At 51.0% G+C, this 144,179-nt stretch overlaps 9 protein-coding genes across 9 annotated transcripts; all 9 read right to left on the bottom strand.

Annotated features, from left to right (window-relative positions):
- Positions 1-26,564: 26,564 nt before the first annotated feature.
- LOC142929396 (histone H2B type 3-B-like) lies at positions 26,565-27,049 on the bottom strand. Its single transcript, XM_076070815.1, has one exon. The coding sequence runs from the start codon at positions 26,991-26,993 to the stop codon at positions 26,592-26,594; it is 402 nt and encodes a 133-aa protein (XP_075926930.1). The 5' UTR covers positions 26,994-27,049; the 3' UTR covers positions 26,565-26,591.
- Positions 27,050-28,664: 1,615 nt separating this feature from the next.
- LOC142929592 (histone H3-like) lies at positions 28,665-37,214 on the bottom strand. Its single transcript, XM_076071176.1, has 2 exons — positions 36,795-37,214; positions 28,665-28,757 (listed from the first exon to the last, which is right to left on the bottom strand). The coding sequence occupies exons 1-2, from the start codon at positions 37,212-37,214 to the stop codon at positions 28,665-28,667; spliced, it is 513 nt and encodes a 170-aa protein (XP_075927291.1).
- Positions 37,215-38,001: 787 nt separating this feature from the next.
- LOC142929591 (histone H2B type 3-B-like) lies at positions 38,002-38,698 on the bottom strand. Its single transcript, XM_076071175.1, has 2 exons — positions 38,283-38,698; positions 38,002-38,120 (listed from the first exon to the last, which is right to left on the bottom strand). The coding sequence occupies exons 1-2, from the start codon at positions 38,677-38,679 to the stop codon at positions 38,002-38,004; spliced, it is 516 nt and encodes a 171-aa protein (XP_075927290.1). The 5' UTR covers positions 38,680-38,698.
- Positions 38,699-43,188: 4,490 nt separating this feature from the next.
- On the bottom strand, positions 43,189-43,616 carry LOC142929395 (histone H4). The gene has a single exon (XM_076070814.1). The coding sequence runs from the start codon at positions 43,591-43,593 to the stop codon at positions 43,282-43,284; it is 312 nt and encodes a 103-aa protein (XP_075926929.1). The 5' UTR covers positions 43,594-43,616; the 3' UTR covers positions 43,189-43,281.
- A 28,497-nt stretch (positions 43,617-72,113) lies between these two features.
- Positions 72,114-72,661, bottom strand: LOC142929394 (histone H3-like). The gene has a single exon (XM_076070813.1). The coding sequence runs from the start codon at positions 72,564-72,566 to the stop codon at positions 72,156-72,158; it is 411 nt and encodes a 136-aa protein (XP_075926928.1). The 5' UTR covers positions 72,567-72,661; the 3' UTR covers positions 72,114-72,155.
- A 916-nt stretch (positions 72,662-73,577) lies between these two features.
- On the bottom strand, positions 73,578-74,404 carry LOC142929437 (histone H2B type 3-B-like). The gene has a single exon (XM_076070857.1). It carries the CDS (start codon positions 74,022-74,024, stop codon positions 73,623-73,625), a length of 402 nt encoding a protein of 133 aa, XP_075926972.1. The 5' UTR covers positions 74,025-74,404; the 3' UTR covers positions 73,578-73,622.
- Positions 74,405-74,545: 141 nt separating this feature from the next.
- LOC142929438 (histone H4) lies at positions 74,546-75,440 on the bottom strand. The gene has a single exon (XM_076070858.1). It carries the CDS (start codon positions 75,389-75,391, stop codon positions 75,080-75,082), a length of 312 nt encoding a protein of 103 aa, XP_075926973.1. The 5' UTR covers positions 75,392-75,440; the 3' UTR covers positions 74,546-75,079.
- Positions 75,441-76,654: 1,214 nt separating this feature from the next.
- On the bottom strand, positions 76,655-77,485 carry LOC142929436 (histone H1.11L-like). Its single transcript, XM_076070856.1, has one exon. It carries the CDS (start codon positions 77,364-77,366, stop codon positions 76,710-76,712), a length of 657 nt encoding a protein of 218 aa, XP_075926971.1. The 5' UTR covers positions 77,367-77,485; the 3' UTR covers positions 76,655-76,709.
- Positions 77,486-79,503: 2,018 nt separating this feature from the next.
- LOC142929435 (histone H1.11L-like) lies at positions 79,504-82,015 on the bottom strand. The gene is given in 2 exon segments (XM_076070855.1): positions 79,504-81,660; positions 81,662-82,015. Coding segments are annotated over 2 exon segments (675 nt in total). The 5' UTR covers positions 81,923-82,015; the 3' UTR covers positions 79,504-81,246.
- Positions 82,016-144,179: the final 62,164 nt, after the last annotated feature.

The following is a 144,179-nucleotide window of genomic DNA, read 5'->3' as shown; positions in this document are numbered from 1 at the left end:
TAGTGCGCGAGGCCCCCGAGCACGGGTGGCGCAGGGGCACCGGGATTTCGCGGTACTCGGGCGGCGAGGTTCTCCACCGCCGGGGCTGCCCTCGATGGTTTTAAGCGGCGGACGTTAACCACCGTTTCTCGGCCCCTCTCTCCACCCTGGATTAATACCGTCCAGGGAGAGATCTGCCGTACCACGGTCCAGGGTCCCCGCCAGTAGGTGGTCAGCTTCCCCACCTGTCCGGCCCCGACGCGAGGGGTGTGTAGCCACACCTTGGTGCCTGTCAAGAAAAGGGGGGGCTCCACGCGGGGTCGGGTGCTCTGCTCCTGTCGCCGATGCGCGGCCTCCCCTTGCGGGTAGGCCCGGTCCCGGACCCCTCATAGGGTCTCCATCAGATGCTCCACGGGGCGACTCCCTTCCTCCGTTTGGGGTGGTGGAATGCTGAACAGCAAGTCTGTGGGTAGACGAGACTCACGACCAAACATCATTAGGAACGGGGTTTGTCCCGTCGATGTGTGCACCGTGGTGGCGTAGGCGAACAGGGCGTAGGGGAGGTGTTCGTCCCAATCCCGTTGGTTTGCGGCCGCCATACGCTTGAGCTTTCCGGCCAGAGTCTGATTCATATGCTCAACCATACCGTTCGCCTGGGGGTGGTACGCCGTGGTTTGGTCTTTCTGGATTCCGAACTCCCGGCACAGCGCCTGAAACAACTCGGCCTCAAACTCGCTACCCTAGTCGGTAAGGACTCGCTCCGGGATCCCGTGCTTAAGTACATATTGCTCCACGAACGCCCGGGCCACTACCAGGGCCGTTTTATCGGGGATGGCCACCGCCACGGGGTAGCGGGTGAAGTATTCCACCGCTACGAGGATATAGCGGTTGCCCCGGTGGGATCGTGGGAACGGCCCCTGGAGATCGATGCCAACCAGCTGGTTCGTCCGACTGACGCAGAACGGCCTTAGGGGTACCTGGTATCGTGCCGGTTTAAGTCCGGACTGCTGACAAGCGCGGCAGCCCTGTACCCAGGCGGCCACATCTTGCGTCAATTTGGGCCAGAGATACTGGCGACGCAGAGTCTCCCGAGTGCGCCGTTCCCCGTCATGGCCCCCGAGCGGGTGGTCGTGTACCAGCCGTAGCAGCTGGGGTCGCAACTGGGCGGGAACACAGATGCACACCGGCTGGCCGGCCACGGTTAACTCCCGTACCACCCCGTTCCGCACACACAACCGGGCATACAAACCGCTCCAGGGCCCTGGTAGGGTGCTTTTCCCCTCCCGCAGGGCCGCTTCCACCGCCGCCAGCTCCGGATCCCGCTGCTGGGTCTGCCTCAGCTGCTCGTCGTTCAGGCCCGGGAAGGCGCAGCCGACGTCCTCCTGGATCCGTCTGATCTGGGCGGGGTGGTCCGCTGGGTCCCGAGTCGTGGGCCCTGCGCTTGCCGGGCGATCGACTGGGTCCTCGCCTCCACCTGTGGGGGTCTCTGTGGCGCATACCGCACTCTCTCTCGCTTGGGGGGGGGTTAAGGTTCAGCGGGTTCCCGGGGGTCCGTTGCCTGTCAGCAGCGTCCCCCCGTGAAGCACGGGCAGGCCTCCTCTGCCCTCGTCTCGGCACACACCGCGGGTCGCCGTGATAAGGCGTCCACGTTTGCATGCTTCCGTCCCGCCCGGTACTCGATTTGCAGGTTGTACTCCTGCAGCTGCACCAGCCATCGGGCCATCTGCCCCCGCGGTTCCTTGAAGGTGAGGAGGAACTGCAGAGCATAATGGTCCGTGCGCACCCGACATTTCCTGCCGTACAAATACGGCCGAAACTGTTTACACGCGAAGATCACAGCGTACAATTCCTGATGGGTCACACAGTAGTTCAGCTCGGCCCCGCTCAGGGTCCGGCTGGCGTACGCAATAACCCGTTCCATCCCTTCCTGCACCTGCGCCAACACCGCACCCAGCCCGCTGCTGCAGGCGTCGGTGTCCAAAATAAAGTCGGTGGTAAAATCGGGGAAAGCCAGGGTGGGGGTGTGGGTGAGGTGGTCTTTGAGGGTGGTGAAGGCCGTCTGGCAGGCCTCCGTCCACTGATAGGGGTTCTTGGGGGAAGTGAGTTGGGTGAGGGGGCGTGCAATCTCGCTGAATCCCTTTACAAATCGACGATAATAGGTGGCGAGCCCCAAAAATGATCTTATCTCCGTCAGGTTTCTTGGCTGTGGCCAATCCACTATGGCGCGTACCTTCTCCGGATCGGTGCGCACCTCCGCCTCGCTGACGCGATGTCCGAGGTACCCCACCTCGCGCTGTGCGATGTAACACTTACGCGGCTTGAGCTTGAGATGAGCCGCTCGCAGTCGCTGGAACACCTCCCGTAACCTGGACCAGTGCTCAGACAGAGATCTACTGAACACTATCACATCATCCAGGTAAATCAGGCATTGCTCCAACTGCAAGCCCCGCATCACCAACTCCATCAGCCGCTGGAACGTCGCGGGCGCGTTGGTGTGCCCGAACGGGAGTACTCGAAACTCGAATAGTCGCATCGGGGTAGTGAATGCGGTTTTTGGCCGATCCTCCTCCGTCATCTCCACCTGCCAGTACCCGGACGCGAGATCGAGGGTGGAAAAATACCACGCTCCGGCGAGGCTGTCAAAGGTGTCGTCGATGCGCGGTATGGGAAAGGCGTCGCTGCGGGTGACTGCGTTTAGTTTGCGGTAATCGACGCAAAACCGCGTTGACCCGTCCTTTTTCGTTACTAGTACCACCGGGGCAGACCAGGGGCTAGCCGAGGGCTGAATTATGTTATCGCGGAGCATGTCCCTGACCGCCTCTTTGATCTGGGCGTGTTCGGGTGCGTCCACGCGGTACGCGGGGAGTTTTATGGGTCGGGCGGCCCCGGTGTCGATTTGGTGCTTAACGAGATCTGTGCGACCCACGTCCGAATCGTGTTCGCTGAACACGTCGGCGTACTCACGCAGTAACCCGCGTAGCTGATCGGCCTCTCCCTTGGGTAAATCTGCCCAGGGTAGGTGTACCGCGTGAAAAACGGGGACGACCTCGGCGTGGGGAGTCGGGCCGACTCGCCAGGCCAGGTTCTGGTGGTCCTCGGGGCGACCGGGGTCCTCCGCCCAGAGTGCGAATACCGAGTCGCTGGAGTGGCGCGTATGTAGGGGGTGCACGGTGGCTACTGTGGTACGCCGTCGTAGTATTGCTGGGGTGCCGTGGGGGTTAATCACACGCATAAACAATCGGTCCCCATCGGCGTTTACCAACGTGGCTGACCCCACAACCCCATATCGTTTTGCCAACTCCGGGTGAGGAGTTAGCATTACTTCCCCCGATGGTTGGTGCGTGGGGTCAGTGGAGGGTGTCGCCACAGGCACCAGCATCTCGGCGAGCGCCCCGATGGTGACGGCCGTCGTCAGGGTAGCGGCCATGGGTGTGAAGCGGGGGCGATTCGGCTCCCGTCCCAGGAATGGAATCCGTTCCCCGCTGCATTCCACGGTGGCGCACCGCTGTCGGGGCTGCACGTTGAGCCCCAGCTTTTCCAGGAGGTTGGTACCTGCGATACACTCGTGGCACAGCACACTCGAGACGTAGAACTCCTGGGTGCACACCTGGTGGCCTATGCGGATCTCCAGGGTGGCCCTCCCCAGGAGCCCCATTTTGGCTCCGCTCGCCGTGTGCAGTGCGCGGTCTGGGGCCTGCAGGTGGCTCATGTCGACCCCGATCGCGCTGCAGTGCGAGGCCACCGCCCCCGTATCCAGCAGGATCCGGGTACGCATTCCGTTAACCTGCCCTTCTACCAGCGACGTGGCCCCCGTGATTCCTGCCACCAGCTCCCGTAGCCAGTCGCCAGGAGTCACCGCGTCCATGGGCGTTGTCGCTGGAACCTAGAGAATGGACCACCCCTAGGTGGTCCATTCTCTAGGGGGCGTTGGCGTTTAACCCTTCGGTATATCTCGCGCGGGCGATCTGTGGGCAATCTCTCACGAGATGCCCCTGACGGCCGCACATATAACACGCCCGGGGGGGTGTGGCGACTCCGTAGTGGGCACCCTGCCCGCTCCCTCTCCCCCCAGTGCGCCGCTGCCCAGACTCTGCTTCTAGTCTGGCTACCCTCCCAGCTAGCCCCCCCACCGTGGAGCGCAGCTCCCCCATCTCGGACTGGATGGTCCCGACGGAGGACTGCAGCTTGGTCATACTTCGGTCCATTTTGTCCTGCATCCCCCCCGATGCTGGTCTGTATCCTGGCTACCCATCCGGGTACTGTCTCCCGGGGTCTCGGGGGCTCCCTTGCCTGTCCCCTTGTCGCGATGGCGAGCTCCTCTTCCTCCTCGCCGGAGATTAAGCTTGCCACGGCGCACTCCCGTCCCCGCCCTCGGGGCTGCATGCGCTCACCGGAGAGCTTCTCACATTTACGCGCGCGCTCGACAAGGGTGTCGAAGGGGAGGCGCGCCCCGTCTACATTTGGTTGCCACCATGGAGTACGCATCAAATATCGCTGTACCTTCCCGGCGGCAAGGTCATCAATTATTTTCGCCTCATACTCCGGGTGCACGATCCCGGTTAGTGCGTGCACGTCCTCGGCATAATCTCGCAAATCCTTACCAGGTTGCCGGCGGCGCGCCTCTAAGGCCGCCTGCGCCTCCTCCTCATCATGCGTGCCAAAGCGTAGTTCAAGCCGGCGCATTAATTCCCCCCACTGGGTTTGTGCGCTTGCGGGCAAAGCCTCTACAATGTCCGCTGCCCGCCCATCCAAGTGCATCTCCAGCTGCTGCAACGCCTCCGCGTCCGTCCATGACGGAATCCCCTTGCACGTGAACGTGCATTTTATCTTAGCCTGGGGTGGGGCGCCTCTCTCCCTTGGGGGTGAAGGCGATCGTACCACCTCTGACACCATTATGTTGGGGTCGTCGGCCCCCGGGATCTCTCCTGCCTGCGACCCTGTCCGCGAAGTATTGACGCCCCCAGACTCTCCACTAGTATGGGAGCTGCCGCCACTGCACTCCTCACCGGGCGGGGAAAGGTCGCCGCTCTCCTGTTCCCCCCCCTGGGCTGTCCCCCCCCGAGTCCGGGTTTCCTGCCGGTGAGGCATCACCCTCGACCGCCCTGGGACCCGCTAGCGCTTCGCCGGCACCTGAACCCGACGCTCCCCGCCCGCGCAGTCCCACGCACCAATCACACGCGGGTAGCAGGGGGTTAGAGGTCGGAGGGTAAGCGACGTCACTCGTACCCACTCCGGCGATTGGGGGGATTGGATGAAATGGGTTTAAGGGGCAATGCGATGGGCATGCGTGCGAGATGGGTATCCGCTCGCAACGTGGGAGTCCGCAGCCGAGGGTTTGTAGCGCACACACCTCACGCGGCGTTGCTCCACACTCGCGGCGACCACCGCGAACAGCAAGCGCACCCACGCTTCCACTCTCTTTCCACACCCTCGCAAAAACCACACCAGTCCGTTATTTAATCGTCGACGATTTATTCCACCGGGTCGGCGAGCCCTTATTTAACCGAGTCAGTCGGGATCAGCGGGGCAGGGCCAATCTATCTCTTGATAGTCGGCACTATACTCTACCTGTCCTTCTGCCCTTAACCCTCTCAGGTTTTCTTTTTAAGCTAAGTCCCAACTCCCTCTTTCTCTCCCACTCTAACTCACGGTTCGTCGTTTGTGTCGGCTGGTCCTCGCGGCGCGTCGATTCGTCCCACGGACGTTCGCGCGGCTGGACTCGGGAGTTGACGGGCCTGCGGTTGACTCGAGTAGCCAGAGCACTTTTTCCCTTCGCCCTGACCCGCTGTATTCTTTCTACATCAAAGGGGCTACCTGGTGCCGACTTGCGGGCCAATCAGCTCGCTCGGATCACTCGCCAATCGGTAGGCCCATCTGTATCCCAGCATCCCCCGGGCCATTGCTTTCAGCGACGTCCGCATCTACATTTACCTGCTCAGCGGCCATCCAACCAGAGGGCGACCCTGCATTCCCGCCGCTCGTGGCTCCACCCTCCCCCCTACCTGCCCTGCCGACCCGTTTGCGTGAGGTGCGTACTAGCCGCGGTGGCGGGGCAGCCCCACCGTGAACATGTTACTTCTACTCAAGTCACGGCGCCACGGTGTGTGTTAGCGTCGGAGGAGACCGTCCAATTCCCTGGCAGCAGGAAACCGTGAAGATTATCCCTTTACGAGGGCTTCTGGGTGAAAACCTGTCGGCCAGGGTGTCTCCCCACGCGCTCTAATGGTGGAGTGAGTGCGTGCGTGTGTGTTTCGGTGAGGGGGGGTGTGGGGGGGGTGGTGAGGTGGAGCAATGTCGGCCTCGCCGCTCGGGGGCGGCGAGATCGCAGGTGGGCCACCCGCCGATCGGCTCCGTGGCGGCGGCATCACAGTTGAAGAATGTTTAAAGCACTTATTTATTGCACCAACGCACAGCAACACACGTCCCAGTCCCTTTTTAAGCCATCCATCGCTCATTTCCGGAAAAAAAAAACTTCAGTCAATTCGTGCGTGTGTACTGTAAGGTGATGGCATCAAATAGCCTATGCAATCTGACCGCTCAAAAAGAACGGGTTTTTTTCTGAAAAAGACAATACCTTCTTAAAATACTAACGCCCTCAATTTATTCTAAACCATGTTTCATGATTGATGCAATGTTGGAATGCTGCTCAAACACCGTTCCTAAATTAGAGAAAAGGGGTATCTATAATGCGCAGAGCATTCGTTTAATTGCGAGTAATTTGGGACGAGGGATCGAGACGACGGTGTCCTTACTAATAACACAACCCCTGTGTACGACTGTCCGAGCTCTTTGCAAGCAAGTGGGTGGCTCGGAAAAGAGCCGTTGTTGTGGTGGTAGAGGCGGCGGCGCGTTCACTTCTTTGCCTGAGAGGTCTTTTTGGGCAGCAGCACGGCCTGGATGTTTGGCAACACACCGCCCTGGGCGATGGTCACGCCGCACATGAGCTTGTTCAGCTGCTCGTCGTTGCGCACGGCGAGCTGCAGGTGTCGGGGGATGATCCTCGTCTTCTTGTTGTCGCGGGCGGCATTGCCAGCCAACTCGAGGATCTCGGCAGAGGGGTACTCGAGCACGGCTGCCAGGTTAGACGGGTGCTCCAGCGCCGACCCGCTGGGCGTAATTGCCCTTGCGGAGCAACCTGTGAACGCGGCCCACGGGGAACTGCAGGCCGGCGCGGGATGAGCGGGACTTTGCCTTTGCGCGAGATTTGTCACCGGTCTTGCCGCGTCCTGACATGGTGAGGGGACCGAGACTACTAAAAGCACTGGAGACAAAGCAAGCACGAGTTGTGATGATCATCTGTCTTGAGCGACTTTTATAGCTATGAACAGGATCGTAGAGCGCGTCGCTGCTGAATGGCTCCTCTCGTTCGGTCCCACCCTCTCCTGAGAGACCAATGAAAAGCCGGGACGCGAGGATTCGATGATGACTTTAATTATATATATCCATATTTTTTTTTACGCGGACACATCTTATGAATGAAACAATGCGATACAGGTACTTAATATGTTCAAATTTTAAGCATGATAGTGTTAACCGTAAACAAATTCAGCGGCAAGCTGATTCCGCCACTATCAATGTATTATTTATTATAATCATCATTTGAGGGACCTCATTGGTTATAAGATATCATTGTGATAGCCTTGAGCTCATGATTGATATCCCACGCGCCTATACGTTGTATATATTAATTTAACCGCCTCTTCGGAAAATGCCTAGAAATATATGTGCGTGAATAACTCAGACTCTTAGTTTGCAAAATGCGAACGTATTTTCAGCTTGAGCTTTAAAGAGCGTTTAAAAGTTCATGTATTTCACCGAAATCAGCCGTTTACTGTACATTATGTAGACATGGTTTCACAACGCTTAAATACAACACGGACTTGTGATATTGCAAAATATGAGCAGAGGGGTATAGAAAATGAACTTGGTAGCTAAAGCCTTGCGACTAGTGATAGCCGTTCCTGGCAAACGGTCGCCGTAAAAGGCATGCGGACTTTAGAGGACACACAAGTAAGCTTTTTCATGCGAAAGTGGGGGCTCTGAAAAGAGCCTTTGTGTTGTGCTTTGAGGGACGAGCTGGGCGATCAAGCGTGCTCGCCACGAATGTGGCGGGCGAGCTGAATGTCCTTGGGCATGATGGTGACGCGCTTGGCGTGTATGGCGCACAGGTTGGTGTCCTCGAAGAGCGCAACAAGGTACGCTTCGCTGGCCTCCTGCAGAGTCATGACAGCGGAGCTCTGGAAGCGCAGGTCGGTCTTGAAGTCCTGCGCGATCTCCCTGACGAGGCGCTGGAAGGGCAGTTTGCGGATGAGCAACTCGGTGGACTTCTGGTAGCGGCGGATCTCGCGCAGAGCGACGGTGCCGGGCCTGTAGCTGTGAGGCTTCTTGACGCCGCCCGTGGCCGGAGCGCTCTTTCGGGCTGCCTTTGTGGCGAGCTGCTTGCGTGGAGCCTTGCCCTCCGTGGACTTACGAGCCGTCTGCTTGGTGCGAGCCATGGCTTAGTGAGAGCAAAGATATTCTCACAGGCGGGGAGAAGGCGGCTTATGTAGCGCAGAGTGCGCGCTCACTGGTCAGCGGAGTCGTGACGTGCGAAGGGGCGCATGCTGGTTGGTTGGCAGCGTGCACTGATCTCGAGTCGTGAACTCCTCTTCTTAATCAACAAAATGTTTCTGAAAACAACTTTACAGTGCTCTACATCAATCTAAATAAAGTGAAGAAACTGCACTTTATTGGAAACAATAATACACAAAAATGCCGGAAAGAGATGATCACAAGGATATATATCTATTCTCTCGGCATTGAAATGATCATCAGTTATACTTCACGAGTCATCCATGCTAGGCGATCACTTTTATATATACGTGCAAAATGTTAGTTCGTGCCCGAAAATACATTTAAACTAGGTTGGATTTCCCTTCTTGTAAAAATTAAAAATCACGATCACTAAAGTATAAATTCGCCTCATGAGAAATTGTCGCCTATTCCGATATCGTGTTCACACTATGCTTTGCCGTGACAACCAGGAATTAAATATATTGCAGTGCAAGGTTATGGCGCCACATATCCAATGTTATATCTGGATCGGCTGCAGATGACATCAATGGTGAATATGATGTGGCATATATATTGTTATTGCTTTTTTTCACGTGAGTACAGGTAAAAATGCGCTGGATCTCTCCATTTCACTCAATGAACGATGTCCGCGTGAACCGAGAGGGGGGCTGTGGGGGCTACCGTCCCCCGCCATCACTGAATTGTCGGGACCGCTGCCCACCGACTCCCCCGTTCCACTCACACCGCTACCCCCCGGCTGCTCCATCAGGTCCAGGCTAACGACCCCTAACGTCTCGCCCCCCTGTACCTCTGCCTGGGATGTAGACCGCGTTTGCATAGTTTAATTAGCGGCTCGTACGCTCCGCGCTTGCGATGCGTTACACTGTGCAAAGGCGGGGTGGGGCTGTAAGCGCGCTCGCCAGTAAATCTCCGTCCCGCCCGTAAACAAACAGGCGCGGCGCGTGTTTCCCTCCCACCCGCGGTCCACGTGTGCCGACAATAACAAACACGCCCCTACCCTCTGCCCGTAAATAGACCAATCGCACACGAAGGGGTTGGAGCCGGGGGACGGGCGGGCGGGGTTTCTGCCATGCGCACGCCACTGATTGGGGACGCTCGTTTGGCTCTGAGTTAAAGGTCCCGCTCAAACAGTCGCGCGAATACGCGCACGCTAGGCGCTCTAACTCGCTATCTCGCGACCAGACCCGTGTGCGGGTGCGTGACCGCGGCACCGCCACCCAGGTACGCGATCGCTAAGCACTATGGTGGGCAATCGTGCGGGCACGTAAACACCCCACGCTTCGTCTCGAGGTGCACAGCCGCGCATACACGTAGACACCCAGCGCACACTGCCCTCCACTTCACACTCCCCAAAAGACCACGCAACACAGTTGTTTTTTTCCTCCCACTAGCGAATTTGATTTACCTGTGATGGTATGGTCAGTGGACGCTAACTTATCACTCGGAGGTCTACGAGTCGATTTCCCCTACCGCTCGCCCGGCACTCTATCCTGGATGTAAAACGGCTGAACCTACGCCTCTCTCACTCGTACTTACTTCTCCCCGATGTACTGACCGCTGTGAGGGAATGAGGCGACGAGCCTGCCGATGCTGGAGTACGTCTCACGGACATCTCGGATGGCTGACTCTCCTGCTCCCGGGACCGCGATGATCTTGAACCAGAAGAACCCCCTTGCTACCCCGATCCTCCTCCTTTTTATCCTACCTACAACAAAGGAATTTTTGCTCTTTCCGACCCTTGGCCTCCTGTCCAATCAGGGGCTCGGATTCTCCCGCCCTTTCGATGTCCGGATCCCAGCTCAGATGACGTCGCCGCAGTGATCTCACCGACGTCCGCTTTCTGTTCTCCCGCTACCAGTCCACTGACCCGTGCATATGTGAGACTCCACTCGCGGTGGTTCGATGGCCCTTGCCGCGACCATGCAAATTTAATATCAGGTCGCGGCGCTGCAGTGCATGTCAGCTACAAGGGGGAAGATCGCCCAATTTCCCGGCCGCAAGAAACCATGAAGTTCGATCCCACTAGGGACATTTGGACAAAAACCTATCAGCCGGGTGACCTCCCCTCCTGGTTCTACGTGGGGCGTGTGTACGTTCGTGTGTGGGGGGGGTGGGGGGGTGGTGAGGGTGCGCAGCGTCGGCGTCGACATTCCCCGGTGGCGGCTTTGCAGCGGTGGGCACGACCTCGGCAGAGTGGCCCTGCTGCAGCGGCCTCACGACTGTGCAGGGGCCAAAACGCGGACGTCTGAGAAGGCACCAGCCCCGGGAGAGTGGCGGGAAATCCGCGGCATAGGTGATGGTGCCGCGGTATTGGGCGCGGTTCCGCTGGAGCGGCTCCACTGCGGAGGCACCACACAGCCCCCCGAGGTGCAAGTCCCCGTCCCGGGTTGACTGGAGCACCTTGCCTGGGTTGCCCCTACAAGGCAGCGCCGCGGGGTCCGTGGGACTCGCCCGGCTCTCGTGGCTGGTCTCGACGGTGGTGGCTCCGTCTCTTGGGGTTCCGGCGGCGGTCTCCTTCTCCACTCCAATGGTTCCCTCCGGCCCTGGGTACCTGCAGGCTTGGAGACAAACTCGGGGCGGTAGGGTTCAGGGGGCGCCGTCCTCGTCCCTCGTGACTTGGGCCGGGACCCCCTGGGGCCCGGGACCCGTGGGGCCCATATACTCTGCGAGGCCCCCGGGTATCGGGGGTGTGGGGACCCCGGAATTTTGGGGTCTTTGAAAGGCGGGGTTCTCCCTCGCTGGGGCCGCCCTCCACGGTTTTAGTCGCCGAACATTAACCACCATCTCCCGGCCCCTCTCCCCCCCCTGAATCAGTACCGTCCAGGGGGAGATCTGTCGCCCCACCGTCCAGGGCCCCCGCCAGTATGTGGTTAGCTTCCCCACCTGCCCGGCCCCGACGCGAGGGGTGTGCAGCCATACCTCAGAGCGCGCCGAGTAGAAGGGGGGCTCCATCCAGGGTTGGGCGCCCCGCTCCTGCCGCCGGTGTGCAGTCTCGCCTTGCAAGTAGGCACGGACCCTTCTTGCAGGGTCCCCATCAGGTGCTCCACGGGGCGGCTTCCTTCCTCCCGTTGTGGCGGAGGGACACCGAACAGCAGATCTGTAGGCAGGCGAGACTCGCGACCAAACATCATTAGGAACGGGGTCTGTCCCGTGGAGGTGTGTACTGTGGTGGCGTAGGCGAACAGCGCATAGGGGATGTGTTCGTCCCAGTCCCGTTGATTCGCGGCCGCCATGCGTTTAAGCTTCCCCGCTAGGGTCTGGTTCATTCTCTCTACCATCCCATTTGCCTGGGGGTGATACGCCGTAGTTCGGTCCTTCTGGATCCCGAACTCCCGGCTAAGTGCCTGGAATAGTTCTGCCTCGAACTCACTACCCTGGTCAGTAATGACTCGTTCGGGGATCCCGTGCTTCAGTACGTAGTGTTCCACGAACGCTCGGGCCACTACGAGGGCTGTCTTATCAGGGATGGCTACCGCTACGGGAGAGCGTGTGAAGTATTCCACCGCTACAAGAATATATCGGTTGCCCCGGTGGGATCGCGGGAATGGCCCCTGCAGGTCGATCCGGACCAACTGGTTCGTCCGGCTGACGCGGAACGGCCTCAGGGGTACCTGGTATCGCGCCGGTTTCGGCCCACATTGCTGACACGCGCAGCAGCCCTGCACCCAGGCGGCCACGTCTTGTGCCAACTTGGGCCAGAGATACTGGCGGCGCAGGGTTTCACGAGTGCGCCGTTCTCCGTCATGGCTCCCGAGCGGGTGGTCGTGCACTAATCTCAGCAGCTGTGGTCGCATCTGGGCGGGGACGCAGATGCACCCTGGCTGGCCGGCTTCGGTTAGCTCCCGTACCACCCCGTTCTGCACGCACAATCAGGCATACAAACCACTCCAGGGCCCTGGCAGGGTGTCCTCTTTCTCCCGTAGGGCCGCCTCTACCGCCGCTAGATCTGGATCCCGCAGCTTGATCCGCCTCAGCTGCTCGTCGTCCAGGCTCGGGAAGGCACAGCCGACGTCCTCCTGGATCCGATTGGGTGGGGTTGAGCGACCCGTCGGGCCCCCTGGTGAGGGCTCCGTGTCCGCCGAGTGGTCCTCCGGGCCCCTGGTTCTTCCTACCGGGGTCTCTGTGGCACATACCGCACTGTTTCTCACCGGGGGAGGGTTAGTCTCGGTGCGTCCCTGGGGGTCCACCACCTGCCGGCAACGGCCCCCCGTGAAGCACGGGCAAGCCTCCTCCGCCCCCGTCTCGGGGCCCACCGCGGGCCGCCTCGACAGGGCGTCCGCATTTGCGTGCGTGTGCCCAGCTCGGTACTCTATTTGCAGGTTGTACTCCTGCAGCTGCGCCAACCACCGTCCATCTGCCGCCGCGGTTCCTTGAATGTAAGGAGAAACTGCAGGGCATAATGGTCAGTGCGTACCCGACATTTCCTGCCGTACAAATACGGTCGGAACTGTCTACACGCGAAGACCACGGCATACAGTTCTTGACGGGTCACGCAATAATTCAGCTCAGCCCCACTCAGGGTTCGACTGGCATATGCGATGACCCGCTCCGTCCCCCCCTGCACCTGTGACAGCACCGCGCCCAGCCCGCTGCTGCAGGCATCGGTGTCTAAGATAAAATCCATGGTGAAATCGGGGAAGGCGAGGGTAGGGGTGTGGGTGAGGTGGTCTTTGAGGGTGGTGAAGGCCGTTTGGCAGGCCTCCGTCCATCGATAGGGGTTCTTAGGGGAGGTGAGTTGGGTGAGGGGGCGTGCAATCTCGCTGAATCCCTTAACAAATCGACGATAATAGGTGGCGAGTCCCAAGAATGACCTGATCTCCGTTAGATTCCTGGGCCGTGGCCATTCCACTACGGTGCGCACCTTTTCCGGATCGGTGCGCACCCCCGCCTCGCTGACTCGGTGTCCGAGGTACCCTACCTCTCGCTGCGCAATGTAGCACTTACGCGGCTTGATCTTGAGATGGGCGGCTCGTAGTCGCTGGAACACCTCTCGCAACCTGGACCAGTGCTCGGACAGAGATCTGCTGAACACTATCACGTCATCCAGGTAAATCAGGCACTGTTCCCACTGTAAGCCCCGCATTACCAACTCCATCAACCGCTGGAACGTCGCGGGCGCGTTAGTGAGTCCGAACGGCAGCACTCGAAACTCGAACAGCCCCATCGGGGTGGTGAACGCGGTTTTCGGCCGATCCTCCTCCGCCATCTCCACCTGCCAGTACCCGGACGCCAGATCGAGGGTGGAAAAGGACCGTGCTCCTGCGAGGCTGTCAAAGGTGTCGTCGATGCGCGGTATGGGGACGGCGTCGCCGAGGGTGACGGCGTTCAATTTTCGGTAATCAACGCAGAATCGGGTCGACCCGTCTTTTTTCGTCACTAGTACCACTGGGGCAGACCAGGGGCTCGTCGAGGGCTGAATTATGTTATCGCGTAGCATGTCTGCGACTGCCTCCTTTATCTAGGCCCGTTCGGGCGCGCCCACCCGGTATGCGGGGAGTTTGATCGGTCGGGCTGCACCTGTGTAAATTTGGTGCTTAACAAGGTCTGTTCGGCCTACATCTGAATCGTGCTCACTGAACACGTCGGCGTATGTGATGCCGCCGCCACGGAGCCGATCGGCGGGTGGCCCACCTGCGATCTCGCCGCTCCGAGCGGCGAGGCCCACATTGCTCCACCCCACCACCTCCCCACCCCCCCCCCCACCGGAACACACACGCACGCACTCCCCCCCACCATTAGAGCGCGTGGGGAGACACCCTGGCCGACAGGTTTTCACCCAGAAGCCCTCGTAAAGGGATAATCTTCACGGTTTCCTGCAGCCAGGGAATTGGACGGTCTCCCCCGACGCTAACACCCACCGCGGCGCCGTGACTTTGGTTGTAATTACATGGTCACGACGGGGCTGCCGAGCCACCGCGGGTAGACAGCACACACAACACACACGGGTCAGCAGGCAGGTAGGAGGGCAGAGCCACGAGCGGCGGGAAAGCAGGGTCGCCCTCTGGCTGGAGGGTCGCTGAGCAGGTAAAGTTAGATGCGGACGTCGCTGAAAGCAACGGCCCGGGGGATGCTGGGATACAGATGGGCCTACCGATTGGCGGGTGATCCCAGCGAGCCGATTGGCCCGCGAGTCGGCACCAGGTAGCCCCTTTGATGTAGAAAGAATAAAGCGGGTCAGGGCGAAGGAAAAAGGTTCTCTGGCTACTCGAGTCAACCCCAGGCCCGTCAACTCCCGAGTCCAGCCGCGCGAACGTCCGTGGGACGTATCGACGCGCCGCGAGGACCAGACGGCAGTGACGACGAACCGTGAGTAAGAGAGAGAGAGAGGGAGTTGGGACTTAGCTTAAGAGCAAAACCGGAGAGGGTAAAGGGGAGAAGGACAGGTAGAGTGTAGTGCCGACTATCGAGAGATAGATCGGTCCTGCCCCGCTGATCCCGACTGACTCGGTTAAATAAGGGCTCGCCGACGCGGTGGAATAAATCGTCGGCGGTTACATAACGGACTGGTGTGGTTTTTGCGGAAGCGTGGGTGCGCTTGCTGTCGCGGTGGTCGTTACATAACAGACTGGTGTGGTTATTGCGGAAGCGTGGGTGCGCTTGCTGTCGCGGTGGTCGTTACATAACAGACTGGTGTGGTGGTTTTTGCGAGGGTGTGGACAGAGAGTGGAAGCGTGGGTTCGCTTGCTGTGCTCGGTGGTCGCCGCGTGTGTGGAGCGGCGCCGCGTGGATTGTGTGCGCTACGAACCGTCGGCTGCAGACCCCTGCGTTGCGAGCGGATACCCGTCTCGCATGCATGCCCATCGCATAGCCCTTTAAACCCGTTTAAACCAATCCCCCCAAGCGTCGGAGTGAGCACGAACGACGTCGCTTACCCTCCGACCTTTGACCCCCTGTTGCCCGCGTGTGATTGGTGCGTGGGACTGCGCGGGCGGGGAGCGTCGCGTTTGGGTGCCGGCGAAGCGCTAGCGGGTCCCAGGGGGGTCGAGTGGGATGCCCCACCGGCAGGAGACCCGGACTCGGGGGGGGACGGCACAGGGGGGGGAACAGGAGCGCGACGACCTTTCCCCGCCAGGGGAGGAGTGCGGCGGCGGCAGCTCCCACACTAGTGGAGAGTCTGGGAGCGTCGGTACTTCGCGGACAGGGTCGCAGGCAGGGGAGATCCCGGGGGCCGGCGACCCTAACAATATGGTGTCAGAAGCGGTACGAACCCCCGCGTTACCCCACGCGAAAATAAGGCATATATTCACTGGCCGGGGTACACCTTCGTGGAGAGCATTTGCCCGCAACGTCCTAGGGGCTAAGGAAATTAATGGGTGGACGGACGCGCAGACGCTACGTCAACTTAATATGAATCTGGATGGGCGGGCAGCCGATTTTGTGGAAGCCCTACCCGCAAGCGTGCAGACACAGCTAGAGGAGCTGATGCGCCGACTTGATCTGCGCTTCGGTACGCGCGATGAGGAGGAGGCAAAAGCGGCCTTAGAGGCACGCCGTCGCCAACCCGGCGAGGACCTGCGCGATTATGCCGAGGATGTGCGTGAGCTAACAAAGATCGCACGCCCGAGGCACACCACGGAAGCGATTGAGGAGCTGGCCACAGAGAAAATCCAGCGATACTTAATGCGCACGGCGTGGTGGCAGCCAGACGTGAACTGTACGCGCCTCTCCTTTGATGCCCTTGTCGAGCGCGCGCGCAAATGTGAAAGAATTTCTAGCGAACGCGCACAGCTCTGAGGACTGGGACGGGAGCGCACCATCGCAAGTCTGTCCACCGAGGAGGAAGAGGAGGAACAGGAGCTCACCAGGATGGTAGGGGGTCGGGAAAGGGGGCCTCCGGTATCCCGCGAGACCACCCCGGGATGGGTAGCGGGGATACAGGCGGGCATCGGGGGGATCGACAACAACGTAACCCAAGTACGGGCACATATGACTACGCTGCAGACTACGGTAGAGACGATTCAGACCGAGTTGGGAGGGCTAGCTGGGAGCGTAGCCCGACTAGAAGCAGAGTCTGGGCAGCGGCGCACGGGGGGGAGAGGGAGCGGGCAGGGTGCCCACTATGGAGCCGCCACCCCCCCCCCGGGCGTGTTATATGTGCGGCCGTCAGGGGCATCTCATGAGAGACTGCCCACAGATCGCCCGCGCTAGATATACCGAAGGGTTAAACGCCAACGCCCCCTAGAGAGTGGACCACCTAGGGGTGCAATCACCGAGGTCCCGAAACAAAACGACGATAATAATAATGGTAAGCAAGTGACACCCACACAGGTCACGGCCACAACACCCAAGGACGCGGTGAGGACGGGCGACTGGCTACGGGAGCTGGTGGCAGGAATCACGGGGGCCACGTCACTGGTGGAAGGACAGGTGAACGGGCAGCGCACCCGGATCCTACTGGACACGGGGGCCGTGGCCTCACTCGTGAGCGCCGCGCACTGCAGCGTGCTCGGGGTTGACGTGAGCCGCCTGCCGGCCCCGGATTGCGCGCTGCACACAGCGAGCGGAGCCGGGATGGGGTTGCTGGGAAGGATCTCCCTCGAGGTCCGTCTCGGAAACCAGGTGTGCACTCAGGAGTTCTACGTCTCGAGTGTGCTGTGCCACGAGTGTATCGCAGGTACCGACCTCCTGGAAAAGCTGGGGCTCAACGTGCAGCCCCGACAGCGGTGCGCCACCGTGGAAGGCAGCGGGGAACGGATTCCATTCCTGGGACGGGAGCCGAATCGCCCCCGCTTCACACCTGTGGCCGCTACCCTGACGACGGCCGTCACTATCGGGCCGCTCGCCGAGATGCTGGTACCTGTGGCGACACCCTCCACCGACCCCGCGCACCGACCATCGGGGGAGGTAATGCTAACTCCTCACCCGGAGTTGGCAAAACGATACGGGGTTGTGGGGTCAGCCACGTTGGTAAACGCCGATGGGGGCCGATTGTTCATGCGTGTGTTTAACCCCCACGGCACCCCAGCAATACTACGACGGCGCACCACAGTAGCCACCGTGCACCCCCTACACGCGCGCCACTCCAGCGACTCGGTATTCGCACTCTGGGCGGAGGACCCCGGTCGCCCCGAGGACCAACAAGACCTGGCCTGGCGAGTCGGCCCGACTCACCACGCCGAGGTCGTCCCCCTTCTTGACGCGGTACACGTACCTTGGGCAGAGTTACCCAAGGGGGAGGCCGATCAGCTACGCGGGTTACTGCGGGAGTACGCCGACGTGTTCAGCGAACACGATTCAGACGTGGGTCGCACAGATCTCGTTAAGCACCAAATCGACACCGGGGCCGCCCGACCCATAAAACTCCCCGCGTACCGCGTGGGCGCACCCGAACGCGCTCAGATCAAAGAGGCGGTCAGGGACATGCTCCGCGATAACATAATTCAGCCCTCGGCGAGCCCCTGGTCTGCCCCGGTGGTGCTAGTAACAAAAAAGGACGGGTCAACCCGGTTTTGCGTCGATTACCGCAAACTAAACGCAGTCACCCTCGGCGACGCCTTCCCCATACCGCGCATCGACGACACCTTTGACAGCCTCGCCGGAGCGCGGTATTTTTCCACCCTCGATCTCGCGTCCGGGTACTGGCAGGTGGAGATGACGGAGGAGGATCGGCCAAAAACCGCATTCACCACCCCGATGGGGTTATTCGAGTTTCGAGTACTCCCGTTCGGGCTCACCAACGCGCCCGCGACGTTCCAGCGGCTGATGGAGTTGGTGATGCGGGGCTTGCAGTGGGAGCAATGCCTGATTTACCTGGATGATGTGATCGTGTTCAGTAGATCTCTGTCTGAGCACTGGTCCAGATTACGGGAGGTGTTCCAGCGACTGCGAGCGGCTCATCTCAAGCTCAAGCCGCGTAAGTGTTACATCGCACAGCGCGAGGTGGGGTACCTCGGACATCGCGTCAGCGAGGCGGGGGTGCGCACCGATCCGGACAAGGTACGCGCCGTAGTGGATTGGCCACAGCCAAGAAACCTGTCGGAGATAAGGTCATTCTTGGGGCTCGCCACCTATTACCGTCGATTTGTAAAGGGATTCAGCGAGATTGCACGCCCCCTCACCCAACTCACTTCCCCCAAGAACCCCTATCAGTGGACGGAGGCCTGCCAGACGGCCTTCACCACCCTCAAAGACCACCTCACACACACCCCCACACTGGCTTTCCCCGATTTTACCACCGACTTTATTTTGGACACCGACGCCTGCAGCAGCAGGCTGGGTGCGGTGTTGTCGCAGGTGCAGGAAGGGGTGGAACGGGTGATTGCGTACGCCAGCCGGACCCTGAGCGGGGCCGAGCTGAACTACTGTGTGACCCGTCAGGAATTGTACGCTGTGATCTTCGCGTGTAAACAGTTTCGGCCGTATTTATACGGCAGGAAATGTCGAGTGCGCACGGACCATTATGCTCTGCAGTTCCTCCTCACCTTCAAGGAACCGCGGGGGCAGATGGCCCGATGGCTGGCGCAACTGCAGGAGTACAACCTGCAGATCGAATACCGGGCGGGGCGGACACATGCAAACGCGGACGCATTATCACGGCGACCCGCGGTGTGTGCCGAGACGAGGGCGGAGGAGGCCTGCCCGTGCTTCACGGGGGGACGTTGCCGACAGGCAACGGACCCCCGGGAACCCGCTGAACCTAACCCCCCCCCGGCGAGAGAGAGTGCAGTATGCGCCACAGAGACCCCCACAGGTGGAGGCGCGGACCCAGTCGGCCGCCCGGCGAGCGCAGGGCCCACGACTCGGGACCCCGTGGACCACCCCGCCCCGATCGGACGGATCCAGGAGGACGTCGGCTGCGCCTTCCCGGGCCTGAGCGACGAGCAGCTGAGGCAGACCCAGCAGCGGGATCCGGATCTGGCGGCGGTGGAAGCGGCCCTGCGGGAGGGGAAAAGCACCCTACCAGGGCCCTGGAGCGGTTTGTATGCCCGGTTGTGTGTGCAGAACGGGGTGGTACGGGAGTTAACCGAGGCCGGCCAGCCGGGGTGCATCTGTGTTCCCGCCCAGGTGCGACCCCAGCTGCTACGGCTGGTACACGACCACCCGCTCGGGGGCCATGACGGGGAACGTCGCACTCGGGAGACTCTGCGTCGCCAGTATCTCTGGCCCAAATTGACGCAAGATGTGGCCGCCTGGGTACAGGGCTGCCGCGCTTGTCAGCAGTGCGGGCCGAAACCGGCACGATACCAAGTACCCCTAAGGCCGTTCCGCGTCAGTCGGACTAACCAGCTGGTCGGCATCGATCTCCAGGGGCCATTCCCACGATCCCACCGGGGCAACCGCTATATCCTCGTAGCGGTGGAATACTTCACCCGCTACCCCGTGGCGGTGGCCATCCCCGATAAAACGGCCCTGGTAGTAGCCCGGGCGTTCGTGGAGCACTATGTACTTAAGCACGGGATCCCGGAGCGAGTCCTTACCGACCAGGGTAGCGAGTTCGAGGCCGAGTTGTTTCAGGCGCTGTGCCGGGAGTTCGGGATCCAGAAAGACCGAACCACGGCGTACCACCCCCAGGCGAACGGTATGGTTGAACGTATGAATCAGACTCTGGCCGGAAAGCTCAAGCATATGGCGGCCGCAAACCAACGGGATTGGGACGAACACCTCCCCTACGCCCTGTTCGCCTACGCCACCACGGTGCACACATCGACGGGCCAAACCCCGTTCCTAATGATGTTTGGTCGTGAGTCTCGTCTACCCGCAGACTTGCTGTTCGGCATTCCTCCACCCCAAACGGAGGAAGGGAGTCGCCCCGTGGAACATCTGATGGAGACCCTACGAGGGGTCCGGGACCGGGCCTACCCGCAAGGGGAGGCCGCGCATCGGCGACAGGAACAGAGCACCCGACCCCGCGTGGAGCCCCCCCTTTTCTTGACAGGTACCAAGGTGTGGCTACAAACCCCTCGCGTCGGGGCCGGACAGGTGGGGAAGCTGACCACCTACTGGCGGGGCCCCTGGACCGTGGTACGGCAGATCTCTCCCTGGACGGTACTAATCCAGGGTGGAGAGAGGGGCCGAGAAACGGTGGTTAACGTCCGCCGCTTAAAACCATGGAGGGCAGCCCCGGCGGGGGAGAACCTCGCTGCCCGAGTACCGCGAAATCCCGGTGCCCCTGCGCCACCCGTGCTCGGGGGCCTCGCGCACTACATGGGCCCCGCCGTGCCCCCAGCCCCGAGGCGTCCCGGCCCCGCCAGAGGACGGCGGGGACGCCGCCCCTTAAACCCCGCTGCCGCGGAGTTTGTCCCCCAGCCCCCAGGTGCCGAGGGATCGGAGGAGCCACTGGAGTGGAGAAGGAGACCGCTGCAGGAAACCCCGAGGACGGAGCCACCTCCCCCGAGGCCAGCCACGAGATCCGGGCGGATCCCCCGGACCCCGCAGCGCTACCTCGTGGGCGCGGCCCAGGCGAGGTGCTCCAGTCAACCCGGGACGGGGACTGGCACCTCGGGGGGCTATGTGATGCCGCCGCCACGGAGCCGATCGGCGGGTGGCCCACCTGCGATCTCGCCGCTCCGAGCGGCGAGGCCCACATTGCTCCACCCCACCACCTCCCCACCCCCCCCCCACCGGAACACACACGCACGCACTCCCCCCCACCATTAGAGCGCGTGGGGAGACACCCTGGCCGACAGGTTTTCACCCAGAAGCCCTCGTAAAGGGATAATCTTCACGGTTTCCTGCAGCCAGGGAATTGGACGGTCTCCCCCGACGCTAACACCCACCGCGGCGCCGTGACTTTGGTTGTAATTACATGGTCACGACGGGGCTGCCGAGCCACCGCGGGTAGACAGCACACACAACACACACGGGTCAGCAGGCAGGTAGGAGGGCAGAGCCACGAGCGGCGGGAAAGCAGGGTCGCCCTCTGGCTGGAGGGTCGCTGAGCAGGTAAAGTTAGATGCGGACATCGCTGAAAGCAACGGCCCGGGGGATGCTGGGATACAGATGGGCCTACCGATTGGCGGGTGATCCCAGCGAGCCGATTGGCCCGCGAGTCGGCACCAGGTAGCCCCTTTGATGTAGAAAGAATAAAGCGGGTCAGGGCGAAGGAAAAAGGTTCTCTGGCTACTCGAGTCAACCCCAGGCCCGTCAACTCCCGAGTCCAGCCGCGCGAACGTCCGTGGGACGTATCGACGCGCCGCGAGGACCAGACGGCAGTGACGACGAACCGTGAGTAAGAGAGAGAGAGAGGGAGTTGGGACTTAGCTTAAGAGCAAAACCGGAGAGGGTAAAGGGGAGAAGGACAGGTAGAGTGTAGTGCCGACTATCGAGAGATAGATCGGTCCTGCCCCGCTGATCCCGACTGACTCGGTTAAATAAGGGCTCGCCGACGCGGTGGAATAAATCGTCGGCGGTTACATAACGGACTGGTGTGGTTTTTGCGGAAGCGTGGGTGCGCTTGCTGTCGCGGTGGTCGTTACATAACAGACTGGTGTGGTTATTGCGGAAGCGTGGGTGCGCTTGCTGTCGCGGTGGTCGTTACATAACAGACTGGTGTGGTGGTTTTTGCGAGGGTGTGGACAGAGAGTGGAAGCGTGGGTTCGCTTGCTGTGCTCGGTGGTCGCCGCGTGTGTGGAGCGGCGCCGCGTGGATTGTGTGCGCTACGAACCGTCGGCTGCGGACCCCTGCGTTGCGAGCGGATACCCGTCTCGCACGCATGCCCATCGCATAGCCCTTTAAACCCGTTTAAACCAATCCCCCCAAGCGTCGGAGTGAGCACGAACGACGTCGCTTACCCTCCGACCTTTGACCCCCTGTTACCCGCGTGTGATTGGTGCGTGGGACTGCGCGGGCGGGGAGCGTCGCGTTTGGGTGCCGGCGAAGCGCTAGCGGGTCCCAGGGGGGTCGAGTGGGATGCCCCACCGGCAGGAGACCCGGACTCGGGGGGGGACGGCACAGGGGGGGGAACAGGAGCGCGACGACCTTTCCCCGCCAGGGGAGGAGTGCGGCGGCGGCAGCTCCCACACTAGTGGAGAGTCTGGGAGCGTCGGTACTTCGCGGACAGGGTCGCAGGCAGGGGAGATCCCGGGGGCCGGCGACCCTAACACGTACTCCCGTAACAACCCGCGCAGCTGATCGGCCTCCCCTCTAGGTAAATCTGCCCAAGGCACATGTAACGCATCATGTAGGGGAGCGATCTCGGCCCAGGGGGTTGGGCCGACCCGCCAGGCCAGATCCTGGTTGTCCCCGGAGTGGCCAGGTTCTTCTGCCCAGAGTGCAAACACCGAGTCGTTAGAGTGGTGCGCATGCAGGGGGTGTATGGTGGCTACTGCGGTGCGTCGTCGTAGCATCGCCGGGGTACTGTGTGGGTTAAACACCCACATGAACAGTCGGCCCCCATCTACGTTTACCAGCCTGGCTGACCCTATTTCTCCGTACCGCGCTGCCAACTCTGGGTGAGGAGTTAGCATTACCTCGCCCAATGGTCGGTGTGCGGGTCGGCGGAGGGGGTTGCCACTGGCACCAGCATCTCGGCGAGTGGCCCGATGGTGACGGCTGATACCAGCGTAGCGGCCATGGGTGCGAAGCGAGGGCAATTCGGCTCGGGTCCCAGGAACGGGATCCGCTCCCTGCTGCCCTCCACGGTGGCGCATCGCTGGCGGGGCTGCACGTTGAGCCCCAGCTTTTCCAGGAGGTCCGTACCTGCGATACACTCGTGGCACAACACACTCGAGACGTATAATTCCTGGGTGCACACCTGGTTTCCGAGACGGACCTCGAGGGGGATTCTTCCCAGCAACCCCATCCCGACTCCGCTCGCTGTGTGCAGGGCGCAATCCGGGGCCTGCAGGCGGCTCACGTCAACCCCGAGCACGCTGCAGTGCGCGGCGCTCACGAGTGAGGCTACGGCCCCCGTGTCCAGTAGGATCCGGGTGCGCTGCCCGTTCACCTGTCCTTCCACCAGTGACGTGGCCCCCGTGATTCCTGCCACCAGCTCCCGTAGCCAGTCGCCCGTCCTCACCGCGTCCTTGGGTGTTGTGGCCGGGACCTGTGTGGGTGTCACTTGCTTACCATTATTATTATCGCGTTTTGTTTCGGGACCTTGTTGATTGCACCCCTAGGTTTTCCACTCTCTAGGGGGCGTTGGCGTTTAACCCTGGCGCCTTTCTAGCGCGGGCGATCTGGGGACAGTCCCTCACCAGGTGCCCTCGCTGGTCGCACAGGTAGCATGCTCGGGGAAGGGCGGCGGCCCCGTAGGAGCCTCCCCGCCTGCTCCCTCTTTCCCCTCACGTACGCCGCTGCCCAGAATCCGCCTCTAGTCGGGCTACCCTCCCAGCCAGCCCTCCCAACTCGGTCTGAACCGTCTCTACCGTAGTCTGCAGCGTAGTCATATGTTCCCGTACTTGGGTTACCTTGTTGTCCACGTGGGTTACTCTCTCACCCACTTGGGTTACTCTCTCACCCACTTGGGTTACCTTGTTGTCGATCCCCCCGATGCCCGCCTGTATCCCCGCTACCAATCCCGGGGTGGTCTCGCGGGATACTGGAGGCTCCCTTTCCCGACCCCTTACCGTCCTGGCGAGCTCCTGTTCCTCCTCTTCCTCCTCGGTGGACAGACTTGCGATGGTGCGCTCCAGTCCCAGTCCTCGGAGCTGTGCGCGTTCGCTAGAAATTCTTTCACATTTGCGCGCGCGCTCGACAAGGGCGTTAAAGGGGAGGCGCGTACAGTTGACGTCTGGCTGCCACCACGCCGTGCGCGTTAAGTATCGCTGGATTTTCTCTGCGGCCAGCTCCTCAATCGCTTCCGTTGTGTACCCCGGGCGTGCGATCCTTGTTAGCTCACGCACATCCTCAGCATAATCGCGCATGTCCTCGCCGGGTTGGCAACGGCGTGCCTCTAAGGCCGCTTTTGCCTCCTCCTCATCGCGCGTACCGAAACGCAGATCAAGTCGGCGCATCAGCTCCTCTAGCTGTGTCTGCGCGCTTGCGGGTAGGGCTTCCACAAAATCGGCTGCCCGCCCATCCAGATTCATATTAAGTTGACGTAGCGTCTGCGCGTCCGTCCACCCATTAATTTCCTTAGCCCCTAGGACGTTGCGGGGAAATGCTTTCCACGAAGGTGTACCCCGGCCAGTGAATATATGCCTTATTTTCGAGTGGGGTAACGCGGGGGTTCGTACAGCTTCTGACGCCAATCTGGGGGGCTACCGTCCCCCGCCATCACTGAATTGTCGGGGCCGCTGCCCACCGACTCCCCCGTTCCACTCACACCGCTACCCCCCGGCTGCTCCGTCAGGTCCAGGCTAACGACCCCGCGTTTGCATAGTTTAATTAGCGGCTCGTACGCTCCGCGCTTGCGATGCGTTACACTGTGCAAAGGCGGGGTGGGGCTGTAAGCGCGCTCGCCAATAAATCTCCGTCCCGCCCTTAAACAAACAGGCGCAGCGCGTGTTTCCCTCCCACCCGCGCTCCACGTGTGCCGACAATAACAAACACGCCCCTACCCTCTGCCCGTAAAGAGACCAATCGCACATGAAGGGGTTGGAGCCGGGGGACGGGCGGGCGGGGTTTCTACCGTGCGCGCGCCGCTGATTGGGGACGCTCGTTTGGCTCTGAGTTAAAGGTCCCGCTCAAACAGTCGCACGAATACACGCACGCTCGGCGCTCTAACTCGCTATCTCGCGACCAGACCCGTGTGCGGGTGCGTGACCGTGGCACCGCCACCCAGGTACGCGATCGCTAAGCACTATGGTGGGCAATCGTGCGGGCACGTAAACACCCCACGCTTCGTCTCGAGGTGCACAGCCGCGCATACACGTAGACACCCAGCGCACACTGCCCTCCACTTCACACTCCCAAAAGACCACGCAACACAGTTGTTTTTTTCCCCCACTAGCGAATTTCATTTACCTGTGATGGTATGGTCAGTGGACGCTAACCTATCCCTCAGAGGTCTTCGAGTCGATTTCCCCTACCGCTCGCCCCGCTCTCTATCCTGGATGTAAAACGGCTGAACTTACACCTCTCTCACTCGTACTTACTTCTCCCCGATGTACTGACTGCTGTGAGGGAATGAGGCGACGAGCCTGCCGATGCTGGAGTACGTCTCACGGACGTCTCGGATGGCTGACTCTCCTGCTCCCGGGACCGCGATGATCTTGAACCAGAAGAACTCCCTTGCTACCCCGATCCCCCTCATTTTTATCCTACCTACAACAAAGGAATTTTTGCTCTTTCCGACCCTTGGCCTCCCGTCCAATCAGGGGCTCGGATTCTCCCGCCCTTTCGATGTCCGGATCACAGCTCAGATGACGTCGCCGCAGTGATCTCACCGACGTCCGCTCTCTGTTCTCCCGCTACCAGTCCATGACCCGTGCATGTCTGAGGCTCCACTCGCGGTGGTTCGATGGCCCTTGCCGCGACCATGCAACTTTAATATCAGGTCGCGGCGCCGCAGTGCATGTCAGCTACAGGGGGGAAGATCGCCCAATTTCCCTGCCGCAGGAAACCATGAAGTCCGATCCCACTAGGGACTTCTGGACAAAAAACCTATCAGCCGGGTGACCTCCCCTCCTGGCTCTACGTGGGGCGTGTGTACGTTCGTGTGTGGGGGGGGGGGGGGGGGGTGGTGAGGGTGCGCCGCGTCGGTTTCGACATCCCCCAGTGGCGGCTTTGCAGCGGTGGGCACGACCTCGGCAGAGTGGCCCTGCTGCAGCGGCCTCACGACTGTGCAGGGGTCAAAACGCGGACGTCTGAGAAGGCACCGGCCCCGGGAGAGTGGCGGGAAATCCGCGGCATAGGTGATGGCGCCGCGGTATTGGGCGCGGTTCCGCTGGAGCGGCTCTGCTGCGGCGGCACCACAGGGCCGCTTCTGCATTCGGCATCAGCAGACGGCGCCTCGCGTCACCGCGAGTCCCGAGCGCCCGGCTGCGACTCCAGCCCGGTCTACGCTGACGAGAAATCGGCGCTCAACGTCAAAACCTTGGACAAGTGCTCTATATTTGAAGTTTCGTTTTGCGCTCCTGCTAACACTGGCACAAGCAGGTTCGGAGATGTGGGTGGCTCTGAAAAGAGCCTTTGTAATTAATGGTTGAGTCGAGGCTTCACTTGGAGCTCGTGTACTTGGTGACGGCCTTGGTGCCCTCCGACACGGCGTGCTTGGCCAGCTCGCCGGGGAGCAGCAGTTGCACTGCGGTCTGGATCTCCCGAGAGGTGATGGTGGAGCGCTTGTTGTAGTGCGCCAAGCGGGACGCCTCCGAAGTGATGCGCTCGAAGATGTCGTTGACGAACGAGTTCATGATGTTCATGGCCATGGACGAGATGCCGGTATCGGGGTGCACCTGCTTCATCACCTTGTAGATGTAAATTGCATAGCTCTCCTTCCTGCGGTGGCGTCGCTTCTTGCCATCCTTGCGCGTAGCCTTGGTCACGGCTTTTTTGGAGCCCTTCTTGGGGGCAGGAACCTTTGCCGGCCCAGCGCTCTTTGATGCGGGAGGATCAGGCATGTCGACGCGTACAGCTGCGGCACGTCAGAAAGGACGAGAACGAGTGTACCTGTTGTACGCGCGTTGATCTCCATTTATCGGATGCGAGATGCAAATCAGAGGATCGTAGTGCGCGGCGCTGCGGAGTGGCTTTTTTAGTACCATCCCGCTCCATCAGCCTCCAATGAGAAACGCGGACGCGATGTTCACTTTAATATCGTTATTTTTTTAGTGCAAAAAAGACCTGTGAATAACACAATGTAATGTACAAACATGTATATTATAGCATCATGATATATAACGACTTATTGTTGGTAGCCTAGCTGATTCGAGAATATAGAGTTTATTGATAACATTGAGGTAATTTATATTTTAGTTTTTGATTGGTTCACTATATAGTACTGTGAATAGATCAGATGTTTAGGCCTTGACTTCAACATAGCCATTTCTGTGACCAGTCACTAGCTAATCACTCAGTTATTTCAATGCTAAATTCGCCTAGTTATTTCAATGCTAAATTCTCCTGTTTGATTTGTACTAAGTGCCTCGGTGAATGTGTATGCTCTGACTTTAACATAGCTATTTCGGTGACCAGTTACAAGCAAATCACTCAGCTATTTCAATGCTAAATTCTATGCTAATTCCTTTGTCAAGGAGTGCCTCTGCGGATGTGTATGCTTTAACTTAGCTATTTCAATGCTAAATTCTATGCAAATTCCTTTGTCAAGGGGTGCCTCTGCGGATGTGTATGCTTTAACTTTTAACATAGCCATTTCTGTGACCAGTCACAAGCCAATCACTCAGCCATTTCAATGCTAAATTATATGCTAATTCCTTTGTCAAGGCGCTTTGTTTCCTCTCACACAGCTTAAAGGTCTTGATATGAACGTGGCTTTTTCACTCCAGCGCTGTCCTACCAGACAGTCTCGTCCCTTCACCTGATGAAGGCCGCTTGTGTTGTGGCCGAAACGTCGTGAGAATATTATTGTGTTATTTTATTTTATCAATTTATTATTTTATTCTCATTCTACGTGACTTTACCGAAAGAACCAAAGAAGATGGACACATCCTATGAATGAAACAATGCGATACACGTACTTAATAGGTTCAAGTTTTAAGCATGATAGAGTTAACCGTAAACAAATTCAGCGGCAAGCTGATTCCGCCACTATCAATGTATTATTTATTATAATCATCATTTGAGGGACCCTCATTGGTTATAAGAAATCATTGTGATAGCCTTGAGCTCATGATTGATATCCCACGCGCCTATACGGTGTATATATATATTCATTTAACCGCCTCTTCGGGCAATGCCTAGAAATATAAGTGTGTGAATAACTCAGTCTATTAGTTTGCAAAATGCGAACGTATTTTCAGCTTGAGCTTTAAATAGCGTTTAATAGTTCATGTATTTCACCGAAATCAGCCGTTTACTGTACATTATGTAGACATGGTTCCACAACGCTTAAATACAACACGGACTTGTGATATTGCAAAATATGAGCAGAGGGGTATAGAAAATGAACTTGGTCGCTTAAGCCTTGCGACTCGTGATAGCCGTGACTGGCAAACGAAGGTCGCCGTAACAGGCATGCGGACTTTAAAGGACACACAAGTTAGCATTTTCATGCGAAAGTGGTGGCTCTGAAAAGAGCCTTTGTGTTGTGCTTTGAGGGCCGAGCTGGGCGATCAAGCACACTCGCCACGAATGCGGCGGGCGAGCTGAATGTTCTTGGGCATGATGGTGACGCGCTTGGCTTGGATGGCGCACAGGTTGGTGTCCTCGAAGAGCGCAACAAGGTATGTGGTGCCGCCGCAGCGGAGCCGCTCCAGCGGAACCGCGCCCACTACCGCGGCGCCATCACCTATGCCGCGGATTTCCCGCCACTCTCCCGGGGCCGGTGCCTTCTCAGACGTCCGCGTTTTGGCCCCTGCACAGTCGTGAGGCCGCTGCAGCAGGGCCACTCTGCCGAGGTCGTGCCCACCGCTGCAAAGCCGCCACCGGGGAATGTCGACGCCGACGCTGCGTACCCTCACCCCCACCCTCCCCCCCCACACACGAACGTACACACGCCCCACGTAGAGCCAGGAGGTAGGATAAAAAGGAGGGGGATCGGGGTAGCAAGGGGGTTCTACTGGTTCAAGATGATCGCGGTCCTGGGAGCAGGAGAGTCAGCCATCCGAGACGACCGTGAGACATACTCCAGCATCGGCAGGCTCGTCGCCTCAATCCCTCACAGCGGTCAGTACATCGGGGAGAAGCAAGTACGAGTGAGAGAGGCGTAAGTTCAGCCGTTTTACATCCAGGATAGAGAGCGGGGCGAGCGGTAGGGGAAATCGACTCGTAGACCTTCGAGGGATAGGTTAGCGTCCACTGACCATACCATCACAGGTAAATAAAATTCGCTAGTGGGGGGAAAAAACAACTGTGTTGCGTGGTCTTTTGGGAGTGTGAAGTGGAGGGCAGTGTGCGCTGGGTGTCTACGTGTATGCGCGGCTGTGCACCTCGAGACGAAGCGTAGGGTGTTTACGTGCCCGCACGATTGGCCACCACAGTGCTTAGCGATCGCGTACCTGGGTGGCGGTGCCGCGGTCACGCACGCCCACACGGGTCTGGTCGCGAGATAGCGAGTTAGAGCGCCGAGCGTTCGCGTATTCGCGCGACTGTTTGAGCGGGACCTTTAACTCAGAGCCAAGCGAGCGTCCCCAATCAGCGGCGCGCGCACGGCAGAAACCCCGCCCGCCCGTCCCCCGGCTCCAACCCCTTCGTGTGCGATTGGTCTAGTTACGGACAGAGGGTAGGGGCGTGTTTGTTATTGTCGGCACACGTGGAGCGCGGGTGGGAGGGAAACACGCGCCGCGCCTGTTTGTTTACGGGCGGGACGGAGATTTATTGGCGAGCGCGCTTACAGCCCCACCCCGCCTTTGCACAGTGTAACGCATCGCAAGCGCGGAGCGTACGAGCCGCTAATTAAACTATGCAAACGCGGTCTACATCCCAGGCAGAGGTACAGGGGGGCGAGACGTTAGGGGTCGTTAGTCTGGACCTGACGGAGCAGCCGGGGGGTAGCGGTGTGAGTGGAACGGGGGAGTCGGTGGGCAGCGACCCCGACAATTCAGTGATGGCGGGGGACGGGAGCCCCCACAGAGTGGCGTCAGAAGCGGTACGAACCCCCGCGTTACCCCACGCGAAAATAAAGCATGGATGGGCGGGCAGCCGATTTTGTGGAAGCCCTACCCGCAAGTGTGCAGACACAGCTAGAGGAGCTGATTCGCCGACTTGTTCTGCGTTTCGGTACGCGCGATGAGGAGGAGGCAAAAGCGGCCTTAGAGGCACGCCGTCGCCAACCCGGCGAGGACCTACGCGATTATGCCAAGGATGTGCGTGAGCTAACAAGGATCGCACGCCCGGGGAACACAACGGAAGCGATTGAGGAGCTGGCCGCAGAGAAAATCCAGCAATACTTAACGCGCACGGCGTGGTGGCAGCCAGACGTGAACTGTACGCGCCTCCCCTTTAACGCCCTTGTCGAGCGCGCGCGCAAATGTGAAAGAATTTCTAGCGAACGCGCACAGCTCCGAGGACTGGGACGGGAGCGCACCATCGCAAGTCTGTCCACCGAGGAGGAAGAGGAGGAACAGGAGCTCGCCAGGACGGTAAGGGGTCGGGAAAGGGAGCCTCCGGTATCCCGCGAGACCACCCCGGGATGGGTAGCGGGGATACAGGCGGGCATCGGGGGGATCGACAACAAGGTAACCCAAGTGGGTGAGAGAGTAACCCAAGTGGGTGAGAGAGTAACCCACGTGGACAACAAGGTAACCCAAGTACGGGAACATATGACTACGCTGCAGACTACGGTAGAGACGGTTCAGACCGAGTTGGGAGGGCTGGCCGGGAGGGTAGCCCGTCTAGAGGCGGAGTCTGGGCAGCGGCGTACGTGAGGGGAAAGAGGGAGCAGGCGGGGAGGCTCCTACGGGGCCGCCGCCCTTCCCCGAGCATGCTACCTGTGCGACCAGCGAGGGCACCTGGTGAGGGACTGTCCCCAGATAGCCCGCGCTAGAAAGGCGCCAGGGTTAAACGCCAACGCCCCCTAGAGAGTGGACCACCTAGGGGTGTAATCAACAAGGTCCCGAAACAAAACGCGATAATAATAATGGTAAGCAAGTGACACCCACACAGGTCCCGGCCACAACACCCAAGGACGCGGTGAGGACGGGCGACTGGCTACGGGAGCTGGTGGCAGGAATCACGGGGGCCACGTCACTGGTGGAAGGACAGGTGAATGGGCAGCGCACCCGGATCCTACTGGACACGGGGGCCGTAGCCTCACTCGTGAGCGCCGCGCACAGCAGCGTGCTCGGGGTTGACGTGAGCCGCCTGCAGGCCCCGGATTGCGCGCTGCACACAGCGAGCGGAGTCGGGATGGGGTTGCTGGGAAGAATCTCCCTCGAGGTCCGTCTCGGAAACCAGGTGTGCACCCAGGAATTCTACGTCTCGAGTGTGTTGTGCCACGAGTGTATCGCAGGTACGGACCTCCTGGAAAAGCTGGGGCTCAACGTGCAGCCCCGCCAGCGATGCGCCACCGTGGAGGGCAGCAGGGAGCGGATCCCGTTCCTGGGACCCGAGCCGAATCGCCCTCGCTTCGCACCCATGGCCGCTACGCTGGTATCAGCCGTCACCATCGGGCCACTCGCCGAGATGCTGGTGCCAGTGGCAACCCCCTCCGCCGACCCGCACACCGACCATCGGGCGAGGTAATGCTAACTCCTCACCCAGAGTTGGCAGCGCGGTACGGAGAAATAGGGTCAGCCACGCTGGTAAACGCAGATGGGGGCCGACTGTTCATGCGGGTGTTTAACCCACACAGTACCCCGGCGATGCTACGACGACGCAACGCAGTAGCCACCATACACCCCCTGCATGCGCACCACTCTAACGACTCGGTGTTTGCACTCTGGGCAGAAGACCCTGGCCACTCCGGGGACAACCAGCATCTGGCCTGGCGGGTCGGCCCAACCCCCCGGGCCGAGATCGCTCCCCTACATGATGCGTTACATGTGCCTTGGGCAGATTTACCTAGGGGGGAGGCCGATCAGCTGTGCGGGTTGTTACGGGAGTACGCCGACGTGTTCAGTGAGCACGATTCAGATGTAGGCCGAACAGACCTTGTTTAGCACCAAATTGACACAGGTGCAGCCCGACCGATCAAACTCCCCGCATACCGGGTGGGCGCGCCCGAACGGGCCCAGATCAAGGAGGCAGTCGCAGACATGCTACGCGATAACATAATTCAGCCCTCGCCGAGCCCTAGTCTGCCCCAGTGGTACTAGTGATGAAAAAAGACGGGTCGACCCGATTCTGCGTTGATTACCGAAAATTGAACGCCGTCACCCTCGGCGACGCCTTCCCCATACCGCGCATCGACGACACCTTTGACAGCCTCGCACTAGCACGGTACTTTTCCACCCTCGATCTGGCGTCCAGGTACTGGCAGGTGGAGATGGCGGAGGAGGATCGGCCGAAAACCGCGTTCACCACCCCGATGGGGCTGTTCGAGTTTCGAGTGCTGCCGTTCGGACTCACTAATGCGCCCGCGACGTTCCAGCGGTTGATGGAGTTGGTAATGCGGGGCTTACAGTGGGAACAGTGCCTGATTTACCTGGACGACGTGATAGTGTTCAGCAGATCTCTGTCCGAGCACTGGTCCAGGTTGCGAGAGGTGTTCCAGCGCCTACGAGCCGCCCATCTCAAGCTCAAGCCGCGTAAGTGCTACATTGCGCAGCGAGAGGTAGGGTACCTCGGGCACCGAGTCAGCGAGGCGGGGGTGCGCACCGATCCGGAAAAGGTGCGCACCGTAGTGGAATGGCCACGGCCCAGGAATCTAACGGAGATCAGGTCATTCTTGGGACTCGCCACCTATTATCGTCGATTTGTTAAGGGATTCAGCGAGATTGCACGCCCCCTCACCCAACTCACCTCCCCTAAGAACCCCTATCGATGGACGGAGGCCTGCCAAACGGCCTTCACCACCCTCAAAGACCACCTCACCCACACCCCTACCCTCGCCTTCCCCGATTTCACCATGGATTTTATCTTAGACACCGATGCCTGCAGCAGCGGGCTGGGCGCAGTGCTGTCACAGGTGCAGGGGGGGACGGAGCGGGTCATCGCATATGCCAGTCGAACCCTGAGTGGGGCTGAGCTGAATTATTGCGTGACCCGTCAAGAACTGTATGCCGTGGTCTTCGCGTGTAGACAGTTCCGACCGTATTTGTATGGCAGGAAATGTCGGGTACGCACTGACCATTATGCCCTGCAGTTTCTCCTTACATTCAAGGAACCGCGGCGGCAGATGGACGGTGGTTGGCGCAGCTGCAGGAGTACAACCTGCAAATAGAGTACCGAGCTGGGCACACGCACGCAAACGCGGACGCCCTGTCGAGGCGGCCCGCGGTGGGCACCGAGACGGGGGCGGAGGAGGCTTGCCCGTGCTTCACGGGGGGCCGTTGCCGGCAGGTGGTGGACCCCCAGGGACGCACCGAGACTAACCCTCCCCCGGTGAGAGACAGTGCGGTATGTGCCACAGAGACCCCGGTAGGAAGAACCAGGGGCCCGGAGGACCACTCGGCGGACACGGAGCCCTCACCAGGGGGCCCGACGGGTCGCTCAACCCCACCCAATCGGATCCAGGAGGACGTCGGCTGTGCCTTCCCGAGCCTGGACGACGAGCAGCTGAGGCGGATCAAGCTGCGGGATCCAGATCTAGCGGCGGTAGAGGCGGCCCTACGGGAGAAAGAGGACACCCTGCCAGGGCCCTGGAGTGGTTTGTATGCCTGATTGTGCGTGCAGAACGGGGTGGTACGGGAGCTAACCGAAGCCGGCCAGCCAGGGTGCATCTGCGTCCCCGCCCAGATGCGACCACAGCTGCTGAGATTAGTGCACGACCACCCGCTCGGGGGCCATGACGGAGAACGGCGCACTCGTGAAACCCTGCGCCGCCAGTATCTCTGGCCCAAGTTGGCACAAGACGTGGCCGCCTGGGTGCAGGGCTGCTGCGCGTGTCAGCAATGTGGGCCAAAACCGGCGCGATACCAGGTACCCCTGAGGCCGTTCCGCGTCAGCCGGACGAACCAGTTGGTCCGGATCGACCTGCAGGGGCCATTCCCGCGATCCCACCGGGGCAACCGATATATTCTTGTAGCGGTGGAATACTTCACACGCTATCCCGTAGCGGTAGCCATCCCTGATAAGACAGCCCTCGTAGTGGCCCGAGCGTTCGTGGAACACTACGTACTGAAGCACGGGATCCCCAAACGAGTCATTACTGACCAGGGTAGTGAGTTCGAGGCAGAACTATTCCAGGCACTTAGCCGGGAGTTCGGGATCCAGAAGGACCGAACTACGGCGTATCACCCCCAGGCAAATGGGATGGTAGAGAGAATGAACCAGACCCTAGCGGGGAAGCTTAAACGCATGGCGGCCGCGAATCAACGGGACTGGGACGAACACCTCCCCTATGCGCTGTTCGCCTACGCCACCACAGTACACACCTCCACGGGACAGACCCCGTTCCTAATGATGTTTGGTCGCGAGTCTCGCCTGCCTACAGATCTGCTGTTCGGTGTCCCTCCGCCGCAACGGGAGGAAGGGAGCCGCCCCGTGGAGCACCTGATGGGGACCCTGCAAGAAGCTAGGGTCCGTGCCTACTTGCAAGGCGAGACAGCACACCGGCGGCAGGAGCGGGGCGCCCAACCCTGGATGGAGCCCCCCTTCTACTCGGCGCGCTCTGAGGTATGGCTGCACACCCCTCGCGTCGGGGCTGGGCAGGTGGGGAAGCTAACCACATACTGGCGGGGGCCCTGGACGGTGGGGCGACAGATCTCCCCCTGGACGGTACTGATTCAGGGGGGGGAGAGGGGCCGGGAGATGGTGGTTAATGTTCGGCGACTAAAACCGTGGAGGGCGGCCCCAGCGAGGGAGAACCCCGCCTTTCAAAGAGCCCAAAATTCCGGGGTCCCCACACCCCCGATACCCGGGGGCCTCGCAGAGTATATGGGCCCCACGGGGTCCCGGGCCCCAGGGGGTCCCGGCCCAAGCCAGGAGGGACGAGGACGGCGCCCCCTGAACCCTACCGCCCCCGAGTTTGTCTCCAAGCCTGCAGGTACCCAGGGCCGGAGGGAACCATTGGAGTGGAGAAGGAGACCGCCGCCGGAACCCCAAGAGACGGAGCCACCACCGTCGAGACCAGCCACGAGAGCCGGGCGAGTCCCGCGGACCCCGCGGCGCTACCTTGTAGGGGCAACCCAGGCGAGGTGCTCCAGTCAACCCGGGACGGGGACTGGCACCTCGGGGGGCTGTGTGGTGCCTCCGCAGCGGAGCCGCTCCAGCGGAACCGCGCCCACTACCGCGGCGCCATCACCTATGCCGCGGATTTCCCGCCACTCTCCCGGGGCCGGTGCCTTCTCACCACCCCCCCCCCCCCCACACACGAACGTACACACGCCCCACGTAGAACCAGGAGGGGAGGTCACCCGGCTGATAGGTTTTTGTCCAAATGTCCCTAGTGGGATCGAACTTCATGGTTTCTTGCGGCCGGGAAATTGGGCGATCTTCCCCCCTGTAGCTGACATGCACTGCGGCGCCGCGACCTGATATTAAAGTTGCATGGTCGCGGCAAGGGCCATCGAACCACCGCGAGTGGAGTCTCACATATGCACGGGTCAGTGGACTGGTAGCGGGAGAACAGAAAGCGGATGTCGGTGAGATCACTGCGGCGACGTCATCTGAGCTGGGATCCGGACATCGAAAGGGCGGGAGAATCCGAGCCCCTGATTGGACGGGAGGCCAAGGGTCGGAAAGAGCAAAAATTCCTTTGTTGTAGGTAGGATAAAAAGGAGGGCGATCGGGGTAGCAAGGGGGTTCTTCTGGTTCAAGATCATCGCGGTCCCGGGAGCAGGAGAGTCAGCCATCCGAGACGTCCGTGAGACGTACTCCAGCATCGGCAGGCTCGTCGCCTCTATCCATCACAGCGGTCAGTACATCGGGGAGAAGTAAGTACGAGTGAGAGAGGCGTAAGTTCAGCCGTTTTACATCCAGGATAGAGAGCGGGGCGAGCGGTAGGGGAAATCGACTCGTAGACCTCCGAGGGATAGGTTAGCGTCCACTGACCATACCATCACAGGTAAATAAAATTCGCTAGTGGGGGGAAAAAAACAACTGTGTTGCATGGTCTTTTGGGAGTGTGAAGTGGAGGGCAGTGTGCGCTGGGTGTCTACGTGTATGCGCGACTGTGCACCTCGAGACGAAGCGTGGGGTGTTTACGTGCCCGCACGATTGGCCAACATAGTGCTTAGCGATCGCGTACCTGGGTGGCGGTGCCGCGGTCACGCACCAGTACACGGGTCTGGTCGCGAGATAGCGAGTTAGAGCGCCGAGCGTGCGCGTATTCGCGCGACTGTTTGAGCGGGACCTTTAACTCAGAGCCAAGCGAGCGTCCCCAATCAGCGGCGCGTGCACGGCAGAAACCCCGCCCGCCCGTCCCCCGGCTCCAACCCCTTCGTGTGCGATTGGTCTGGTTACGGACAGAGGATAGGGGCGTGTTTGTTATTGTCGGCACACGTGGATCGCGGGTGGGAGGGAAACACGCGCCGCGCCTGTTTGTTTACGGGCGGGACGGAGATTTACTGGCGAGCGCGCTTACAGCCCCACCCCGCCTTTGCACAGTGTAACGCATCGCAAGCGCGGAGCGTACGAGCCGCTAATTAAACTATGCAAACGCGGTCTACATCCCAGGCAGAAGTACATGGGGGCGAGACGTTAGGGGTCGTTAGTCTGGACCTGACGGAGCAGCCGGGGGGTAGCGGTGTGAGTGGAACGGAGGAGTCGGTGGGCAGCGGCCCCGACAATTCAGTGATGGCGGGGGACGGTAGCCCCCACAGGTACGCTTCGCTGGCCTCCTGCAGAGCCATGACAGCGGAGCTCTGGAAGCGCAGGTCGGTCTTGAAGTCCTGCGCGATCTCCCTGACGAGGCGCTGGAAGGGCAGTTTGCGGATGAGCAACTCAGTGGACTTTTGGTAACGGCGGATCTCGCGCAAAGCGACGGTGCCGGGCCTGTAGCGGTGAGGCTTCTTGACGCCGCCCGTGGCCGGAGCGCTCTTTCGGGCTGCCTTTGTGGCGAGCTGCTTGCGTGGAGCCTTGCCCTCCGTGGACTTACGAGCCGTCTGCTTGGTGCGAGCCATGGCTTAGTGAGAGCAAAGATATTCTCACAGGCGGGGAGAAGGCGGCTTATGTAGCGCAGAGTGCGCGCTCACTGGTCAGCGGAGTCGTGACGTGCGAAGGGGCGCGTGCTGGTTGGTTGGCAGCGTGCACTGATCTCGAGTCGTGAACTCCTCTTCTTAATCAACAAAATGTGCATAGTTTGTATCATTTCAGAATGCCGCATCACAATACAGTAGTACCTTTGAAAGCCGTTGAGGTCTTTAACGAATTTTCTTTTCTCAAGCAAAAACCTTTCTGAAAACAACTTTACAGTGCTCTACATCAATCTAAATGAAGTGAAGAAACTGCACTTTATTGGAAACAATAATACACAAAAATGCCGGAAAGAGGTGATCACAAGGATATATATCTATTCTCTCGGCATTGAAATGATCATCAGTTATACTTCACGAGTCATCCATGCTAGGCGATCACTTTTATATATACGTGCAAAATGTTAGTTCGTGCCCGAAAATACATTTAAACTAGGTTGGATTTCCCTTCTTGTAAAAATTAAAAATCACGATCACTAAAGTATAAATTCGCCTCATGAGAAATTGTCGCCTATTCCGATATCGCGTTCACACTATGCTTTGCCGTGACAACCAGGAATTAAATATATTGCAGTGCAAGGTTATGGCGCCACATATCCAATGTTATATCTGGATCGGCTGCAGATGACATCAATGGTGAATATGATGTGGCATATATATTGTTATTGCTTTTTTTCACGTGGGTACAGGTAAAAATGCGCTAGATCTCTCCATTTCACTCAATGAACGATGTCCGCGTGAACCGAGAGGAGGGCCGCTGCTGCATTCGGCAGCAGCAGACGGCGCCTCGCGTCACCGCGAGTCCCGAGCGCCCGGCTGCGACTCCAGCCCGGTCTACGCTGACGAGAAATCGGCGCTCAACGTCAAAACCCTGGACAAGTGCTCTATGTTTGAAGTTTCGTTTTGCGCTCCTGCTAACACTGGCACAAGCAGGTTCGGAGATGTGGGTGGCTCTGAAAAGAGCCTTTGTAATTAATGGTTGAGTCGAGGCTTCACTCGAGCTCGTGTACTTGGTGACGGCCTTGGTGCCCTCCGACACGGCGTGCTTGGCCAGCTCGCCAGGGAGCAGCAGTCGCACTGCGGTCTGGATCTCCCGAGAGGTGATGGTGGAGCGCTTGATGTAGTGCGCCAAGCGGGACGCCTCCGAAGCGATGCGCTCGAAGATGTCGTTGACGAACAAGTTCATGATGCTCATGGCCTTGGACGAGAGGCCGGTATCGGGGTGCACCTGCTTCATCACCTTGTAGATGTAAATTGCGTAGCTCTCCTTCCTGCGGTGGCGTCGTTTCTTGCCATCCTTGCGCGTAGCCTTGGTCACGGCCTTTTTGGAGCCCTTCTTGGGGGCAGGAACCTTTGCCGGCCCAGCGCTCTTTGATGCGGGAGGATCGGGCATGTCGACGCGTACCGCTGCGGCACGTCAGAAAGGACGAGAACGAGTGTACCTGTTGTACGCGCGTTGATCTCCATTTATCGGAGGCGAGATGCAAATCAGAGGATCGTAGTGCGCGGTGGTGCGGATTGGCTCTTTTAGTACCATCCCTCTCCATCAGCCTCCAATGAGAAACGCGGACGCGATGTTCACTCTAATATCGGTTTTTTTTAGTGCAAAAAAGACTTGTGAATAACCCAATGTAATGTACAAACATGTATATTATAGCATTGTGATATATAACGACTTATTGTTGGTAGCCTAGCTGATTGGAGAATATAGAGTTTATTGATAACATTAAGGTAATTTATATTTTAGTTTTTGATTGGTTCACAATATAATACTGTGAATAGATCAGATGTGTAGGCCTTGACTTCAACATAGCCATTTCTGTGACCAGTCACTAGCTAATCACTCAGTTATTTCAATGCTAAATTCGCCTAGTTATTTCAATGCTAAATTCTCCTGTTTGATTTGTACTAAGTGCCTCGGTGAATGTGTTTGCTCTGACTTTAACATAGCTATTTCTGTGACCAGTTACAAGCAAATCACTCAGCTATTTCAAAGCCAAATTCTATGCTAATTCCTTTGTCAAGGAGTGCCTCTGCGGATGTGTATGCTTTAACTTAGCTATTTCAATGCTAAATTCTATGCTAATTCCTTTGTCAAGGGGTGCCTCTGCGGATGTGTATGCTTTAACTTTTAACATAGCCATTTCTGTGACCAGTCCCAAGCTAATCACTCAGCCATTTCAATGCTAAATTATATGCTAATTCCTTTGTCAAAGCGCTTTGTTTCCTCTCACACAGCTTAAAGGTCGTGATCTGAACGTGGCTTTTTCACTCCAGCGCTGTCCTACCAGACAGTCTCGTCCCTTCACCTGATGAAGGCCGCTTGTGTTGTGGCCGAAACGTCGTGAGAATATTATTGTGTTATTTTATTTTATCAATTTATTATTTTATTCTCATTCTACGTGACTTTACCGAAAGAACCAAAGAAGACGGACACATCTTATGAATGAAACAATGCGATACACGTACTTAATAGGTTCAAGTTTTAAGCATGATAGAGTTAACCGTAAACAAATTCAGCGGCAAGCTGATTCCGCCACTATCAATGTATTATTTATTATAATCATCATTTGAGGGACACTCATTGGTTATAAGAAATCATTGTGATAGCCTTGAGCTCATGATTGATATCCCACGCGCCTATACGGTGTATATATATATTCATTTAACCGCCTCTTCGGGCAATGCCTAGAAATATATGTGCGTGAATAACTCAGTCTCTTAGTTTGCAAAATGCGAATGTATTTCAGCTTGAGCTTTAAACAGCGTTTAATAGTTCATGTATTTCACCGAAATCAGCCGTTTACTGTACATTATGTAGACATGGTTCCACAACGCTTAAATACAACACGGACTTGTGATATTGCAAAATATGAGCAGAGGGGTATAGAAAATGAACTTGGTCGCTTAAGCCTTGCGACTCGTGATAGCCGTGACTGGCAAACGAAGGTCGCCGTAACAGGCATGCGGACTTTAAAGGACACACAAGTTAGCTTTTCATGCGAAAGTGGTGGCTCTGAAAAGAGCCTTTGTGTTGTGCTCTGAGGGCCGAGCTGGGCGATCAAGCGCGCTCGCCACGAATGCGGCGGGCGAGCTGAATGTCCTTGGGCATGATGGTGACGCGCTTGGCGTGGATGGCGCACAGGTTGATGTCCTCGAAGAGCGCAACAAGGTAGGTTTCGCTGGCCTCCTGCAGAGCCATGACAGCGGAGCTCTGGAAGCGCAGGTCGGTCTTGAAGTCCTGCGCGATCTCCCTGACGAGGCGCTGGAAGGGCAGTTTGCGGATGAGCAACTCAGTGGACTTCTGGTAACGGCGGATCTCGCGCAAAGCGACGGTGCCGGGCCTGTAGCGGTGAGGCTTCTTGACGCCGCCCGTAGCCGGAGCGCTTTTTCGGGCTGCCTTTGTGGCGAGCTGCTTGCGTGGAGCCTTGCCCCCCGTGGACTTACGAGCCGTCTGCTTGGTGCGAGCCATGGCTTAGTGAGAGCAAAGATATTCTCACAGGCGGGGAGAAGGCGGCTTATGTAGCGCAGAGCGCGCGCTCACTGGTCAGCGGAGTCGTGACGTGCGAAGGGGCGCGTGCTGGTTGGTTGGCAGCGTGCCCTGATCTCGAGTCGTGAACTCCTCTTCTTAATCAACAAAATGTGCATAGTTTGTATCATTTCAGAATGCCGCATCACAATACAGTAGTACCTTTGAGCGCCGTTGATGTCTTTAACGGATTTTCTTTTCTCAAGCAAAAACCTTTCCGAAAACAACTTTACAGTACTCTACATCAATCTAAATAAAGTGAAGAAACTGCACTTTATTGGAAACAATAATACACAAAAATGCCGGAAAGAGGTGACCACAAGGATATATATTTATTCTCTCGGCATTGAGATGATCATCAGTTATACTTCACGAGTCATCCATGCTAGGCAATCACTTTTATAGATACGTGCAAAATGTTAGTTCGTGCCCGAAAATACATTTAAACTAGGTTGTATTTCACTTCTTGTAAAAATAAAAAATCACGATCACTAAAGTATAAATTCGCCCCATGAGAAATTGTCGCCTATTCCGATATCGCGTTCACACTATGCTTTGCCGTGACAACCAGGAATTAAATATATTGCAGTGCAAGGTTATGGCGCCACATATCCAATGTTATATCTGGATCGGCTGCAGATGACATCAATGGTGAATATGATGTGGCATATATATTGTTATTGCTTTTTTTCACGTGAGTACAGGTAAAAATGCGCTGGATCTCTCCATATCACTCAATGAACGATGTCCGCGTGAACCGAGAGGGGGGCCGCTGCTGCATTCGGCAGCAGCAGACGGCGCCTCGCGTCACCACGAGTCCCGAGCGCCCGGCTGCGACTCCAGCCCGGTCTACGCTGACGAGAAATCGGCGCTCAACGTCAAAACCCTGGACAAGTGCTCTATGTTTGAAGTTTCGTTTTGCGCTCCTGCTAACACTGGCACAAGCAGGTTCGGAGATGTGGGTGGCTCTGAAAAGAGCCTTTGTAATTAATGGTTGAGTCGAGGCTTCACTCGAGCTCGTGTACTTGGTGACGGCCTTGGTGCCCTCCGACACGGCGTGCTTGGCCAGCTCGCCGGGGAGCAGCAGTCGCACTGCGGTCTGGATCTCCCCAGAGGTGATGGTGGAGCGCTTGTTGTAGTGCGCCAAGCGGGACGCCTCCGAAGCGATGCGCTCGAAGATGTCGTTGACGAACGAGTTCATGATGCTCATGGCCTTGGACGAGATGCCGGTATCGGGGTGTACCTGCTTCATCACCTTGTAGATGTAAATTGCGTAGCTCTCCTTCCTGCGGTGGCGTCGCTTCTTGCCATCCTTGCGCGTAGCCTTGGTCACGGCCTTTTTGGAGCCCTTCTTGGGGGCAGGAACCTTTGCCGGCCCAGCGCTCTTTGATGCGGGAGGATCGGGCATGTAGACGATTACAGCTGCGGCACGTCAGAAAGGACGAGAACGAGTGTGCCTGTTGTACGCGCGTTGATCTTCATTTATAGGAGGCGAGATGCAAATCAGAGGATCGTAGTGCGCGGCGCTGCGGAGTGGCTCTTTTAGTACCATCCCTCTCCATCAGCCTCCAATGAGAAACGCGGACGCGATGTTCACTTTAATATCGTTAATTTGTTTACTGCAAAAAAGACTTGTGAATATAACACAATGTAATGTCCAAACATGTATATTAGTGAATTGCAGCCATGGCATTGCTTTTGTTTTAAAAAGGATGACAAGAAATCCCAATGCAGTATAGTGTTTTTTTGTTTTTTAGCGTGGCTTTTTTTGCTTCTTTTTTTGTTTCACAACTCGTCTAATACAGCACGGGCGTTTTATGAACGCAATTTGGAAAAATACATGCGCTCGGTGTGGAAAAATAACTTCGCTGTTGTCCTGTATTTTACGGGTGGAGATTAGCATCCTGGCGCGCTACGTCAATTAGGACGAGTGTGCTGGAAGATTGTGGCGCCAAATGCTCTACGTAATATCGGAATCGGCTGCAGCTGAAAATAATTCACGCAAAAATACCAGAAATGTGTACTGTATTAACGCGTTCAAGAATTGCGCCTTGTTAAATGTGACGTATCTTGAAAAGTGATTTATTTCATTGATTTGGAAGCAGATGAATATTCGCTAACTCAACAAGCAAACGATTTCTGCGTGAACCTCAGTTCTCAGTTTCATTTATTTGGTAAAGCCCTGTGAGCCATTCGGCTCTTGAATCGGGTGCAACCGCAACACGCAAAAAACATGAACAAGAAAACATCGTAACCGAGCAGAGCGGCAGCAGACGGCACCTCGAGCCACCGCACGTCCACGAGAAAAGCCCGGTTCACGCTCACGAGGAATTGGCGAGCAACAACCCATTAATAAAGGGTTTCTTTCGTGAACGGTTTGGTAACACTGGCGCGCAAGCAGTTTAGAAGAGGTGGGTGGCTCTGAAAAGAGCCTTTGGGTTGGTTTAGTGCGCGAGAGATAGGCACTCAGCCTCCGAAGCCGTAGAGAGTGCGGCCCTGGCGCTTGAGGGCGTAGACCACGTCCATGGCGGTGACGGTCTTGCGCTTGGCGTGCTCCGTGTAGGTGACGGCGTCGCGGATGACGTTCTCAAGGAAGACCTTCAGGACGCCGCGGGTCTCTTCGTAGATGAGGCCCGAGATGCGCTTCACACCGCCGCGGCGAGCGAGGCGGCGGATGGCGGGCTTGGTGATTCCCTGGATGTTGTCGCGCAGCACCTTACGATGGCGTTTTGCGCCTCCCTTACCGAGCCCCTTACCGCCTTTCCCGCGTCCAGACATGGCGACTAACTCTGCTACTACTGACAAAGTTCGCGAGATATGGCGCGCCCAGCCTGCAGCAGCCGCCTTTATAACCGGAGCTGGGTGACGTCACCGACCACCTCTGCCCTCCGCAATGGCTCCGCATTAAACCTCTGACCTTAAACTCTGTGACGAAGAAACCCTCCACCGTCGTCAATAACACTTCCTTGAAATGTATGAGACGTTTCGGGCAATGACCCTTCTTCGAAGCACTGTAATGATTTCGGCACACACGCAGCGAACGCGAGAGGGACGCGATCTGTTGCAAGATTGCACGTGGAGTGAATAATCGATCTAAGGTCTTGTTTTCAAGTAGAACAAGATGTGCAGCTAATCGGCTTCCAACACAATAGTTGAGTGAACGTCACCAAGTAGTCCCAAAGTAAGAAAGGCATTTAATGATAGGGTTTTTTCCCCTTTTTTCTTGCAACAAAACTGAAACCCTATTACAAGGATTCATGTATGCATTAACCACAATACCTGCAGTCAAAATGCAAACAAAAAACATACTATGATAATATATATAAAAACATTTTGGTACTGGCAAAGGAGGTCTAATGATGAAGATAAGAAAGACATTGAAAAAACAATGGGATAATTACGAATGGAAATTATTTTTAATTGAGAAGTTTAGATGGTACACCGCAATTTTTACAAAACAAAAATAGTGAAAAGGTGGAACGAGCGAAAGGAGGCAAATTGAGTAAAGCTGTCTGGAATCAATACATTTTTAGACTAAATACCATATTTGGCACCAGTAACATGTTGACGGAATGAAGAGGTGCAACACATAATCAAAATTGGAGGTTCGTCAAGAATGCATCGATTTTGAATCTGGATTTAGATTAGAATCGGTAGTGAGAATGCAGACGTCGCTGAGATTACTCTGCACTCAGTTCGAGTGAGGGAGCTGCCACCTGCCTCGCCTGTTTATGATCCCTATGTGATGCCGCCGCCACGGAGCCGATCGGCGGGTGGCCCACCTGCGATCTCGCCGCCCCGAGCGGCGAGGCCGACATTGCTCCACCCCACCACCTCCCCACCCCCCCCACCGGAACACACGCGCACGCACTCCCCCCACCATTAGAGCGCGTGGGGAGACACCCTGGCCGACAGGTTTTCACCCAGAAGCCCTCGTAAAGGGATAATCTTCACAGTTTCCTGCGGCCAGGGAATTGGACGGTCTCCTCCGACGCTAACACCCACCGCGGTGCCGTGACTTTGGTTGTAATTACATGGTCACGACGGGGCTGCTGAGCCACCGCGGTTAGTACGCACCTCACGCACACGGGTCGGCAGGGCAGGTAGGGAGGAGGGCAGAGCCACGAGCGGCGGGAAAGTAGGGTCGCCCTCTGGCTGGATGGCCGCTGAGCAGGTAAATTTAGATGCGGACGTCGCTTAAAGCAACGGCCCGGGGGATGCTGGGATACAGATGGGCTACCGATTGGCGGGTGATCCCAGCGAGCTGATTGGCCCGCGAGTCGGCACCAGGTAGCCCTTTTGATGTAGAAAGAATAAAGCGAGTCAGGGCGAAGGAAAAAGGGTTCTCTGGCTACTCGAGTCAACCCCAGGCCCGTCAACTCCCGAGTCCAGCCGCGCGAACGTCCGTGGGACGTATCGACGCGCCGCGAGGACCAGCCGGCAGTGACGACGAACCGTGAGTAAGAGTGAGAGAGAAAGAGGGAGTTGGGTCTTAGCTTAAAACACCTGAGAGGGTTAAGTGGAGAAGGATAGGTAGAGTATAGTGCCGACTATCGAGAGATAGATTGGTCCTGCCCTGCTGATCCCGACTGACTCGGTTAAATAAGGGCTCGCCGACCCGGTGGAATAAATCGTCGGCGATTACATAACGGACTGGTGTGGTTTTTGCAAGGGTGTGGAAAGAGAGTGGAAGTGTGGGTGCGCTTGCTGTCGCGGTGGTCGCCGTGTGTGTGGAGTGGCGCCGCGTGGAGTGTGTGCGCTACAAACCGTCGGCTGCGGACTCCCACGTTGCGAGCGGATACCCATCGCGCACGCGTGCCCACCGCGTTGCCCCTTTAAATCCATTTAATCCAATCCCCCCAATTGGCGGCGTGGGTACGAGTGACGTTGCTTGCCCTCCGACCTCTAACCCCCTGTTAGCCGCATGTGATTGGTGCGTGGGACTGCGCGGGTGGGGAGCGTCGCGTTCGAGTGCCGGCGAAGCGCTTGCGGGTCTCAGGGCGGTCGAGAGTGATGCCTGACCGGCAGGAAACCCGGACTCGGGGGGGGGGACAGCCCAGTAAGGGGAACAGGAGCGCGGCTACCCTTCCCCGCCCTGTGAGGAGCGCAGCGGCGGCAGCTCCCACACTAGCGGAGAGTCTGGGGGCGTCGGTACTTCGCGGGCAGGGTCGCAGGCAGGGGAGATCCCGTGGGTCGACGACCCCCACATAATGGTGTCAGAGGTGGTACGATCCCCCGCACCTCCATGCGAGAGAGGCGCCACACCCCAGGCTAAGACAAAATGCACGTTCACGGGAAAGGGGATTCCGTCATGGAAATCGTTTGCCCGCAGCATCAGAGGTGCAAAGAATTTTAATGGTTGGACGGACGCGGAGGCGTTGCAGCAGCTGGAGATGCACTTGGATGGGCGGGCAGCCGACTTTGTAGAGGCTTTGCCCGCAAGCGCACAAACCCAGTGGGGGGAATTAATGCGCCGGCTTGAACTACGCTTCGGCACGTATGATGAGGAGGAGGCGCAGGCGGCCTTAGAGGCGCGCCGCCGCCAACCCGGTGAGGATTTGCGAGATTATGCCGAGGACGTGCGCGCGCTAACCCAGATCGCGCACCCGGAGTATGAGGCGAAAATAATTGATGACCTCGCCGCCGAGAAGGTACAGCGATATTTGATGCGTACCCCGTGGTGGCAACCAAATGTAGACGGGGCGCGCCTCCCCTTCGACACCATTGTCGAGCGCGCGCGTAAATGTGAGAAGCTCTCCGGTGGGAGCACGCAGCCCCGAGGGCGGGGACGGGAGTGCGCCGAGGCGAGCTTACTCTCCGACGAGGAGGAGGAGGAGCTCGCCATCGCGAAAAGGGGACGGGCAAGGGAGCTCCCGAGACCCCGGGAGACAGTACCCGGATGGGTAGCCGGGATACAGGCCAGCATCGGGAGGATGGAGGACAAAATTTGCCGAGCTATGACCAAGCTGCAGGCCTCCGTCGACACCATCCAGTCCGAGATGGGGGAGCTGCGCTCCACGGTGGGGGGGCTAGCTGGGAGGGTAGCCCAACTAGAACCAGAGTCTGGGCAGCGGCGCACTGGGGGGAGAGGGAGCGGGAAGGGTGCCCACTACGGAGCCGCCACACCCCCCGGGCGTGTTATATGTGCGGCCGTCAGGGGCATCTCGTGAGAGACTGCCCTCAGATCGCCCGCGCTAGATATGCCGAAGGGTTTAACGCCAACGCCCCCTAGAGAATGGACCACCTAGGGGTGCAATCGACGCGGTCCCAACACATATCTACGACAATGGGAATAATGGCGAGCAAGTGATCTTCATACAGGTTCCAGTGACGACGCCCGTGGACACAATGACTCCTGGCGACTGGCTACGGGAGCTGGTGGCAGGAATCACGGGGGCCACGTCGCTGGTGGAAGGGCAGGTCAACGGAATGCGTACCCGGATCCTGCTGGACACGGGGGCGGTAGCCTCGCTTGTGAGCGCGGCGCACTGCAGCGCGATCGGGGTCGACGTGAGCCACCTGCAGGCCCCGGACCGCGCACTGCACACGGCGAGCGGAGCCGGAATAGGGCTCCTTGGGAGGGCCACCCTGGAGGTCCGCATAGGCCACCAGGTGTGCACCCAGGAGTTCTACGTCTCGAGTGTGCTGTGCCACGAGTGTATCGCAGGTACCGACCTCCTGGAAAAGCTGGGGCTCAACGTGCAGCCCCGACAGCGGTGCGCCACCGTGGAAGGCAGCGGGGAACGGATTCCATTCCTGGGACGGGAGCCGAATCGCCCCCGCTTCACACCCGTGGCCGCTACCCTGACGACGGCCGTCACCATCGGGCCGCTCGCCGAGATGCTGGTGCCTGTGGCGACACTGTGATGCCGCCGCCACGGAGCCGATCGGCGGGTGGCCCACCTGCGATCTCGCCGCCCCGAGCGACGAGGCCGACATTGCTCCACCCCACCACCTCCCCACCCCCCCCCACCGGAACACACACGCACGCACTCTCCCCACCATTAGAGCGCGTGGGGAGACACCCTGGCCGACAGGTTTTCACCCAGAAGCCCTCGTAAAGGGATAAACTTCACGGTTTCCTGCGGCCAGGGAATTGGACGGTCTCCTCCGACGCTAACACACACCGTGGCGCCGTGACTTGAGTAGAAATGACATGTTCACGGCGGGGCTGCCCCGCCACCGCGGTTAGTACGCACCTCACGCACACGGGTAGGCAGGGCAGGTAGGGAGGAGGGCAGAGCCACGAGCGGCGGGAAAGCAGGGTCGCCCTATGGCTGGATGGCCGCTGAGCAGGTAAATTTAGATGCGGACGTCGCTGAAAGCAACGGCCCGGGGGATGCTGGGATACAGATGAGCCTACCGATTGGTGGGTGATCCCAGCGAGCTGATTGGCCCGCGAGTCGGCACCAGGTAGCCCTTTTGATGTAGAAAGAATAAAGCGAGTCAGGGCGAAGGAAAAAGGGTTCTCTGGCTACTCGAGTCAACCCCAGGCCCGTCAACTCCCGAGTCCAGCCGCGCGAACGTCCGTGGGACGTATCGACGCGCCGCGAGGAGCAGCCGGCAGTGACGACGAACCGTGAGTAAGGGTGAGAGAGAAAGAGGGAGTTGGGTCTTAGCTTAAAACACCTGAGATGGTTAAGTGGAGAAGGATAGGTAGAGTATAGTGCCGACTATCGAGAGATAGATTGGTCCTGCCCCGCTGATCCCGACTGACTCGGTTAAATAAGGGCTCGCCGACCCAGTGGAATAAATCTTCGGCGATTACATAACGGACTGGTGTGGTTATTGCGAGGGTGTGGAAAGAGAGTGGAAGCGTGGGTGCGCTTGCTGTCGCGGTGGTCGCCGCGTGTGTGGAGCGGCGCCGCGTGGAGTGTGTGCGCTACAAACCGTCGGCTGCGGACTCCCACGCTGCGAGCGGATACCCATCGCGCATTCGTGCCCAACGCGTTGCCCCTTTAAATCCATTTAATCCAATCCCCCCAATTGGCGGCGTGGGTACGAGTGACGTCGCTTGCCCTCCGAACTCTAACCCCCTGTTAACCGAGTGTGATTGGTGCGTGGGACTGCGCGGGTGGGGAGCGTCGCGTTCGAGTGCCGGCGAAACGCTAGTGGGTCTCAGGGGGGTCGAGAGTGATGCCTTACCGGCAGGAAACCCGGACTCGGGGGGGGACAGCCCAGGGAGGGGAACAGGAGCGCGGCGACCCTTCCCCGCCTTGTGAGGAGCGCAGCGGCGGCAGCTCCCACACTAGCGGAGAGTCTGGGGGCGTCGGTACTTCGCGGGCAGGGTCGCAGGCAGGGGAGATCCCGTGGGTCGACGACCCCCACATAATGGTGTCAGAGGTGGTACGATCCCCCGCACCTCCATGGGAGAGAGGCGCCACACCCCAGGCTAAGACAAAATGCACGTTCACGGGAAAGTGGATTCCGTCATGGAAATCGTTTGCCCGCAGCATCAGAGGTGCAAAGAATTTTAATGGTTGGACGGACGCGGAGGCGTTGCAGCAGCTGGAGATGCACTTGGATGGGCGGGCAGCCGACTTTGTAGAGGCTTTGCCCGCAAGCGCACAAACCCAGTGGGGGGATTTAATGCGCCGGCTTGAACTACGTTTCGGCACGTATGATGAGGAGGAGGCGCAGGCGGCCTTAGAGGTGCGCCGCCGCCAACCCGGTGAGGATTTGCGAGATTATGCCGAGGACGTGCGCGCGCTAACCCAGATCGCGCACCCGGAGTATGAGGCGAAAATAATTGATGACCTCGCCGCCGAGAAGGTACAGCGATATTTGATGCATACCCCGTGGTGGCAACCAAATGTAGACGGGGCGCGCCTCCCCTTCGACACCATTGTCGAGCGCGCGCGTAAATGTGAGAAGCTCTCCGGTGAGAGCACGCAGCCCCGAGGGCGGGGACGGGAGTGCGCCGAGGCGAGCTTACTCTCCGACGAGGAGGAGGAGGAGCTCGCCATCGCGACAAGGGGACGGGCAAGGGAGCCCCCGAGACCCCGGGAGACAGTACCCGGATGGGTAGGCGGGATACAGGCCAGCATCGGGAGGATGGAGGACAACATTTGCCGAGCTATGACCAAGCTGCAGGCCTCCGTCGAGACCATCCAGTCCGAGATGGGGGAGCTGCGCTCCACGGTGGGGAGGCTAGCTGGGAGGGTAGCCCGACTAGAAGCAGAGTCTGGGCAGCGGCGCACTGGGGGGAGAGGGAGCGGGCAGGGTGCCCACTACGGAGCCGCCATACCCCCCCGGGCGTGTTATATGTGCGGCCGTCTGGGGCATCTCGTGAGAGACTGCCCTCAGATCGCCCGCGCTAGATATGCCGAAGGGTTAAACGCCAACGCCCCCTAGAGAATGGACCACCTAGGGGTGCAATCGACGCGGTCCCGACACATATCTACGACAATGGGAATAATGGCGGGCGAGTGATCTTCATACAGGTTCCAGCGACGATGCCCGAGGACACGGTGACTCCTGGCAACTGGCTACGGGAGCTGGTGGCAGGAATCACGGGGGCCACGTCGCTGGTGGAAGGGCAGGTCAACGGAATGCGTACCCGGATCCTGCTGGACACGGGGGCGGTAGCCTCACTTGTGAGCGCGGCGCACTGCAGCGCGATCGGGGTCGACGTGAGCCACCTGCAGGCCCCGGACCGCTCACTGCACACGGCGAGCGGAGCCGGAATAGGGCTCCTGGGGAGGGCCACCCTGGAGGTCCGCATAGGCAACCAGGTGTGCACCCAGGAGTTCTACGTCTCGAGTGTGCTGTGCCACGAGTGTATCGCAGGTACCGACCTCCTGGAAAAGCTGGGGCTCAACGTGCAGCCCCGACAGCGGTGCGTCACCGTGGCAGGCAGCGGGGAACGGATTCCATTCCTGGGACGGGAGCCGAATCGCCCCCGCTTCACACCCGTGGCCGCTACCCTGACGACGGCCGTCACCATCGGGCCGCTCGCCGAGATGCTGGTGCCTGTGGCGAAACTGTGATGCCGCCGCCACGGAGCCGATCGGCGGGTGGCCCACCTGCGATCTCGCCGCCCCGAGCGACGAGGCCGACATTGCTCCACCCCACCACCTCCCCACCCCCCCCACCGGAACACACATGCACGCACTCCCCCCACCATTAGAGCGCGTGGGGAGACACCCTGGCCGACAGGTTTTCACCCAGAAGCCCTCGTAAAGGGATAATCTTCACGGTTTCCTGCGGCCAGGTAATTGGACGGTCTCCTCCGACGCTAACACACACCGTGGCGCCGTGACTTGAGTAGAAATGACATGTTCATGGCGGGGCTGCCCCGCCACCGCGGTTAGTACGCACCTCACGCACACGGGTCGGCAGGGCAGGTAGGGAGGAGGGCAGAGCCACGAGCGGCGGGAAAGCAGGGTCGCCCTCTGGCTGGATGGCCGCTGAGCAGGTAAATTTAGATGCGGACGTCGCTGAAAGCAACGGCCTGGGGGATGCTGGGATACAGATGGGCCTACCGATTGGCGGGTGATCCCAGCGAGCTGATTGGCCCGCGAGTCGGCACCAGGTAGCCCTTTTGATGTAGAAAGAATAAAGCGAGTCAGGGCGAAGGAAAAAGGGTTCTCTGGCTACTCGAGTCAACCCCAGGCCCGTCAACTCCCGAGTCCAGCCGCGCGAACGTCCGTGGGACGTATCGACGCGCCGCGAGGAGCAGCCGGCAGTGACGACGAACCGTGAGTAAGAGTGAGAGAGAAAGAGGGAGTTGGGTCTTAGCTTAAAACACCTGAGATGGTTAAGTGGAGAAGGATAGGTAGAGTATAGTGCCGACTATCGAGAGATAGATTGGTCCTGCCCCGCTGATCCCGACTGACTCGGTTAAATAAGGGCTCTCCGACCCGGTGGAATAAATCGTCGGCGATTACATAACGGACTGGTGTGGTTATTGCGAGGGTGTGGAAAGAGAGTGGACGCGTGGGTGCGCTTGCTGTCGCGGTGGTCGCCGCGTGTGTGGAGCGGCGCCGCGTGGAGTGTGTGCGCTACAAACCGTCGGCTGCGGACTCCCACGCTGTGAGCGGATACCCATCGCGCATTCGTGCCCAACACATTGCCCCTTTAAATCCATTTTATCCAATCCCCCCAATTGGCGGCGTGGGTACGAGTGACGTCGCTTGCCCTCCGAACTCTAACCCCCTGTTAACCGCGTGTGATTGGTGCGTGGGACTGCGCGGGTGGGGTGCGTCGCGTTTTGAGTGCCGGCGAAGCGCTAGCGGGTCTCAGGGCAGTAGAGAGTGATGCCTTACCGGCAGGAAACCCGGACTCGGGGGGGGGACAGCCCAGGGAGGGGAACCGGAGCGCGGCGACCCTTCCACGCCCTGTGAGGAGCGCAGCGGCGGCAGCTCCCACACTAGTGGAGAGTCTGGGGGCGTCGGTACTTCGCGGGCAGGGTCGCAGGCAGGGGAGATCCCGTGGGTCGACGACCCCCACATAATGGTGTCAGAGGTGGTACGATCCCCCGCACCTCCATGGGAGAGAGGCGCTACACCCCAGGCTAAGACAAAATGCACGTTCACGGGAAAGGGGATTCCGTCATGGAAATCGTTTGCCCGCAGCATCAGAGGTGCAAAGAATTTTAATGGTTGGACGGACGCGGAGGCGTTGCAACAGCTGGAGATGTACTTGGATGGGCGGGCAGCCGACTTTGTAGAGGCTTTGCCCGCAAGCGCACAAACCCAGTGGGGGGAATTAATGCGCCGGCTTGAACTACGTTTCGGCATGTATGATGAGGAGGAGGCGCAGGCGGCCTTAGAGGTGCGCCGCCGCCAACCCGGTGAGGATTTGCGAGATTATGCCGAGGACGTGCGCGCGCTAACCCAGATCGCGCACCCGGAGTATGAGGCGAAAATAATTGATGACCTCGCCGCCGAGAAGGTACAGCGATATTTGATGCGTACCCCGTGGTGGCAACCAAATGTAGACGGGGCGCGCCTCCCCTTCGACACCATTGTCGAGCGCGCGCGTAAATGTGAGAAGCTCTCCGGTGAGAGCACGCAGCCCCGAGGGCGGGGACGGGAGTGCGCCGAGGCGAGGTTACTCTCCGACGAGGAGGAGGAGGAGCTCGCCATCGCGACAAGGGGACGGGCAAGGGAGCCCCCGAGACCCCGGGAGACAGTACCCGGATGGGTAGCCGGGATACAGGCCAGCATCGGGAGGATGGAGGACAAAATTTTGCCGAGCTATGACCAAGCTGCAGGCCTCCGTCGAGACCATCCAGTCCGAGATGGGGGAGCTGCGCTCCACGGTGGGGAGGCTAGCTGGGAGGGTAGCCCGACTAGAAGCAGAGTCTGGGCAGCGGCGCACTGGGGGGAGAGGGAGCGGGCAGGGTGCCCACTACGGAGCCGCCATACCCCCCTGGGCGTGTTATATGTGCGGCCGTCTGGGGCATCTCGTGAGAGACTGCCCTCAGATCGCCCGCGCTAGATATGCCGAAGGGTTAAACGCCAACGCCCCCTAGAGAATGGACCACCTAGGGGTGCAATCGACGCGGTCCCGACACATATCTACGACAATGGGAATAATGGCGGGCGAGTGATCTTCATACAGGTTCCAGCGACGATGCCCGAGGACACGGTGACTCCTGGCAACTGGCTACGGGAGCTGGTGGCAGGAATCACGGGGGCCACGTCGCTGGTGGAAGGGCAGGTCAACGGAATGCGTACCCGGATCCTGCTGGACACGGGGGCGGTAGCCTCGCTTGTGAGCGCGGCGCACTGCAGCGCGATCGGGGTCGACGTGAGCCACCTGCAGGCCCCGGACCGCTCACTGCACACGGCGAGCGGAGCCGGAATAGGGCTCCTGGGGAGGGCCACCCTGGAGGTCCGCATAGGCCACCAGGTGTGCACCCAGGAGTTCTACGTCTCGAGTGTGCTGTGCCACGAGTGTATCGCAGGTACCGACCTCCTGGAAAAGCTGGGGCTCAACGTGCAGCCCCGACAGCGGTGCGTCACCGTGGCAGGCAGCGGGGAACGGATTCCATTCCTGGGACGGGAGCCGAATCGCCCCCGCTTCACACCCGTGGCCGCTACCCTGACGACGGCCGTCACCATCGGGCCGCTCGCCGAGATGCTGGTGCCTGTGGCGACACTGTGATGCCGCCGCCACGGAGCCGATCGGCGGGTGGCCCACCTGCGATCTCGCCGCCCCGAGCGACGAGGCCGACATTGCTCCACCCCACCACCTCCCCACCCCCCCCACCGGAACACACACGCACGCACTTCCCCCACCATTAGAGCGCGTGGGGAGACACCCTGGCCGACAGGTTTTCACCCAGAAGCCCTCGTAAAGGGATAATCTTCACGGTTTCCTGCGGCCAGGTAATTGGACGGTCTCCTCCGACGCTAACACACACCGTGGCGCCGTGACTTGAGTAGAAATGACATGTTCACGGCGGGGCTGCCCCGCCACCGCGGTTAGTACGCACCTCACGCACACGGGTCGGCAGGGCAGGTAGGGAGGAGGGCAGAGCCACGAGCGGCGGGAAAGCAGGGTCGCCCTCTGGCTGGATGGCCGCTGAGCAGGTAAATTTAGATGCGGACGTCGCTGAAAGCAACGGCCTGGGGGATGCTGGGATACAGATGGGCCTACCGATTGGCGGGTGATCCCAGCGAGCTGATTGGCCCGCGAGTCGGCACCAGGTAGCCCTTTTGATGTAGAAAGAATAAAGCGAGTCAGGGCGAAGGAAAAAGGGTTCTCTGGCTACTCGAGTCAACCCCAGGCCCGTCAACTCCCGAGTGTAGCCGCGCGAACGTCCGTGGGACGTATCGACGCGCCGCGAGGAGCAGCCGGCAGTGACGACGAACCGTGAGTAAGAGTGAGAGAGAAAGAGGGAGTTGGGTCTTAGCTTAAAACACCTGAGATGGTTAAGTGGAGAAGGATAGGTAGAGTATAGTGCCGACTATCGAGAGATAGATTGGTCCTGCCCCGCTGATCCCGACTGACTCGGTTAAATAAGGGCTCTCCGACCCGGTGGAATAAATCGTCGGCGATTACATAACGGACTGGTGTTTTTATTGCGAGGGTGTGGAAAGAGAGTGGAAGCGTGGGTGCGCTTGCTGTCGCGGTGGTCGCCGCGTGTGTGGAGCGGCGCCGCGTGGAGTGTGTGCGCTACAAACCGTCGGCTGCGGACTTCCACGCTGCGAGCGGATACCCATCGCGCATTCGTGCCCAACGCGTTGCCCCTTTAAATCCATTTAATCCAATCCCCCCAATTGGCGGCGTGGGTACGAGTGACGTCGCTTGCCCTCCGAACTCTAACCCCCTGTTAACCACGTGTGATTGGTGCGTGGGACTGCGCGGGTGGGGTGCGTCGCGTTTTGAGTGCCGGCGAAGCGCTAGTGGGTCTCAGGGCGGTAGAGAGTGATGCCTTACCGGCAGGAAACCCGGACTCGGGGGGGGGGACAGCCCAGGGAGGGGAACCGGAGCGCGGCGACCCTTCCCCGCCCTGTGAGGAGCGCAGCGGCGGCAGCTCCCACACTAGTGGAGAGTCTGGGGGCGTCGGTACTTCGCGGGCAGGGTCGCAGGCAGGGGAGATCCCGTGGGTCGACGACCCCCACATAATGGTGTCAGAGGTGGTACGATCCCCCGCACCTCCATGGGAGGGAGGCGCTACACCCCAGGCTAAGACAAAATGCACGTTCACGGGAAAGGGGATTCCGTCATGGAAATCGTTTGCCCGCAGCATCAGAGGTGCAAAGAATTTTAATGGTTGGACGGACGCGGAGACGTTGCAGCAGCTGGAGATGCACTTGGATGGGCGGGCAGCCGACTTTGTAGAGGCTTTGCCCGCAAGCGCACAAACCCAGTGGGGGGAATTAATGCGCCGGCTTGAACTACGTTTCGGCACGTATGATGAGGAGGAGGCGCAGGCGGCCTTAGAGGTGCGCCGCCGCCAACCCGGTGAGGATTTGCGAGATTATGCCGAGGACGTGCGCGCGCTTACCCAGATCGCACACCCGGAGTATGAGGCGAAAATAATTGATGACCTCGCCGCCGAGAAGGTACAGCGATATTTGATGCGTACCCCGTGGTGGCAACCAAAAGTAGACGGGGCGCGCCTCCCCTTCGACACCATTGTCTGGCGCGCGCGTAAATGTGAGAAGCTCTCCGGTGAGAGCACGCAGCCCCGAGGGCGGGGACGGGAGTGCGCCGAGGCGAGCTTACTCTCCGACGAGGAGGAGGAGGAGGAGCTCGCCATTGCGACAAGGGGACGGGCAAGGGAGCCCCCGAGACCCCGGGAGACAGTACCCGGATGGGTAGCCGGGATACAGGCCAGCATCGGGAGGATGGAGGACAAAATTTGCCGAGCTATGACCAAGCTGCAGGCCTCCGTCGAGACCATCCAGTCCGAGATGGGGGAGCTGCGCTCCACGGTGGGGAGGCTAGCTGGGAGGGTAGCCCGACTAGAAGCAGAGTCTGGGCAGCGGCGCACTGGGGGGAGAGGGAGCGGGCAGGGTGCCCACTACGGAGCCGCCATACCCCCCCGGGCGTGTTATATGTGCGGCCGTCTGGGGCATCTCGTGAGAGACTGCCCTCAGATCGCCCGCGCTAGATATGCCGAAGGGTTAAACGCCAACGCCCCCTAGAGAATGGACCACCTAGGGGTGCAATCGACGCGGTCCCGACACATATCTACGACAATGGGAATAATGGCGGGCGAGTGATCTTCATACAGGTTCCAGCGACGATGCCCGAGGACACGGTGACTCCTGGCAACTGGCTACGGGAGCTGGTGGCAGGAATCACGGGGGCCACGTCGCTGGTGGAAGGGCAGGTCAACGGAATGCGTACCCGGATCCTGCTGGACACGGGGGCGGTAGCCTCGCTTGTGAGCGCGGCGCACTGCAGCGCGATCGGGGTCGACGTGAGCCACCTGCAGGCCCCGGATCGCTCACTGCACACGGCGAGCGGAGCCGGAATAGGGCTCCTGGGGAGGGCCACCCTGGAGGTCCGCATAGGCCACCAGGTGTGCACCCAGGAGTTCTACGTCTCGAGTGTGCTGTGCCATGAGTGTATCGCAGGTACCGACCTCCTGGAAAAGCTGGGGCTCAACGTGCAGCCCCGACAGCGGTGCGTCACCGTGGTAGGCAGCGGGGAACGGATTCCATTCCTGGGACGGGAGCCGAATCGCCCCCGCTTCACACCCGTGGCCGCTACCCTGACGACGGCCGTCACCATCGGGCCGCTCGCCGAGATGCTGGTGCCTGTGGCGACACTGTGATGCCGTTGCCACGGAGCCGATCGGCGGGTGGCCCACCTGCGATCTCGCCGCCCCGAGCGACGAGGCCGACATTGCTCCACCCCACCACCTCCCCACCCCCCCCACCGGAACACACACGCACGCACTCCCCCCACCATTAGAGCGCGTGGGGAGACACCCTGGCCGACAGGTTTTCACCCAGAAGCCCTCGTAAAGGGATAATCTTCACGGTTTCCTGCGGCCAGGTAATTGGACGGTCTCCTCCGACGCTAACACACACCGTGGCGCCGTGACTTGAGTAGAAATGACATGTTCACGGCGGGGCTGCCCCGCCACCGCGGTTAGTACGCACCTCACGCACACGGGTCGGCAGGGCAGGTAGGGAGGAGGGCAGAGCCACGAGCGGCGGGAAAGCAGGGTCGCCCTCTGGCTGGATGGCCGCTGAGCAGGTAAATTTAGATGCGGACGTCGCTGAAAGCAACGGCATGGGGGATGCTGGGATACAGATGGGCCTACCGATTGGCGGGTGATCCCAGCGAGCTGATTGGCCCGCGAGTCGGCACCAGGTAGCCCTTTTGATGTAGAAATAATAAAGCGAGTCAGGGCGAAGGAAAAAGGGTTCTCTGGCTACTCGAGTCAACCCCAGGCCCGTCAACTCCCGAGTCCAGCCGCGCGAACGTCCGTGGGACGTATCGACGCGCCGCGAGGAGCAGCCGGCAGTGACGATGAACCGTGAGTAAGAGTGAGAGAGAAAGAGGGAGTTGGGTCTTAGCTTAAAACACCTGAGATTGTTAAGTGGAGAAGGATAGGTAGAGTATAGTGCCGACTATCGAGAGATAGATTGGTCCTGCCCCGCTGATCCCGACTGACTCGGTTAAATAAGGGCTCTCCGACCCGGTGGAATAAATCGTCGGCGATTACATAACGGACTGGTGTGGTTATTGCGAGGGTGTGGAAAGAGAGTGGAAGCGTGGGTGCGCTTGCTGTCGCGGTGGTCGCCGCGTGTGTGGAGCGGCGCCGGTGGAGTGTGTGCGCTACAAACCGTCGGCTGCGGACTCCCACGCTGCGAGCGGATACCCATCGCGCATTCGTGCCCAATGCGTTGCCCCTTTAAATCCATTTAATCCAATCCCCCCAATTGGCGGCGTGGGTACGAGTGACGTCGCTTGCCCCTGAACTCTAACCCCCTGTTAACCGCTTGTGATTGGTGCGTGGGACTGCGCGGGTGGGGTGCGTCGCGTTTTGAGTGCCGGCGAAGCGCTAGTGGGTCTCAGGGCGGTAGAGAGTGATGCCTTACCGGCAGGAAACCCGGACTCGGGGGGGGGGACAGCCCAGGGAGGGGAACCGGAGCGCGGCGACCCTTCCCCGCCCTGTGAGGAGCGCAGCGGCGGCAGCTCCCACACTAGTGGAGAGTCTGGGGGCGTCGGTACTTCGCGGGCAGGGTCGCAGGCAGGGGAGATCCCGTGGGTCGACGACCCCCACATAATGGTGTCAGAGGTGGTACGATCCCCCGCACCTCCATGGGAGGGAGGCGCTACACCCCAGGCTAAGACAAAATGCACGTTCACGGGAAAGGGGATTCCGTCATGGAAATCGTTTGCCCGCAGCATCAGAGGTGCAAAGAATTTTAATGGTTGGACGGACGCGGAGACGTTGCAGCAGCTGGAGATGCACTTGGATGGGCGGGCAGCCGACTTTGTAGAGGCTTTGCCCGCAAGCGCACAAACCCAGTGGGGGGAATTAATGCGCCGGCTTGAACTACGTTTCGGCACGTATGATGAGGAGGAGGCGCAGGCGGCCTTAGAGGTGCGCCGCCGCCAACCCGGTGAGGATTTGCGAGATTATGCCGAGGACGTGCGCGCGCTTACCCAGATCGCGCACCCGGAGTATGAGGCGAAAATAATTGATGACCTCGCCGCCGAGAAGGTACAGCGATATTTGATGCGTACCCCGTGGTGGCAACCAAAAGTAGACGGGGCGCGCCTCCCCTTCGACACCATTGTCTGGCGCGCGCGTAAATGTGAGAAGCTCTCCGGTGAGAGCACGCAGCCCCGAGGGCGGGGACGGGAGTGCGCCGAGGCGAGCTTACTCTCCGACGAGGAGGAGGAGGAGGAGCTCGCCATTGCGACAAGGGGACGGGCAAGGGAGCCCCCGAGACCCCGGGAGACAGTACCCGGATGGGTAGCCGGGATACAGGCCAGCATCGGGAGGATGGAGGACAAAATTTGCCGAGCTATGACCAAGCTGCAGGCCTCCGTCGAGACCATCCAGTCCGAGATGGGGGAGCTGCGCTCCACGGTGGGGAGGCTAGCTGGGAGGGTAGCCCGACTAGAAGCAGAGTCTGGGCAGCGGCGCACTGGGGGGAGAGGGAGCGGGCAGGGTGCCCACTACGGAGCCGCCATACCCCCCCGGGCGTGTTATATGTGCGGCCGTCTGGGGCATCTCGTGAGAGACTGCCCTCAGATCGCCCGCGCTAGATATGCCGAAGGGTTAAACGCCAACGCCCCCTAGAGAATGGACCACCTAGGGGTGCAATCGACGCGGTCCCGACACATATCTACGACAATGGGAATAATGGCGGGCGAGTGATCTTCATACAGGTTCCAGCGACGATGCCCGAGGACACGGTGACTCCTGGCAACTGGCTACGGGAGCTGGTGGCAGGAATCACGGGGGCCACGTCGCTGGTGGAAGGGCAGGTCAACGGAATGCGTACCCGGATCCTGCTGGACACGGGGGCGGTAGCCTCGCTTGTGAGCGCGGCGCACTGCAGCGCGATCGGGGTCGACGTGAGCCACCTGCAGGCCCCGGATCGCTCACTGCACACGGCGAGCGGAGCCGGAATAGGGCTCCTGGGGAGGGCCACCCTGGAGGTCCGCATAGGCCACCAGGTGTGCACCCAGGAGTTCTACGTCTCGAGTGTGCTGTGCCATGAGTGTATCGCAGGTACCGACCTCCTGGAAAAGCTGGGGCTCAACGTGCAGCCCCGACAGCGGTGCGTCACCGTGGTAGGCAGCGGGGAACGGATTCCATTCCTGGGACGGGAGCCGAATCGCCCCCGCTTCACACCCGTGGCCGCTACCCTGACGACGGCCGTCACCATCGGGCCGCTCGCCGAGATGCTGGTGCCTGTGGCGACACTGTGATGCCGTTGCCACGGAGCCGATCGGCGGGTGGCCCACCTGCGATCTCGCCGCCCCGAGCGACGAGGCCGACATTGCTCCACCCCACCACCTCCCCACCCCCCCCACCGGAACACACACGCACGCACTCCCCCCACCATTAGAGCGCGTGGGGAGACACCCTGGCCGACAGGTTTTCACCCAGAAGCCCTCGTAAAGGGATAATCTTCACGGTTTCCTGCGGCCAGGTAATTGGACGGTCTCCTCCGACGCTAACACACACCGTGGCGCCGTGACTTGAGTAGAAATGACATGTTCACGGCGGGGCTGCCCCGCCACCGCGGTTAGTACGCACCTCACGCACACGGGTCGGCAGGGCAGGTAGGGAGGAGGGCAGAGCCACGAGCGGCGGGAAAGCAGGGTCGCCCTCTGGCTGGATGGCCGCTGAGCAGGTAAATTTAGATGCGGACGTCGCTGAAAGCAACGGCATGGGGGATGCTGGGATACAGATGGGCCTACCGATTGGCGGGTGATCCCAGCGAGCTGATTGGCCCGCGAGTCGGCACCAGGTAGCCCTTTTGATGTAGAAATAATAAAGCGAGTCAGGGCGAAGGAAAAAGGGTTCTCTGGCTACTCGAGTCAACCCCAGGCCCGTCAACTCCCGAGTCCAGCCGCGCGAACGTCCGTGGGACGTATCGACGCGCCGCGAGGAGCAGCCGGCAGTGACGATGAACCGTGAGTAAGAGTGAGAGAGAAAGAGGGAGTTGGGTCTTAGCTTAAAACACCTGAGATTGTTAAGGGGAGAAGGATAGGTAGAGTATAATGCCGACTATCGAGAGATAGATTGGTCCTGCCCCGCTGATCCCGACTGACTCGGTTAAATAAGGGCTCTCCGACCCGGTGGAATAAATCGTCGGCGATTACATAACGGACTGGTGTGGTTATTGCGAGGGTGTGGAAAGAGAGTGGAAGCGTGGGTGCGCTTGCTGTCGCGGTGGTCGCCGCGTGTGTGGAGCGGCGCCGGTGGAGTGTGTGCGCTACAAACCGTCGGCTGCGGACTCCCACGCTGCGAGCGGATACCCATCGCGCATTCGTGCCCAATGCGTTGCCCCTTTAAATCCATTTAATCCAATCCCCCCAATTGGCGGCGTGGGTACGAGTGACGTCGCTTGCCCCTGAACTCTAACCCCCTGTTAACCGCTTGTGATTGGTGCGTGGGACTGCGCGGGTGGGGTGCGTCGCGTTTTGAGTGCCGGCGAAGCGCTAGCGGGTCTCAGGGCGGTAGAGAGTGATGCCTTACCGGCAGGAAACCCGGACTCGGGGGGGGGACAGCCCAGGGAGGGGAACCAGAGCGCGGGGACCCTTCCCCGCCCTGTGAGGAGCGCAGCGGCGGCAGCTCCCACACTAGTGGAGAGTCTGGGGGCGTCGGTACTTCGCGGGCAGGGTCGCAGGCAGGGGAAATCCCGTGGGTCGACGACCCCCACATAATGGTGTCAGAGGTGGTACGATCCCCCGCACCTCCATGGGAGAGAGGCGCTACACCCCCGGCTAAGACAAAATGCACGTTCACGGGAAAGGGGATTCCGTCATGGAAATCGTTTGCCCGCAGCATCAGAGGTGCAAAGAATTTTAATGGTTGGACGGACGCGGAGGCGTTGCAGCAGCTGGAGATGCACTTGGATGGGCGGGCAGCCGACTTTGTAGAGGCTTTGCCCGCAAGCGCACAAACCCAGTGGGGGGAATTAATGCGCCGGCTTGAACTACGTTTCGGCACGTATGATGAGGAGGAGGCGCAGGCGGCCTTAGAGGTGCGCCGCCGCCAACCCGGTGAGGATTTGCGAGATTATGCCGAGGACGTGCGCGCGCTAACCCAGATCGGGCACCCGGAGTATGAGGCGAAAATAATTGATGACCTCGCCGCCGAGAAGGTACAGCGATATTTGATGCGTACCCCGTGGTGCCAACCAAATGTAGACGGGGCACGCATCCCCTTCGACACCATTGTCGAGCGCGCGCGTAAATGTGAGAAGCTCTCCGGTGAGAGCACGCAGCCCCGAGGGCGGGGACGGGAGTGCGCCGAGGCGAGCTTACTCTCCGACGAGGAGGAGGAGGAGCTCGCCATCGCGACAAGGGGACGGGCAAGGGAGCCCCCGAGACCCCGGGAGACAGTACCCGGATGGGTAGCCGGGATACAGGCCAGCATCGGGAGGATGGAGGACAAAATTTGCCGAGCTATGACCAAGCTGCAGGCCTCCGTCGAGACCATCCAGTCCGAGATGGGGGAGTTGCGCTGCACGGTGGGGAGGCTAGCTGGGAGGGTAGCCCGACTAGAAGCAGAGTCTGGGCAGCGGCGCACTGGGGGGAGAGGGAGCGGGCAGGGTGCCCACTACGGAGCCGCCATACCCCCCCGGGCGTGTTATATGTGCGGCCGTCTGGGGCATCTCGTGAGAGACTGCCCTCAGATCGCCCGCGCTAGATATGCCGAAGGGTTAAACGCCAACGCCCCCTAGAGAATGGACCACCTAGGGGTGCAATCGACGCGGTCCCGACACATATCTACGACAATGGGAATAATGGCGGGCGAGTGATCTTCATACAGGTTCCAGCGACGATGCCCGAGGACACGGTGACTCCTGGCAACTGGCTACGGGAGCTGGTGGCAGGAATCACGGGGGCAACGTCGCTGGTGGAAGGGCAGGTCAACGGAATGCGTACCCGGATCCTGCTGGACACGGGGCGGTAGCCTCGCTTGTGAGCGCGGCGCACTGCAGCGCGATCGGGGTCGACGTGAGCCACCTGCAGGCCCCGGACCGCTCACTGCACACGGCGAGCGGAGCCGGAATAGGGCTCCTGGAGAGGGCCACTCTGGAGGTCCGCATAGGCCACCAGGTGTGCACCCAGGAGTTCTACGTCTCGAGTGTGCTGTGCCACGAGTGTATCGCAGGTACCGACCTCCTGGAAAAGCTGGGGCTCAACGTGCAGCCCCGACAGCGGTGCGTCACCGTGGCAGGCAGCGGGGAACGGATTCCATTCCTGGGACGGGAGCCGAATCGCCCCCGCTTCACACCCGTGGCCGCTACCCTGACGACGGCCGTCACCATCGGGCCGCTCGCCGAGATGCTGGTGCCAGTGGCGACACTGTGATGCCGCCGCCACGGAGCCGATCGGCGGGTGGCCCACCTGCGATCTCGCCGCCCCGAGCGACGAGGCCGACATTGCTCCACCCCACCACCTCCCCACCCCCCCCACCGGAACACACACGCACGCACTCCCCCCACCATTAGAGCGCGTGGGGAGACACCCTGGCCGACAGGTTTTCACCCAGAAGCCCTCGTAAAGGGATAATCTTCACGGTTTCCTGCGGCCAGGTAATTGGACGGTCTCCTCCGACGCTAACACACACCGTGGCGCCGTGACTTGAGTAGAATTGACATGTTCATGGCGGGGCTGCCCCGCCACCGCGGTTAGTACGCACCTCACGCACACGGGTCGGCAGGGCAGGTAGGGAGGAGGGCAGAGCCACGAGCGGCGGGAAAGCAGGGTCGCCCTCTGGCTGGATGGCCGCTGAGCAGGTAAATTTAGATGCGGACGTCGCTGAAAGCAACGGCCTGGGGGATGCTGGGATACAGATGGGCCTACCGATTGGCGGGTGATCCCAGCGAGCTGATTGGCCCGCGAGTCGGCACCAGGTAGCCCTTTTGATGTAGAAAGAATAAAGCGAGTCATGGCGAAGGAAAAAGGGTTCTCTGGCTACTCGAGTCAACCCCAGGCCCGTCAACTCCCGAGTCCAGCCGCGCGAACGTCCGTGGGACGTATCGACGCGCCGCGAGGAGCAGCCGGCAGTGACGACGAACCGTGAGTAAGAGTGAGAGAGAAAGAGGGAGTTGGGTCTTAGCTTAAAACACCTGAGATGGTTAAGTGGAGAAGGATAGGTAGAGTATAGTGCCGACTATCGAGAGATAGATTGGTCCTGCCCCGCTGATCCCGACTGACTCGGTTAAATAAGGGCTCTCCGACCCGGTGGAATAAATCGTCGGCGATTACATAACGGACTGGTGTGGTTATTGCGAGGGTGTGGAAAGAGAGTGGAAGCGTGGGTGCGCTTGCTGTCGCGGTGGTCGCCGCGTGTGTGGAGCGGCGCCGCGTGGAGTGTGTGCGCTACAAACCGTCGGCTGCGGACTCCCACGCTGCGAGCGGATACCCATCGCGCATTCGTGCCCAATGCGTTGCCCCTTTAAATCCATTTAATCCAATCCCACCAATTGGCGGCGTGGGTACGAGTGACGTCGCTTGCCCTCCGAACTCTAACCCCCTGTTAACCGCGTGTGATTGGTGCGTGGGACTGCGCGGGTGGGGAGCGTCGCGTTCGAGTGCCGGCGAAGCGCTAGCGGGTCTCAGGGCGGTCGAGAGTGATGCCTTACCGGCAGGAAACCCGGACTCGGGGGGACAGCCCAGGGAGGGGAACAGGAGCGCGGCGACCCTTCCCCGCCTTGTGAGGAGCGCAGCGGCGGCAGCTCCCACACTAGCGGAGAGTCTGGGGGCGTCGGTACTTCGCGGGCAGGGTCGCAGGCAGGGGAGATCCCGTGGGTTGACGACCCCCACATAATGGTGTCAGAGGTGGTACGATCCCCCGCACCTCCATGGGAGAGAGGCGCCACACCCCAGGCTAAGACAAAATGCACTTTCACGGGAAAGTGGATTCCGTCATGGAAATCTTTTGCCCGCAGCATCAGAGGTGCAAAGAATTTTAATGGTTGGACGGACGCGGAGGCGTTGCAGCAGCTGGAGATGCACTTGGATGGGCGGGCAGCCGACTTTGTAGAGGCTTTGCCCGCAAGCGCACAAACCCAGTGGGGGGATTTAATGCGCCGGCTTGAACTACGTTTCGGCACGTATGATGAGGAGGAGGCGCAGGCGGCCTTAGAGGTGCGCCGCCGCCAACCCGGTGAGGATTTGCGAGATTATGCCGAGGACGTGCGCGCGCTAACCCAGATTGCGCACCCGGAGTATGAGGCGAAAATAATTGATGACCTCGCCGCCGAGAAGGTACAGCGATATTTGATGCGTACCCCGTGGTGGCAACCAAATGTAGACGAGGCGCGCCTCCCCTTCGACACCATTGTCGAGCGCGCGCGTAAATGTGAGAAGCTCTCCGGTGAGAGCACGCAGCCCCGAGGGCGGGGACGGGAGTGCGCCGAGGCGAGCTTACTCTCAGACGAGGAGGAGGAGGAGCTCGCCATCGCGACAAGGGGACGGGCAAGGGAGCCCCCGAGACCCCGGGAGACAGTACCCGGATGGGTAGCCGGGATACAGGCCAGCATCGGGAGGATGGAGGACAAAATTTGCCGAGCTATGACCAAGCTGCAGGCCTCCGTCGAGACCATCCAGTCCGAGATGGGGGAGCTGCGCTCCACGGTGGGGAGGCTAGCTGGGAGGGTAGCCCGACTAGAAGCAGAGTCTGGGCAGCGGCGCACTGGGGGGAGAGGGAGCGGGCAGGGTGCCCACTACGGAGCCGCCATACCCCCCCGGGCGTGTTATATGTGCGGCCGTCTGGGGCATCTCGTGAGAGACTGCCCTCAGATCGCCCGCGCTAGATATGCCGAAGGGTTAAACGCCAACGCCCCCTAGAGAATGGACCACCTAGGGGTGCAATCGACGCGGTCCCGACACATATCTACGACAATGGGAATAATGGCGGGCGAGTGATCTTCATACAGGTTCCAGCGACGACGCCCGAGGACACGGTGACTCCTGGCAACTGGCTACGGGAGCTGGTGGCAGGAATCACGGGGGCCACGTCGCTGGTGGAAGGGCAGGTCAACGGAATGCGTACCCGGATCCTGCTGGACACGGGGGCGGTAGCCTCGCTTGTGAGCGCGGCGCACTGCAGCGCGATCGGGGTCGACGTGAGCCACCTGCAGGCCCCGGACCGCTCACTGCACACGGCGAGCGGAGCCGGAATAGGGCTCCTGGGGAGGGCCACCCTGGAGGTCCGCATAGGCCACCAGGTGTGCACCCAGGAGTTCTACGTCTCGAGTGTGCTGTGCCACGAGTGTATCGCAGGTACCGACCTCCTGGAAAAGCTGGGGCTCAACGTGCAGCCCCGACAGCGGTGCGTCACCGTGGAAGGCAGCGGGGAACGGATTCCATTCCTGGGACGGGAGCCGAATCGCCCCCGCTTCACACCCGTGGCCGCTACCCTGACGACGGCCGTCACCATCGGGCCGCTCGCCGAGATGCTGGTGCCTGTGGCGACACTGTGATGCCGCCGCCACGGAGCCGATCGGCGGGTGGCCCACCTGCGATCTCGCCGCCCCGAGCGACGAGGCCGACATTGCTCCACCCCACCACCTCCCCACCCCCCCCACCGGAACACACACGCACGCACTCCCCCCACCATTAGAGCGCGTGGGGAGACACCCTGGCGGACAGGTTTTCACCCAGAAGCCCTCGTAAAGGGATAATCTTCACGGTTTCCTGCGGCCAGGTAATTGGACGGTCTCCTCCGACGCTAACACACACCGTGGCGCCGTGACTTGAGTAGAAATGACATGTTCACGGCGGGGCTGCCCCGCCACCGCGGTTAGTACGCACCTCACGCACACGGGTCGGCAGGGCAGGTAGGGAGGAGGGCAGAGCCACGAGCGGCGGGAAAGCAGGGTCGCCCTCTGGCTGGATGGCCGCTGAGCAGGTAATTTTAGATGCGGACGTCGCTGAAAGCAACGGCCTGGGGGATGCTGGGATACAGATGGGCCTACCGATTGGCAGGTGATCCCAGCGAGCTGATTGGCCCGCGAGTCGGCACCAGGTAGCCCTTTTGATGTAGAAAGAATAAAGCGAGTCAGGGCGAAGGAAAAAGGGTTCTCTGGCTACTCGAGTCAACCCCAGGCCCGTCAACTCCCGAGTCCAGCCGCGCGAACGTCCGTGGGACGTATCGACGCGCCGCGAGGACCAGCCGGCAGTGACGACGAACCGTGAGTAAGAGAGGGAGAGAAAGAGGGAGTTGGGACTTAGCTTAAGAGGAAAACCGGAGAGGGTAAAGGGGAGGACAGGTAGAGTGTAGTGCCGACTATCGAGAGATAGATTGGTCCTGCCCCGCTGATCCCGACTGACTCGGTTAAATAAGGGCTCACCGACCCGGTGGAATAAATCGTCGGCGATTACATAACGGACTGGTGTGGTTTTTGCGAGGGTGTGGAAAGAGAGTGGAAGCGTGGGTGCGCTTGCTGTCGCGGTGGTCGCCGCGTGTGTGGAGCGGCGCCGCGTGGAGTGTGTGCGCTACAAACCGTCGGCTGCGGACTCCCACGTTGCGAGCGGATACCCATCGCGCACGCATGCCCAACGCGTTGCCCCTTTAAATCCATTTAATCCAATCCCCCCAATTGGCGGCGTGGGTACGAGTGACGTCGCTTGCCCTCCGACCTCTAACCCCCTGTTAGCCGCGTGTGATTGGTGCGTGGGACTGCGCGGGTGGGGTGCGTCGCGTTTTGAGTGCCGGCGAGGCGCTAGCGGGTCTCAGGGCGGTAGAGAGTGATGCCTTACCGGCAGGAAACCCGGACTCGGGGGGGGGACAGCCCAGGGAGGGGAACCGGAGCGCGGCGACCCTTCCCCGCCCTGTGAGGAGCGCAGCGGCGGCAGCTCCCACACAAGTGGAGAGTCTGGGGGCGTCGGTACTTCGTGGGCAGGGTCGCAGGCAGGGGAGATCCCGTGGGTCGACGACCCCCACATAATGGTGTCAGAGGTGGTACGATCCCCCGCACCTCCATGGGAGAGAGGCGCTACACCCCAGGCTAAGACAAAATGCATGTTCACGGGAAAGGGGATTCCGTCATGGAAATCGTTTGCCCGCAGCATCAGAGGTGCAAAGAATTTTAATGGTTGGACGGACGCGGAGGCGTTGCAGCAGCTGGAGATGCACTTGGATGGGCGGGCAGCCGACTTTGTAGAGGCTTTGCCCGCAAGCGCACAAACCCAGTCGGGGGAATTAATGCGCCGGCTTGAACTACGCTTCGGCACGTATGATGAGGAGGAGGCGCAGGCGGCCTTAGAGGCGCGCCGCCGCAAACCCGGTGAGGATTTGCGAGATTATGCCGAGGACGTGCGCGCGCTAACCCAGATCCTTCACCCGGAATATGAGGCGAAAATAATTGATGACCTCGCCGCCGAGAAGGTACAGCGATATTTGATGCGTACCCCGTGGTGGCAACCAAATGTAGACGGGGCGCGCCTCCCCTTCGACACCATTGTCGAGCGTGCGCGTAAATGTGAGAAGCTCTCCGGTGAGAGCACGCAGCCCCGAGGGCGGGGACGGGAGTGCGCCGAGGCGAGCTTACTCTCCGACGAGGAGGAGGAGGAGCTCGCCATCGCGACAAGGGGACGGGCAAGGGAGCCCCCGAGACCCCGGGAGACAGTACCCGGATGGGTAGCCGGGATACAGGCCAGCATCGGGAGGATGGAGGACAAAATTTGCCGAGCTATGACCAAGCTGCAGGCCTCCGTCGAGACCATCCAGTCCGAGATGAAGGAGCTGCACTCCACGGTGGGGGGGCTAGCTGGGAGGGTAGCCCGTCTAGAAGCAGAGTCTGGGCAGCGGCGCACTGGGGGAAGAGGGAGCGGGCAGGGTGCCCACTACGGAGCCGCCACACCCCCCCGGGCGTGTTATATGTGCGGCCGTCAGGGGCATCTCGTGAGAGACTGCCCTCAGATCGCCCGCGCTAGATATGCCGAAGGGTTAAACGCCAACGCCCCCTAGAGAATGGACCACCTAGGGGTGCAATCGACGTGGTCCCGACACATATCTACGACAATGGGAATAATGGCGAGCGATTGATCTTCATACAGGTTCCAGCGACGACGCCCGTGGACACGGTGACTCCTGGCAACTGGCTACGGGAGCTGGTGGCAGGAATCACGGGGGCCACGTCGCTGGTGGAAGGGCAGGTCAACGGAATGCGTACCCGGATCCTGCTGGACACGGGGGCGGTAGCCTCGCTTGTGAGCGCGGCGCACTGCAGCGCGATCGGGGTCGACGTGAGCCAACTGCAGGCCCCGGACCGCTCACTGCACACGGCGAGCGGAGCCGGAATAGGGCTCCTGGGGAGGGCCACCCTGGAGGTCCGCATAGGCCACCAGGTGTGCACCCAGGAGTTCTACGTCTCGAGTGTGCTGTGCCACAAGTGTATCGCAGGTACCGACCTCCTGGAAAAGCTGGGGCTCAACGTGCAGCCCCGACAGCGGTGCGCCACCGTGGAAGGCAGCGGGGAACGGATTACATTCAAGGGACGGGAGCCGAATCGCCCCCGCTTCACACCCGTGGCCGCTACCCTGACGACGTCCGTCACCATTGGGCCGCTCGCCGAGATGCTGGTGCCTGTGGCGACACTGTGATGCCGCCGCCACGGAGCCGATCGGCGGGTGGCCCACCTGCGATCTCGCCGCCCCGAGCGACGAGGCCGACATTGCTCCACCCCACCACCTCCCCACTCCCCCCACCGGAACACACACGCACGAACTCCCCCCACCATTAGACCGCGTGGGGAGACACCCTGGCCGACAGGTTTTCACCCAGAAGCCCTCGTAAAGGGATAATCTTCACGGTTTCCTGTGGCCAGGGAATTGGACGGTCTCCTCCGACGCTAACACACACCGTGGCGCCGTGACTTGAGTAGAAAAGACATGTTCACGGCGGGGCTGCCCCGCCACCGCGGTTAGTACGCACCTCACGCACACGGGTCGGCAGGGCAGGTAGGGAGGAGGGCAGAGCCACGAGCGGCGGGAAAGCAGGGTCGCCCTCTGGCTGGATGACCGCTGAGCAGGTAAATTTAGATGCGGACGTCGCTGAAAGCAACGGCCCGGGGGATGCTGGGATACAGATGGGCCTACCGATTGGCGGGTGATCCCAGCGTGCTGATTGGCCCGCGAGTCGGCACCAGGTAGCCCTTTTGATGTAGAAAGAATAAAGCGGGTCAGGGCGAAGGGAAAAGGTGCTCTGGCTACTCGAGTCAACCCCAGGCCCGTCAACTCCCGAGTCCAGCCGCGCGAACGTCCGGGGGACGTATCGACGCGCCGCGAGGACCAGCCGGCAGTGACGACGAACCGTGAGTAAGAGAGGGAGAGAAAGAGGGAGTTGGGACTTAGCTTAAGAGGAAAACCGAAGAGGGTAAAGGGGAGAAGGACAGGTAGAGTGTAGTGCCGACTATCGAGAGATAGATTGGTCCTGCCCCGCTGATCCCGACTGACTCGGTTAAATAAGGGCTCGCCGACCCGGTGGAATAAATCGTCGGCGATTACATAACGGACTGGTGTGGTTTTTGCGAGGGTGTGGAAAGAGAGTGGAAGCGTGGGTGCGCTTGCTGTCGCAGTGGTCGCCGCGTGTGTGGAGCGGCGCCGCGTGGAGTGTGTGCGCTACAAACCGTCGGCTGCGGACTCCCACGTTGCGAGCGGATACCCATCTCGCACGCATGCCCATCGCATAGCCCTTTAAACCCGTTTAATCCAATCCCCCCAATCGCCGTGGTGAGTACGAACGACGTCGCTTACCCTCCGACCTTTAACCCCCTGTTACCCGCGTGTGATTGGTGCGTGGGACTGCGCGGGCGGGGAGCGTCGCGTTTGGGTGCCGGCGAAGCACTTTCGGCTCCCAGGGCGGTTGAGGGTGATGCCTCACCGGCAGGAAACCCGGACTCGGGGGGGGACAGCACAGGGGGGGGAACAGGAGCGCGGCGACCTTTCCCCGCCCGGTGAGGAGTGCAGCGGCGGCAGCTCCCACACTAGTGGGGAGTCTGGGAGCGTCGGTCCTTCGCGGACAGGGTCGCAGGCGGGAGAGATCCCGGGGGCCGGCGACCCTAACAAGCTTGTTCAGCTCCTCGTCGTTGCGCACGGCGAGCAGCAGGTGTCAGGGGATGATCCTTGTCTTCTTGTTGTCGCGGGCGGCATTGCCAGCCAGCTCGAGGATCTCGGCAGAGAGGTACTCGAGCACGGCTGCCAGGTAGACGGGTGCTCCAGCGCCGACCCGCTGGGTGTAATTGCCCTTGCGGAGCAGCCTGTGAACGCGGCCCACGGGGAACTGCAGGCCGGCGCGGGAAGAGCGGGACTTTGCCTTTGCGCGAGATTTGTCACCGGTCTTGCCGCGTCCTGACATGGTAAGGGGACCGAGACTGCTAAAACCACTGAAGACAAAGCAAGCACGAGTTGTGATGATCATCCGCAACCCCCTTGAGCGACTTTTATAGCTGAGAAGCGGATCGTAGAGCGCGTCGCTGCTGAATGGCTCCTCTCGTTCGATCCCGCCCTCTCCTGAGAGACCAATGAAAAGCCGGAACGCGAGGAATTCGATGTTGACTTTAATTATATATATATCCATATATATTTTTTACGCGGACACATCTTATGAATGAAACAATGCGATACACTTACTTAATAGGTTCAAGTTTTAAGCATGATAGAGTTAACCGTAAACAAATTCAGCGGCAAGCTGATTCCGCTACAATCAATGTATTATTTATTATGATCATCATTTGAGGGACCTCATTGGTTATAAGAAATCATTGTGATAGCCTTGAGCTCATGATTGATATCCTACGCGCATATACGGTGTATATATTAATTTAACCGCCTCTTCGGGCAATGCCTAGAAATATATGTGCGTGAATAACTCAGTCTGTTAGTTTGCAAAATGCGAACGTATTTTCAGCTTGAGCTTTAAACAGCGTTTAATAGTTCATGTATTTCACAGAAATCTGCCGTTTACTGTACATTATGTAGACATGGTTTCACAACGCTTAAATACAACACGGACTTGTGATATTGCAAAATATGAGCAGAGGGGTATAGAAAATGAACTTGGTAGCTTAAGCCTTGCGACTAGTGATAGACGTGCCTGGCAAACAGTCGCCGTAACAGGCATGCGGACTTTAAAGGACACAATTTAGCTTTTTCATGCGAAAGTGGTGGCTCTGAAAAGAGCCTTTGTGTTGTGCTTTGAGGGCCGAGCTGGGCGATCAAGCGCGCTCGCCACGAATGCGGCGGGCGAGCTGAATGTCCTTGGGCATGATGGTGACGCGCTTGGCGTGGATGGCGCACAGGTTGGTGTCCTCGAAGAGCGCAACAAGGTACGCTTCGCTGGCCTCCTGCAGAGCCATGACAGCGGAGCTCTGGAAGCGCAGGTCGGTCTTGAAGTCCTGCGCGATCTCCCTGACGAGGCGCTGGAAGGGCAGTTTGCGGATGAGCAACTCGGTGGACTTCTGGTAGCGACGGATCTCGCGCAGAGCCACGGTGCCGGGTCTGTAGCGGTGAGGTTTCTTGATGCCACCCGTGGCCGGAGCGCTCTTTCGGGCTGCCTTTGTGGCGAGCTGCTTGCGTGGAGCCTTGCCCCCCGTGGACTTACGAGCCGTCTGCTTAGTGCGAGCCATGGCTTGGTGAGAGCAAAGATATTCTCACAGGCGGGGAGAAGGCGGCTTATGTAGCGCAGAGCGCGCGCTCACTGGTCAGTGGAGTCGTGACGTGCGAAGGAGCGCGTGCTGGTTGGTTGGCAGCGTGCACTGATCTCGAGTCGTGAACTCCTCTTCTTAATCAACAAAATGTGCCGTTTGTATCATTTCAGAATGCCGCATCACAATGCAGTAGTACCTTTGAGCGCCGTTGATGTCTTTAACGGATTTTCTTTTCTCAAGCAAAAACCTTTCCGAAAACAACTTTACAGTGCTCTGCATCAATCTAAATAAAGTGAAGAAACTGCAATTTATTGGAAACAATAATACGCAAAAATGCCGGAAAGAGGTGATCACAGGGATATATATCTATTCTCTTGGCATTGAGATGATCATCAGTTATACTGCACGAGTCATCCATGCTAGGCGCTTACTTTTATATATACGTGCAAAATGTTAGTTCGTGCCCGAAAATACATTTAAACTAGGTTGGATTTCACTTCTTGTAAAAATTAAAAATCACGATCACTGAAGTATAAATTCGCCCCATGAGAAATTGTCGCCTATTCCGATATCGCGTTCACACTATGCTTTGCCGTGACAACCAGGAATTAAATATATTGCAGTGCAAGGTTATGGCGCCACATATCCAATGTTATATCTGGATCGGCTGCAGATGACGTCAATGGTGAATATGGCATATATATATTATTGCTTTTTTTCACGTGGGTACAAGTAAAAATGCGCTGGATCTCTCCATTTCACTCAATGAACGATGTCCGCGTGAACCGAGAGCGGGGCCGCTGCTGCATTCGGCAGCAGCATACGGCGCCTCGCGTCACCGCGAGTCCCGACCGCCCGGCTGCGACTCCAGCCCGGTCTACGTTGACGAGAAATCGGCGATCAACGTCAAAACTTTGGACAAGTGCTCTATGTTTGAAGTTTCGTTTTGCGCTCCTGCTAACACTGGCACAAGCAGGTTCGGAGATGTGGGTGGCTCTGAAAAGAGCCGTTGTAATTAATGGTTGAGTCGAGGCTTCACTTGGAGCTCGTGTACTTGGTGACGGCCTTGGTGCCCTCCGACACGGCGTGCTTGGCCAGCTCGCCGGGGAGCAGCAGTCGCACAGCGGTCTGGATCTCCCGAGAGGTGATGGTGGAGCGCTTGTTGTAGTGCGCCAAGCGGGACGCCTCGGAAGCGATGCGCTCGAAGATGTCGTTGACGAACGAGTTCATGATGCTCATGGCCTTGGACGAGATGCCGGTATCGGGGTGCACCTGCTTCATCACCTTGTAGATGTAAATTGCGTAGCTCTCCTTCCTGCGGTGGCGTCGCTTCTTGCCATCCTTGCGCGTAGCCTTGGTCACGGCCTTCTTGGAGCCCTTCTTGGGGGCAGGAACCTTTGCCGGCCCAGCGCTCTTTGATGCGGGAGGATCGGGCATTTCGCCGCGTACAGCTGTGGAACGTCAGAAAGGACGAGAACGAGTGTGCCTGTCGTACGCGCGTTGATCTCCTTTATAGGAGGCGAGATGCAAATCAGAGGATTGTAGTGCGCGGCGCTGCGGAGTGGCTCTTTCAGTACCATCCCTCTCCATCAACCTCCAATGAGAAACGCGAACCCGATGTTCACCTTAATATCGTTAATTTTTTTTACTGCAAAAAAGACTTGTGAATATAACACAATGTAATGTCCAAACATGTATATTAGTGAATTGCAGCCATGGCATTGCTTTTGTTTTAAAAAGGATTACAAGAACACCCAATGCAGTATAGTGTTTTTTTGTTTTTTAGCGTGGCTTTTTTGCTTCTTTTTTCGTTTAACAACTCGTCTAATACAGCACGGGCGTTTTTTGAACGCAATTTGGAAAAATACATGCGCTCGGTGTGGAAAAATAACTTCGCTGTTGTGCTGTATTTAACGGGTGGAGATTAGCATTCTGGCGCGCTACATCAATTAGGACGAGTGTGCTGTAAGATTGTGGCGCCAAATGCTCTACGTAATATCGGAATCGGCTGCAGCTGAAAATAATTCACGCAAAAATACCAGAAATGCGTACTGTATTAACGCGTTCAAAAATTGCGCCTTGTTAAATGTGACGTATCTTGAATATTGTGATTTATTTCATTCATTTGGAAGCAGATGAAGATTCGCTAACTCAACAAGCAAACGATCTCTGCGTGAACATGTTCTCAGTTTCATTTATTTGGTAAAGCCCTGAGCCATTCGGTTCTTGAATCGGGTGCAACCGCAACACGCAAAAAACATGAACAAGAAAACATGGTAACCGAGCAGAGCGGCAGCAGACGGCACCTCGAGCCACCGCGCGTCCACGAGAAGAGCCCGGTGCACGCTCACGAGGAATTTGCGAGCAACAACCCATTAATAAAGTGTTTCTTTCGTGAAAGGTTTGGTAACACTGGCGCGCAAGCAGTTTAGAAGAGGTGGGTGGCTCTGAAAAGAGCCTTTGGGTTGGTTTAGTGCGCGAGAGATAGGCACTCAGCCTCCGAAGCCGTAGAGAGTGCGGCCCTGGCGCTTGAGGGCGTAGACCACGTCCATGGCGGTGACGGTCTTGCGCTTGGCGTGCTCCGTGTAGGTGACGGCGTCGCGGATGACGTTCTCAAGGAAGACCTTCAGGACGCCGCGGGTCTCTTCGTAGATGAGGCCCGAGATGCGCTTCACACCGCCGCGGCGAGCGAGGCGGCGGATGGCGGGCTTGGTGATTCCCTGGATGTTGTCGCGCAGCACCTTACGATGGCGTTTTGCGCCTCCCTTACCGAGCCCCTTACCGCCTTTCCCGCGTCCAGACATGGCGACTAACTCTAGTACTACTGACAAAGCTCGCGAGAGATGGCGCGCCCAGCCTGCAGCAGCCGCCTTTATAACCGGAGCTGGGTGACGTCACCGACCTCCTCTGCCCTCCGCGATGGCTCCGCCTTAAACCTCTGACCTTTAACTCTGTGACGAAGTAAACTCTCCACCGTCGTCAATAACACTTCTTTGAAATGTATGAGACGTTTCGGGCAATGACCCTTTTCGAAGCACTGTAATGATTTCGGCACACCCGCAGCGAACGCGAGAGGGACGCGATCTGTTGCAAGATTGCACGTGGAGTGAATAATCGATCTAAGGTCTTGTTTTCAACTAGAACAAGATATGCAGCTAATCGGCTTCCAACACAATAGTTGAGTGAACGTCACCAAGTAGTCCCAAAGAAAGGCATTTAATGATAGGGTTTTTTCCCCTTTTTTCTTGCAACAAAACTGAAACCTTATTACAAGGATTCATGTATGCGTTAACCACAATACCTACAGTCAAAATGCAAACAAAAAACATACTATGATAATATATATATAAACATTTTGGAACTGGCAAAGAAGGTCTAATGATGAAGATAAGAAAGACATTGCAAAAACAATGCGATAATTACGAATGGAAATTATTTTTAATTCAGAAGTGTAGATGGTGCACCATAATTTTTACAAAACAAAAAATAGTGAAAAGGCGCAACGAGCGAAAGGACGCAAATTGAGTAAAGTTGTCTGGAATCAATACATTTTTAGACCAAATACCATATTTGGCACCAGTAACATGACGGAATGAAGAGGTGCAACACAATCAAAATTGGAGGTTCGTCAAGAATGCATCGATTTTGAATCTGGATTTAGATTAGAATCGGCAGCGAGAATGTGGACGTCGCTGAGATTACTCTGCACTCAATTCGAGTGAGGGAGCTGCCACCTGCTTCGCCTGTGTTTATGATCCCTGCTTTCGGGCTCGATTACTCCCATCACATCAATGCTTAAAACACATCGAGTGGGTAAAATGTCATCAAATTAATTTGGCGAATGTACGTAACTTATCCAATCTACACAAATCCTCACGATTGAACTGCACCAACCATCGAGCTCCTTGATCAGGGCCGAGGCACGGCGAGCAACCATCGGCACGCCGTAAATGGGTTTGACTTACAGAATATGGCACGCATTAAGCTTCAATGTAATACACTGTCAGATGTTAACGATTAACTCATTGAAGCGCAGGAACATCTGGTTCACTTTTTGAACTAAGTGGGTGGCTCTGAAAAGAGCCGTTAGGGTGGAGGGAATCGCGCATCGTCCGATCGGATTCACTTCTTTAGCGCGGTCTTCTTGGGCTTGGCCACGGCCTTCTTGGGCTTGGCCACCTTGGGTTTGGTGGCCTTTGCCTTGACGGTCTTGGGCTTCGCGACCTTGGGCTTCGCAGCCTTGGGCTTGGCTGGGCTCTTTGCCGCCTTCTTGGGCTTAACAGCCGACTTCACCTTTTTGAAGCTCTTGGCAGCCGCGGACTTCTTTGCTTTCTTGGGAGACTTCTTGGGCGCGGTCTTCTTGGCTGCCGCGGGCTTCTTCACCTTCTTGGCTGCAGCGGGCTTTTTAGCCGTGGGCTTTGCCGTTGACGATTTGGGCTTCGCCTTTGCGGTAGCCTTTTCCTTCTTGTTGAGTTTGAAAGAGCCAGACGCGCCGCTGCCCTTCACTTGCGCCACGGCATCTTTGGCCACAAGCTTCTTGATGGCCAACTTCACGCGGGCATTGTTCTTCTCCACGTCGTAACCTCCGGCAGCGAGCGACTTTTTGAGCGCAGGGAGAGACACGCCGTTCCTCTCCTTGCTGCTGGCGAGAGCCTTGAGGATGAGCTCGGACACGCTGGGGCCGACCTTCTTGGCCTTTGGAGCGGTGCGCTTCTTTTTGAGGCTTTTAAGCGCTGAAGTAGCCGCAGCTGGTGGTTGAGCAGGAGCAGTTTCTGCCATCTCAAAACGTCGTTTTTATCGCTGGGTCTCTTTGAAATCAGCGCTCTCACAAATTCATGACGAGCATCCTCTAGGCCCGAGGTTTATTATAGAAGCGGCGTAGAGTTTGTGCGGACGTCGCTGAGATCACCCAGCACTCAGCTCCGGTGAATGAGCTGCCACCATACTCGCCGTCTCCATCACCCCTGCCTTTGGGCTCGATTCCCGTAATGTTCATACTTAAATGCATCTAGTTGATACATTACCACGAATATAATTTCTTCAATGTACGTAACTTATGAAATCTACGACAATGTTCACGATTTAAATTCTAATTCAAAACAAGTGAACAACCAACAGTTGGGAAAAATTGTTCGGTCAGGGCAAGATACGATGATTGTCTTCACTATTTAAAACGCACTCGAATTTTTTGCAAGACAAAATGCTTCAACAGACTACTCATATTTAAGTCGAGCTAAACATTTTCAATTTAATTGTTGGCTCGCGCGCACGCGATTCCTACTCTCGCGCTATGGTGAGGACTGCGCGTCATGTCAACCGTCCCTTGTCACCGAACTTTTAGATTTAACGTTTTAATCGTACTTTAAAATGAATAAATACATGGATTTTGAGATGGAACACAAACTGAAGCAAATTACTCAAAATTAACCGACATTAAACACGTAGTTTAACATATTACGTGGCAAGAGGTGAGTGGCTCATGATCGCTATGCACTGCAGAATGATTGCGCGCCTTGAACAAGGTCGAGGCACGGCGCGCAATCATCACCACTCACATTCAACTCAAGTGACTCTGTAGGGGCTGCTGCCCCCCGACTCCTCTCCCCCTTCCTCCTCTTCCTCCCTCCTCGCTGCTGCCGCTCGTAGCTTCGACCTCGCTGCCTCCGCATCCCCCCTGTGAGACGAAACTCTTGCCTGGCTCTCGGCCACCTCGGGTCATTCACACACACTCCCAGACTCCTTGCACGGGAGTGCCCGTACGCGCCGCTGCCCACACTCGGGTACGCACAGCCACCCGCCCCTATTGGCCACCTCGTGCACGCGCTAAAAATAGCCGTATTAATCATCCCGTGCGTACCCGTGCGAGTCTACCGTCGCTCACCACGTACACGCGCAGAAAATAGACCAGCTGCGGCGCGGGCGCTGGCGTGGGTAAGGAGCTACTACGCAGCCTCATTCGCCCCCACGCTCAATTTACTAGGTAATATTCGCGCGTCAATCCCCGGCCCACTACGGGCGATAATGCCTGCGCGTTAATTCCCGAGCGAACACGCGTGGGCGAGCGCAAACACGTGAGAAAATACGCACTCGCGCGCAAACACAGGGCACAATGACGCAGGAACTTCGGTTGGGTGCGCGCACACTGGCCGACTCAATAGAGTTATTTGCGCGCAAATCTTCGTTTTACAACTAGCGGACTCACACCGCCATGCGCTCTTCCCACACTCGCAGATGTTAGGGTCGCCGGCCCCCGGGATCTCCCCTGCCTGCGACCCTGTCCGCGAAGTACCGACGCTCCCAGACTCTCCACTAGTGTGGGAGCTGCCGCCGCCGCACTCCTCCCCTGGCGGGGAAAGGTCGTCGCGCTCCTGTTCCCCCCCCTGTGCCGTCCCCCCCCGAGTCCGGGTCTCCTGCCGGTGGGGCATCACCCTCGACCTCCCTGGGACCCGCTAGCGCTTCGCCGGCACCCAAACGCGACGCTCCCCGCCCGCGCAGTCCCACGCACCAATCACACGCGGGTAACAGGGGGTCAAAGGTCGGAGGGTAAGCGACGTCGTTCGTGCTCACTCCGACGCTTGGGGGGGTTGGTTTAAACGGGTTTAAAGGGCTATGCGATGGGCATGCGTGCGAGACGGGTATCCGCTCGCAACGCAGGAGTCCGCAGCCGACGGTCCGTAGCGCACACAATCCACGCGGCGCCGCTCCACACACGCGGCGACCACCGAGAACAGCAAGCGAACCCACGCTTCCACTCTCTTTCCACACCCTCGCAAAAACCACCACACCAGTCTGTTATGTAACGACCACCGCGACAGCAAGCGCACCCACGCTTCCGCAATAACCACACCAGTCTGTTATGTAACGACCACCGCGACAGCAAGCGCACCCACGCTTCCACAAAAACCACACCAGTCCGTTATGTAACCGCCGACGATTTATTCCACCGCGTCGGCGAGCCCTTATTTAACCGAGTCAGTCGGGATCAGCGGGGCAGGACCGATCTATCTCTCGATAGTCGGCACTACACTCTACCTGTCCTTCTCCCCTTTACCCTCTCCGGTTTTGCTCTTAAGCTAAGTCCCAACTCCCTCTCTCTCTCTTACTCACGGTTCGTCGTCACTGCTGTCTGGTCCTCGCGGCGCGTCGATACGTCCCACGGACGTTCGCGCGGCTGGACTCGGGAGTTGACGGGCCTGGGGTTGACTCGAGTAGCCAGAGAACCTTTTTCCTTCGCCCTGACCCGCTTTATTCTTTCTACATCAAAGGGGCTACCTGGTGCCGACTCGCGGGCCAATCAGCTCGCTGGGATCACCCGCCAATCGGTAGGCCCATCTGTACCCCAGCATCCCCCGGGCCGTTGCTTTCAGCGACGTCCGCATCTAAATTTACCTGCTCAGCGACCCTCCAGCCAGAGGGCGACCCTGCTTTCCCGCCGCTCGTGGCTCTGCCCTCCTACCTGCCTGCTGACCCGTGTGTGTTGTGTGTGCTGTCTACCCGCGGTGGCTCGGCAGCCCCGTCGTGACCATGTAATTACAACCAAAGTCACGGCGCCGCGGTGGGTGTTAGCGTCGGGGGAGACCGTCCAATTCCCTGGCTGCAGGAAACCGTGAAGATTATCCCTTTACGAGGGCTTCTGGGTGAAAACCTGTCGGCCAGGGTGTCTCCCCACGCGCTCTAATGGTGGGGGAGTGCGTGCGTGTGTGTTCCGGTGGGGGGGGGGGTGGGGAGGTGGTGGGGTGGAGCAATGTCGGCCTCGTCGCTCGGAGCGGCGAGATCGCAGGTGGGCCGCCCGCCGATCGGCTCCGTGGCGGCGGCATCACATATGCATTAACCACAATACCTACAGTCAAAATGCAAACAAAAAACATACTATGATAATATATATAAACATTTTGGAACTGGCAAAGAAGGTCTAATGATGAAGATAAGAAAGACATTGCAAAAACAATGCGATAATTACGAATGGAAATTATTTTTAATTCAGAAGTGTAGATGGTGCACCATAATTTTTACAAAACAAAAAATAGTGAAAAGGCGCAACGAGCGAAAGGACGCAAATTGAGTAAAGTTGTCTGGAATCAATACATTTTTAGACCAAATACCATATTTGGCACCAGTAACATGACGGAATGAAGAGGTGCAACACAATCAAAATTGGAGGTTCGTCAAGAATGCATCGATTTTGAATCTGGATTTAGATTAGAATCGGCAGCGAGAATGTGGACGTCGCTGAGATTACTCTGCACTCAATTCGAGTGAGGGAGCTGCCACCTGCTTCGCCTGTGTTTATGATCCCTGCTTTCGGGCTCGATTACTCCCATCACATCAATGCTTAAAACACATCGAGTGGGTAAAATGTCATCAAATTAATTTGGCGAATGTACGTAACTTATCCAATCTACACAAATCCTCACGATTGAACTGCACCAACCATCGAGCTCCTTGATCAGGGCCGAGGCACGGCGAGCAACCATCGGCACGCCGTAAATGGGTTTGACTTACAGAATATGGCACGCATTAAGCTTCAATGTAATACACTGTCAGATGTTAACGATTAACTCATTGAAGCGCAGGAACATCTGGTTCACTTTTTGAACTAAGTGGGTGGCTCTGAAAAGAGCCGTTAGGGTGGAGGGAATCGCGCATCGTCCGATCGGATTCACTTCTTTAGCGCGGTCTTCTTGGGCTTGGCCACGGCCTTCTTGGGCTTGGCCACCTTGGGTTTGGTGGCCTTTGCCTTGACGGTCTTGGGCTTCGCGACCTTGGGCTTCGCAGCCTTGGGCTTGGCTGGGCTCTTTGCCGCCTTCTTGGGCTTAACAGCCGACTTCACCTTTTTGAAGCTCTTGGCAGCCGCGGACTTCTTTGCTTTCTTGGGAGACTTCTTGGGCGCGGTCTTCTTGGCTGCCGCGGGCTTCTTCACCTTCTTGGCTGCAGCGGGCTTTTTAGCTGTGGGCTTTGCCGTTGACGATTTGGGCATCGCCTTTGCGGTAGCCTTTTCCTTCTTGTTGAGTTTGAAAGAGCCAGACGCGCCGCTGCCCTTCACTTGCGCCACGGCCCTTCACTTGCGCCACGGCATCTTTGGCCACAAGCTTCTTGATGGCTAACTTCACGCGGGCATTGTTCTTCTCCACGTCGTATCCTCCGGCAGCGAGCGACTTTTTGAGCGCAGGAAGAGACACGCCGTTCCTCTCCTTGCTGCTGGCGAGAGCCTTGAGGATGAGCTCGGACACGCTGGGGCCGACCTTCTTGGCCTTTGGAGCGGTGCGCTTCTTTTTGAGGCTTTTAAGCGCTGAAGTAGCCGCAGCTGGTGGTTGAGCAGGAGCAGTTTCTGCCATCTCAAAACGTCGTTTTTATCGACTGGTCTCTTTGAAATCAGCGCTCTCATAAATTCATGACGAGCATCCTCCAGGCCCGAGGTTTATTATAGAAGCGGCGTAGAGTTTGTTGCGGACGTCGCTGAGATCACCCAGCACTCAGCTCCGGGGAATGAGCTGCCACCATACTCGCCGTCTCCATCACCCCTGCCTTTGGGCTCGATTCCCGTAACGTTTATACTTAAATGCATCTAGTTGATACATTACCACGAATATAATTTCTTCAATGTACGTAACTTATGAAATCTACGACAATGTTCACGATTTAAATTCTAATTCAAAACAAGTGAACAACCAACAGTTGGGAGAAATTGTTCGGTCAGGGCAAGATACGATGATTGTCTTCACTATTTAAAACGCACTCGAATTTTTTGCAAGACAAAATGCTTCAACAGACTACTCATATTTAAGTCGAGCTAAACATTTTCAATTTAATTGTTGGCTCGCGCGCACGCCATTCCTACTCTGGCGCTATGGTGAGGACTGCGCGTCATGTCAACCGTCCCTTGTCACCGAACTTTTAGATTTAACGTTTTAATCGTACTTTAAAATGAATAAATACATGGATTTTGAGATGGAACACAAACTGAAGCAAATTACTCAAAATTAACCGACATTAAACACGTAGTTTAACATTACGTGGCAAGAGGTGAGTGGCTCATGATCGCTATGCACTGCAGAATGATTTCGCGCCTTGAACAAGGTCGAGGCACGGCGCGCAATCATCACCACTCACATTCAACTCAAGTGACTCTGTAGGGGCTGCTGCCCCCCGACTCCTCTCCCCCTTCCTCCTCTTCCTCCCTCCTCGCTGCTGCCGCTCGTAGCTTCGACCTCGCTGCCTCCGCATCCCCCCTGTGAGACGAAACTCTTGCCTGGCTCTCGGCCACCTCGGGTCATTCACACACACTCCCAGACTCCTTGCACGGGAGTGCCCGTACGCGCCGCTGCCCACACTCGGGTACGCGCAGCCACCCGCCCCTATTGGCCGGCCACCTCGTGCACGCGCTAAAAATAGCCGTATTAATAATCCCGTGCGTACCCGTGCGAGTCTACCGTCGCTCACCACGTACACGGGCAAAAAATAGACCAGCTGCGGCGCGGGCGCTGGCGTGGGTAAGGAGCTACTACGCAGCCTCATTCGCCCCCCCCCACGCTCAATTTACTAGGTAATATTCGCGCGTCAATCCCCGGCACACTATGGGCGATAATGCCTGCGCGTTAATTCCCGAGCGAACACGCGTTGGGCGAGCGCAAACACGTGAGAAAATACGCACTCGCGCGCAAACACAGGGCACAATGACGCAGGAACTTCGGTCGGGTGCGCGCACACTGGCCGCCTCAATAGTTATTTGCGCGCAAATCTTCGTTTTACGACTAGCGGACTCACACCGCCATGCGCTCTTCCCACACTCGCAGACACCACACGACAAGGTTATTGATCACTAACAGTTTATTCTCGGCGAGTCCGAGGCTAATTATTACGTAGCCTGGAGTCAATATTAGTAGAATAACTAACCTGTTCCCGACGGTCTAAGACCCAATCTGTCCCGCCTATTTCGAATTAACCTCCCTAGGCTTTTACGCTTAAATCCTAACTCTCTCTTTCGTACTTGTGGTGCCACAGCAGCGAAGCCGTCCTGCCGACGCAGTGGCCGCGACGCCTCCACCTCCGAGCGATGGGGCCGACACTGCTCTTTCCTCACCACCCCCCACATGAACACACACACACCCCCACATAGAGCGCCGAGGGGAGGTCACGTGGCCGACAGGTTTTCACCTAGAAGCCCTCTCATGGGACCAAGCTTCACGGTTTCCTGCGACCAGGGAATTGGGCGACCTCCCCCGATGCTAACGTGCACCGCGGCGCCGTAACTTGGGTTGTAATTACATGGTCACGACGGGGCTGCTGAGCCACCGCGGGTAGAAAGCACACACAACACACACGGGTCAGCAGGCAGGTAGCGGTGGGACGGAGTCACGAACGGCGGGAAAACAGGGCCGATCCTCTGATTGGTAGGACAGATGCGCTTGTTTAGAGGGTAAAGCGGACGTCTGAGAGAGCACCGGTCGGGGGAGAGTGGCGGGAAATCCGAGGCACCTGATTGGACGGGAGGCCAGCGGATTAGCGCCGATTTATCTTTGATGTAGAGGACTTTAAAAAAAATAGGAGAGAAGGTAGGGATAGAGTTAGTTCGTAATGTACTCAAGCCAGGCTCGGGCCCGTCGACTTCCCAGCCACTCGAACGTTCGTGTGACGAGTCGAAGTGCAGCGAGGATCCGACCCATCTTTTCAAGGACTACGCAAGCAATCTGTTGATTGAATTTATTGTGTAAGAAATCTGCGAGCCACCCTTACGCACATGCACCACGCAGACACGACATCTCCGCTCTCAGGAACACGCACCAATCACACGCGCGAGAATAAGCTGGACGGGTCAGGGGTTAAAGGGCAAATTACGTCACCAGGTCCAAGGCATACTAGACGTGGATGTGTATTGGGAGCAAGGGCGGAGAGGTTAAAGGGGGCTGTGGGACCGGTGTTAGGGGTTGGTTTGGAACGAGTGTTGCTGTGCTTTGGTGAATTCAAGCAGTGTTTAAACTATTCTACGAATCCTCTTCATTTGTTTGAATTCGAGAAAAGTACCAAGGTGTTCATAACGATGCAAAAAAAAACCTCGAAATCCTAGGCTACTTATGCCACTTGTCAATCATTAATTATAACTCAATACTGTAGTAAATTATTCATTGTGAAGGAGTTGTAGAATGGTTAAAGCACTTATTTATTGCACCAACGCACAGCAACACACGTCCCAGTCACTTTTAAGCCCTCCATCGCTCATTTCCGGAAGAAAAAAACTTCAGTCAATTCGTGCGTGTGTACTGTAAGGTGATGGCGTCAAATAGCCTATGCCATCTGACCGCTCAAAAAGAACGGGTTTTTTTTCTGAAAAAGACAATACTTTCTTAAAATACTAACGCCCTCAATTTATTCTAAACCATGTTTCATGATTGATGCAATGTTGGAATGCTGCTCAAACACCGTTCCTAAATTAGAGAAAAGGGGTATCTATGAGCAGAGCATTCGTTTAATCGCGAGTAATTTGGGACGAGGGCCACGAGACGACGGTGTCCTTACTAATAACACAACCATCTCATGAGAGACTGCCCACAGATCGCCCGCGCTAGATATACCGAGGGGTTAAACGCCAACGCCCCCTAGAGAATGGACCACCTAGGGATGCAATCGACCGAGAGGATTCTGCGATGTATGTGGTTTTTTGGTAATAACTCTGGAAGCAAACGTTGCAGACCCATCATGGTGGTACTCGTACTGCTCGCCTCGTCGAGCGGAATCCAAATATATGAGTGGTTAAGCTATGGGATATGAAATGGACGAGCGACCAATAAAACAACATGTATTATGGGGTTGAATGCTTTTTGCTATTCACAAAATAAAACAAAAGCAGTCATGCAAATATCTGATTAAACACAGCACAGCAAAATCAGTTCCACCATTCACTTCTGCTCGTCCAGACAGGGAGAATTCAATCACATTTATTCGATGCGACGTTTATTTTGGGATTTAATGAGCGACAATATTTTGACCCCAAACCGAGAGGATTCTGGGATGTTTGTAGTTTTTTGGTAATAACTCTGGAAGGAAACGTCGCAGACCCATGCTGGTGGTACTCTTACTGCTCACCTCGTCGAGCGGAATCCAAATATATGAGTGGTTAAGCTATGGGATTGGAAATGGACGAGCGACCAATAAAACAACATGTATTATGGGGTTGAATGCTTTTTGCTATTCACAAAATAAAACAAAAGCGTTCATGCAAATATCTGATTTAACACAGCACAGCAAAATCAGTTGCACCATTCAATTCCGCTCGTCCAGACGGGGAGAATTCAATCACATTCATTCGATGCGACGTTTCTTTTGGGATTTAATGAGCGACAACATTTTTTACACAAACCGAGAGGATTCTGGGAAATATGTGTTTTTTTGGTAATAACTCTGGAAGGAAACGTCGCAGACCCATCAAGGTGGTATTCCTACTGCTCGCCTCATCGAGAGGAATCCAAATGTATGAGTTATTTAGCTATGGGATATGAATTGGACGAGCGACCAATAGAACAACATGTATTATGGGTTGAATGCTTTTTGCTATTCACAAACTAAAACAAAAGCAGTCATGCAAATATCTGATTTAACACAGCACAGCAAAATCAGTTGCACCATTCAATTCTGCTCGTCGAGTGGCGGAGAATTCAATCACATTTTTTCGATGCGACGTTTCTTATGGGATTTAATAAGCGACAACATTTTGACCCCAAACCGAGAGGATTCTGGGATGTTTGTGGTTTTTTGGTAATAACTCTGGAAGGAAACGTTGCAGACCCATCATGGTGGTACTCGTACTGCTCGCCTCGTCGAGCGGAATCCAAATATATGAGTGGTTAAGCTATGGGATATGAAATGGACGAGCGACCAATAAAACAACATGTATTATGGGGTTGAATGCTTTTTGCTATTCACAAAATAAAACAAAAGCAGTCATGCAAATATCTGATTAAACACAGCACAGCAAAATCAGTTCCACCATTCACTTCTGCTCGTCCAGACAGGGAGAATTCAATCACATTTATTCGATGCGACGTTTATTTTGGGATTTAATGAGCGACAATATTTTGACCCCAAACCGAGAGGATTCTGGGATGTTTGTAGTTTTTTGGTAATAACTCTGGAAGGAAACGTCGCAGACCCATGCTGGTGGTACTCTTACTGCTCACCTCGTCGAGCGGAATCCAAATATATGAGTGGTTAAGCTATGGGATATGAAATGGACGAGCGACCAATAAAACAACATGTATTATGGGGTTGAATGCTTTTTGCTATTCACAAAATAAAACAAAAGCGTTCATGCAAATATCTGATTTAACACAGCACAGCAAAATCAGTTGCACCATTCAATTCCGCTCGTCCAGACGGGGAGAATTCAATCACATTCATTCGATGCGACGTTTCTTTTGGGATTTAATGAGCGACAACATTTTTTACACAAACCGAGAGGATTCTGGGAAATATGTGTTTTTTTGGTAATAACTCTGGAAGGAAACGTCGCAGACCCATCAAGGTGGTATTCCTACTGCTCGCCTCATCGAGAGGAATCCAAATGTATGAGTTATTTAGCTATGGGATATGAATTGGACGAGCGACCAATAGAACAACATGTATTATGGGTTGAATGCTTTTTGCTATTCACAAACTAAAACAAAAGCAGTCATGCAAATATCTGATTTAACACAGCACAGCAAAATCAGTTGCACCATTCAATTCTGCTCGTCGAGTGGCGGAGAATTCAATCACATTTTTTCGATGCGACGTTTCTTATGGGATTTAATAAGCGACAACATTTTGACCCCAAACCGAGAGGATTCTGGGATGTTTGTGGTTTTTTGGTAATAACTCTGGAAGGAAACGTTGCAGACCCATCATGGTGGTACTCGTACTGCTCGCCTCGTCGAGCGGAATCCAAATATATGAGTGGTTAAGCTATGTGATATGAAATGGACGAGCGACCAATAAAACAACATGTATTATGGGGTTGAATGCTTTTTGCTATTCACAAAATAAAACAAAAGCAGTCATGCAAATATCTGATTAAACACAGCACAGCAAAATCAGTTCCACCATTCACTTCTGCTCGTCCAGACAGGGAGAATTCAATCACATTTATTCGATGCGACGTTTATTTTGGGATTTAATGAGCGACAATATTTTGACCCCAAACCGAGAGGATTCTGGGATGTTTGTGTTTTTTTGGTAATAACTCTGGAAGGAAACGTCGCAGACCCATGCTGGTGGTACTCTTACTGCTCGCCTCGTCGACCGGAATCCAAATATATGAGTGGTTAAGCTATGGGATATGAAATGGACGAGCGACCAATAAAACAACATGTATTATGGGGTTGAATGCTTTTTGCTATTCACAAAATAAAACAAAAGCGTTCATGCAAATATCTGATTTAACACAGCACAGCAAAATCAGTTGCACCATTCAATTCCGCTCGTCCAGACGGGGAGAATTCAATCACATTCATTCGATGCGACGTTTCTTTTGGGATTTAATGAGCGACAACATTTTTTACACAAACCGAGAGGATTCTGGGAAATATGTGTTTTTTTGGTAATAACTCTGGAAGGAAACGTCGCAGACCAATCAAGGTGGTATTCCTACTGCTCGCCTCATCGAGAGGAATCCAAATGTATGAGTTGTTTAGCTATGGGATATGAATTGGACGAGCGACCAATAGAACAACATGTATTATGGGGTTGAATGCTTTTTGCTATTCACAAACTAAAACAAAAGCAGTCATGCAAATATCTGATTTAACACAGCACAGCAAAATCAGTTGCACCATTCAATTCTGCTTGTCGAGGCGGGGAGAATTCAATCACATTTATTCGATGCGACGTTTCTTATGGGATTTAATAAGCGACAACATTTTGACCCCAAACCGAGAGGATTCTGGGATGTTTGTGGTTTTTTGGTAATAACTCTGGAAGGAAACGTTGCAGACCCATCATGGTGGTACTCGTACTGCTCGCCTCGTCGAGCGGAATCCAAATATATGAGTGGTTAAGCTATGGGATATGAAATGGACGAGCGACCAATAAAACAACATGTATTATGGGGTTGAATGCTTTTTGCTATTCACAAAATAAAACAAAAGCAGTCATGCAAATATCTGATTTAACACAGCACAGCAAAATCAGTTCCACCATTCACTTCTGCTCGTCCAGACAGGGAGAATTCAATCACATTTATTCGATGCGACGTTTATTTAGGGATTTAATGAGCGACAATATTTTGACCCCAAACCGAGAGGATTCTGGGATGTTTGTGTTTTTTTGGTAATAACTCTGGAAGGAAACGTCGCAGACCCATCCTGGTGGTACTAGTACTGCTCGCCTCGTCGAGCGGAATCCAAATATATGAGTGGTTAAGCTATGGGATATGAAATGGACGAGCGACCAATAAAACAACATGTATTATGGGGTTGAATGCTTTTTGCTATTCACAAAATAAAAGAAAAGCAGTCATGCAAATATCTGATTTAACACAGCACAGCAAAATCAGTTGCACCATTCAATTCCACTCGTCCAGACGGGGAGAATTCAATCACATTTATTCGATGCGACGTTTCTTTTGGGATTTAATGAGCGACAACATTTTTTACACAAACCGAGAGGATTCTGGGAAATATGTGTTTTTTTGGTAATAACTCTGGAAGGAAACGTTGCAGACCCATCATGGTGGTACTCGTACTGCTCGCCTCGTCGAGCGGAATCCAAATATATGAGTGGTTAAGCTATGGGATATGAAATGGACGAGCGACCAATAAAACAACATGTATTATGGGGTTGAATGCTTTTTGCTATTCACAAAATAAAACAAAAGCAGTCATGCAAATATCTGATTTAACACAGCACAGCAAAATCAGTTCCACCATTCACTTCTGCTCGTCCAGACAGGGAGAATTCAATCACATTTATTCGATGCGACGTTTATTTAGGGATTTAATGAGCGACAATATTTTGACCCCAAACCGAGAGGATTCTGGGATGTTTGTGTTTTTTTGGTAATAACTCTGGAAGGAAACGTCGCAGACCCATCCTGGTGGTACTCGTACTGCTCGCCTCGTCGAGCGGAATCCAAATATATGAGTGGTTAAGCTATGGGATATGAAATGGACGAGCGACCAATAAAACAACATGTATTATGGGGTTGAATGCTTTTTGCTATTCACAAAATAAAAGAAAAGCAGTCATGCAAATATCTGATTTAACACAGCACAGCAAAATCAGTTGCACCATTCAATTCCACTCGTCCAGACGGGGAGAATTCATTCACATTTATTCGATGCGACGTTTCTTTTGGGATTTAATGAGCGACAACATTTTTTACACAAACCGAGAGGATTCTGGGAAATATGTGTTTTTTTGGTAATAACTCTGGAAGGAAACGTTGCAGACCCATCATGGTGGTACTCGTACTGCTCGCCTCGTCGAGCGGAATCCAAATATATGAGTGGTTAAGCTATGGGATATGAAATGGACGAGCGACCAATAAAACAACATGTATTATGGGGTTGAATGCTTTTTGCTATTCACAAAATAAAACAAAAGCAGTCATGCAAATATCTGATTTAACACAGCACAGCAAAATCAGTTCCACCATTCACTTCTGCTCGTCCAGACAGGGAGAATTCAATCACATTTATTCGATGCGACGTTTATTTAGGGATTTAATGAGCGACAATATTTTGACCCCAAACCGAGAGGATTCTGGGATGTTTGTGTTTTTTTGGTAATAACTCTGGAAGGAAACGTTGCAGACCCATCATGGTGGTACTCGTACTGCTCGACTCGTCGAGCTGAATCCAAATATATGACTGCTTAAGCTATGGGATATGAAATGGACGAGCGACCAATAAAACAACATGTATTATGGGGTTGAATGCTTTTTGCTATTCACAAAATAAAGCAAAAGCAGTCATGCAAATATCTGATTTAACATGGCACAGCAAAATCAGTTGCACCATTCAATTTCGCTCGTCCAGACGGGGAGAATTCAATCACATTTATTCGATGCGACGTTTCTTATGGGAATTAATGAGCGACAACATTATGACCCCAAACCGAGAGGATTCTCGGATGTTTGTGTTTTTTTGGTAATAACTCTGGAAGGAAACGTCGCAGACCCATCAAGGTGGTACTCGTACTGCTCGACTCATCGAGAGGAATCCAAATATATGAGTTGTTTAGCTATGGGATATGAAATGGACGAGTGACCAATAAAACAACATGTATTATGGAGTTGAATGCTTTTTGCTATTCACAAAATAAAACAAAAGCAGTCATGCAAATATCTGATTTAACACATCACAGCAAAATCAGTTGCACCATTCAATTCCACTCGTCCAGGCGGGAAGAATTCAATCACATTCATTCGATGCGACGTTTCTTATGGGATTTCATAAGCGACAACATTTTGACCCCAAACCGAGAGGATTCTGGGATGTTTGTGTTTTTTTGGTAATAACTCTGGAAGGAAACGTTGCAGACCCATCATGGTGGTACTCGTACTGCTTCACTCGTCGAGCGGAATCCAAATATATGAGTGGTTAAGCTATGGAATATGAAATGGACGAGCGACCAATAAAATAACATGTATTATGGGGTTGAATGCTTTTTGCTATTCACAAAATAAAACAAAAGCAGTCATGCAAATAACTGATTTAACACAGCACAGCAAAATCAGTTGCACCATTCAATTCCGCTCGTCCAGACGGGGAGAATTCAATCACATTTATTCGATGCGACGTTTCTTTTGGGATTTAATGAGCGACAACATTTTTTTACCCAAACCGAGAGGATTCTGGGATATATGTGTTTTTTTGGTAACAACTCTGGAAGGAAACGTCGCAGACCCATCCTGGTGGTACTCTTACTGCTCGCCTCGTCGAGCGTAATCCAAATATATGAGTGGTTAAGCTATGGGATATGAAATGGACGAGCGACCAATAAAACAACATGTATTATGGGGTTGAATGCTTTTTGCTATTCACAAAATAAAACAAAAGCAGTCATGCAAATATCTGATTTAACACAGCACAGCAAAATCAGTTGCACCATTCAATTCTGCTCGTCCAGACGGGGAGAATTCAATCACATTTATTCGATGCGACGTTTCTTTTGGGATTTAATGAGCGACAACATTTTTTACACAAACCGAGAGGATTCTGGGAAATATGTGTTTTTTTGGTAATAACTCTGGAAGGAAACGTCGCAGACCCATCAAGGTGGTATTCCTACTGCTCGCCTCATCGAGAGGAATCCAAATGTATGAGTTGTTTAGCTATGGGATATGAATTGGACGAGCGACCAATAGAACAACATGTATTATGGGGTTGAATGCTTTTTGCTATTCACAAACTAAAACAAAAGCAGTCATGCAAATATCTGATTTAACACAGCACAGCAAAATCAGTTGCACCATTCAATTCTGCTCGTCGAGGCGGGGAGAATTCAATCACATTTATTCGATGCGACGTTTCTTATGGGATTTAATAAGCGACAACATTTTGACCCCAAACCGAGAGGATTCTGGAATGTTTGTGGTTTTTTGGTAATAACTCTGGAAGGAAACGTTGCAGACCCATCATGGTGGTACTCGTACTGCTCGCCTCGTCGAGCGTAATCCAAATATATGAGTGGTTAAGCTATGGGATATGAAATGGACGAGCGACCAATAAAACAACATGTATTATGGAGTTGAATGCTTTTTGCTATTCACAAAATAAACAAAAGCAGTCATGCAAATATCTGATTTAACACATCACAGCAAAATCAGTTGCACCATTCAATTCCACTCGTCCAGGCGGGGAGAAATCAATCACATTCATTCTATGCGACGTTTCTTATGGGATTTCATAAGCGACAATATTTTGACCCCAAACCGAGAGGATTCTGGGATGTTTGTGTTTTTTTGGTAATAACTCTGGAAGGAAACGTTACAGACCCATCATGGTGGTACTCGTACTGCTTCACTCGTCGAGCGGAATCCAAATATATGAGTGGTTAAGCTATGGAATATGAAATGGACGAGCGACCAATAAAATAACATGTATTATGGGGTTGAATGCTTTTTGCTATTCACAAAATAAAACAAAAGCAGTCATGCAAATAACTGATTTAACACAGCACAGCAAAATCAGTTGCACCATTCAATTCCGCTCGTCCAGACGGGGAGAATTCAATCACATTGATTCGATGCGACGTTTCTTTTGGGATTTAATGAGCGACAACATTTTTTACCCAAACCGAGAGGATTCTGGGATATATGTGTTTTTTTGGTAATAACTCTGGAAGGAAACGTTGCAGACCCATCATGGTGGTACTCGTACTGCTCGACTCGTCGAGAGGAATCCAAATATATGACTGCTTAAGCTATGGGATATGAAATGGACGAGCGACCAATAAAACAACATGTATTATGGGGTTGAATGCTTTTTGCTATTCACAAAATAAAGCAAAAGCAGTCATGCAAATATCTGATTTAACATGGCACAGCAAAATCAGTTGCACCATTCAATTTCGCTCGTCCAGACGGGGAGAATTCAATCACATTTATTCGATGTGACGTTTCTTATGGGAATTAATGAGCGACAACATTATGACCCCAAACCGAGAGGATTCTCGGATGTTTGTGTTTTTTTGGTAATAACTCTGGAAGGAAACGTCGCAGACCCATCAAGGTGGTACTCGTACTGCTCGACTCATCGAGAGAAATCCAAATATATGAGTTGTTTAGCTATGGGATATGAAATGGACGAGTGACCAATAAAACAACATGTATTATGGAGTTGAATGCTTTTTGCTATTCACAAAATAAAACAAAAGCAGTCATGCAAATATCTGATTTAACACATCACAGCAAAATCAGTTGCACCATTCAATTCCACTCGTCCAGACGGGGAGAATTCAATCACATTCATTCGATGCGACGTTTCTTATGGGATTTCATAAGCGACAACATTTTGACCCCAAACCGAGAGGATTCTGGGATGTTTGTGTTTTTTTGGTAATAACTCTGGAAGGAAACGTTGCAGACCCATCATGGTGGTACTCGTACTGCTTCACTCGTCGAGCAGAATCCAAATATATGAGTGGTTAAGCTATGGAATATGAAATGGACGAGCGACCAATAAAATAACATGTATTATGGGGTTGAATGCTTTTTGCTATTCACAAAATAAAACAAAAGCAGTCATGCAAATATCTGATTTAACATGGCACAGCAAAATCAGTTGCACTATTCAATTTCGCTCGTCCAGACGGGGAGAATTCAATCACATTTATTCGATGCGACGTTTCTTATAGGATTTAATGAGCGACAACATTATGACCCCAAACCGAGAGGATTCTGGGATGTTTGTGATTTTTTGGTAATAACTCTGGAAGGAAACGTCGCAGACGCATCAAGGTGGTATTCCTACTGCTCGCCTCATCGAGAGGAATCCAAATGTATGAGTTGTTTAGCTATGGGATATGAATTGGACGAGCGACCAATAGAACAACATGTATTATGGGGTTCAATGCTTTTTGCTATTCACAAAATAAAACAAAAGCAGTCATGCAAATATCTGATTTAACACAGCACAGCAAAATCAGTTGCACCATTCAATTTCGCTCGTCCAGACGGGGAGAATTCAATCACATTTATTCGATGCGACGTTTCTTATGGGAATTAATGAGCGATAACATTATGACCCCAAACCGAGAGGATTCTCGGATGTTTGTGGTTTTTTGGTAATAACTCTGGAAGGAAACGTCGCAAACCCATCAAGGTGGTAATCGTACTGCTCGACTCATCGAGAGGAATCCAAATATATGAGTTGTTTAGCTATGGGATATGAAATGGACGAGTGACCAATAAAACAACATGTATTATGGAGTTGAATGCTTTTTGCTATTCACAAAATAAAACAAAAGCAGTCATGCAAATATCTGATTTAACACATCACAGCAAAATCAGTTGCACCATTCAATTCCGCTCGTCCAGGCGGGGAGAATTCAATCACATTCATTCGATGCGACGTTTCTTATGGGATTTCATAAGCGACAACATTTTGACCCCAAACCGAGAGGATTCTGGGATGTTTGTGTTTTTTTGGTAATAACTCTGGAAGGAAACGTTGCAGACCCATAATGGTGGTACTCGTACTGCTTGACTCGTCGAGCAGAATCCAAATATATGAGTGGTTAAGCTATGGAATATGAAATGGAGGAGCAATTAATAAAACAACATGTATTATGGGGTTGAATGCTTTTTGCTATTCACAAAATAAAACAAAAGAGGTCATGCAAATATCTGATTTAACACAGCACAGCAAAATAAGTTGCACCATTCACTTCCGCTCGTCCAGACGGGGAGAATTCAATCACATTCATTCGATGCGACGTTTCCTATGGGAATTAATGAGCGACAACATTATGACCCCAAACCGAGAGGATTCTCGGATGTTTGTGGTTTTTTGGTAATAACCCTGGAAAGAAACGTCGCAGACCCATCAAGGTGGTACTCGTACTGCTCGCCTCGTCGATCGGAATCCAAATATATGAGTGGTTAAGCTATGGGATATGAAATGGACGAGCGACCAATAAAACACCATGTATTATGGGGTTGAATGCTTTTTGCTATTCACAAAATAAAACAAAAGCAGTCATGCAAATATCTGATTTAACACAGCACAGCAAAATCAGTTGCACCATTAAATTCCGCTCGTCCAGACGGGGAGAATTCAATCACATTTATTCGATGCGACGTTTCTTTTGGGATTTAATGAGCGACAATATTTTGACCCCAAACCGAGAGGATTCTGGGATGTATGTGTTTTTTTGGTAATAACTCTGGAACGAAACGTCGCAGACCCATCAAGGTGGTATTCGTACTGCTCGCCTCATCGAGAGGAATCCAAATCTATGAGTTGTTTAGCTATGGGATATGAATTGGACGAGCGACCAATAAAACAACATGTATTATGGAGTTGAATGCTTTTTGCTATTCACAAAATAAAACAAAAGCAGTCATGCAAATATCTGATTTAACACAGCACAGCAAAATCAGTTGCACCATTCAATTCCGCTCGTCGAGGCGGGGAGAATTCAATCACATTTATTCGATGCGACGTTTCTTATGGGATTTAATAAGCGGCAACATTTTGACCCCAAACCGAGAGGATTCTGGGATATATGTGTTTTTTTGGTAATAACTCTGGAAGGAAACGTTGCAGACCCATCATGGTGGTACTCGTACTGCTCGACTCGTCGAGCGGAATCCAAATATATGACTGCTTAAGCTATGGGATATGAAATGGACGAGTGACCAATAAAACAACATGTATTATGGAGTTGAATGCTTTTTGCTATTCACAAAATAAAACAAAAGCAGTCATGCAAATATCTGATTTAACACATCACAGCAAAATCAGTTGCACCATTCAATTCCACTCGTCCAGACGGGGAGAATTCAATCACATTCATTCGATGCGACGTTTCTTATGGGATTTCATAAGCGACAACATTTTGACCCCAAACCGAGAGGATTCTGGGATGTTTGTGTTTTTTTGGTAATAACTCTGGAAGGAAACGTTGCAGACCCATCATGGTGGTACTCGTACTGCTTCACTCGTCGAGCAGAATCCAAATATTTGAGTGGTTAAGCTATGGAATATGAAATGGACGAGCGACCAATAAAATAACATGTATTATGGGGTTGAATGCTTTTTGCTATTCACAAAATAAAACAAAAGCAGTCATGCAAATATCTGATTTAACATGGCACAGCAAAATCAGTTGCACTATTCAATTTCGCTCGTCCAGACGGGGAGAATTCAATCACATTTATTCGATGCGACGTTTCTTATGGGATTTAATGAGCGACAACATTATGACCCCAAACCGAGAAGATTCTGGGATGTTTGTGATTTTTTGGTAATAACTCTGGAAGGAAACGTCGCAGACCCATCAAGGTGGTATTCCTACTGCTCGCCTCATCGAGAGGAATCCAAATGTATGAGTTGTTTAGCTATGGGATATGAATTGGACGAGCGACCAATAGAACAACATGTATTATGGGGTTCAATGCTTTTTGCTATTCACAAAATAAAACAAAAGCAGTCATGCAAATATCTGATTTAACACAGCACAGCAAAATCAGTTGCACCATTCAATTTCGCTCGTCCAGACGGGGAGAATTCAATCACATTTATTCGATGCGACGTTTCTTATGGGAATTAATGAGCGACAACATTATGACCCCAAACCGAGAGGATTCTCGGATGTTTGTGGTTTTTTGGTAATAACTCTGGAAGGAAACGTCGCAAACCCATCAAGGTGGTAATCGTACTGCTCGACTCATCGAGAGGAATCCAAATATATGAGTTGTTTAGCTATGGGATATGAAATGGACGAGTGACCAATAAAACAACATGTATTATGGAGTTGAATGCTTTTTGCTATTCACAAAATAAAACAAAAGCAGTCATGCAAATATCTGATTTAACACATCACAGCAAAATCAGTTGCACCATTCAATTCCGCTCGTCGAGGCGGGGAGAATTCAATCACATTCATTCGATGCGACGTTTCTTATGGGATTTCATAAGCGACAACATTTTGACCCCAAACCGAGAGGATTCTGGGATGTTTGTGTTTTTTTGGTAATAACTCTGGAAGGAAACGTTGCAGACCCATAATGGTGGTACTCGTACTGCTCGCGTCGTCGATCGGAATCCAAATATATGAGTGGTTAAGCTATGGGATATGAAATGGACGAGCGACCAATAAAACACCATGTATTATGGGGTTGAATGCTTTTTGCTATTCACAAAATAAAACAAAAGCAGTCATGCAAATATCTGATTTAACACAGCACAGCAAAATCAGTTGCACCATTAAATTCCGCTCGTCCAGACGGGGATAATTCAATCACATTTATTCGATGCGACGTTTCTTTTGGGATTTAATGAGCGACAATATTTTGACCCCAAACCGAGAGGATTCTGGGATGTATGTGTTTTTTTGGTAATAACTCTGGAACGAAACGTCGCAGACCCATCAAGGTGGTATTCGTACTGCTCGCCTCATCGAGAGGAATCCAAATCTATGAGTTGTTTAGCTATGGGATATGAATTGGACGAGCGACCAATAAAACAACATGTATTATGGAGTTGAATGATTTTTGCTATTCACAAAATAAAACAAAAGCAGTCATGCAAATATCTGATTTAACACAGCACAGCAAAATCAGTTGCACCATTCAATTCCGCTCGTCGAGGCGGGGAGAATTCAATCACATTTATTCGATGCGACGTTTCTTATGGGATTTAATAAGCGGCAACATTTTGACCCCAAACCGAGAGGATTCTGGGATATATGTGTTTTTTTGGTAATAACTCTGGAAGGAAACGTTGCAGACCCATCATGGTGGTACTCGTACTGCTCGACTCGTCGAGCGGAATCCAAATATATTACTGCTTAAGCTATGGGATATTAAATGGACGACCGACCAATAAAACAACATGTATTATGGGGTTGAATGCTTTTTGCTATTCACAAAATAAAGCAAAAGCAGTCATGCAAATATCTGATTTAACATGGCACAGCAAAATCAGTTGCACCATTCAATTTCGCTCGTCCAGACGGGGAGAATTCAATCACATTTATTCGATGCGACGTTTCTTATGGGAATTAATGAGCGACAACATTATGACCCCAAACCGAGAGGATTCTCGGATGTTTGTGTTTTTTTGGTAATAACTCTGGAAGGAAACGTCGCAGACCCATCAAGGTGGTACTCGTACTGCTCGACTCATCGAGAGGAATCCAAATATATGAGTTGTTTAGCTATGGGATATGAAATGGACGAGTGACCAATAAAACAACATGTATTATGGAGTTGAATGCTTTTTGCTATTCACAAAATAAAAAAAGCAGTCATGCAAATATCTGATTTAACACAGCACAGCAAAATCAGTTGCACCATTCAATTCCGCTCGTTCAGGCGGGGAGAATTCAATCACATTCATTCGATGCGACGTTTCTTATGGGATTTCATAAGCGACAACATTTTGACCCCAAACCTAGAGGATTCTGGGATGTTTGTGTTTTTTTGGTAATAACTCTGGAAGGAAACGTTGCAGACCCATCATGGTGGTACTCGTACTGCTTGACTCGTCGAGCGGAATCCAAATATATGAGTGGTTAAGCTATGGAATATGAAATGGACGAGCGACCAATAAAATAACATGTATTATGGGGTTGAATGCTTTTTGCTATTCACAAAATAAAACAAAAGCAGTCATGCAAATATCTGATTTAACATGGCACAGCAAAATCAGTTGCACTATTCAATTTCGCTCGTCCAGACGGGGAGAATTCAATCACATTTATTCGATGCGACGTTTCTTATGTGATTTAATGAGCGACAACATCATGACCCCAAACCGAGAGGATTCTGGGATGTTTGTGATTTTTTGGTAATAACTCTGGAAGGAAACGTCGCAGACCCATCAAGGTGGTATTCCTACTGCTCGCCTCATCGAGAGGAATCCAAATGTATGAGTTGTTTAGCTATGGGATATGAATTGGACGAGCGACCAATAGAACAACATGTATTATGGGTTTGAATGCTTTTTGCTATTCACAGAATAAAACAAAAGCAGTCATGCAAATATCTGATTTAACACAGCACAGCAAAATCAGTTGCACCATTCAATTCCGCTCGTCCAGGCGGGGAGAATTCAATCACATTCATTCAATGCGATGTTTCTTATGGGATTTCATAAGCGACAACATTTTGACCCCAAACCGAGAGGATTCTGGGATGTTTGTGATTTTTTGTAATAACTCTGGAAGGAAACGTTGCAGACCCATCATGGTGGTACTCGTACTGCTTGACTCGTCGAGCGGAATGCAAATATATGAGTGGTTAAGCTATGGAATATGAAATGGACGAGCGACCAATACAATAACATGTATTATGGGGTTGAATGCTTTTTGCTATTCACAAAATAAAACAAAAGCAGTCATGCAAATATCTGATTTAACATGGCACAGCAAAATCAGTTGCACCATTCAATTTCGCTCGTCCAGACGGGGAGAATTCAATCACATTTATTCGATGCGACGTTTCTTATGGGAATTAATGAGCGACAACATTATGACCCCAAACCGAGAGGATTCTCGGATGTTTGTGTTTTTTTGGTAATAACTCTGGAAGGAAACGTCGCAGACCCATCAAGGTGGTACTCGTACTGCTCGACTCATCGAGAGGAATCCAAATATATGAGTTGTTTAGCTATGGGATATGAAATGGACGAGTGACCAATAAAACAACATGTATTATGGAGTTGAATGCTTTTTGCTATTCACAAAATAAAAAAAGCAGTCATGCAAATATCTGATTTAACACAGCACAGCAAAATCAGTTGCACCATTCAATTCCGCTCGTTCAGGCGGGGAGAATTCAATCACATTCATTCGATGCGACGTTTCTTATGGGATTTCATAAGCGACAACATTTTGACCCCAAACCTAGAGGATTCTGGGATGTTTGTGTTTTTTTGGTAATAACTCTGGAAGGAAACGTTGCAGACCCATCATGGTGGTACTCGTACTGCTTGACTCGTCGAGCGGAATCCAAATATATGAGTGGTTAAGCTATGGAATATGAAATGGACGAGCGACCAATAAAATAACATGTATTATGGGGTTGAATGCTTTTTGCTATTCACAAAATAAAACAAAAGCAGTCATGCAAATATCTGATTTAACATGGCACAGCAAAATCAGTTGCACTATTCAATTTCGCTCGTCCAGACGGGGAGAATTCAATCACATTTATTCGATGCGACGTTTCTTATGTGATTTAATGAGCGACAACATCATGACCCCAAACCGAGAGGATTCTGGGATGTTTGTGATTTTTTGGTAATAACTCTGGAAGGAAACGTCGCAGACCCATCAAGGTGGTATTCCTACTGCTCGCCTCATCGAGAGGAATCCAAATGTATGAGTTGTTTAGCTATGGGATATGAATTGGACGAGCGACCAATAGAACAACATGTATTATGGGTTTGAATGCTTTTTGCTATTCACAGAATAAAACAAAAGCAGTCATGCAAATATCTGATTTAACACAGCACAGCAAAATCAGTTGCACCATTCAATTCCGCTCGTCCAGACGGGGAGAATTCAATCACATTTATTCGATGCGACGTATCTTATGGGATTTAATGAGCGATAACATTATGACCCCAAACCGAGAGTATTCTGGGATGTTTGTGATTTTTTGGTAATAACTCTGGAAGGAAACGTCGCAGACCAATCAAGGTTGTATTCCTACTGCTCTCCTCATCGAGAGGAATCCAAATGTATGAGTTGTTTAGCTATGGTATATGAATTGGACGAGCGACCAATAGAACAACATGTATTATGGGGTTGAATGCTTTTTGCTATTCACAAAATAAAACAAAAGCAGTCATGCAAATATCTGATTTAACACAGCACAGCAAAATCAGTTGCACCATTCAATTTCGCTCGTCCAGACGGGGAGAATTCAATCATATTTATTCGATGCGACGTTTCTTATGGGAATTAATGGGCGACAACATTATGACCCCAAACCGAGAGGATTCTCGGATGTTTGTGGTTTTTTGGTAATAACTCTGGAAGGAAACGTTGCAGACCCATCATGGTGGTACTCGTACTGCTTGACTCGTCGAGCGGAATCCAAATATATGAGTGGTTAAGCTATGGAATATGAAATGGACGAGCGACCAATAAAATAACATGTATTATGGGGTTGAATGCTTTTTGCTATTCACAAAATAAAACAAAAGCAGTCATGCAAATATCTGATTTAACACATCACAGCAAAATCAGTTGCACCATTCAATTCCGCTCGTCCAGGCGGGGAGAATTCAATCACATTCATTCGATGCGACGTTTCTTATGGGATTTCATAAGCGACAACATTTTGACCCCAAACCGAGAGGATTCTGGGATGTTTGTGTTTTTTGGTAATAACTCTGGAAGGAAACGTTGCAGACCCATAATGGTGGTACTTGTACTGCTCGCCTCGTCGATCGGAATCCAAATATATGAGTGGTTAAGCTATGGGATATGAAATGGACGAGCGACCAATAAAACACCATGTATTATGGGGTTGAATGCTTTTTGCTATTCACAAAATAAAACAAAAGCAGTCATGCAAATATCTGATTTAACACAGCACAGCAAAATCAGTTGCACCATTAAATTCCGCTCGTCCAGACGGGGATAATTCAATCACATTTATTCGATGCGACGTTTCTTTTGGGATTTAATGAGCGACAATATTTTGACCCCAAACCGAGAGGATTCTGGGATGTATGTGTTTTTTTGGTAATAACTCTGGAACGAAACGTCGCAGACCCATCAAGGTGGTATTCGTACTGCTCGCCTCATCGAGAGGAATCCAAATCTATGAGTTGTTTAGCTATGGGATATGAATTGGACGAGCGACCAATAAAACAACATGTATTATGGAGTTGAATGATTTTTGCTATTCACAAAATAAAACAAAAGCAGTCATGCAAATATCTGATTTAACACAGCACAGCAAAATCAGTTGCACCATTCAATTCCGCTCGTCGAGGCGGGGAGAATTCAATCACATTTATTCGATGCGACGTTTCTTATGGGATTTAATAAGCGGCAACATTTTGACCCCAAACCGAGAGGATTCTGGGATATATGTGTTTTTTTGGTAATAACTCTGGAAGGAAACGTTGCAGACCCATCATGGTGGTACTCGTACTGCTCGACTCGTCGAGCGGAATCCAAATATATTACTGCTTAAGCTATGGGATATTAAATGGACGACCGACCAATAAAACAACATGTATTATGGGGTTGAATGCTTTTTGCTATTCACAAAATAAAGCAAAAGCAGTCATGCAAATATTTGATTTAACATGGCACAGCAAAATCAGTTGCACCATTCAATTTCGCTCGTCCAGACGGGGAGAATTCAATCACATTTATTCGATGCGACGTTTCTTATGGGAATTAATGAGCGACAACATTATGACCCCAAACCGAGAGGATTCTCGGATGTTTGTGTTTTTTTGGTAATAACTCTGGAAGGAAACGTCGCAGACCCATCAAGGTGGTACTCGTACTGCTCGACTCATCGAGAGGAATCCAAATATATGAGTTGTTTAGCTATGGGATATGAAATGGACGAGTGACCAATAAAACAACATGTATTATGGAGTTGAATGCTTTTTGCTATTCACAAAATAAAAAAAGCAGTCATGCAAATATCTGATTTAACACAGCACAGCAAAATCAGTTGCACCATTCAATTCCGCTCGTTCAGGCGGGGAGAATTCAATCACATTCATTCGATGCGACGTTTCTTATGGGATTTCATAAGCGACAACATTTTGACCCCAAACCTAGAGGATTCTGGGATGTTTGTGTTTTTTTGGTAATAACTCTGGAAGGAAACGTTGCAGACCCATCATGGTGGTACTCGTACTGCTTGACTCGTCGAGCGGAATCCAAATATATGAGTGGTTAAGCTATGGAATATGAAATGGACGAGCGACCAATAAAATAACATGTATTATGGGGTTGAATGCTTTTTGCTATTCACAAAATAAAACAAAAGCAGTCATGCAAATATCTGATTTAACATGGCACAGCAAAATCAGTTGCACTATTCAATTTCGCTCGTCCAGACGGGGAGAATTCAATCACATTTATTCGATGCGACGTTTCTTATGTGATTTAATGAGCGACAACATCATGACCCCAAACCGAGAGGATTCTGGGATGTTTGTGATTTTTTGGTAATAACTCTGGAAGGAAACGTCGCAGACCCATCAAGGTGGTATTCCTACTGCTCGCCTCATCGAGAGGAATCCAAATGTATGAGTTGTTTAGCTATGGGATATGAATTGGACGAGCGACCAATAGAACAACATGTATTATGGGTTTGAATGCTTTTTGCTATTCACAGAATAAAACAAAAGCAGTCATGCAAATATCTGATTTAACACAGCACAGCAAAATCAGTTGCACCATTCAATTCCGCTCGTCCAGGCGGGGAGAATTCAATCACATTCATTCAATGCGATGCTTCTTATGGGATTTCATAAGCGACAACATTTTGACCCCAAACCGAGAGGATTCTGGGATGTTTGTGATTTTTTTGTAATAACTCTGGAAGGAAACGTTGCAGACCCATCATGGTGGTACTCGTACTGCTTGACTCGTCGAGCGGAATGCAAATATATGAGTGGTTAAGCTATGGAATATGAAATGGACGAGCGACCAATACAATAACATGTATTATGGGGTTGAATGCTTTTTGCTATTCACAAAATAAAACAAAAGCAGTCATGCAAATATCTGATTTAACATGGCACAGCAAAATCAGTTGCACTATTCAATTTCGCTCGTCCAGACGGGGAGAATTCAATCACATTTATTCGATGCGACGTATCTTATGGGATTTAATGAGCGATAACATTATGACCCCAAACCGAGAGTATTCTGGGATGTTTGTGATTTTTTGGTAATAACTCTGGAAGGAAACGTCGCAGACCAATCAAGGTGGTACTCGTACTGCTCGCCTCATCGAGAGGAATCCAAATGTATGAGTTGTTTAGCTATGGTATATGAATTGGACGAGCGACCAATAGAACAACATGTATTATGGGGTTGAATGCTTTTTGCTATTCACAAAATAAAACAAAAGCAGTCATGCAAATATCTGATTTAACACAGCACAGCAAAATCAGTTGCACCATTCAATTTCGCTCGTCCAGACGGGGAGAATTCAATCATATTTATTCGATGCGACGTTTCTTATGGGAATTAATGGGCGACAACATTATGACCCCAAACCGAGAGGATTCTCGGATGTTTGTGGTTTTTTGGTAATAACTCTGGAAGGAAACGTTGCAGACCCATCATGGTGGTACTCGTACTGCTTGACTCGTCGAGCGGAATCCAAATATATGAGTGGTTAAGCTATGGAATATGAAATGGACGAGCGACCAATAAAATAACATGTATTATGGGGTTGAATGCTTTTTGCTATTCACAAAATAAAACAAAAGCAGTCATGCAAATATCTGATTTAACATGGCACAGCAAAATCAGTTGCACTATTCAATTTCGCTCGTCCAGACGGGGAGAATTCAATCACATTTATTCGATGCGACGTATCTTATGGGATTTAATGAGCGATAACATTATGACCCCAAACCGAGAGTATTCTGGGATGTTTGTGATTTTTTGGTAATAACTCTGGAAGGAAACGTCGCAGACCAATCAAGGTTGTATTCCTACTGCTCTCCTCATCGAGAGGAATCCAAATGTATGAGTTGTTTAGCTATGGTATATGAATTGGACGAGCGACCAATAGAACAACATGTATTATGGGGTTGAATGCTTTTTGCTATTCACAAAATAAAACAAAAGCAGTCATGCAAATATCTGATTTAACACAGCACAGCAAAATCAGTTGCACCATTCAATTTCGCTCGTCCAGACGGGGAGAATTCAATCATATTTATTCGATGCGACGTTTCTTATGGGAATTAATGGGCGACAACATTATGACCCCAAACCGAGAGGATTCTCGGATGTTTGTGGTTTTTTGGTAATAACTCTGGAAGGAAACGTTGCAGACCCATCATGGTGGTACTCGTACTGCTTGACTCGTCGAGCGGAATCCAAATATATGAGTGGTTAAGCTATGGAATATGAAATGGACGAGCGACCAATAAAATAACATGTATTATGGGGTTGAATGCTTTTTGCTATTCACAAAATAAAACAAAAGCAGTCATGCAAATATCTGATTTAACATGGCACAGCAAAATCAGTTGCACTATTCAATTTCGCTCGTCCAGACGGGGAGAATTCAATCACATTTATTCGATGCGACGTTTCTTATGTGATTTAATAAGCGACAACATTATGACCCCAAACCGAGAGGATTCTGGGATGTTTGTGATTTTTTGGTAATAACTCTGGAAGGAAACGTCGCAGACCCATCAAGGTGGTATTCCTACTGCTCGCCTCATCGAGAGGAATCCAAATGTATGAGTTGTTTAGCTATGGGATATGAATTGGACGAGCGACCAATAGAACAACATGTATTATGGGTGTGAATGCTTTTTGCTATTCACAGAATAAAACAAAAGCAGTCATGCAAATATCTGATTTAACACAGCACAGCAAAATCAGTTGCACCATTCAATTCCGCTCGTCCAGGCGGGGAGAATTCAATCACATTCATTCAATGCGATGTTTCTTATGGGATTTCATAAGCGACAACATTTTGACCCCAAACCGAGAGGATTCTGGGATGTTTGTGATTTTTTGGTAATAACTCTGGAAGGAAACGTCGCAGACCCATCAAGGTGGTATTCCTACTGCTCGCCTCATCGAGAGGAATCCAAATGTATGAGTTGTTTAGCTATGGGATATGAATTGGACGAGCGACCAATAGAACAACATGTATTATGGGTTTGAATGCTTTTTGCTATTCACAGAATAAAACAAAAGCAGTCATGCAAATATCTGATTTAACACAGCACAGCAAAATCAGTTGCACCATTCAATTCCGCTCGTCCAGGCGGGGAGAATTCAATCACATTCATTCAATGCGATGTTTCTTATGGGATTTCATAAGCGACAACATTTTGACCCCAAACCGAGAGGATTCTGGGATGTTTGTGTTTTTTTGGTAATAACTCTGGAAGGAAACGTTGCAGACCGATCATGGTGGTACTCGTACTGCTTGACTCGTCGATCAGAATCCAAATATATGAGTGGTTAAGCTATGGAATATGAAATGGAGGAGCAACCAATAAAACAACATGTATTATGGGGTTGAATGCTTTTTGCTATTCACAAAATAAAACAAAAGCAGTCATGCAAATATCTGATTTAACATGGCACAGCAAAATCAGTTGCACTATTCAATTTCGCTCGTCCATACGGGGAGAATTCAATCACATTTATTCGATGCGACGTTTCTTATGGAATTTAATGAGCGACAACATTATGACCCCAAACCGAGAGGATTCTGGGATGTTTGTGATTTTTTGTAATAACTCTGGAAGGAAACGTTGCAGACCCATCATGGTGGTACTCGTACTGCTTGACTCGTCGAACGGAATCCAAATATATGAGTGGTTAAGCTATGGAATATGAAATGGACGAGCGACCAATACAATAACATGTATTATGGGGTTGAATGCTTTTTGCTATTCACAAAATAAAACAAAAGCAGTCATGCAAATATCTGATTTAACACAGCACAGCAAAATCAGTTGCACCATTCAATTTCGCTCGTCCAGACGGGGAGAATTCAATCACATTTATTCGATGCGACGTTTCTTATGGGAATTAATGGGCGACAACATTATGACCCCAAACCGAGAGGATTCTCGGATGTTTGTGGTTTTTTGGTAATAACTCTGGAAGGAAACGTCGCAGACCCATCAAGGTGGTACTCGTACTGCTCGACTCATCGAGAGGAATCCAAATATATGAGTTGTTTAGCTATGGGATATGAAATGGACGAGTGACCAATAAAACAACATGTATTATGGAGTTGAATGCTTTTTGCTATTCACAAAATAAAAAAAAGCAGTCATGCAAATATCTGATTTAACACAGCACAGCAAAATCAGTTGCACCATTCAATTCCGCTCGTCCAGGCGGGGAGAATTCAATCACATTCATTCGATGCGACGTTTCTTATGGGATTTCATAAGCGACAACATTTTGACCCCAAACCTAGAGGATTCTGGGATGTTTGTGTTTTTTTGGTAATAACTCTGGAAGGAAACGTTGCAGACCCATCATGGTGGTACTCGTACTGCTTGACTCGTCGAGCGGAATCCAAATATATGAGTGGTTAAGGTATGGAATATGAAATGGACGAGCGACCAATAAAATAACATGTATTATGGGGTTGAATGCTTTTTGCTATTCACAAAATAAAACAAAAGCAGTCATGCAAATATCTGATTTAACATGGCACAGCAAAATCAGTTGCACTATTCAATTTCGCTCGTCCAGACGGGGAGAATTCAATCACATTTATTCGATGCGACGTTTCTTATGTGATTTAATGAGCGACAACATCATGACCCCAAACCGAGAGGATTCTGGGATGTTTGTGATTTTTTGGTAATAACTCTGGAAGGAAACGTCGCAGACCCATCAAGGTGGTATTCCTACTGCTCGCCTCATCGAGAGGAATCCAAATGTATGAGTTGTTTAGCTATGGGATATGAATTGGACGAGCGACCAATAGAACAACATGTATTATGGGTTTGAATGCTTTTTGCTATTCACAGAATAAAACAAAAGCAGTCATGCAAATATCTGATTTAACACAGCACAGCAAAATCAGTTGCACCATTCAATTCCGCTCGTCCAGGCGGGGAGAATTCAATCACATTCATTCAATGCGATGTTTCTTATGGGATTTCATAAGCGACAACATTTTGACCCCAAACCGAGAGGATTCTGGGATGTTTGTGATTTTTTGTAATAACTCTGGAAGGAAACGTTGCAGACCCATCATGGTGGTACTCGTACTGCTCGACTCATCGAGAGGAATCCAAATATATGAGTTGTTTAGCTATGGAATATGAAATGGACGAGCGACCAATACAATAACATGTATTATGGGGTTGAATGCTTTTTGCTATTCACAAAATAAAACAAAAGCAGTCATGCAAATATCTGATTTAACATGGCACAGCAAAATCAGTTGCACTATTCAATTTCGCTCGTCCAGACGGGGAGAATTCAATCACATTTATTCGATGCGACGTATCTTATGGGATTTAATGAGCGATAACATTATGACCCCAAACCGAGAGTATTCTGGGATGTTTGTGATTTTTTGGTAATAACTCTGGAAGGAAACGTCGCAGACCAATCAAGGTGGTATTCCTACTGCTCGCCTCATCGAGAGGAATCCAAATGTATGAGTTGTTTAGCTATGGTATATGAATTGGACGAGCGACCAATAGAACAACATGTATTATGGGGTTGAATGCTTTTTGCTATTCACAAAATAAAACAAAAGCAGTCATGCAAATATCTGATTTAACACAGCACAGCAAAATCAGTTGCACCATTCAATTTCGCTCGTCCAGACGGGGAGAATTCAATCATATTTATTCGATGCGACGTTTCTTATGGGAATTAATGGGCGACAACATTATGACCCCAAACCGAGAGGATTCTCGGATGTTTGTGGTTTTTTGGTAATAACTCTGGAAGGAAACGTCGCAGACCCATCAAGGTGGTACTCGTACTGCTCGCCTCATCGAGAGGAATCCAAATATATAAGTTGTTAAACTATGGGATATGAAATGGACGAGCGACCAATAAAACAACATGTATTATGGTGTTGAATGCTTTTTGCTATTCACAAAATAAAACAAAAGCAGTCATGCAAATATCTGATTTAACACATCACAGCAAAATCAGTTGCACCATTCAATTCCGCTCGTCGAGGCGGGGAGAATTCAATCACATTCATTCGATGCGACGTTTCTTATGGGATTTCATAAGCGACAACATTTTGACCCCAAACCGAGAGGATTCTGGGATGTTTGTGTTTTTTTGGTAATAACTCTGGAAGGAAACGTTGCAGACCCATCATGGTGGTACTCGTACTGATCGACTCGTCGAGCGGAATCCAAATATATGACTGCTTAAGCTATGGGATATGAAATGGACGACCGACCAATAAAACAACATGTATTATGGGGTTGAATGCTTTTTGCTATTCACAAAATAAAGCAAATCAGTCTTGCAAATATCTGATTTAACACAGCACAGCAAAATCAGTTGCACCATTCAATTTCGCTCGTCCAGACGGGGAGAATTCAATCATATTTATTCGATGCGACGTTTCTTATGGGAATTAATGGGCGACAACATTATGACCCCAAACCGAGAGGATTCTCGGATGTTTGTGGTTTTTTGGTAATAACTCTGGAAGGAAACGTTGCAGACCCATCATGGTGGTACTCGTACTGCTTGACTCGTCGAGCGGAATCCAAATATATGAGTGGTTAAGCTATGGAATATGAAATGGACGAGCGACCAATAAAATAACATGTATTATGGGGTTGAATGCTTTTTGCTATTCACAAAATAAAACAAAAGCAGTCATGCAAATATCTGATTTAACATGGCACAGCAAAATCAGTTGCACTATTCAATTTCGCTCGTCCAGACGGGGAGAATTCAATCACATTTATTCGATGCGACGTTTCTTATGTGATTTAATAAGCGACAACATTATGACCCCAAACCGAGAGGATTCTGGGATGTTTGTGATTTTTTGGTAATAACTCTGGAAGGAAACGTCGCAGACCCATCAAGGTGGTATTCCTACTGCTCGCCTCATCGAGAGGAATCCAAATGTATGAGTTGTTTAGCTATGGGATATGAATTGGACGAGCGACCAATAGAACAACATGTATTATGGGTGTGAATGCTTTTTGCTATTCACAGAATAAAACAAAAGCAGTCATGCAAATATCTGATTTAACACAGCACAGCAAAATCAGTTGCACCATTCAATTCCGCTCGTCCAGGCGGGGAGAATTCAATCACATTCATTCAATGCGATGTTTCTTATGGGATTTCATAAGCGACAACATTTTGACCCCAAACCGAGAGGATTCTGGGATGTTTGTGATTTTTTGGTAATAACTCTGGAAGGAAACGTCGCAGACCCATCAAGGTGGTATTCTTACTGCTCGCCTCATCGAGAGGAATCCAAATGTATGAGTTGTTTAGCTATGGGATATGAATTGGACGAGCGACCAATAGAACAACATGTATTATGGGTTTGAATGCTTTTTGCTATTCACAGAATAAAACAAAAGCAGTCATGCAAATATCTGATTTAACACAGCACAGCAAAATCAGTTGCACCATTCAATTCCGCTCGTCCAGGCGGGGAGAATTCAATCACATTCATTCAATGCGATGTTTCTTATGGGATTTCATAAGCGACAACATTTTGACCCCAAACCGAGAGGATTCTGGGATGTTTGTGTTTTTTTGGTAATAACTCTGGAAGGAAACGTTGCAGACCGATCATGGTGGTACTCGTACTGCTTGACTCGTCGATCAGAATCCAAATATATGAGTGGTTAAGCTATGGAATATGAAATGGAGGAGCAACCAATAAAACAACATGTATTATGGGGTTGAATGCTTTTTGCTATTCACAAAATAAAACAAAAGCAGTCATGCAAATATCTGATTTAACATGGCACAGCAAAATCAGTTGCACTATTCAATTTCGCTCGTCCATACGGGGAGAATTCAATCACATTTATTCGATGCGACGTTTCTTATGGAATTTAATGAGCGACAACATTATGACCCCAAACCGAGAGGATTCTGGGATGTTTGTGATTTTTTGTAATAACTCTGGAAGGAAACGTTGCAGACCCATCATGGTGGTACTCGTACTGCTTGACTCGTCGAACGGAATCCAAATATATGAGTGGTTAAGCTATGGAATATGAAATGGACGAGCGACCAATACAATAACATGTATTATGGGGTTGAATGCTTTTTGCTATTCACAAAATAAAACAAAAGCAGTCATGCAAATATCTGATTTAACACAGCACAGCAAAATCAGTTGCACCATTCAATTTCGCTCGTCCAGACGGGGAGAATTCAATCACATTTATTCGATGCGACGTTTCTTATGGGAATTAATGGGCGACAACATTATGACCCCAAACCGAGAGGATTCTCGGATGTTTGTGGTTTTTTGGTAATAACTCTGGAAGGAAACGTCGCAGACCCATCAAGGTGGTACTCGTACTGCTCGACTCATCGAGAGGAATCCAAATATATGAGTTGTTTAGCTATGGGATATGAAATGGACGAGTGACCAATAAAACAACATGTATTATGGAGTTGAATGCTTTTTGCTATTCACAAAATAAAAAAAAGCAGTCATGCAAATATCTGATTTAACACAGCACAGCAAAATCAGTTGCACCATTCAATTCCGCTCGTCCAGGCGGGGAGAATTCAATCACATTCATTCGATGCGACGTTTCTTATGGGATTTCATAAGCGACAACATTTTGACCCCAAACCTAGAGGATTCTGGGATGTTTGTGTTTTTTTGGTAATAACTCTGGAAGGAAACGTTGCAGACCCATCATGGTGGTACTCGTACTGCTTGACTCGTCGAGCGGAATCCAAATATATGAGTGGTTAAGGTATGGAATATGAAATGGACGAGCGACCAATAAAATAACATGTATTATGGGGTTGAATGCTTTTTGCTATTCACAAAATAAAACAAAAGCAGTCATGCAAATATCTGATTTAACATGGCACAGCAAAATCAGTTGCACTATTCAATTTCGCTCGTCCAGACGGGGAGAATTCAATCACATTTATTCGATGCGACGTTTCTTATGTGATTTAATGAGCGACAACATCATGACCCCAAACCGAGAGGATTCTGGGATGTTTGTGATTTTTTGGTAATAACTCTGGAAGGAAACGTCGCAGACCCATCAAGGTGGTATTCCTACTGCTCGCCTCATCGAGAGGAATCCAAATGTATGAGTTGTTTAGCTATGGGATATGAATTGGACGAGCGACCAATAGAACAACATGTATTATGGGTTTGAATGCTTTTTGCTATTCACAGAATAAAACAAAAGCAGTCATGCAAATATCTGATTTAACACAGCACAGCAAAATCAGTTGCACCATTCAATTCCGCTCGTCCAGGCGGGGAGAATTCAATCACATTCATTCAATGCGATGTTTCTTATGGGATTTCATAAGCGACAACATTTTGACCCCAAACCGAGAGGATTCTGGGATGTTTGTGATTTTTTGTAATAACTCTGGAAGGAAACGTTGCAGACCCATCATGGTGGTACTCGTACTGCTCGACTCATCGAGAGGAATCCAAATATATGAGTTGTTTAGCTATGGAATATGAAATGGACGAGCGACCAATACAATAACATGTATTATGGGGTTGAATGCTTTTTGCTATTCACAAAATAAAACAAAAGCAGTCATGCAAATATCTGATTTAACATGGCACAGCAAAATCAGTTGCACTATTCAATTTCGCTCGTCCAGACGGGGAGAATTCAATCACATTTATTCGATGCGACGTATCTTATGGGATTTAATGAGCGATAACATTATGACCCCAAACCGAGAGTATTCTGGGATGTTTGTGATTTTTTGGTAATAACTCTGGAAGGAAACGTCGCAGACCAATCAAGGTGGTATTCCTACTGCTCGCCTCATCGAGAGGAATCCAAATGTATGAGTTGTTTAGCTATGGTATATGAATTGGACGAGCGACCAATAGAACAACATGTATTATGGGGTTGAATGCTTTTTGCTATTCACAAAATAAAACAAAAGCAGTCATGCAAATATCTGATTTAACACAGCACAGCAAAATCAGTTGCACCATTCAATTTCGCTCGTCCAGACGGGGAGAATTCAATCATATTTATTCGATGCGACGTTTCTTATGGGAATTAATGGGCGACAACATTATGACCCCAAACCGAGAGGATTCTCGGATGTTTGTGGTTTTTTGGTAATAACTCTGGAAGGAAACGTCGCAGACCCATCAAGGTGGTACTCGTACTGCTCGCCTCATCGAGAGGAATCCAAATATATAAGTTGTTAAACTATGGGATATGAAATGGACGAGCGACCAATAAAACAACATGTATTATGGTGTTGAATGCTTTTTGCTATTCACAAAATAAAACAAAAGCAGTCATGCAAATATCTGATTTAACACATCACAGCAAAATCAGTTGCACCATTCAATTCCGCTCGTCGAGGCGGGGAGAATTCAATCACATTCATTCGATGCGACGTTTCTTATGGGATTTCATAAGCGACAACATTTTGACCCCAAACCGAGAGGATTCTGGGATGTTTGTGTTTTTTTGGTAATAACTCTGGAAGGAAACGTTGCAGACCCATCATGGTGGTACTCGTACTGATCGACTCGTCGAGCGGAATCCAAATATATGACTGCTTAAGCTATGGGATATGAAATGGACGACCGACCAATAAAACAACATGTATTATGGGGTTGAATGCTTTTTGCTATTCACAAAATAAAGCAAAAGCAGTCTTGCAAATATCTGATTTAACATGGCACAGCAAAATCAGTTGCATCATTCAATTTCGCTCGTCCAGACGGGGAGAATTCAATCACATTTATTCGATGCGACGTTTCTTATGGGAATTAATGAGCGACAACATTATGACCCCAAACCGAGAGGATTCTCGGATGTTTGTGTTTTTTTGGTAATAACTCTGGAAGGAAACGTCGCAGACCCATCAAGGTGGTACTCGTACTGCTCGACTCATCGAGAGGAATCAAAATATATGAGTTGTTTAGCTATGGGATATGAAATGGACGAGTGACCAATAAAACAACATGTATTATGGAGTTGAATGCTTTTTGCTATTCACAAAATAAAACAAAAGCAGTCATGCAAATATCTGATTTAACACATCACAGCAAAATCAGTTGCACCATTCAATTCCGCTCGTCGAGGCGGGGAGAATTCAATCACATTCATTCGATGCGACGTTTCTTATGGGATTTCATAAGCGACAACATTTTGACCCCAAACCGAGAGGATTCTGGGATGTTTGTGTTTTTTTGGTAATAACTCTGGAAGGAAACGTTGCAGACCCATCATGTTGGTACTCGTACTGCTCGTCTCGTCGAGCGGAATCCAAATATATGACTGCTTAAGCTATGGGATATGAAATGGACGACCGACCAATAAAACAACATGTATTATGGGGTTGAATGCTTTTTGCTATTCACAAAATAAAGCAAAAGCAGTCTTGCAAATATCTGATTTAACATGGCACAGCAAAATCAGTTGCATCATTCAATTTCGCTCGTCCAGACGGGGAGAATTCAATCACATTTATTCGATGCGACGTTTCTTATGGGAATTAATGAGCGACAACATTATGACCCCAAACCGAGAGGATTCTCGGATGTTTGTGTTTTTTTGGTAATAACTCTGGAAGGAAACGTCGCAGACCCATCAAGGTGGTACTCGTACTGCTCGACTCATCGAGAGGAATCCAAATATATGAGTTGTTTAGCTATGGGATATGAAATGGACGAGTGACCAATAAAACAACATGTATTATGGAGTTGAATGCTTTTTGCTATTCACAAAATAAAACAAAAGCAGTCATGCAAATATCTGATTTAACACATCACAGCAAAATCAGTTGCACCATTCAATTCCGCTCGTCGAGGCGGGGAGAATTCAATCACATTCATTCGATGCGACGTTTCTTATGGGATTTCATAAGCGACAACATTTTGACCCCAAACCGAGAGGATTCTGGGATGTTTGTGTTTTTTTGGTAATAACTCTGGAAGGAAACGTTGCAGACCCATCATGGTGGTACTCGTACTGCTCGACTCGTCGAGCGGAATCCAAATATATGACTGCTTAAGCTATGGGATATGAAATGGACGACCGACCAATAAAACAACATGTATTATGGGGTTGAATGCTTTTTGCTATTCACAAAATAAAGCAAAATCAGTCTTGCAAATATCTGATTTAACATGGCACAGCAAAATCAGTTGCATCATTCAATTTCGCTCGTCCAGACGGGGAGAATTCAATCACATTTATTCGATGCGACGTTTCTTATGGGAATTAATGAGCGACAACATTATGACCCCAAACCGAGAGGATTCTCGGATGTTTGTGTTTTTTTAGTAATAACTCTGGAAGGAAACGTCGCAGACCCATCAAGGTGGTACTCGTACTGCTCGACTCATCGAGAGGAATCCAAATATATGAGTTGTTTAGCTATGGGATATGAAATGGACGAGTGACCAATAAAACAACATGTATTATGGAGTTGAATGCTTTTTGCTATTCACAAAATAAAACAAAAGCAGTCATGCAAATATCTGATTTAACACAGCACAGCAAAATCAGTTGCACCATTCAATTCCGCTCGTCGAGGCGGGGAGAATTCAATCACATTCATTCGATGCGACGTTTCTTATGGGATTTCATAAGCGACAACATTTTGACCCCAAACCGAGAGGATTCTGGGATGTTTGTGTTTTTTTGGTAATAACTCTGGAAGGAAACGTTGCAGACCCATCATGGTGGTACTCGTACTGCTCGACTCGTCGAGCGGAATCCAAATATATGACTGCTTAAGCTATGGGATATGAAATGGACGACCGACCAATAAAACAACATGTATTATGGGGTTGAATGCTTTTTGCTATTCACAAAATAAAGCAAAAGCAGTCTTGCAAATATCTGATTTAACATGGCACAGCAAAATCAGTTGCATCATTCAATTTCGCTCGTCCAGACGGGGAGAATTCAATCACATTTATTCGATGCGACGTTTCTTATGGGAATTAATGAGCGACAACATTATGACCCCAAACCGAGAGGATTCTCGGATGTTTGTGTTTTTTTGGTAATAACTCTGGAAGGAAACGTCGCAGACCCATCAAGGTGGTACTCGTACTGCTCGACTCATCGAGAGGAATCCAAATATATGAGTTGTTTAGCTATGGGATATGAAATGGACGAGTGACCAATAAAACAACATGTATTATGGAGTTGAATGCTTTTTGCTATTCACAAAATAAAACAAAAGCAGTCATGCAAATATCTGATTTAACACATCACAGCAAAATCAGTTGCACCATTCAATTCCGCTCGTCGAGGCAGGGAGAATTCAATCACATTCATTCGATGCGACGTTTCTTATGGGATTTCATAAGCGACAACATTTTGACCCCAAACCGAGAGGATTCTGGGATGTTTGTGTTTTTTTGGTAATAACTCTGGAAGGAAACGTTGCAGACCCATCATGGTGGTACTCGTACTGCTCGACTCGTCGAGCGGAATCCAAATATATGACTGCTTAAGCTATGGGATATGAAATGGACGACCGACCAATAAAACAACATGTATTATGGGGTTGAATGCTTTTTGCTATTCACAAAATAAAGCAAAAGCAGTCTTGCAAATATCTGATTTAACATGGCACAGCAAAATCAGTTGCATCATTCAATTTCGCTCGTCCAGACGGGGAGAATTCAATCACATTTATTCGATGCGACGTTTCTTATGGGAATTAATGAGCGACAACATTATGACCCCAAACCGAGAGGATTCTCGGATGTTTGTGTTTTTTTGGTAATAACTCTGGAAGGAAACGTCGCAGACCCATCAAGGTGGTACTCGTACTGCTCGACTCATCGAGAGGAATCCAAATATATGAGTTGTTTAGCTATGGGATATGAAATGGACGAGTGACCAATAAAACAACATGTATTATGGAGTTGAATGCTTTTTGCTATTCACAAAATAAAACAAAAGCAGTCATGCAAATATCTGATTTAACACATCACAGCAAAATCAGTTGCACCATTCAATTCCGCTCGTCGAGGCGGGGAGAATTCAATCACATTCATTCGATGCGACGTTTCTTATGGGATTTCATAAGCGACAACATTTTGACCCCAAACCGAGAGGATTCTGGGATGTTTGTGTTTTTTTGGTAATAACTCTGGAAGGAAACGTTGCAGACCCATCATGGTGGTACTCGTACTGCTCGACTCGTCGAGCGGAATCCAAATATATGACTGCTTAAGCTATGGGATATGAAATGGACGACCGACCAATAAAACAACATGTATTATGGGGTTGAATGCTTTTTGCTATTCACAAAATAAAGCAAAATCAGTCTTGCAAATATCTGATTTAACATGGCACAGCAAAATCAGTTGCATCATTCAATTTCGCTCGTCCAGACGGGGAGAATTCAATCACATTTATTCGATGCGACGTTTCTTATGGGAATTAATGAGCGACAACATTATGACCCCAAACCGAGAGGATTCTCGGATGTTTGTGTTTTTTTGGTAATAACTCTGGAAGGAAACGTCGCAGACCCATCAAGGTGGTACTCGTACTGCTCGACTCATCGAGAGGAATCCAAATATATGAGTTGTTTAGCTATGGGATATGAAATGGACGAGTGACCAATAAAACAACATGTATTATGGAGTTGAATGCTTTTTGCTATTCACAAAATAAAACAAAAGCAGTCATGCAAATATCTGATTTAACACAGCACAGCAAAATCAGTTGCACCATTCAATTCCGCTCGTCGAGGCGGGGAGAATTCAATCACATTCATTCGATGCGACGTTTCTTATGGGATTTCATAAGCGACAACATTTTGACCCCAAACCGAGAGGATTCTGGGATGTTTGTGTTTTTTTGGTAATAACTCTGGAAGGAAACGTTGCAGACCCATCATGGTGGTACTCGTACTGCTCGACTCGTCGAGCGGAATCCAAATATATGACTGCTTAAGCTATGGGATATGAAATGGACGACCGACCAATAAAACAACATGTATTATGGGGTTGAATGCTTTTTGCTATTCACAAAATAAAGCAAAATCAGTCTTGCAAATATCTGATTTAACATGGCACAGCAAAATCAGTTGCATCATTCAATTTCGCTCGTCCAGACGGGGAGAATTCAATCACATTTATTCGATGCGACGTTTCTTATGGGAATTAATGAGCGACAACATTATGACCCCAAACCGAGAGGATTCTCGGATGTTTGTGTTTTTTTGGTAATAACTCTGGAAGGAAACGTCGCAGACCCATCAAGGTGGTACTCGTACTGCTCGCCTCATCGAGAGGAATCCAAATCTATGAGTTGTTTAGCTATGGGATATGAATTGGACGAGTGACCAATAAAACAACATGTATTATGGAGTTGAATGATTTTTGCTATTCACAAAATAAAACAAAAGCAGTCATGCAAATATCTGATTTAACACAGCACAGCAAAATCAGTTGCACCATTCAATTCCGCTCGTCGAGGCGGGGAGAATTCAATCACATTTATTCGATGCGACGTTTCTTATGGGATTTAATAAGCGGCAACATTTTGACCCCAAACCGAGAGGATTCTGGGATATATGTGTTTTTTTGGTAATAACTCTGGAAGGAAACGTTGCAGACCCATCATGGTGGTACTCGTACTGCTCGACTCGTCGAGCGGAATCCAAATATATTACTGCTTAAGCTATGGGATATTAAATGGACGACCGACCAATAAAACAACATGTATTATGGGGTTGAATGCTTTTTGCTATTCACAAAATAAAGCAAAAGCAGTCATGCAAATATCTGATTTAACATGGCACAGCAAAATCAGTTGCACCATTCAATTTCGCTCGTCCAGACGGGGAGAATTCAATCACATTTATTCGATGCGACGTTTCTTATGGGAATTAATGAGCGACAACATTATGACCCCAAACCGAGAGGATTCTCGGATGTTTGTGTTTTTTTGGTAATAACTCTGGAAGGAAACGTCGCAGACCCATCAAGGTGGTACTCGTACTGCTCGACTCATCGAGAGGAATCCAAATATATGAGTTGTTTAGCTATGGGATATGAAATGGACGAGTGACCAATAAAACAACATGTATTATGGAGTTGAATGCTTTTTGCTATTCACAAAATAAAAAAAGCAGTCATGCAAATATCTGATTTAACACAGCACAGCAAAATCAGTTGCACCATTCAATTCCGCTCGTTCAGGCGGGGAGAATTCAATCACATTCATTCGATGCGACGTTTCTTATGGGATTTCATAAGCGACAACATTTTGACCCCAAACCTAGAGGATTCTGGGATGTTTGTGTTTTTTTGGTAATAACTCTGGAAGGAAACGTTGCAGACCCATCATGGTGGTACTCGTACTGCTTGACTCGTCGAGCGGAATCCAAATATATGAGTGGTTAAGCTATGGAATATGAAATGGACGAGCGACCAATAAAATAACATGTATTATGGGGTTGAATGCTTTTTGCTATTCACAAAATAAAACAAAAGCAGTCATGCAAATATCTGATTTAACATGGCACAGCAAAATCAGTTGCACTATTCAATTTCGCTCGTCCAGACGGGGAGAATTCAATCACATTTATTCGATGCGACGTTTCTTATGTGATTTAATGAGCGACAACATCATGACCCCAAACCGAGAGGATTCTGGGATGTTTGTGATTTTTTGGTAATAACTCTGGAAGGAAACGTCGCAGACCCATCAAGGTGGTATTCCTACTGCTCGCCTCATCGAGAGGAATCCAAATGTATGAGTTGTTTAGCTATGGGATATGAATTGGACGAGCGACCAATAGAACAACATGTATTATGGGTTTGAATGCTTTTTGCTATTCACAGAATAAAACAAAAGCAGTCATGCAAATATCTGATTTAACACAGCACAGCAAAATCAGTTGCACCATTCAATTCCGCTCGTCCAGGCGGGGAGAATTCAATCACATTCATTCAATGCGATGTTTCTTATGGGATTTCATAAGCGACAACATTTTGACCCCAAACCGAGAGGATTCTGGGATGTTTGTGATTTTTTGTAATAACTCTGGAAGGAAACGTTGCAGACCCATCATGGTGGTACTCGTACTGTTTGACTCGTCGAGCGGAATGCAAATATATGAGTGGTTAAGCTATGGAATATGAAATGGACGAGCGACCAATACAATAACATGTATTATGGGGTTGAATGCTTTTTGCTATTCACAAAATAAAACAAAAGCAGTCATGCAAATATCTGATTTAACATGGCACAGCAAAATCAGTTGCACTATTCAATTTCGCTCGTCCAGACGGGGAGAATTCAATCACATTTATTCGATGCGACGTATCTTACGGGATTTAATGAGCGATAACATTATGACCCCAAACCGAGAGTATTCTGGGATGTTTGTGATTTTTTGGTAATAACTCTGGAAGGAAACGTCGCAGACCAATCAAGGTGGTATTCCTACTGCTCGCCTCATCGAGAGGAATCCAAATGTATGAGTTGTTTAGCTATGGTATATGAATTGGACGAGCGACCAATAGAACAACATGTATTATGGGGTTGAATGCTTTTTGCTATTCACAAAATAAAACAAAAGCAGTCATGCAAATATCTGATTTAACACAGCACAGCAAAATCAGTTGCACCATTCAATTTCGCTCGTCCAGACGGGGAGAATTCAATCATATTTATTCGATGCGACGTTTCTTATGGGAATTAATGGGCGACAACATTATGACCCCAAACCGAGAGGATTCTCGGATGTTTGTGGTTTTTTGGTAATAACTCTGGAAGGAAACGTTGCAGACCCATCATGGTGGTACTCGTACTGCTTGACTCGTCGAGCGGAATCCAAATATATGAGTGGTTAAGCTATGGAATATGAAATGGACGAGCGACCAATAAAATAACATGTATTATGGGGTTGAATGCTTTTTGCTATTCACAAAATAAAACAAAAGCAGTCATGCAAATATCTGATTTAACATGGCACAGCAAAATCAGTTGCACTATTCAATTTCGCTCGTCCAGACGGGGAGAATTCAATCACATTTATTCGATGCGACGTTTCTTATGTGATTTAATGAGCGACAACATTATGACCCCAAACCGAGAGGATTCTGGGATGTTTGTGATTTTTTGGTAATAACTCTGGAAGGAAACGTCGCAGACCCATCAAGGTGGTATTCCTACTGCTCGCCTCATCGAGAGGAATCCAAATGTATGAGTTGTTTAGCTATGGGATATGAATTGGACGAGCGACCAATAGAACAACATGTATTATGGGTGTGAATGCTTTTTGCTATTCACAGAATAAAACAAAAGCAGTCATGCAAATATCTGATTTAACACAGCACAGCAAAATCAGTTGCACCATTCAATTCCGCTCGTCCAGGCGGGGAGAATTCAATCACATTCATTCAATGCGATGTTTCTTATGGGATTTCATAAGCGACAACATTTTGACCCCAAACCGAGAGGATTCTGGGATGTTTGTGATTTTTTGGTAATAACTCTGGAAGGAAACGTCGCAGACCCATCAAGGTGGTATTCCTACTGCTCGCCTCATCGAGAGGAATCCAAATGTATGAGTTGTTTAGCTATGGGATATGAATTGGACGAGCGACCAATAGAACAACATGTATTATGGGTTTGAATGCTTTTTGCTATTCACAGAATAAAACAAAAGCAGTCATGCAAATATCTGATTTAACACAGCACAGCAAAATCAGTTGCACCATTCAATTCCGCTCGTCCAGGCGGGGAGAATTCAATCACATTCATTCAATGCGATGTTTCTTATGGGATTTCATAAGCGACAACATTTTGACCCCAAACCGAGAGGATTCTGGGATGTTTGTGTTTTTTTGGTAATAACTCTGGAAGGAAACGTTGCAGACCGATCATGGTGGTACTCGTACTGCTTGACTCGTCGATCAGAATCCAAATATATGAGTGGTTAAGCTATGGAATATGAAATGGAGGAGCAACCAATAAAACAACATGTATTATGGGGTTGAATGCTTTTTGCTATTCACAAAATAAAACAAAAGCAGTCATGCAAATATCTGATTTAACATGGCACAGCAAAATCAGTTGCACTATTCAATTTCGCTCGTCCATACGGGGAGAATTCAATCACATTTATTCGATGCGACGTTTCTTATGGAATTTAATGAGCGACAACATTATGACCCCAAACCGAGAGGATTCTGGGATGTTTGTGATTTTTTGTAATAACTCTGGAAGGAAACGTTGCAGACCCATCATGGTGGTACTCGTACTGCTTGACTCGTCGAACGGAATCCAAATATATGAGTGGTTAAGCTATGGAATATGAAATGGACGAGCGACCAATACAATAACATGTATTATGGGGTTGAATGCTTTTTGCTATTCACAAAATAAAACAAAAGCAGTCATGCAAATATCTGATTTAACACAGCACAGCAAAATCAGTTGCACCATTCAATTTCGCTCGTCCAGACGGGGAGAATTCAATCACATTTATTCGATGCGACGTTTCTTATGGGAATTAATGGGCGACAACATTATGACCCCAAACCGAGAGGATTCTCGGATGTTTGTGGTTTTTTGGTAATAACTCTGGAAGGAAACGTCGCAAACCCATCAAGGTGGTACTCGTACTGCTCGACTCATCGAGAGGAATCCAAATATATGAGTTGTTTAGCTATGGGATATGAAATGGACGAGTGACCAATAAAACAACATGTATTATGGAGTTGAATGCTTTTTGCTATTCACAAAATAAAAAAAAGCAGTCATGCAAATATCTGATTTAACACAGCACAGCAAAATCAGTTGCACCATTCAATTCCGCTCGTCCAGGCGGGGAGAATTCAATCACATTCATTCGATGCGACGTTTCTTATGGGATTTCATAAGCGACAACATTTTGACCCCAAACCTAGAGGATTCTGGGATGTTTGTGTTTTTTTGGTAATAACTCTGGAAGGAAACGTTGCATACCCATCATGGTGGTACTCGTACTGCTTGACTCGTCGAGCGGAATCCAAATATATGAGTGGTTAAGCTATGGAATATGAAATGGACGAGCGACCAATAAAATAACATGTATTATGGGGTTGAATGCTTTTTGCTATTCACAAAATAAAACAAAAGCAGTCATGCAAATATCTGATTTAACATGGCACAGCAAAATCAGTTGCACTATTCAATTTCGCTCGTCCAGACGGGGAGAATTCAATCACATTTATTCGATGCGACGTTTCTTATGTGATTTAATGAGCGACAACATCATGACCCCAAACCGAGAGGATTCTGGGATGTTTGTGATTTTTTGGTAATAACTCTGGAAGGAAACGTCGCAGACCCATCAAGGTGGTATTCCTACTGCTCGCCTCATCGAGAGGAATCCAAATGTATGAGTTGTTTAGCTATGGGATATGAATTGGACGAGCGACCAATAGAACAACATGTATTATGGGTTTGAATGCTTTTTGCTATTCACAGAATAAAACAAAAGCAGTCATGCAAATATCTGATTTAACACAGCACAGCAAAATCAGTTGCACCATTCAATTCCGCTCGTCCAGGCGGGGAGAATTCAATCACATTCATTCAATGCGATGTTTCTTATGGGATTTCATAAGCGACAACATTTTGACCCCAAACCGAGAGGATTCTGGGATGTTTGTGATTTTTTGTAATAACTCTGGAAGGAAACGTTGCAGACCCATCATGGTGGTACTCGTACTGCTTGACTCGTCGAGCGGAATGCAAATATATGAGTGGTTAAGCTATGGAATATGAAATGGACGAGCGACCAATACAATAACATGTATTATGGGGTTGAATGCTTTTTGCTATTCACAAAATAAAACAAAAGCAGTCATGCAAATATCTGATTTAACATGGCACAGCAAAATCAGTTGCACTATTCAATTTCGCTCGTCCAGACGGGGAGAATTCAATCACATTTATTCGATGCGACGTATCTTATGGGATTTAATGAGCGATAACATTATGACCCCAAACCGAGAGTATTCTGGGATGTTTGTGATTTTTTGGTAATAACTCTGGAAGGAAACGTCGCAGACCAATCAAGGTGGTATTCCTACTGCTCGCCTCATCGAGAGGAATCCAAATGTATGAGTTGTTTAGCTATGGTATATGAATTGGACGAGCGACCAATAGAACAACATGTATTATGGGGTTGAATGCTTTTTGCTATTCACAAAATAAAACAAAAGCAGTCATGCAAATATCTGATTTAACACAGCACAGCAAAATCAGTTGCACCATTCAATTTCGCTCGTCCAGACGGGGAGAATTCAATCATATTTATTCGATGCGACGTTTCTTATGGGAATTAATGGGCGACAACATTATGACCCCAAACCGAGAGGATTCTCGGATGTTTGTGGTTTTTTGGTAATAACTCTGGAAGGAAACGTCGCAGACCCATCAAGGTGGTACTCGTACTGCTCGCCTCATCGAGAGGAATCCAAATATATAAGTTGTTAAACTATGGGATATGAAATGGACGAGCGACCAATAAAACAACATGTATTATGGTGTTGAATGCTTTTTGCTATTCACAAAATAAAACAAAAGCAGTCATGCAAATATCTGATTAAACACATCACAGCAAAATCAGTTGCACCATTCAATTCCGCTCGTCGAGGCGGGGAGAATTCAATCACATTCATTCGATGCGACGTTTCTTATGGGATTTCATAAGCGACAACATTTTGACCCCAAACCGAGAGGATTCTGGGATGTTTGTGTTTTTTTGGTAATAACTCTGGAAGGAAACGTTGCAGACCCATCATGGTGGTACTCGTACTGATCGACTCGTCGAGCGGAATCCAAATATATGACTGCTTAAGCTATGGGATATGAAATGGACGACCGACCAATAAAACAACATGTATTATGGGGTTGAATGCTTTTTGCTATTCACAAAATAAAGCAAAAGCAGTCTTGCAAATATCTGATTTAACATGGCACAGCAAAATCAGTTGCATCATTCAATTTCGCTCGTCCAGACGGGGAGAATTCAATCACATTTATTCGATGCGACGTTTCTTATGGGAATTAATGAGCGACAACATTATGACCCCAAACCGAGAGGATTCTCGGATGTTTGTGTTTTTTTGGTAATAACTCTGGAAGGAAACGTCGCAGACCCATCAAGGTGGTACTCGTACTGCTCGACTCATCGAGAGGAATCCAAATATATGAGTTGTTTAGCTATGGGATATGAAATGGACGAGTGACCAATAAAACAACATGTATTATGGAGTTGAATGCTTTTTGCTATTCACAAAATAAAACAAAAGCAGTCATGCAAATATCTGATTTAACACATCACAGCAAAATCAGTTGCACCATTCAATTCCGCTCGTCGAGGCGGGGAGAATTCAATCACATTCATTCGATGCGACGTTTCTTATGGGATTTCATAAGCGACAACATTTTGACCCCAAACCGAGAGGATTCTGGGATGTTTGTGTTTTTTTGGTAATAACTCTGGAAGGAAACGTTGCAGACCCATCATGGTGGTACTCGTACTGCTCGTCTCGTCGAGCGGAATCCAAATATATGACTGCTTAAGCTATGGGATATGAAATGGACGACCGACCAATAAAACAACATGTATTATGGGGTTGAATGCTTTTTGCTATTCACAAAATAAAGCAAAAGCAGTCTTGCAAATATCTGATTTAACATGGCACAGCAAAATCAGTTGCATCATTCAATTTCGCTCGTCCAGACGGGGAGAATTCAATCACATTTATTCGATGCGACGTTTCTTATGGGAATTAATGAGCGACAACATTATGACCCCAAACCGAGAGGATTCTCGGATGTTTGTGTTTTTTTGGTAATAACTCTGGAAGGAAACGTCGCAGACCCATCAAGGTGGTACTCGTACTGCTCGACTCATCGAGAGGAATCCAAATATATGAGTTGTTTAGCTATGGGATATGAAATGGACGAGTGACCAATAAAACAACATGTATTATGGAGTTGAATGCTTTTTGCTATTCACAAAATAAAACAAAAGCAGTCATGCAAATATCTGATTTAACACATCACAGCAAAATCAGTTGCACCATTCAATTCCGCTCGTCGAGGCGGGGAGAATTCAATCACATTCATTCGATGCGACGTTTCTTATGGGATTTCATAAGCGACAACATTTTGACCCCAAACCGAGAGGATTCTGGGATGTTTGTGTTTTTTTGGTAATAACTCTGGAAGGAAACGTTGCAGACCCATCATGGTGGTACTCGTACTGCTCGACTCGTCGAGCAGAATCCAAATATATGACTGCTTAAGCTATGGGATATGAAATGGACGACCGACCAATAAAACAACATGTATTATGGGGTTGAATGCTTTTTGCTATTCACAAAATAAAGCAAAATCAGTCTTGCAAATATCTGATTTAACATGGCACAGCAAAATCAGTTGCATCATTCAATTTCGCTCGTCCAGACGGGGAGAATTCAATCACATTTATTCGATGCGACGTTTCTTATGGGAATTAATGAGCGACAACATTATGACCCCAAACCGAGAGGATTCTCGGATGTTTGTGTTTTTTTGGTAATAACTCTGGAAGGAAACGTCGCAGACCCATCAAGGTGGTACTCGTACTGCTCGACTCATCGAGAGGAATCCAAATATATGAGTTGTTTAGCTATGGGATATGAAATGGACGAGTGACCAATAAAACAACATGTATTATGGAGTTGAATGCTTTTTGCTATTCACAAAATAAAACAAAAGCAGTCATGCAAATATCTGATTTAACACAGCACAGCAAAATCAGTTGCACCATTCAATTCCGCTCGTCGAGGCGGGGAGAATTCAATCACATTCATTCGATGCGACGTTTCTTATGGGATTTCATAAGCGACAACATTTTGACCCCAAACCGAGAGGATTCTGGGATGTTTGTGTTTTTTTGGTAATAACTCTGGAAGGAAACGTTGCAGACCCATCATGGTGGTACTCGTACTGCTCGACTCGTCGAGCGGAATCCAAATATATGACTGCTTAAGCTATGGGATATGAAATGGACGACCGACCAATAAAACAACATGTATTATGGGGTTGAATGCTTTTTGCTATTCACAAAATAAAGCAAAATCAGTCTTGCAAATATCTGATTTAACATGGCACAGCAAAATCAGTTGCATCATTCAATTTCGCTCGTCCAGACGGGGAGAATTCAATCACATTTATTCGATGCGACGTTTCTTATGGGAATTAATGAGCGACAACATTATGACCCCAAACCGAGAGGATTCTCGGATGTTTGTGTTTTTTTGGTAATAACTCTGGAAGGAAACGTCGCAGACCCATCAAGGTGGTACTCGTACTGCTCGACTCATCGAGAGGAATCCAAATATATGAGTTGTTTAGCTATGGGATATGAAATGGACGAGTGACCAATAAAACAACATGTATTATGGAGTTGAATGCTTTTTGCTATTCACAAAATAAAACAAAAGCAGTCATGCAAATATCTGATTTAACACAGCACAGCAAAATCAGTTGCACCATTCAATTCCGCTCGTCCAGGCGGGGAGAATTCAATCACATTCATTCGATGCGACGTTTCTTATGGGATTTCATAAGCGACAACATTTTGACCCCAAACCGAGAGGATTCTGGGATGTTTGTGTTTTTTTGGTAATAACTCTGGAAGGAAACGTCGCAGACCCATCAAGGTGGTACTCGTACTGCTCGCCTCATCGAGAGGAATCCAAATATATAAGTTGTTAAACTATGGGATATGAAATGGACGAGCGACCAATAAAACAACCTGTATTATGGTGTTGAATGCTTTTTGCTATTCACAAAATAAAACAAAAGCAGTCATGCAAATATCTGATTTAACACATCACAGCAAAATCAGTTGCACCATTCAATTCCGCTCGTCGAGGCGGGGAGAATTCAATCACATTCATTCGATGCGACGTTTCTTATGGGATTTCATAAGCGACAACATTTTGACCCCAAACCGAGAGGATTCTGGGATGTTTGTGTTTTTTTGGTAATAACTCTGGAAGGAAACGTTGCAGACCCATCATGGTGGTACTCGTACTGATCGACTCGTCGAGCGGAATCCAAATATATGACTGCTTAAGCTATGGGATATGAAATGGACGACCGACCAATAAAACAACATGTATTATGGGGTTGAATGCTTTTTGCTATTCACAAAATAAAGCAAAAGCAGTCTTGCAAATATCTGATTTAACATGGCACAGCAAAATCAGTTGCATCATTCAATTTCGCTCGTCCAGACGGGGAGAATTCAATCACATTTATTCGATGCGACGTTTCTTATGGGAATTAATGAGCGACAACATTATGACCCCAAACCGAGAGGATTCTCGGATGTTTGTGTTTTTTTGGTAATAACTCTGGAAGGAAACGTCGCAGACCCATCAAGGTGGTACTCGTACTGCTCGACTCATCGAGAGGAATCCAAATATATGAGTTGTTTAGCTATGGGATATGAAATGGACGAGTGACCAATAAAACAACATGTATTATGGAGTTGAATGCTTTTTGCTATTCACAAAATAAAACAAAAGCAGTCATGCAAATATCTGATTTAACACATCACAGCAAAATCAGTTGCACCATTCAATTCCGCTCGTCGAGGCGGGGAGAATTCAATCACATTCATTCGATGCGACGTTTCTTATGGGATTTCATAAGCGACAACATTTTGACCCCAAACCGAGAGGATTCTGGGATGTTTGTGTTTTTTTGGTAATAACTCTGGAAGGAAACGTTGCAGACCCATCATGGTGGTACTCGTACTGCTCGTCTCGTCGAGCGGAATCCAAATATATGACTGCTTAAGCTATGGGATATGAAATGGACGACCGACCAATAAAACAACATGTATTATGGGGTTGAATGCTTTTTGCTATTCACAAAATAAAGCAAAAGCAGTCTTGCAAATATCTGATTTAACATGGCACAGCAAAATCAGTTGCATCATTCAATTTCGCTCGTCCAGACGGGGAGAATTCAATCACATTTATTCGATGCGACGTTTCTTATGGGAATTAATGAGCGACAACATTATGACCCCAAACCGAGAGGATTCTCGGATGTTTGTGTTTTTTTGGTAATAACTCTGGAAGGAAACGTCGCAGACCCATCAAGGTGGTACTCGTACTGCTCGACTCATCGAGAGGAATCCAAATATATGAGTTGTTTAGCTATGGGATATGAAATGGACGAGTGACCAATAAAACAACATGTATTATGGAGTTGAATGCTTTTTGCTATTCACAAAATAAAACAAAAGCAGTCATGCAAATATCTGATTTAACACATCACAGCAAAATCAGTTGCACCATTCAATTCCGCTCGTCGAGGCGGGGAGAATTCAATCACATTCATTCGATGCGACGTTTCTTATGGGATTTCATAAGCGACAACATTTTGACCCCAAACCGAGAGGATTCTGGGATGTTTGTGTTTTTTTGGTAATAACTCTGGAAGGAAACGTTGCAGACCCATCATGGTGGTACTCGTACTGCTCGACTCGTCGAGCGGAATCCAAATATATGACTGCTTAAGCTATGGGATATGAAATGGACGACCGACCAATAAAACAACATGTATTATGGGGTTGAATGCTTTTTGCTATTCACAAAATAAAGCAAAATCAGTCTTGCAAATATCTGATTTAACATGGCACAGCAAAATCAGTTGCATCATTCAATTTCGCTCGTCCAGACGGGGAGAATTCAATCACATTTATTCGATGCGACGTTTCTTATGGGAATTAATGAGCGACAACATTATGACCCCAAACCGAGAGGATTCTCGGATGTTTGTGTTTTTTTGGTAATAACTCTGGAAGGAAACGTCGCAGACCCATCATGGTGGTACTCGTACTGATCGACTCGTCGAGCGGAATCCAAATATATGACTGCTTAAGCTATGGGATATGAAATGGACGACCGACCAATAAAACAACATGTATTATGGGGTTGAATGCTTTTTGCTATTCACAAAATAAAGCAAAAGCAGTCTTGCAAATATCTGATTTAACATGGCACAGCAAAATCAGTTGCATCATTCAATTTCGCTCGTCCAGACGGGGAGAATTCAATCACATTTATTCGATGCGACGTTTCTTATGGGAATTAATGAGCGACAACATTATGACCCCAAACCGAGAGGATTCTCGGATGTTTGTGTTTTTTTGGTAATAACTCTGGAAGGAAACGTCGCAGACCCATCAAGGTGGTACTCGTACTGCTCGACTCATCGAGAGGAATCCAAATATATGAGTTGTTTAGCTATGGGATATGAAATGGACGAGTGACCAATAAAACAACATGTATTATGGAGTTGAATGCTTTTTGCTATTCACAAAATAAAACAAAAGCAGTCATGCAAATATCTGATTTAACACATCACAGCAAAATCAGTTGCACCATTCAATTCCGCTCGTCGAGGCGGGGAGAATTCAATCACATTCATTCGATGCGACGTTTCTTATGGGATTTCATAAGCGACAACATTTTGACCCCAAACCGAGAGGATTCTGGGATGTTTGTGTTTTTTTGGTAATAACTCTGGAAGGAAACGTTGCAGACCCATCATGGTGGTACTCGTACTGCTCGTCTCGTCGAGCGGAATCCAAATATATGACTGCTTAAGCTATGGGATATGAAATGGACGACCGACCAATAAAACAACATGTATTATGGGGTTGAATGCTTTTTGCTATTCACAAAATAAAGCAAAAGCAGTCTTGCAAATATCTGATTTAACATGGCACAGCAAAATCAGTTGCATCATTCAATTTCGCTCGTCCAGACGGGGAGAATTCAATCACATTTATTCGATGCGACGTTTCTTATGGGAATTAATGAGCGACAACATTATGACCCCAAACCGAGAGGATTCTCGGATGTTTGTGTTTTTTTGGTAATAACTCTGGAAGGAAACGTCGCAGACCCATCAAGGTGGTACTCGTACTGCTCGACTCATCGAGAGGAATCCAAATATATGAGTTGTTTAGCTATGGGATATGAAATGGACGAGTGACCAATAAAACAACATGTATTATGGAGTTGAATGCTTTTTGCTATTCACAAAATAAAACAAAAGCAGTCATGCAAATATCTGATTTAACACATCACAGCAAAATCAGTTGCACCATTCAATTCCGCTCGTCGAGGCGGGGAGAATTCAATCACATTCATTCGATGCGACGTTTCTTATGGGATTTCATAAGCGACAACATTTTGACCCCAAACCGAGAGGATTCTGGAATGTTTGTGTTTTTTTGGTAATAACTCTGGAAGGAAACGTTGCAGACCCATCATGGTGGTACTCGTACTGCTCGACTCGTCGAGCGGAATCCAAATATATGACTGCTTAAGCTATGGGATATGAAATGGACGACCGACCAATAAAAGAACATGTATTATGGGGTTGAATGCTTTTTGCTATTCACAAAATAAAGCAAAATCAGTCTTGCAAATATCTGATTTAACATGGCACAGCAAAATCAGTTGCATCATTCAATTTCGCTCGTCCAGACGGGGAGAATTCAATCACATTTATTCGATGCGACGTTTCTTATGGGAATTAATGAGCGACAACATTATGACCCCAAACCGAGAGGATTCTCGGATGTTTGTGTTTTTTTGGTAATAACTCTGGAAGGAAACGTCGCAGACCCATCAAGGTGGTACTCGTACTGCTCGACTCATCGAGAGGAATCCAAATATATGAGTTGTTTAGCTATGGGATATGAAATGGACGAGTGACCAATAAAACAACATGTATTATGGAGTTGAATGCTTTTTGCTATTCACAAAATAAAACAAAAGCAGTCATGCAAATATCTGATTTAACACAGCACAGCAAAATCAGTTGCACCATTCAATTCCGCTCGTCGAGGCGGGGAGAATTCAATCACATTCATTCGATGCGACGTTTCTTATGGGATTTCATAAGCGACAACATTTTGACCCCAAACCGAGAGGATTCTGGGATGTTTGTGTTTTTTTGGTAATAACTCTGGAAGGAAACGTTGCAGACCCATCATGGTGGTACTCGTACTGCTCGACTCGTCGAGCGGAATCCAAATATATGACTGCTTAAGCTATGGGATATGAAATGGACGACCGACCAATAAAACAACATGTATTATGGGGTTGAATGCTTTTTGCTATTCACAAAATAAAGCAAAATCAGTCTTGCAAATATCTGATTTAACATGGCACAGCAAAATCAGTTGCATCATTCAATTTCGCTCGTCCAGACGGGGAGAATTCAATCACATTTATTCGATGCGACGTTTCTTATGGGAATTAATGAGCGACAACATTATGACCCCAAACCGAGAGGATTCTCGGATGTTTGTGTTTTTTTGGTAATAACTCTGGAAGGAAACGTCGCAGACCCATCAAGGTGGTACTCGTACTGCTCGACTCATCGAGAGGAATCCAAATATATGAGTTGTTTAGCTATGGGATATGAAATGGACGAGTGACCAATAAAACAACATGTATTATGGAGTTGAATGCTTTTTGCTATTCACAAAATAAAACAAAAGCAGTCATGCAAATATCTGATTTAACACAGCACAGCAAAATCAGTTGCACCATTCAATTCCGCTCGTCCAGGCGGGGAGAATTCAATCACATTCATTCGATGCGACGTTTCTTATGGGATTTCATAAGCGACAACATTTTGACCCCAAACCGAGAGGATTCTGGGATGTTTGTGTTTTTTTGGTAATAACTCTGGAAGGAAACGTTGCAGACCCATCATGGTGGTACTCGTACTGCTTGACTCGTCGAGCGGAATCCAAATATATGAGTGGTTAAGCTATGGAATATGAAATGGACGAGCGACCAATAAAATAACATGTATTATGGGGTTGAATGCTTTTTGCTATTCACAAAATAAAACAAAAGCAGTCATGCAAATATCTGATTTAACATGGCACAGCAAAATCAGTTGCACTATTCAATTTCGCTCGTCCAGACGGGGAGAATTCAATCACATTTATTCGATGCGACGTTTCTTATGGGATTTAATGAGCGACAACATTATGACCCCAAACCGAGAGGATTCTGGGATGTTTGTGATTTTTTGGTAATAACTCTGGAAGGAAACGTCGCAGACCCATCAAGGTGGTATTCCTACTGCTCGCCTCATCGAGAGGAATCCAAATGTATGAGTTGTTTAGCTATGGGATATGAATTGGACGAGCGACCAATAGAACAACATGTATTATGGGTTTGAATGCTTTTTGCTATTCACAAAATAAAACAAAAGCAGTCATGCAAATATCTGATTTAACACAGCACAGCAAAATCAGTTGCACCATTCAATTCCGCTCGTCCAGGCGGGGAGAATTCAATCACATTCATTCAATGCGATGTTTCTTATGGGATTTCATAAGCGACAACATTTTGACCCCAAACCGAGAGGATTCTGGGATGTTTGTGTTTTTTTGGTAATAATTCTGGAAGGAAACGTTGCAGACCCATCATGGTGGTACTCGTACTGCTTGACTCGTCGATCAGAATCCAAATATATGAGTGGTTAAGCTATGGAATATGAAATGGAGGAGCAACCAATAAAACAACATGTATTATGGGGTTGAATGCTTTTTGCTATTCACAAAATAAAACAAAAGCAGTCATGCAAATATCTGATTTAACATGGCACGGCAAAATCAGTTGCACTATTCAATTTCGCTCGTCCATACGGGGAGAATTCAATCACATTTATTCGATGCGACGTTTCTTATGGAATTTAATGAGCGACAACATTATGACCCCAAACCGAGAGGATTCTGGGATGTTTGTGATTTTTTGTAATAACTCTGGAAGGAAACGTTGCAGACCCATCATGGTGGTACTCGTACTGCTTGACTCGTCGAGCGGAATCCAAATATATGAGTGGTTAAGCTATGGAATATGAAATGGACGAGCGACCAATAAAATAACATGTATTATGGGGTTGAATGCTTTTTGCTATTCACAAAATAAAACAAAAGCAGTCATGCAAATATCTGATTTAACATGGCACAGCAAAATCAGTTGCACTATTCAATTTCGCTCGTCCAGACGGGGATAATTCAATCACATTTATTCGATGCGACGTATCTTATGGGATTTAATGAGCGATAACATTATGACCCCAAACCGAGAGTATTCTGGGATGTTTGTGATTTTTTGGTAATAACTCTGGAAGGAAACGTCGCAGACCCATCAAGGTGGTATTCCTACTGCTCGCCTCATCGAGAGGAATCCAAATGTATGAGTTGTTTAGCTATGGTATATGAATTGGACGAGCGACCAATAGAACAACATGTATTATGGGGTTGAATGCTTTTTGCTATTCACAAAATAAAACAAAAGCAGTCATGCAAATATCTGATTTAACACAGCACAGCAAAATCAGTTGCACCATTCAATTTCGCTCGTCCAGACGGGGAGAATTCAATCACATTTATTCGATGCGACGTTTCTTATGGGAATTAATGGGCGACAACATTATGACCCCAAACCGAGAGGATTCTCGGATGTTTGTGTTTTTTTGGTAATAACTCTGGAAGGAAACGTCGCAGACCCATCAAGGTGGTACTCGTACTGCTCGACTCATCGAGAGGAATCCAAATATATGAGTTGTTTAGCTATGGGATATGAAATGGACGAGTGACCAATAAAACAACATGTATTATGGGGTTGAATGCTTTTTGCTATTCACAAAATAAAACAAAAGCAGTCATGCAAATATCTGATTTAACACATCACAGCAAAATCAGTTGCACCATTCAATTCCGCTCGTCCAGACGGGGAGAATTCAATCACATTTATTCGATGCAACGTTTCTTATGGGAATTAATGGGCGACAACATTATGACCCCAAACCGAGAGGATTCTCGGATGTTTGTGGTTTTTTGGTAATAACTCTGGAAGGAAACGTTGCAGACCCATCAAGGTGGTACTCGTACTGCTCGACTGATCGAGAGGAATCCAAATATATGAGTTGTTTAGCTATGGGATATGAAATTGACGAGTGACCAATAAAACAACATGTATTATGGGGTTGAATGCTTTTTGCTATTCACAAAATAAAACAAAAGCAGTCATGCAAATATCTGATTTAACATGGCACAGCAAAATCAGTTGCACTATTCAATTTCGCTCGTCCAGACGGGGAGAATTCAATCACATTTATTCGATGCGACGTTTCTTATGGGATTTAATGAGCGACAACATTATGACCCCAAACCGAGAGGATTCTGGGATGTTTGTGATTTTTTGTAATAACTCTGGAAGGAAACGTCGCAGACCCATCAAGGTGGTATTCCTACTGCTCGCCTCATCGAGAGGAATCCAAATGTATGAGTTGTTTAGCTATGGGATATGAATTGGACGAGCGACCAATAGAACAACATGTATTATGGGTTTGAATGCTTTTTGCTATTCACAAAATAAAACAAAAGCAGTCATGCAAATATCTGATTTAACACAGCACAGCAAAATCAGTTGCACCATTCAATTCCGCTCGTCCAGGCGGGGAGAATTCAATCACATTCATTCAATGCGATGTTTCTTATGGGATTTCATAAGCGACAACATTTTGACCCCAAACCGAGAGGATTCTGGGATGTTTGTGTTTTTTTGGTAATAATTCTGGAAGGAAACGTTGCAGACCCATCATGGTGGTACTCGTACTGCTTGACTCGTCGATCAGAATCCAAATATATGAGTGGTTAAGCTATGGAATATGAAATGGAGGAGCAACCAATAAAACAACATGTATTATGGGGTTGAATGCTTTTTGCTATTCACAAAATAAAACAAAAGCAGTCATGCAAATATCTGATTTAACATGGCACGGCAAAATCAGTTGCACTATTCAATTTCGCTCGTCCATACGGGGAGAATTCAATCACATTTATTCGATGCGACGTTTCTTATGGAATTTAATGAGCGACAACATTATGACCCCAAACCGAGAGGATTCTGGGATGTTTGTGATTTTTTGTAATAACTCTGGAAGGAAACGTTGCAGACCCATCATGGTGGTACTCGTACTGCTTGACTCGTCGAGCGGAATCCAAATATATGAGTGGTTAAGCTATGGAATATGAAATGGACGAGCGACCAATAAAATAACATGTATTATGGGGTTGAATGCTTTTTGCTATTCACAAAATAAAACAAAAGCAGTCATGCAAATATCTGATTTAACATGGCACAGCAAAATCAGTTGCACTATTCAATTTCGCTCGTCCAGACGGGGATAATTCAATCACATTTATTCGATGCGACGTATCTTATGGGATTTAATGAGCGATAACATTATGACCCCAAACCGAGAGTATTCTGGGATGTTTGTGATTTTTTGGTAATAACTCTGGAAGGAAACGTCGCAGACCCATCAAGGTGGTATTCCTACTGCTCGCCTCATCGAGAGGAATCCAAATGTATGAGTTGTTTAGCTATGGTATATGAATTGGACGAGCGACCAATAGAACAACATGTATTATGGGGTTGAATGCTTTTTGCTATTCACAAAATAAAACAAAAGCAGTCATGCAAATATCTGATTTAACACAGCACAGCAAAATCAGTTGCACCATTCAATTTCGCTCGTCCAGACGGGGAGAATTCAATCACATTTATTCGATGCGACGTTTCTTATGGGAATTAATGGGCGACAACATTATGACCCCAAACCGAGAGGATTCTCGGATGTTTGTGTTTTTTTGGTAATAACTCTGGAAGGAAACGTCGCAGACCCATCAAGGTGGTACTCGTACTGCTCGACTCATCGAGAGGAATCCAAATATATGAGTTGTTTAGCTATGGGATATGAAATGGACGAGTGACCAATAAAACAACATGTATTATGGGGTTGAATGCTTTTTGCTATTCACAAAATAAAACAAAAGCAGTCATGCAAATATCTGATTTAACACATCACAGCAAAATCAGTTGCACCATTCAATTCCGCTCGTCCAGACGGGGAGAATTCAATCACATTTATTCGATGCAACGTTTCTTATGGGAATTAATGGGCGACAACATTATGACCCCAAACCGAGAGGATTCTCGGATGTTTGTGGTTTTTTGGTAATAACTCTGGAAGGAAACGTTGCAGACCCATCAAGGTGGTACTCGTACTGCTCGACTGATCGAGAGGAATCCAAATATATGAGTTGTTTAGCTATGGGATATGAAATTGACGAGTGACCAATAAAACAACATGTATTATGGGGTTGAATGCTTTTTGCTATTCACAAAATAAAACAAAAGCAGTCATGCAAATATCTGATTTAACATGGCACAGCAAAATCAGTTGCACTATTCAATTTCGCTCGTCCAGACGGGGAGAATTCAATCACATTTATTCGATGCGACGTTTCTTATGGGATTTAATGAGCGACAACATTATGACCCCAAACCGAGAGGATTCTGGGATGTTTGTGATTTTTTGTAATAACTCTGGAAGTAAACGTCGCAGACCCATCAAGGTGGTACTCGTACTCCTCGCCTCATCGAGAGGAATCCAAATATATGAGTGGTTAAGCTATGGGATATGAAATGGACGAGCGACCAATAAAACAACATGTATTATGGGGTTGAATGCTTTTTGCTATTCAAAAAATAAAACAAAAGCAGTCATGCAAATATCTGATTTAACACAGCACAGCAAAATCAGTTGCACCATTCAATTCCGCTCGTCGAGGCGGGGAGAATTCAATCACATTTATTCGATGCGACGTTTCTTATGGGATTTAATAAGCGACAACATTTTGACCCCAAACCGAGAGGATTCTGGGATATATGTGTTTTTTTGGTAATAACTCTGGAAGGAAACGTTGCAGACCCATCATGGTGGTACTCGTACTGCTCGACTCGTCGAGCAGAATCCAAATATTTGACTGCTTAAGCTATGGGATATGAAATGGACGACCGACCAATAAAACAACATGTATTATGGGGTTGAATGCTTTTTGCTATTCACAAAATAAAGCAAAAGCAGTCATGCAAATATCTGATTTAACATGGCACAGCAAAATCAGTTGCACCATTCAATTTCGCTCGTCCAGACGGGGAGAATTCAATCACATTTATTCGATGCGACGTTTCTTATGGGAATTAATGAGCGACAACATTATGACCCCAAACCGAGAGGATTCTCGGATGTTTGTGTTTTTTTGGTAATAACTCTGGAAGGAAACGTCGCAGACCCATCAAGGTGGTACTCGTACTGCTCGATTCATCGAGAGGAATCCAAATATATGAGTTGTTTAGCTATGGGATATGAAATGGACGAGTGACCAATAAAACAACATGTATTATGGAGTTGAATGCTTTTTGCTATTCACAAAATAAAACAAAAGCAGTCATGCAAATATCTGATTTAACACATCACAGCAAAATCAGTTGCACCATTCAATTCCGCTCGTCGAGGCGGGGAGAATTCAATCACATTCATTCGATGCGACGTTTCTTATGGGATTTCATAAGCGACAACATTTTGACCCCAAACCGAGAGGATTCTGGGATGTTTGTGTTTTTTTGGTAATAACTCTGGAAGGAAACGTTGCAGACCCATCATGGTGGTACTCGTACTGCTCGACTCGTCGAGCAGAATCCAAATATATGACTGCTTAAGCTATGGGATATGAAATGGACGACCGACCAATAAAACAACATGTATTATGGGGTTGAATGCTTTTTGCTATTCACAAAATAAAGCAAAAGCAGTCATGCAAATATCTGATTTAACATGGCACAGCAAAATCAGTTGCACCATTCAATTTCGCTCGTCCAGACGGGGAGAATTCAATCACATTTATTCGATGCGACGTTTCTTATGGGAATTAATGAGCGACAACATTATGACCCCAAACCGAGAGGATTCTCGGATGTTTGTGTTTTTTTGGTAATAACTCTGGAAGGAAACGTCGCAGACCCATCAAGGTGGTACTCATACTGCTCGCCTCATCGAGAGGAATCCAATTGTATGAGTTGTTTAGCTATGGTATATGAATTGGACGAGCGACCAATAGAACAACATGTATTATGGGGTTGAATGCTTTTTGCTATTCACAAAATAAAACAAAAGCAGTCATGCAAATATCTGATTTAACACAGCACAGCAAAATCAGTTGCACCATTCAATTTCGCTCGTCCAGACGGGGAGAATTCAATCACATTTATTCGATGCGACGTTTCTTATGGGAATTAATGGGCGACAACATTATGACCCCAAACCGAGAGGATTCTCGGATGTTTGTGGTTTTTTGGTAATAACTCTGGAAGGAAACGTCGCAGACCCATCAAGGTGGTACTCGTACTGCTCGCCTCATCAAGAGGAATCCAAATATATAAGTTGTTAAACTATGGGATATGAAATGGACGAGCGACCAATAAAACAACATGTATTATGGTGTTGAATGCTTTTTGCTATTCACAAAATAAAACAAAAGCAGTCATGCAAATATCTGATTTAACACAGCACAGCAAAATTAGTTGCACCATTCAATTCCGCTCGTCGAGGCGGGGAGAATTCAATCACATTTATTCGATGCGACGTTTCTTATGGGATTTAATAAGCGACAACATTTTGACCCCAAACCGAGAGGATTCTGGGATATATGTGTTTTTTTGGTAATAACTCTGGAAGGAAACGTTGCAGACCCATCATGGTGGTACTCGTACTGCTCGACTCGTCGAGCAGAATCCAAATATTTGACTGCTTAAGCTATGGGATATGAAATGGACGACCGACCAATAAAACAACATGTATTATGGGGTTGAATGCTTTTTGCTATTCACAAAATAAAGCAAAAGCAGTCATGCAAATATCTGATTTAACATGGCACAGCAAAATCAGTTGCACCATTCAATTTCGCTCGTCCAGACGGGGAGAATTCAATCACATTTATTCGATGCAACGTTTCTTATGGGAATTAATGAGCGACAACATTATGACCCCAAACCGAGAGGATTCTCGGATGTTTGTGTTTTTTTGGTAATAACTCTGGAAGGAAACGTCGCAGACCCATCAAGGTGGTACTCGTACTGCTCGATTCATCGAGAGGAATCCAAATATATGAGTTGTTTAGCTATGGGATATGAAATGGACGAGTGACCAATAAAACAGCATGTATTATGGAGTTGAATGCTTTTTGCTATTCACAAAATAAAACAAAAGCAGTCATGCAAATATCTGATTTAACACATCACAGCAAAATCAGTTGCACCATTCAATTCCGCTCGTCGAGGCGGGGAGAATTCAATCACATTCATTCGATGCGACGTTTCTTATGGGATTTCATAAGCGACAACATTTTGACCCCAAACCGAGAGGATTCTGGGATGTTTGTGTTTTTTTGGTAATAACTCTGGAAGGAAACGTTGCAGACCCATCATGGTGGTACTCGTACTGCTCGACTCGTCGAGCAGAATCCAAATATATGACTGCTTAAGCTATGGGATATGAAATGGACGACCGACCAATAAAACAACATGTATTATGGGGTTGAATGCTTTTTGCTATTCACAAAATAAAGCAAAAGCAGTCTTGCAAATATCTGATTTAACACAGCACAGCAAAATCAGTTGCACCATTCAATTCCGCTCGTCGAGGCGGGGAGAATTCAATCACATTTATTCGATGCGACGTTTCTTATGGGATTTAATAAGCGACAACATTTTGACCCCAAACCGAGAGGATTCTGGGATATATGTGTTTTTTTGGTAATAACTCTGGAAGGAAACGTTGCAGACCCATCATGGTGGTACTCGTACTGCTCGACTCGTCGAGCAGAATCCAAATATTTGACTGCTTAAGCTATGGGATATGAAATGGACGACCGACCAATAAAACAACATGTATTATGGGGTTGAATGCTTTTTGCTATTCACAAAATAAAGCAAAAGCAGTCATGCAAATATCTGATTTAACATGGCACAGCAAAATCAGTTGCACCATTCAATTTCGCTCGTCCAGACGGGGAGAATTCAATCACATTTATTCGATGCGACGTTTCTTATGGGAATTAATGAGCGACAACATTATGACCCCAAACCGAGAGGATTCTCGGATGTTTGTGTTTTTTTGGTAATAACTCTGGAAGGAAACGTCGCAGACCCATCAAGGTGGTACTCGTACTGCTCGATTCATCGAGAGGAATCCAAATATATGAGTTGTTTAGCTATGGGATATGAAATGGACGAGTGACCAATAAAACAACATGTATTATGGAGTTGAATGCTTTTTGCTATTCACAAAATAAAACAAAAGCAGTCATGCAAATATCTGATTTAACACATCACAGCAAAATCAGTTGCACCATTCAATTCCGCTCGTCGAGGCGGGGAGAATTCAATCACATTCATTCGATGCGACGTTTCTTATGGGATTTCATAAGCGACAACATTTTGACCCCAAACCGAGAGGATTCTGGGATGTTTGTGTTTTTTTGGTAATAACTCTGGAAGGAAACGTTGCAGACCCATCATGGTGGTACTCGTACTGCTCGACTCGTCGAGCAGAATCCAAATATATGACTGCTTAAGCTATGGGATATGAAATGGACGACCGACCAATAAAACAACATGTATTATGGGGTTGAATGCTTTTTGCTATTCACAAAATAAAGCAAAAGCAGTCATGCAAATATCTGATTTAACATGGCACAGCAAAATCAGTTGCACCATTCAATTTCGCTCGTCCAGACGGGGAGAATTCAATCACATTTATTCGATGCGACGTTTCTTATGGGAATTAATGAGCGACAACATTATGACCCCAAACCGAGAGGATTCTCGGATGTTTGTGTTTTTTTGGTAATAACTCTGGAAGGAAACGTCGCAGACCCATCAAGGTGGTACTCATACTGCTCGCCTCATCGAGAGGAATCCAATTGTATGAGTTGTTTAGCTATGGTATATGAATTGGACGAGCGACCAATAGAACAACATGTATTATGGGGTTGAATGCTTTTTGCTATTCACAAAATAAAACAAAAGCAGTCATGCAAATATCTGATTTAACACAGCACAGCAAAATCAGTTGCACCATTCAATTTCGCTCGTCCAGACGGGGAGAATTCAATCACATTTATTCGATGCGACGTTTCTTATGGGAATTAATGGGCGACAACATTATGACCCCAAACCGAGAGGATTCTCGGATGTTTGTGGTTTTTTGGTAATAACTCTGGAAGGAAACGTCGCAGACCCATCAAGGTGGTACTCGTACTGCTCGACTCATCAAGAGGAATCCAAATATTTGACTGCTTAAGCTATGGGATATGAAATGGACGACCGACCAATAAAACAACATGTATTATGGGGTTGAATGCTTTTTGCTATTCACAAAATAAAACAAAAGCAGTCATGCAAATATCTGATTTAACATGGCACAGCAAAATCAGTTGCACCATTCAATTCCGCTCGTCGAGGCGGGGAGAATTCAATCACATTTATTCGATGCAACGTTTCTTATGGGAATTAATGAGCGACAACATTATGACCCCAAACCGAGAGGATTCTCGGATGTTTGTGTTTTTTTGGTAATAACTCTGGAAGGAAACGTCGCAGACCCATCAAGGTGGTACTCGTACTGCTCGATTCATCGAGAGGAATCCAAATATATGAGTTGTTTAGCTATGGGATATGAAATGGACGAGTGACCAATAAAACAGCATGTATTATGGAGTTGAATGCTTTTTGCTATTCACAAAATAAAACAAAAGCAGTCATGCAAATATCTGATTTAACACATCACAGCAAAATCAGTTGCACCATTCAATTCCGCTCGTCGAGGCGGGGAGAATTCAATCACATTCATTCGATGCGACGTTTCTTATGGGATTTCATAAGCGACAACATTTTGACCCCAAACCGAGAGGATTCTGGGATGTTTGTGTTTTTTTGGTAATAACTCTGGAAGGAAACGTTGCAGACCCATCATGGTGGTACTCGTACTGCTCGACTCGTCGAGCAGAATCCAAATATATGACTGCTTAAGCTATGGGATATGAAATGGACGACCGACCAATAAAACAACATGTATTATGGGGTTGAATGCTTTTTGCTATTCACAAAATAAAGCAAAAGCAGTCATGCAAATATCTGATTTAACATGGCACAGCAAAATCAGTTGCACCATTCAATTTCGCTCGTCCAGACGGGGAGAATTCAATCACATTTATTCGATGCGACGTTTCTTATGGGAATTAATGAGCGACAACATTATGACCCCAAACCGAGAGGATTCTCGGATGTTTGTGTTTTTTTGGTAATAACTCTGGAAGGAAACGTCGCAGACCCATCAAGGTCGTACTCGTACTGCTCGATTCATCGAGAGGAATCCAAATATATGAGTTGTTTAGCTATGGGATATGAAATGGACGAGTGACCAATAAAACAGCATGTATTATGGAGTTGAATGCTTTTTGCTATTCACAAAATAAAACAAAAGCAGTCATGCAAATATCTGATTTAACACATCACAGCAAAATCAGTTGCACCATTCAATTCCGCTCGTCGAGGCGGGGAGAATTCAATCACATTCATTCGATGCGACGTTTCTTATGGGATTTCATAAGCGACAACATTTTGACCCCAAACCGAGAGGATTCTGGGATGTTTGTGTTTTTTTGGTAATAACTCTGGAAGGAAACGTTGCAGACCCATCATGGTGGTACTCGTACTGCTCGACTCGTCGAGCAGAATCCAAATATATGACTGCTTAAGCTATGGGATATGAAATGGACGACCGACCAATAAAACAACATGTATTATGGGGTTGAATGCTTTTTGCTATTCACAAAATAAAGCAAAAGCAGTCTTGCAAATATCTGATTTAACATGGCACAGCAAAATCAGTTGCATCATTCAATTTCGCTCGTCCAGACGGGGTGAATTCAATCACATTTATTCGATGCGACGTTTCTTATGGGAATTAATGAGCGACAACATTATGACCCCAAACCGAGAGGATTCTCGGATGTTTGTGT

This window comes from Petromyzon marinus, chromosome 31 (genome assembly GCF_048934315.1).
Source record: "Petromyzon marinus isolate PM22_M1 ecotype Great Lakes invasive population chromosome 31, UKy_Petmar_22M1.pri1.0, whole genome shotgun sequence".
Lineage (NCBI taxonomy): Eukaryota > Metazoa > Chordata > Hyperoartia > Petromyzontiformes > Petromyzontidae > Petromyzon > Petromyzon marinus.
This window is presented reverse-complemented; position numbering and strand designations above follow the sequence as displayed.

What these genes read in the sequence shown, in the direction of transcription:
- LOC142929396 (XM_076070815.1), bottom strand. Translation starts at nt 26,993, where the DNA reads ATGCCTGATCCTCCCGCATCAAAGAGCGCTGGGCCGGCAAAGGTTCCT.
- LOC142929592 (XM_076071176.1), bottom strand. Translation starts at nt 37,214, where the DNA reads ATGGCTCGCACCAAGCAGACGGCTCGTAAGTCCACGGAGGGCAAGGCT. An exon ending in GGTCCAGACTAACGACCCCT is followed by an intron (nt 28,758 to 36,794) that starts AACGTCTCGCCC and finishes GCGCTCTTCGAG; the next exon opens with GACACCAACCTGTGCGCCAT.
- LOC142929591 (XM_076071175.1), bottom strand. Translation starts at nt 38,679, where the DNA reads ATGCCCGATCCTCCCGCATCAAAGAGCGCTGGGCCGGCAAAGGTTCCT. An exon ending in CACCAAGTACACGAGCTCGA is followed by an intron (nt 38,121 to 38,282) that starts GTGAAGCCTCGA and finishes TCGTCAGCGTAG; the next exon opens with ACCGGGCTGGAGTCGCAGCC.
- LOC142929395 (XM_076070814.1), bottom strand. Translation starts at nt 43,593, where the DNA reads ATGTCTGGACGCGGGAAAGGCGGTAAGGGGCTCGGTAAGGGAGGCGCA.
- LOC142929394 (XM_076070813.1), bottom strand. Translation starts at nt 72,566, where the DNA reads ATGGCTCGCACTAAGCAGACGGCTCGTAAGTCCACGGGGGGCAAGGCT.
- LOC142929437 (XM_076070857.1), bottom strand. Translation starts at nt 74,024, where the DNA reads ATGCCCGATCCTCCCGCATCAAAGAGCGCTGGGCCGGCAAAGGTTCCT.
- LOC142929438 (XM_076070858.1), bottom strand. Translation starts at nt 75,391, where the DNA reads ATGTCTGGACGCGGGAAAGGCGGTAAGGGGCTCGGTAAGGGAGGCGCA.
- LOC142929436 (XM_076070856.1), bottom strand. Translation starts at nt 77,366, where the DNA reads ATGGCAGAAACTGCTCCTGCTCAACCACCAGCTGCGGCTACTTCAGCG.